This window comes from Melanaphis sacchari, unplaced genomic scaffold (assembly GCF_002803265.2).
Source record: "Melanaphis sacchari strain LSU unplaced genomic scaffold, SCAv2.0 Contig4_pilon_pilon, whole genome shotgun sequence".
In the NCBI taxonomy this organism is placed as follows: Eukaryota; Metazoa; Arthropoda; class Insecta; order Hemiptera; family Aphididae; genus Melanaphis; species Melanaphis sacchari.
The window spans coordinates 11,503,538-11,647,716 of record NW_020271335.1 but is presented as its reverse complement, the minus strand read 5'-3'; the positions used below and the strand labels follow the sequence as shown (position 1 = coordinate 11,647,716).

General features: G+C 25.5%; 5 protein-coding genes across 7 annotated transcripts; 4 read left to right on the top strand and 1 right to left on the bottom strand.

Moving 5' to 3' along the window:
- Positions 1–9,119: 9,119 nt before the first annotated feature.
- Positions 9,120–11,372, top strand: LOC112598937 (syntenin-1-like). Its single transcript, XM_025345605.1, has 5 exons — positions 9,120–9,524; positions 9,722–9,979; positions 10,059–10,294; positions 10,359–10,622; positions 11,141–11,372. Exons 1-5 carry the CDS (start codon positions 9,474–9,476, stop codon positions 11,187–11,189), a joined length of 858 nt encoding a protein of 285 aa, XP_025201390.1. The 5' UTR covers positions 9,120–9,473; the 3' UTR covers positions 11,190–11,372.
- Positions 11,373–12,549: 1,177 nt separating this feature from the next.
- LOC112598762 (probable protein phosphatase 2C 6) lies at positions 12,550–17,981 on the top strand. 2 transcript variants are annotated; one of them, XM_025345359.1, is made up of 9 exons: positions 12,550–12,873; positions 13,191–13,443; positions 15,471–15,644; positions 15,713–15,772; positions 15,838–16,135; positions 16,510–16,591; positions 17,031–17,265; positions 17,340–17,560; positions 17,636–17,981. In XM_025345359.1, the coding sequence occupies exons 1-9, from the start codon at positions 12,763–12,765 to the stop codon at positions 17,822–17,824; spliced, it is 1,623 nt and encodes a 540-aa protein (XP_025201144.1). In that variant the 5' UTR covers positions 12,550–12,762; the 3' UTR covers positions 17,825–17,981. The 2 variants fall into 2 exon arrangements, with proteins under 2 accessions (XP_025201144.1, XP_025201145.1); XM_025345360.1 differs by having other exon boundaries at positions 12,551–12,873; positions 15,474–15,644.
- A 6,304-nt stretch (positions 17,982–24,285) lies between these two features.
- Positions 24,286–116,139, bottom strand: LOC112598716 (ras-related protein Rap-2b-like). The gene is made up of 4 exons (XM_025345280.1): positions 115,416–116,139; positions 113,134–113,252; positions 82,992–83,442; positions 24,286–26,100 (listed from the first exon to the last, which is right to left on the bottom strand). The coding sequence occupies exons 2-4, from the start codon at positions 113,241–113,243 to the stop codon at positions 25,765–25,767; spliced, it is 897 nt and encodes a 298-aa protein (XP_025201065.1). The 5' UTR covers positions 113,244–113,252; positions 115,416–116,139; the 3' UTR covers positions 24,286–25,764.
- On the top strand, positions 94,904–96,569 carry LOC112598718 (adhesive plaque matrix protein-like). 2 transcript variants are annotated; one of them, XM_025345283.1, is made up of 3 exons: positions 94,904–95,022; positions 95,997–96,117; positions 96,257–96,569. In XM_025345283.1, the coding sequence occupies exons 1-3, from the start codon at positions 95,002–95,004 to the stop codon at positions 96,457–96,459; spliced, it is 345 nt and encodes a 114-aa protein (XP_025201068.1). In that variant the 5' UTR covers positions 94,904–95,001; the 3' UTR covers positions 96,460–96,569. The 2 variants fall into 2 exon arrangements, with proteins under 2 accessions (XP_025201068.1, XP_025201067.1); XM_025345282.1 differs by having other exon boundaries at positions 96,254–96,569.
- On the top strand, positions 105,636–112,300 carry LOC112598717 (prisilkin-39-like). The gene is made up of 3 exons (XM_025345281.1): positions 105,636–105,800; positions 106,022–106,130; positions 111,793–112,300. The coding sequence occupies exons 1-3, from the start codon at positions 105,780–105,782 to the stop codon at positions 112,185–112,187; spliced, it is 525 nt and encodes a 174-aa protein (XP_025201066.1). The 5' UTR covers positions 105,636–105,779; the 3' UTR covers positions 112,188–112,300.
- Positions 116,140–144,179: the final 28,040 nt, after the last annotated feature.

The window sequence follows — 144,179 nt, the reverse complement described above, 5'->3', positions numbered from 1 at the left end:
TTATTACATCGTCTTTAGAAACATCGTTTTTAAATATAGGAATAATGTTAAAAATTATTTGTACTTCACCTTATTCAATTGAAAGAGTGAATGATCGTTTTTTGTCTTAAAATGTGCAAAAATTTATTTACGATCATCTTGAATCCATAAAAAAATATCTTATTTGTTGATATTATTATTAAGCTCCATACTTTATTTTTATTATTATTTACTTAACATATATAATTTATGATTTTTTTCTTTTTTTTTTATATATTAGAATCATACATATGATATTATATAAATAGTTAATATGCCCATAACTTTCATATATTTTAACATTTAAAACAATTAAATACTATTTATACTGTTTTTTAAATTTTTAATTAATACATTAACACATTTAATTATTTTAACAATTTTAATTGTTTAAATTTTCTTAAGTAAGTAAATATAGTTTTTTTTTTGGGGGGGGGGGTTAAAGTAGACGTACTATACTATATTATATTTTACAATTTTAAAGATAAAATCAATTTTATTTGTATATTATTATTATAACTAAATATACTTTATTTATAATTAATTGAATAAATATTTATTCCTTTAATTTATGTTTTTTAGTTTAATTTATAGTTAAATAAGTACCTATTATATAATAATAATAGAACTATGTAGAGGTCAAGCTACATAATATATACCCTAAAACTATACATAGCTGGTGAATCTAAAAACATTTGTTGAACCCTTTCAATCTGGTTATCATTATATGTTATGAACTTATAAACCTATTTCATAGTTAGAATTTTTTTTTTTACGGGGGAAGGGGAGTAGTAAATGATCAATCCAACTTAAAAATTGTTAAATAAAGTTTTTTTTAAGAGAAATATGGAATACAAAATTTCATTGCTAGGTTAATACACATATATATTTATGTATTATACGATATACACATATACAGTATTAAACATTGAACTGTTAGGTATAAAGCAATGTATAAACCGTTGAATCAAAGAAAATTTAACTGTTATTATACAAGAAATTAAACCAAAGGAACACAGTGTTATTAAAAATTTTGGTGAACTGATGCACGGTTATTACACCGATATTACCACTCTAAATACACGGTTTAACCTGTATAAAAAATTGGTATTCAAAATCAAAAAAAAAAAAAAAAAAATGGTTCACTGAACAGGATTTATGCCATACTTTTTACCATCATATTTTAATATATTAAACACTGTCAGCGCTGAAAATAGTACTCAGGTATGTATTGAATCTGTTTTGGTTGAAGATATGAAGTGAGAAGAACTAATACATAAATTTGTTAAATCGAAATCCAGAAAAAAAAATGTTTAAATATGTACTTACAGAATAATTTTATATTTTTCAACGGTCACATCCCACTTACGCCCCAAAATAGTACATTTGCGCTCCGAAGGATGTGGACAAATGCGTCCGAAAGATAAGGTACTAGTTGTACCACTTGCCTATTTATAGCCCATATACCCCCAAATCGCATACAACGTTCCCATTGTGATTTATAAAATGGATTATTTATATTTTGATAGATACTTAGATATCCATTCATTTTGATTTTGAATAATTCGTTTTTACATACGCACTACAATTTTTTTTTTAACGCAACACGAACTTATATTTTCCGAAACCAAGTTTTTAGCAAAGTGGAATTTAAAGTTACAAACAATTAAATATTCACGATTTTTAGTAATATTTTTTATTTTAAAATTCATTTTTTTACACGCAACTCAAGTAAAATGCTTTAGGCCTAGCTAAGGATTTATAGTTTCTGTAACGTTGCACTTGCACAAAATATGCAAAGGAGGAGAAGTGATTGTCATCATGAAATGCAATTAAGATAAAATGGACCGATATTCGATAATATCAATAAGAGTGTAACGTAAAAATTAAAAATAGTAAATATTGGTAACTAATATTTACAATAGTTAAAAAGAAATAAGTCGTATTGCATTATATTCCAGAATATAATTTGGCAACGTTACACGGTTTTAATGCATTTTTATCAAAAATATTTCGGGCGCAAATAGGTTATAAATAAGGCAGTGGCGGATCCAGGGCTTAATTTTGCAGGGGGAAAAAATTCCAAATCATTTACAACATATAAACAATATCTCACAAATTTATATTTTATAGTACATTTTGCAAAACAAAGTCTTTTATCGTATTTATTGAACGTCTGTGTCGACAGTCCAGTCGATATTCACCAGAACAATGATAAAGAAACTTAATAATTAATGTGCTATTATTAGACTGGCGGGAAATTTTCAGAATTGTAATATTTTACGATGTAACTGTAACTGTAACTCAAGAAATATGAATATCTATGACATAAAATATAGGGAAATTTGGGCGTTTGGGGGGGGGGGGAGGGGCAAATGCCCCCATTGCCACCCTTTGGATCCACCATTGAAATAAGGTGTGATGAGCGCAAATGGGTAGCACCATTTTCACGACAAATCATAAAACAATTATAAGTGATTTTGAATATAATATTGTAAATTTATTAGGTATGATAATTATTTAACTTATTAATGTTTACTAGTAATATATTTTCAATTTGATTTAAATCGCTTTTTAAAAATTATTTATTTAGGTATATTTATGGATATATGAATAAGTTAAACTACTAAAACAAACTTTTCTGGTACGAGAAGGGAGTAGAGAAGTGTGACAAAAATTGTTTGTTCCATGGCGGCATTGGACCTTAAAACGGCTCTAGATATGTTATAAACGCATTTGTGAAAGAGGATGTCATGAATATGATCAGTATATAAGGTTAATTCAATGGCTCTCTGAAGTGTACATTTAATAATTTTTATAATTATACATTTTTTTTTTTTAATACATGAGTTTACATTCATAATTAATAATAAACTAGGCCCATTTTTATGTGCACTATGACACACAATGTGCACCACGAATGTACAAGTGTGCACTACAGTCTATAAAACAAAAATTAATTAAAGGCCAGTGAACTACTAGAAAATATGAGTATTTCCTGAATTTTTTAAATTTAAATTATACTGATTTGTAATTTCTTTCTATTAATTTTCAAACATTGTTATCAGTCAAAAGTATTTTGTTGTTGTATTAAATTATTGTTATATATAGATGTAATACATTTTTTTCCAAGATAGTAGCGAGAATCAAATTTCCGTTTAAAGTAGTAAAGTTAAGTGTACAGTCCGAAATTTTACAAATAATAGGGCAAGTAATAAATTAACCACCAAAAAAGGGTATTTATTTATTTGTTTACAAAATGTACACACAATTTTTTTGGAAAATTCAAAATTTTCAAATAAATTTACTAGTTAAAACTTAAAATAGACTTCAATTTAATGATGATTATAATTTTAATGGTTTAAGACTGCTACAAAGGCAGGTTAAATCTTTCACCTAATCGAATAAATTGTGATTCAAACTGGTGACGAAATAATTCAATCAACTATTTAATCTTAAGAAATCGTAGATCTAACAAAATGTTTTAAGTGGCCATTATAATATGTATAATGAGAGGTCAGATTACGATATACCTAACAGGTTTAGCGTACGGATTACCTCGTGACAACTAGTCAATGCGATACAGTAAATTGGACGACTACGAATTGGTTCCCGGATTGTCTACAGGTAACATACAAGTTAGTTCCTGGGTTGTCTACAGGTAACATACGAATTGGTTCCCGCAAGCTTTCGTGATAATACAACCTTGTTAAATTAACTTTTCTAATTATTAGTATATATTCAACCAGCAACAATTTCCTTCCCATTTATTCAGATTTAGGACTGTCTAGAATTCAAATAAGTTCGAATAGTTCAAACACTATCTAGAATACCTAGGTATGGTTAAAAATGCTGCTCAGTATAATACAGGGTTATTCAAAATGATTCATCCGATTTAAAATGGCTATAAAATAGTTAATAATACATTTTATCTTATCAAACTATATAACAATTAATCGTCTATTAATTAGTAATTTAGTTAATTAGGGTATTCTCAAGTTTTATGATGTCATATCATTATTTTAAAATAATAGCTAACGGTGATAAGTTAGTTTTCGCAAATATGTTGACCGGACAGCACAAAGCATTTTGTGTGTTGCATTTTTCGAAGTGTGAATTGATGATAACTGTGAAACGCGATTTTCGCCGTCGTTACGGAATCGATGCTCCAACTACTCAGAGCATACGTCGATGGTATAAGCAATTTGAAGAAACAGGGTGTTTGTGCAAAGGAAAAAGCACAGGCCGGCCTAGTGTATCCGACGATAACGTGGAACGAATTAGAGAGAGTTTTGTACTAGATGTTATTCGTATAACCAAAGGAGCTCACATAGAACATTTATAGATACAGTTAATTAAAATTGACATATTTTTCTTTTATTTAATGTATAACATATTGTTCTAAACCTAAAAAATAAAATAATATAAGCACTTTAAATCGGATGAATCATTTTGAATAACCCTGTATATTAATATATTCATAATATACGCTACATACGTATTTGTCAATAATAATAATTGTGCTTATAATAAATAAGTAATAATAAGTCATAATAGGTAAATAATATTAGAAAAAAATTAGTGTGGTATGAATTTACAACACACATTTGAGAGTCACAAGTCCTCTGCCCTACTGATAAGTAATTTTATTCGGGAACCAATTCGAACAGTTGTATACTAGACAGTATTTTTTTCGGGAACCAATTCGTACACATTTAATTGACCCGGGAACCAACTCCACGTTTGCCAATAAATTGTAGGTACTCAAGAATCCGTGATTTCTGTATAATTATATTAACAAAATTAGCCCGTGATCAAATATTGCAGTGTTTACGTAAAACGAAACACGCCTGATTCATGAGCGGGATATAATAACTTAAAATATATAATAATCTGGAATTTAACATAATACACAAATTAAACCTAAAACCTATGTAGAGAATTACAAACGAATGTCATTTCTAATTTATATTATTAATTATAATTTATAATGTACTCGAGGTTTTTGGAAAAAGTTAATTGCATATAAATAAATTATAAAATACCCTTAGGGATAGAAGCTGATACACTGTCTCCACTCAGAATAATTATTATTATGCAATGATTTTCATTGATTGAAAATTTAACAATTCAATGATTCTAACGAATTAAACTCCAAATACGTACTGTAAACTATACGACAGTATGGCTTTTTATTCTTTATTTTGTCCAACCCTTTTCATCCCATATTACGAAATAGTTAATAACATAGTGAATGTGTTTATAAAAATAATAAAATAAACACTGTATAATTCAATACAAAAAGTAGTATATTGACTATAATACTATAGCTCACAGCAACATTGGGTTTTCTTATTATTATATTCTTATATAATTTACTTTTTTTGTGTTTTATTTGTAACTATTTGTTAGTATTATTTTACATTGTATGTTTTCTTTATAACTATTATCAACAACTGAAAGTTGATTCTGTACCATCTGTAAAAAAGTTATTTTTCACATTTATTGTAATACAAATATGTGTTTTTTTGTTTATACTGTTACTTTTAATTTATATTCTGCAGTCACATATTTTGCACTACATACTTGCCACTACATTATGAAAATAAATTAGTAAAAACAATAATTACATTATTACTCATTTACACATAATCATATATCATAATCATAATTAAAAGTAAGCAAGTTTACATTTTTAACAAAACTTACTTCATATTATAATATACTCATAGATAATAGAAGATTCGTCTATTATCTGTGTATATACTGCAGCTAATAAGTGTGGTGACTAGGGAACGGACTTTGATGCAAAATACATTTTTTAGTGGGTAGAATAGGGCAATGCTTTCTAAGTGTAAAATTCGATTCATACATCAGAGAATTTAAAAATGAAACTTTTATTTTGCATTTTTTTTGCATTTTTTAAACTTTTTAAGTTTTTAAAGCATTTTTTGACATTTTTAGAGCATTTTTCCATTTTTAAGTCATTTTTCATATATATTAAATATTTGTTGCTTGGAATTATAAAATTTTAGTTATTTTTACGAAGATCGGCTGATTGTATCTATCTATACGACTATACGTAATTCCCATCAAATAATAATTTCGATAACGTTACGATATGCGATATAAAACTAATTGGTGTCCGATTATTAGTAGGTAGGTACTCGTAGAGTCGTTAGTCGTTGTCGTGTCCGATTATTAGTAGGTAGGTACTCGTAGAGTCGTTAGTCGTTAGTCGTGTTTGCTATCGTAGTTCGAATAAGTGTGAAATATGCCGAAAATTAAGCCGTCCGACCGTTGTCGTTTGCGTGCGTATGTACAAGAATTCGGTGAAAATATATTTTCCACCGATGGAAAAATTTTATTTTGCAAGGTTTGCGAGGTTAAAGTTGCAGCAGAAAAAAAATTTACTATTACTCAACATATCAGCCGAGATAAACATTTACGTGCATTGAATAGAAAGAAAGAAAAAGAAGACAACGAAAAAACTCAAATGTTTTTGAATACGACGACAAATAGTTCATTTAATTCAGAACTATGTTCTATGATGTTATCAGCCAATATACCTATTTCTAAATTGAAACATCCTGAGTTTCGCAATTTTCTGTTTAAACACACAGGCCAAACCATTCCAGATGAATCCACAATAAGAAAATATTATGTGAGTAATTGTTACAACGACACAATTAATAATATAAGGGCTTATTTAAAAGATAAAAAATTGTGGATAAGTATTGACGAAACTACTGACGTAGAAGGCCGATTTGTTGCCAACGTAGTTATTGGTACTTTGGAACTTGGGTGCCCCGGAAAAACTTTTTTATTTAATATGGAATTATTAGAAAAAACAAACAATAGTACAATTGTGAAATTGTTTGACAAAACCATGCGTTTATTATATCCAGAGGGAGTTAAACACGATAATATTCTATTATTTGTCAGTGACGCAGCGCCTTATATGGTCAAAGCCGGGAAAAATATTAAAGCTCTCTATTCGAAAATGGAACATGTCACATGTTTGGCACATGACCTACATAGGGTTGCGGAAGAAGTGCGAAGACATTTTCCAAAAGTAGATGCTTTAATATCAAATGTTAAAAAAATATTTGTAAAATGTTCATCTCGAGTACTAAAATTTACAGAAATAGCGCCAGAAGTTCCTATGCCACCTCAACCAATATTAACTAGGTGGGGTACATGGTTAGTGGCAGCTATATATTATTGTGAACATTACCAATTAATTAAATCCGTTGTAATGGAATTCGATAAAGGCGACGCTGTTGCAATTGAAAATGCACAAACATTATTCACCGATAATAGTTTGGAATTTGATCTAGCATTTATAAAGGCTAACTATGGTAACTTACCGAAATATATAACAACTTTAGAAACATCTGGATTATTGTTGGCTGATGCAGTCGGTATTATTGAAAAATTAAGGAACGAAATCGGAATAGATAAAAGTAAAATAGGGAAAACCATATATCAAAAATTTGAAAATGTAATTGAAAAAAATAAAGGATATAAAGCAATGAAAAATATTTCAAATATTTTGGAAAGAAATACATCAATTCGAGACGACATATCCGAAGAACTAACAGCTGATGATATGGCATATATGAAGTTTGCACCAGTGACTTCTTGTGACGTTGAGCGAAGTTTTTCAGTATACAAAACGACACTCACAGATAACCGTAGAAGATTTTTATTTGAAAATATTAAACACCATGTTATTGTTCAGTGTAACAAAGATTATAAATTAGGTAAGAAATAAATAAAAATACATTTAAACTCTATAATTAATAATTATTAATTAACGTAAAACATTTTTCAGGCTAAAAAAGAAAGAAGACGAAAAAGTTTTTTTTATTGTGTACCTATATTTAAATATTTTTTTATAAGATAAATTTTTTATAATGACGATTTTTTTAGAAGTTTTAAATTTTAATAATATACATACACAAAACTGTTCAAAATTTGGTTTTTATTGAATTTAATAACATTTTTAATGTTTTTTAGTGCATTTTTTCTGTGCATTTTTTGATATTAAAGCATTTTTTTAAGGCATACGGTCGTATTTTTTAAGGACATTTTTCTTATTTTTTAAGACATTAAAGTCCGTTCCCTAGTGGTGACTATTGTAAGCATTGTTCCCCTGTTGTCGTATCGGCGACACTACATCAACGTCAGTCTGCACGCCGTGATAACAACGTATTATGATAACATGCGACGGACTGAATTATTTTATCATTTTAGTGTTACCTACTGTGTAAAACGAATAATATCCCATGCTCCCCTAGCTTAGTAATACTGAACTAGACCTGGGAGAGTTTACATGTCATTAAAATCGGGAGAGTTTACAATCGCCCCTTTTTTTCATTGATAGATTCATTAATAAATATTTTATGTTTTGATAAACTTAAAGACTATCTAATCTTAATAGCTACCACGTATATACATAAATATAATTACAAAAAATAAGGGTGTGGGATGTCTGTAGTAGCATTCATTACCATGAAAAATCACTACCTATATTGAGTTTTACATAGTCAACAGACTATATAAACGATAAAATCAACAGACTACATAAACGATAAAAAAATAAATAAAATCCAATTTAAAATGAATTGATTTATTAGCATTTTTAAATATTATTTATTTTTATTTATAACAATAAATTAACAAACTTATTATTACAACTCGAATTTTAGTCAAAAAATATTGTTACTTTTGAATATTTTGATAAAGTCTATTAATTCTAAATAAATAAATAACACATACATATTGGTCATATTGATATTAATTATATTATATAATTATAATTTAATTATATTTTAATTATATATTATTATATAATTAGCATTTAGATATAATAACAACATGTCAACACAACGTCACTCGGTTAAACTATTTAAGACTTAAATATATCATTTACATAATTTATTTAATCTATTATTTTATAATTTGTTGTATATAAGTTCCTCCTTATTAAACACATATTTTCTTAAATTATTTATATTATAAATGTATAATAAAAGTTGGTAGAAAAAAATAAATAAATCATTGACCCTGTGGGTCACTATTTCTGACGCCCTACCACCTGTCCAGTCATCAAACGGTTATCAGCTGAGTGTAGAAAAGAGATAATGGGAAACAATAATAAATGACTCATTCAGATATACAGTCATACCATTGTGGGACATTCTCATAGATTGACTAGTGACTATAGAAGTATAGAGCACTGACTAGTGACTAGTAAATAGTGACTACTCAGTACTCACTATAACAGTTACACTGTTATAGACACTACATCAAAGTTCTAGTCTTATAGTCGTTGAATTTTCGTCTATGTTCGTATTTCGACAAAAATTTATTCAAGGATTGTTTTCCATTTGACGATTTCCAGTCATTTATATTTTTTGTGCTTTATTTTGTAAAACTTTATCGACGTCATGTCTCTGTACCCTTCTTTGGAAGATTTAAAATTGGACGAATTCAATAAGGTATGTTGTATGTATTGGATGTTTGCTAGTAAAGAGAATTATTAACTGTTTATAAGGGATGGAATTCAATTTTAATAATCAACTGTCTACATTATAATATTGCATGTATAATATTATGTAATATAATTTTTATAATTGATTATTAATACATGTTTTATTTTTGTTACATATTTTTATTTGATTTAAATACATTGCAGACACAAAATCAAATTGTTCAACAAAATAAGAATCCACCTCCATTTATGGCTATTTGTCCGCCACATCCATCGGGTATGGATCAAGAATCACTAGGTGCCATGTATCCAATACTCAATGATTATTTGGGATTAGAGCTTAGTATTTTAGCACAAAATAACAGCATTGACATTTCTTCCCAAAAAAGTCAAGCAAAAACTAATGCTGTAGCGATTCCTTTCCATGATATTCCAACGCATGTGACAAATGGTGTTCGTAAGGTAAATGAGTTACTCATATTATTATTTTCTGTTTATAAAATTACCTATCAAATTCTAATATTCACTTTTAAAATTTTAGTTAGTGTTATGTAAGGATGGGAAAGGCCAAATAGGATTAAAAATGTCCACATTCAACAATGGCATATTTGTTAGTGTTGTAGTACAAGACAGTCCTGCTGCTAAAGCTGGTTTAAGATTTGGTGATCAAATATTACAAATAAATGATATTTTTGTTGCTGGCATGAGTGTTGATAAAGTCAACAACATTTTTAGAGAATGTTCAGTAAATAACATTTGTGTTATTGTCAGAGACAGGTAATGAGTAAATTTAAAAGAATTTTTATTGAATAACATATTCATTAATGTTTTTTATATTTAGGCCTTTGGAACGTACAATAAATCTATATAAAGATCGAGTTGGCCAGATAGGATTTCAATTCAAGAATGGTAAAATTAACAACATTGTCAAAGATTCATCAGCAGCTCGTAATGGAGTGCTTACAGATCATCAGTTATTGGAAATTAATGGACAAAATGTTATTGGCATGAAAGACAAACAAATAGTCGACATTATTGCTAATGCAGCAGACTCGATTAGCATAACAATCATTCCAGTTACAATTTATGATCACATGATTAAAAAGTATGTTTAATAATAATTGTTTTTATTTTTAAAAAATATTGTTATTCTAGTAGTTATTAACAAACAATTCTAACTTTGTTTACCGTATGAACTGTTTGCTAATATACATTTTTGTCTTAAAGGTTGTTTCACAGTATGTTGATACATTTGACACCAAGTGTGATAAATATAAATTTGAAATAAATTGTTTATTGTTCTACACATGCAATTTAAAGTTATTTGATTATTAGTTGAAGTAATGTAAATATTTCAAAATATGCATTTATAAACCATTTTATAGTATGATTACACAAGAGTAGTTTCTATTTATTTAACTATAACCTATTAGTTATTAATTATAATATGTAATTGCTGGAGTGAATATCATTAAAATAGATGCAGTCAACATGTTTAAAATAGTTTTTCTCTTACTTTATTATATATTTAATTTTCTACACACTATATAATATACATTTATATGATAATTTCTTCAAAGTTTATAATTAGAATCACTTTTAAGTATTTGATTTTTGTTTTAGGATTGCACCATCATTGATCAAGAACTTAATGGATCATTCATCAATTTAAGAACAAAAAAGAAACCTACTCATTTGTTGAAGTCATATTTAAAGTTTATTATTTACTTAACATAGTTTCATTTTAATTTGTGATTTATGTGTATACGGAAAGGTCATCCATTAATTAATATTATTTAGTTTTTTTTTACACAACTGGATTACGTATAACAAATTATACTAGCTACTTAAATTATTATTCCTATATTACATATTCTATGTTTATTTTTTTTATTATTTATGAGTATTATTTTAAAATTTTAAATTTAAAAATAATAATTTTAAGTCATTTTATCATGTATAATATAATGGGTAACTCAATTTTATTAAAAATTGAAGTAGAAAACCCTATTTTTTTTATACTAAGTCTTTTATTATTAGTAATAGAATTTATTTGTTATATAATATATATATGTGTGTGTATTAAATTACTAGAGCACTATTTACATATTGTAGATGAGAACTTAAATTAGCTAAAGTTTTGTTCTAGTTTAATATTATAAACTATTTTAATTAAGATCATTGTTTTTTTTCTATTTTTTAAATCAATAATCTCATCTATAAAAATATATATTTATTGATAATATTTTTTTATAGTGTTTATTGTTTAGCAAAGCTTTTTGCTTAAATGGTCATTAAAGAATTTAAAATATTGTAACAAAAAAAATTCCTAGTAGTTATATTATTAAACAGAAGACGTGATTTAACAAAAAACAATTTTCAATGTCACTAAGATTAATAAATATTAAATAATATTTTAAATTTGTTTATTCAATGAACCATAACATAAAATTATGTGATCAGGTATTTTAAAAATTGATTTTTAACGAGTTATTAATTATCCTATACTTAGACGATCATTAGATAGTTGGACAACGATAAATAATTGAACAAAGTTCAACGAATGTATTAAATTTAGTTACTTGTGAATTCTGAGTGTGCAATTGATCTCACTGCAATCACCACTAACCAGATAAAGTCTTTAGACTTTTAACCAGTGGTTAAGAACGTAAGAAAAGAAGCGACATGGATTTTAAACGGAAAAAGACAGATGGCTGTTGGAATTTTGAAAAAATTGTGGAAATAGGAAAGGATCTGACCGGTCATCGCTTCGTCGACGATTGGCATTCCTCGGTGGTGGTGGTGGACGGTGGTGGTGGTGGTGCATATTCATATGAGTCGAGCTTACCGCGATGGGCGGTTCGTAAACGCGAATCTCTTTGTATAGAAATTCGTGCCAGGCGGCGACGGTTGGTAACACCGCGCAATCGCGCGCGATTTATCATAAAACATTTTTCGCCGCCGCCCGCCACCAATAGCGAACGCCGAACCGCGTCCGTCGGGTTTTTCGCATCGTTAAATTGGTATGGCGTTCATTACAAACTTACCACGGGACTATGCTCCACGTAGTTTCTCTGAGTAGTCGAATCTGCCGTTAACCGGTTAACCGCGTATTACTCCTTTTCCTTTTAGTGTATCAAACAACACCGACAGACTACAATACGATATCCGGTCCTGAAACAGTGAACGAAGAATCATCGACATACGACATTTCGCTTCAAAGACACAAGTGACAGTGACTAACTATGGGCACTTATCTGAGCAAGCCGATTACCGACAAGAAATCTCATGACATCGACAACGGGTGGTTGTCTTGCGGTTCCAGTTCCATGCAAGGCTGGCGCGAGTCTCAAGAGGTAAAACAATATGATTTAAACGGTCTCTGGATTTCCGAAACTAGCGTCCCTAGCCTTAGTACTGGTCCAACCTTATTGGAGGGGTGAATTTTATTTACCTTCACATTGTATTGTTTATTCAGCGGAATTATAATGATAGTTGCGGTATGTGGTGCGGGGAGTGTGGAAGCTCTTGCTCTCCCCCATATGATTCCGATGTTTTGAAATTTGCATGTCATCAATTCTTTTTAGGAGAAACTATCTTGCATTGAATGGGATCTCTAGTGTTAGTTTAATGTCTTGTATGTGTACATGTATAAATTTTTATTTTTATTTAGGACGCACACAATTGTCTGTTGGACTTTGACAAAAGCGTGGCACTCTTTGCTGTATATGATGGACATGGTGGTGCCGAAGTTGCCCAGTATGCTGCTGAAAAGTTGCCTTCTTTAGTTAAAAACTCCTTATATGATAACCAAGATTATGAAAAGGCTTTGATTAAGGCGTTCATGGACTTTGACGACAGTCTAATCGAGTCACCCAATGTTGAAAGATTAATTGCTCTCCGGGAAGATAATAATGAAGAATGTGGTAGGTTGATTATAATTTATAGGTAGTAGGTAGTTACTAAGTACATTTTATTCTGCAAAAATTTGAGTTGAGAAAAAGGCTGATTTTTAAATTAAAATGTATGGTTTAAAGTCTTTAAAAAAAAAAATTATTTAAAACCATATAGAATCTTTAAAATATAGTAACTAGTTGAAGTAATGAATGAGATATTAACGTATAATTTATTATTTATTTATACATATCACATTATATGCTTAACTCTTTTTTAACATTATCATAAATATTAAAATCCTTCCCCTTCTGAAAACTTCTTGATAGTATCGAATGCACTGACTATGCCTATTTGTTTATTTAATCATATCATATTTAATTAAATTTTTTAATGCATTTTAATACTTTTATTAAATTATTAAAAAAAAAAAATATTTAAATTGAGTTTTTATATACTAATTGACTGATTATTTTAAACTGCATACATTTAATTTTAGTTTTATATTATCTATATTTATTATTACGAGAAGTTTTTGTATTGTCTTCTTTTTACTATTACTTAATTTTGAAAATTTTACATTCAGAATAATTCTTTTTTGTTCTTTATAATTTTGTAGTGCGTTAACCTATGATTAAATTTAATGTTGACGATGTAATCATCTTAGCTGTATATAGGTTTATTTTGATATTTTAATTGTTAAGCAAGTAGTAAGTATTTTAAAATATAATAATTTAAAAAAAATGTATAACTCACCTAAAAAATAAAATATCTTAAAAGTTCTATTCATTTTTTATTAAACATTTCTACACAAAATTGGAATTACTAAATACAGATTTATTACGCTATACGTTTTTAAGATAGACACAATACCGGGTGTGGCATAGTGTTGGGACATATATTTAGATAACCAGAATATGATATCCAGTAAATTAAAGTTGCAAAATCTGAATATTTACAATTATTTGTAATATTCGGATTTTTGTACTTTAAATGTTAAATCAAATATTTATTTTTATTATGATATTAGATAAATTTAATGAGAAACCGAGTTTTACGTATTATTATTCAAACTTCTAATGTAATATCATTAATAATTATAAATGAGATATTATCTGTATAACAATAATGTTTTAAGTTCAATCATTCTTATTCATTTGGTACTGAATTTATTTAGTTATTTTTTTTCAATTTCGTGCCGTCAACGTTGTTTAATATAAAGAAACACCTAATTTATTTTTTTGTTTGATTCTATGTTTTTGTTATATTAAATTATAATTTATTAAATATATTTTGTTAATACATATCATGATTTTTTATTACAAATATTGTATGATAAATACCTGATTTTTATCTGAATTTAAAAATATCTGAGTATCCAATAGTTCCAACACTAGTATAACATTTTGATAAGTATATTATATGATATACTTAAAATGTATTTTACAGTGATATGTGTAAATTTTATAGTTTTTATTTTATTAATGTTATTATGTTTTTTATCAGTTTTTGGTTTATATTAATTCTTATTTGCTTTTTTAAAAACAAACGATTATTATTATTTTTTTAAATAATAAATAAAAATAAGTTAAATAGCAGGAAAGGAAAATATTAACGCTAGTTTACATCATAATCAATTTTGTTTCTGTAAACAACTATAGAGACATGAAAGTTTTATTAATGTATTTTAAAAATTTTTAACCCCATATATAATTTTTTAAATATTTTAGCCTTTTATGATTTATTTATCAATTATATCTTAAATTTTTGAATTGTTTATTTTTTTTTTTTTTGGTATTCCAATACATTTGAAAGCTTACTATAGGTTCCTCTAAAATTGTTCTTATGGTAATGCAAAATATATAAGCATATTTTATTTATAGGAATTTGAAGTTTAATTTTGATAAAATTAAATATTTAAACAAAAAATAATAAAACCAAATCATTTGTCCATACTTTAAATGGATAGAAATAAATAACTATAATTTATTTAACAATGCACATTTTGTGTAAATTAATTTATGTATAAAGATTATTATAAGATACAAAAAATTTTTAGCAGATGAAGAAGAAGAAAGAGAAGAACTTAATGAGCTTTATGAAGAGGCTAAAATGCCAATTGAAGATATAATATTAAAGTATAAAAATAAAATACTTGAAAATATAGAAAAGAACAAAGAAAGTGAAGATGAACCTAGTTCTTCTAAAGAATCTCATATTACAAAATCTGTTGGTATGTTTAATAACAATTAATTTTTTTGAGAAAACATTATGTTAACCTAATACTTTAAATTTATTTAGTTGAAACAAATGATGCCTGCGGTTCTAGTAGTAGCAGCAGTAGTAGCATAATAGTTAAAGGTACATATTCATTTTAATTTATCTTATTTTTTAGTTTATATATTATGTTAAAATTGATATTATAGATAAAACAAATGTTGGTAATGGAATTGATGGATGTACATCCAAAGATTCAACAGCTGAAAGTTCATCAAGTGCTAAAGTTAATGGATCATTAAATGATGAAACTGAAAATTCTGTTGGTGAAAGTAGTGAAGCCGAATGTGGTCCTAGCAGTAGTAATGGTCAAAATGGCATTGATCAAATTGCAGGAACCGCGTGTTTAATTAGTGAGGATTCAGAAGATGACACAGATGATGATGATGATGACGACGACGATGATGATGATGAAATGTTTGAAGCTTCAATTGAGAATAAGTTAGAGTAAGAGTTATGATCAAGTTAATACTACCTAAACCTATTTTTATGATGTCAGTGTCATATTAAATTAAACTAGTGGATGTATTTATAGTAACTAAATTTATATAGTGACTTACTAGTTGTGATTCTTTAATTTGAATAACACTTGAATCTACTTTATACAGGTTTTACTAATATTGTTAAACAATATATTTTAACATTGTATTAAACAGTATATGATAGAACACTATAGCTTAAATATCTATAGAGTAATTTTATTTTAGTATGATTATTTCTCATTGTTTTATATACTATAGTTACTAAATTTAAACTATTAAAATGCTTAAAAACTAATTTTCATAATTCAAGATGATAAAATGTTGATAATTTATGTTTAGTGATGAATCAGATTCAGACAGCGATGAAGAAGAAATCCCAAGTAATAGTTTCATTTATGAAGATGATGATGAAGAGGATAAGGTAATAAATAATGATTTAGTTTTATATTAGATAGTGAATGCATTTTTGAAAATAGGCATTTTTCTTATTTATAATTAATAGTTAATTATCTATAAACATCTGGTGATTACAAAATGTATTGAATCATATTTACAAGTATACTTCTATATCCTACAATGTTAAAGTTCATACTTCATTCTTTAAACACAATTATTATTTATATTTTGTCCAGCAATAAAATTCTATAGCCTGACAAAAAACTGTTTTGTGCATTCCCACTCAACGTTTTGCCATAATGAAACTTCTGTCAAATGTGGGGGTGTGCAGAATTTGTGAATTTTCCTGCTAGGCAGAGTATAGATAGTAATTTTAACATTAACAAATATTTATTTATTGTAAAAAATATTCAAAATTATTTCTTTGTAATTTTTATGTATATTAATGATATTAAATATTTTAGCCAGGAAAAGATAGTGGTTGTACAGCAGTAATGGCTCTATTAGTAAACAACAAACTTTACGTTGCTAATGCTGGAGATTCAAGATGTGTTGTTTCTATTGATGGTAAAGCTCATGATATGTCTAAAGATCATAAACCTGAAGATGAACCAGAGTTAAAGAGGATTTGTAAAGCTGGTGGAAGAGTTTCAAGTGACGGACGAGTGAATGGAGGTTTAAATCTTTCGAGAGCTTTAGGTAATAATTTCTTTTATTGTTTTGTAATGTGTAAAAAATAAAAAAGAATTAAATAACTGAATATTTTTTTTCAGGTGATCATAATTATAAAAAAAATAAAGAACTTGCAAATACTGAACAAATGATTACAGCTCTACCTGATGTAACTGTCTTAGACTTAACATCAGACAATAATAATTTTATAGTGTTAGCTTGTGATGGTATTTGGAACTCATTAAGCAGCCAGGAAGTTGTTGATTTTATTTTGGAACGCATCAACAAACCAGATGTCAAATTATCATCTATTTGTGAAGAAGTATGTAGATATATTAGTAATTGATGTATCAATAATTACTTAAATTTCATTTTTATGTTTAATTCATAATTATAGCTTTTTGAACAATGTTTGGCACCCAATACATTAAGTGATGGTACTGGCTGTGACAATATGACATGTATAATTGTCAAGTTAAAATCAAAACAAAAGCGTTCTCGTACAGATGACGAAGAGGGTGATTCGGAAGGTGGCGAGTGTAAAAAACATAAATCAGATTCAATTGAACCTGAATCTGTACAATAATGTTCCTCCTGATATCGAAGATTTGATTTGACGAGCTGTTTGTATTTGTTTCTGAATTTTACAGACGCATGCGACTGATTTATGGATTAATTTATTTTCTTAAATTTTAACAAGAAAAAAAACATTATCTTATAATTTATATAATAATATTATTGTAGTGTAGTTTTATTATATTTTTCATAACTAAAATTTCATATGATAATAAAGTTATTTTATCATTTTAATAATATTGTACATAGTATAATAATTTGACACAAGTATTTTTTTAAATACTCATATGAAATATATATATATATATATATATATATACTGTATATATATTTATTAGTTATAATTTTGTTCATATTTATTTATTTTAATATTTCAATTAGGTAATATTATAATTAATAATAATTCATAAAACATGAAAATGAGAAACAATAATGTTGAAGTATATATTTTATTTTATATAATTTGAATTAATAGTTAAACACTCACTTAAATACAGTTTTTTTGTTAAAAAAAGTACAAAGGCATAGTCTTCATTGGAGTCAATTTAAGTAAGTTCATTTTCAAATATATATAATATATTTGTATGTAAAGTAATTTCTAATTTTATATCATAGGCTTAATGCAAAATGTTAACACAAAAACATAACTAAAATAGTTCTGGTGATAAAATCCAAGCTGCTAAATTTATAAAACATAAATATTCAACTAAATGTTTTAATAAGTTAATATGTAAAGGACACCAAAACCAACAATAGATCACAGATAATGTTATTATCTTTAAATTTGATAATTGGTCAATTTGACTGTAATAATAAAATTTACAAAACTAAACTGCTAAATGTTAATATGCCATGTTAATCTAGCTGTAAGACAGACACAAAAAATTCGGGTGTGGTGTCCTCTTAAAATTGAAATGCAATATTTTAATTCTTTGAGAATGTAAGCATTTTTTGAAATAGTGGTTCTACCCTAAAAATGTTTTCATTTACAATATGGACCGGTCATAAGCCTTTGGTCCGATGTTAAGAACCACTGATATAAAATATTGTACTCTTATTCTGTGTGAATTTATAAACATTTTAGGCAATGTTAATGCGTAGATGACTAATAAAAAATGAATTATTGTTTTAATATTTATCTTATTTCTTTGGATTTTGGATAAAATAAGGTATTAGGATGGTTATAGTTTTATGCATGAGGTAATCAAAACTGAAAGATATTTATAATTTTTTTAATTTTACTCAATATTTAATATAGCTTAAAATAAATTTATTATTTATCATTTTAAACATGTGTGTATTGTGTATTAATATCTTATCAAACATAATTTTTTTTAATACTTTTTAATAGCACAATTTCTGTACCTATTATTAAATACTAATGTAGAACCACAGATGTCTAGACACGTTACATTTTATTAGTTACCTAATAGTTAATACAATATTTTAGTTCATAGTCAGTCTTAGGCAAGTGCCCCCTGTTCCACTCTCGCTACGCCCATGAGCACCTCTCTGTTTATACACATGTCGGCTGAACGGTTTAACTGTGCTACTATAGAGATTTATTTGAAGTAAGTAATAGCCGATATTATGTACAGCTGAAGTATGAAAAGTGAGTTGACACACACACGGTATGTTTATATAAATTGCATGCGCCTGACTATGATATTTCATGTCTTAGATTTATGGGTGTAATTTTCCATTAGATTTTTAAATAAATTACACCGAAACCATAATTTTACGATTTTCAAAGGACGCTGATATATGTAAATAAGTGATAAAACATGCATTATAATGTTCCTTAGATAAACTAATAATTCAAAAATAACTACCAAGTCCTAATTGCTAATTAGTTATTATATTACACGATACCTATGTATTATATAATGGTAATATTGACAGGTGATTTAACTCATAATTCTTTGTGTAACTATGTACATATACTATATAGAGAAAGTGATAGGTCTCACTGTCTCAGTAAGACTAGCAAGACTAGCAGAGTTGGCTGTTGGGTTGAAAATTAGTTTGTTTCGGGAATATTAATTCTGTTAAATAACTTGACATAGTTAAAAATTAAAAGGTATTCAATTTTTTTGCCTCGATAATATAAATTGCTTTATTTTATTTTATTTTTTCAATAAACATACATTTTATAAAAACTTGAAATGCTCTAAATTCAGGCTATGCCGAAGTGGAATATTAACGAAAAAAAAAATAATAATAATTTCGAAATATTCTTATATTTCATATGATAAAATAATAAAAGAAAAAATAATTTTTACTAGGTATTCCAACATTAAAATTGGACATTTAAAAAACAATAACTATTATTAAAATTTTCCTATCAATTAAACTAGATTTAATTTTTTTTTTTTTTAGTTAAGATTTTAAACTAACTGTAAAAATTATTTTATTATATCAATCAGTTATTTCAGCTTGCAGATATTATCGATATATTATTATAATAACAAATACAAAGTTGACTAAATATTGAAATATCATGCGTTTATAGCTCCTGCATAACCACATACGAAATGAAAAACCTTCTGTAAAAATTGCCGCCCCGAAAATCCTTTAAATTTTTTCATCGAGACAATGGCCGCTTTTAATCTATGTAAATACTAAATGCGCAGTGCACTGCTATTTTGAACTCAATAACAACTTGCGTTAGGTTTTCACTGACAACTTGTTTACGGATCTTTTTTTGCTTCATTTTACACCAGTCACTTGAGTTATTTGGTTAATTTTTTTTTTATTTTGACCGGCGTCGAAAACGTGTCGGTACACTTTGTTAGTACTATATAGGTGGTTTAATACGTACACACAGCGTGCGTTTGCAGTCTACCAGTTCATAATCATAAATAACTTGTCATCTCTATTATTAGTGATAAGATTAGTTTTATACTCATCTTAGTTATAAGTTAACAATAATATTATTCGTAAAGGGGAAGGTACCTATTGATTTGTATTATATATATAGGTAATAGATAATAGGTTGTAAATAATAAAAAAACTCTGTCACAGGCTCGTCACTTGTGTTTGCTACACAACTACACAAGTGCTGTAATATTTCGTGTGGGTGTCGTAAGTCACTTCTGTATAAAGACGATAGAAGGAGAATTCAAGTAAAAATAGTCATAGCGTCGTTTAAAAAAAAAAAATATTTATAAAAGTATGTACTTATACTGTATTAGACTATCATAATATGATTTATAAAAGTAGTCGATGTACAGTTTTTTTTTTCTGCTTTTTACTTCGAAATCGACTTAAGCGGTTTAATCATTATACACTGCAGTGATTTATCATCATCTGAAAAAAGTATGGAATAAATAAAAAAGGTACTTTCGCATAATATCGTACGGCGAAAAAATAAAATAAACTTTTCCAGATAGGCTGCGGGCGTATTACTCTCAACGACCGTTTGTCACGTTAAAAATAATTCATTATATTCTCTACGGTTGTACGTTAGGCGCATACATCGCGATAAAAAGTTACTCGTCAGGTTAATTACGCAGTTAGAGTTCATCGAACACATCGTTAAAGTAATTCGTTGATTAAATAGAAGTTGTGAAATGTGTGACTTCTGTATAGCTTGGCTTTCAAACCGCCTTTATTGTAGCTTAGAATATTTGGATACCTATCTGAAGAACACCGTCATACGTGTTAGTACAAATATTTTTATTCTACAGAGGTGTATTCTATCGTATAAAAAACCATTAAAATCCGATTTTCAGAATGTGATCCGTTCGCATAAGTTCATATCTTCTTGTATAGGCACGTTTTAATAAGCGCGTTGTACGGTAAGTAAATAGATACATTTGTGGGTCTCTGTGGTGCGTTCAACGTTATTGGACGAAAGTATAAAATTATAATAAATATGTCTTAACTTTGATAAGTTTTATTAGTTTTTATCGTTATTTTAATATGTTCACTAATCGGGAGTTAAATTATGAATCAATTTATTAAATCATAAAATTATACGATATGGTTAATGGAGATATACAAACGGTTACAGGTGTCATCGAGATGATGGCTGACGGGTTTTGAAAAAAAACACAAAGTTTAGAACACACTTAGTCTTTTATGATAAGGGTGGGGTAATGCATGTTTCTACCAATAGTGTACGTTTTTATTTTCCACGAGATTATGATCGATTTCCGTTTACATAAAAAGAGTGCGTAGGTTACCATATTATGATTCATCTATCTACCGTCATTGTTTTTTTGTTTTTTCTTGGTTTTACATAATAATGTTTGTTTTAGATTTTGAGATACCTGCAGTGTTATTATTCTTTTTATAGTTCCCAACTTTGAAAGTTTTGGTTAAACATAGTAATGGCTGGTTACCCGTTTTTTGTTAGGATGTGAATAACCGCTCAAAGTGTTTCGACTTAAACAAGTCAAAATAATAGGTTTACACAGATTTAAATTTCAAAGAGTCCCTTTAAAGTACCTTTGAGCCTTTTTCTTAATTTTTTTTTTTTGAATTTAATATCAATTTCTATGTTAGTTTCAATTTTTATGATTTTTATAATTTGTACTTTTTTATAAAATCTATAGTTGTTTAATATATTAAGTTTTTTCACAAAAATTTAAAATATTTTATGATTTATTACATATTTTAGGAAAAATTACTTTTCAGGGATTCCAATTTTAACGTTCTAATTACAAAATGTTAGGCATAACCGGTACCCCCGTGTGCACACCTATGGCACAGCATGTATATATTTTGATAATATCAATGATACGACGACTTTGACAGAAAGTTTTATGATTGCTATTATTATCTATTGCAATACCAAAATGATTTTATTTTTATTTGATGTAGGTGACTATATGTATATTCAAATAAATATATGATATAATGTTTTTTATAATTAGCTTTGTAATTGTTTATAAATATTTTATTGTATTTTAAAATAACTTTACTGTTTAATAGCTTTCAAAAGTTTTTTAATTTTCAAGAAAAATTTTCTTAAAATCTAGAATAAACTTTGTACTTACAACTAAAATAAAATAATGCATGTATTAATTAGTGGTAGAAATATTTTTTGGTGAAAATGAGAATTATTTAGTATCCCATTCGGCGAAATGGGTATTAGTGGAAAAGAAAAATGTACATTTTTAATGAAAACTTTTTATAGCGATTTTGTGTATAAGAGTCTATTGCTTCTACAGTGTTTTATCCTTGTTATTAAATTTTTTTACTTATCAATATCACAGTGAAATATAGTTTTTAATAATTGCTGCGGGTTTTATAGCCACAAATATTAATTATATGGTTCATAGTTAAGTAGTATTTGGTTTACTTAGCTCAAAATAAAAACTATGTAAATAATAATAATTTAAAAATCTAAGTAGCTTAGTTAAGTCATTTTTGTATTTTAAAAGCTGACGAATTACTTATTTTTATTGAGTATTTAAATAGCTAGTTAATACATTTTAAATTAATGTGTGCAAAAATAAATAAAATAGACGATAAGATAAGGGCAGATACGATGACACGATTTCTAATCTATAGATATTTCAAATTTTTATTTTTTGTTTCAGGGCTCTAAATATATTGTGTATCTCTGTTGTATACAGTATAATATGATACACCACATACATTTAGTGGCATTATTAACATTTTTTTCATTATTTTACCCATCAATAACGAGTCACATATTATAATGCAATTATTAGTTTTATTTCATATGCTTCCAGCAATTAATATATCATTAAGCTAATAACATGCATATTCACATTTAAGTTTAAATAAAACGAAGATAAAACTTTTGATTAAGAAGACGCCACATCTACTGTACATTTTTTATTCATTTAAAAATAATCTTAATTTGATTAAAAACTAAAATATTAATAAAAGCTTCTGAAATATCCTAAATAATAATATTGCCATTCAATTTTATAATAAGTTAATTCACAATAAATTTAAAAATAACAAAGTAAAATGGATTATTGTAAATGATAAATTTACTATATTTTATATTATTTATAAGACAAAGAAAACATAGGTAGATGTGGCGTCCTTTTAAGATTTTAAAAGCCAGTCCTTTATTTGTTGTCTTTGTTTCATAAATAGATAGTACCTAACTTATTTCAAAATTAGAATATTGAAAAAATACAGCCAATATTGTTACTTACAAGTTTGATAATAATAGAGACAATAAAATGCAACCTCATCTTAATGTATAACGCTTAATAATCAATTAAACTTAAAGTACTATATCGAGTATTCGAGCCAAGAATGTTTAAAGTTATAGTTATTTTTTTCTCTATATTTTACCTACCACCGACCAGCCAAAAGTAAGTTGAATTATGATAATTTGAAGTTTTCATCGGGAGTTAATATCAATACTAGGTACCTACTTTTTAAATTGTAGACATATTTAATTTTTTTTAGAAAACTACAATATTATTAAAGATATTAAATTAACTTCTAAATTTTTTTTAAAAGACAAGGTTACACCGAACATTTTTAAAATAATGAAAACAAATTACATAGATTAATGTATCTTGGACATAAAATAATTACAATTCGTACGGTTGTCGACGAGGACGAAAGCGATAGAAGTATAGGTCGGTTGAAATCTTCCTCCTGACGCGGTGTACATATATTTATATGAAATTTGCCGAATTGATAGAGTGACAAAGCTACATAAGCAACTGTGTCGATTTTGTGACCAATTTACAAGTTATGTTAACTTTGAAAACTTACAGACAGGAAATCCTTTTCAGGTAAGTCCGTGTACACGTAAACACCATCTGCGCGAATGAGATAAAGAAAATTTCCTTTATTCTTTTTCCCTCTCTCTACAATAATCCGAAAGCTATTGCGAGTCGATATATGCTCATACTCACGGTGTTGCTGTAAACGAAGTTTGAACAACACAATGTGTAGGTATACTGTATACACATGTATAAACTCAGATATGTCGTTTAAAGAAAAACTTTACTTGTAGTTTATACTCGCTTAGCCGACCAACGTAGTTATATACATATTATTTCCTATATGTTTTTTGTTTTAATCTTTCAATCTAGAGTAAAAATCCATAAAGCGTTGATATTTTGTCTCAAAAAATCAATTACACGTGGGTGCCTATTTAATTGTATTTCTATCATCGTGAACCTGAATATTGAAGTGTATTTTTTCGTGTACCTATTAGTATTTAGGTGTTACATAGGTTTCAATTATATAAATGGTATTATTTTATATGATTATTCTTCACTCTTCACTCTTCACTCTTGAATTAATTATAAATACAATACTTAACAATACACTACACAACTAACATTAGATTTACTATTAAACAAACCATAAACATTTATCATAAGTCGAATGAGTTAGGTATATAATATTTATATTTAGTTTAAACAAACCAAGTAATACGTCAAGTATAACAATGGAAAGAAATCCATCTGAAATTTTGTAGTTACATAATGATAATAATTTCAAAATATTGTTTAAATTTAACAGACATTCAACATGCAGTTATCATCTATATGATCAAGTCTCCTAATTTTAGTACCTAAATATTAACTCACATGTGTTTTCTTTCTATCAAGTTTTTTTTTTATTATATTTTTTTTAAATTTTTGTACAAATTTTCATTTATTTAATTGAGAATTTCAACGTCACAAGGCGCGTTGTACTATAAGTATCTATGGCTAGTTATTTTAGGAGCACCAGCAACAGTACCAACAGTAGTTATATAAGTAAAAGTATGTACAGTTAGAAGAAGCAGTGGTAATAGTAATAGTAGTAAGTAGTACCTAATTATTGTAGTCGAAATTAGAGATAAATAATTATGTATTTAATGGTGGTGGTATGTGAGTATTGTAGAATGCAGTCGTAGTTAGGCAAATACGAATATTTCTACACACCCTGTATATAGTAGTGGTAGTAATTATTTTTCGTTTGATGTTTTTGTTTTTATTTTTAATTTAATTTTTATGATATCGAACACGAGTTGCGTTTTGATCTCCCACCACCTCCACCGCCGCCGCCACCACCGCCATCATCTTTGCCGCTTGCCTTTTTCTGCAGGTGAGCAAGTTGCGCCGGCGTGGGCACCATCGACCCCTGGCCCGAACCGCCGCCGGACGGCAACGATTGTCTTCGCGCCGAGTTCCGCCTCAACGACGGTCCCAGGTCGTACTTGATCTTCGCCTGGTTCAATAGTTCCTTGAACACTTCGCTCACGTTTATGTTGTCTTTTGCAGACGTTTCCACGAAACCGTTTTCCCAGTCCACTTCCACTAAACACGACGTCTCCTCGTACGGTACCTGTCGAAAAAATAACACACGGATGTTGTTTTAGTAAGGTTATATGTCAATACTACAAATTTTTTAAATTTCATAAAATACGAATATTGTTCTAATTTCATCATTTATTTTATTAGCTTAGGATTTGGGATTAGCTCATAACGCACCCGGCACCCATAATTCTAAGGTTAGGTTTGATTTGGTTTGGTATTTCTATTTTCAATATAAACCTGCATCTGACTGTTCACTCCATAATATGACATATTTGACGGTTTTAATATATACGATATCTCGATAATTAATAATTTTATTTCATGGTTTTATTTATTTTATTTAAATGACAGCTATAAGCGATCACTTTACTTATAACTATACGTTGAGGGTATTTGATAAATTGTAGATACAGATGACGGCCTAGCTACAATTTTAAAAGATCTATTTTAAGTTTTACACGTTGAAATATTTTTTTATTTTTTTTTTTTTTATTCATGGTACAGCTTTAAGTACTAAGGTTATTAGGATCACTGTATAATGTAAATCATCGTAATTCATATAATTATATAACCCATTCATTTCGTAGTTATATAATATATTATATAGATATTAAGCTTAGGCATAAAACGATGATACCTGTTGATTTTACTTATATCTGAAAAACTGTACAGTAGATAAGTAGTATGCTCCTTGTATTTAAAAAAAATGTAATTATATTGTTGCAGAACTTTTGCAATTAAATGAAAACGTATTTAATTATCTTACTATGATAATATTGTTATTTTTTATAACTGTTAATTGTCAATGTAATTAAAATTAAATTTAGGCACTGTAACAGCTGTTATATTTAATAATCCAGTATCTGTGTATTTTAATACAAATGACGCAACTAATCCAAAAGGTTTCTTTGATTTATAAATAGCAATGCAAACGAAAAAATACATTATAAAAATGAATGTGCTTGCTGCAATATTTATATATATTATAATCATTAAAATATAACTTTAATAATTATTGATAATTCATATTGTAATGTACATTTAATAAATGTATATTATATTATTTCATATTGAATACATCTACCAACTGCAACAGGTTAATCCGTCCATTAAATTACATCAACTTGTTGCGTAATTGTTACGTAGGTTACTTATTAATTATTGGTCATCGCTATTAATTAATGTATAGTGGTGTCGCGTTGCCTTGTGCAATCCCATATTGTGTTAAATTTATCAAGTTGGGTCATAAGAAGTGTGACTATATTTTAGTGAAAAAAATGATCTCTCTAGTAAACTGAGAAAAAAAATATAACAATCATAACGAAGACTTACTTATACGCACCCTATTCATGACATTATATATACATGTCACGTTCACACCATGTAGTGTACACCGGCTGTTCGTACGGTGAAAAGAAGGAAAACTTACAATTGTGTTTAGCGAATTTCGAGTTGAATGCAAACGAAACAATTTGCATAGAACGTGTATAATGTTTATAATATACCTAAGTACCTACCTATATATTTATGTATACAAACATTTTACTCCGGCCATTGCGTGTATATTTACATTGTATTGTTGGCTGACGGATGTGCAATTTTTTTTATAAAAAGCTCATCTATGAAACTGACACAATATTTACCTACTTATCTAAAGTGTATATTATAGTATTATACGATATTATTACAATGTATAATGTAGTGTTACTCCGCATAACAAGTAGAAAGTTTTAAATGTTTATCAATAGTAAAATAAAAGAAAAAAATATTTTGAAAATGATATGATGTCCATAATATAATAATATAAATGTTTGTCACCCGGCTATAAACTATATACTTTTGAGTAACAAAAAAAAAATAAATACCTCCAGGGTATAAACTAGATCCTATCTGTTACCTAAACGACCTTTAATATTGAAGCATTTTTTCTACTATAGAAAGTGTCTATTAACATAGGAAAAAATGCATAGGTAAAAGTAAAATCTACACTTCTGAATAAAATGTCTATTAAGTTGAATTCAATGTTTCATTTTTTTTTAAATATTTAAGAACGCGTTTTTTATGAATACGTTTGACAACCACGAAGACTAGACATGTCTATTCTTTAAAGAAATAATCTAAATAGGTAACATACATTTAAGTGCTTTTAACTTATTATAACATTGATAGGTGCGTTTATTTTCTAATACTCAGATCGATAGAAATTTTAAAGTTTTATTTAAATTTAAATGGTTATATTGCTCAGAGTCGTACCTACTAATATCGTTGCTGTAGTTGACTAACATACGATTATTTATTATTTTTGATATTATTAAAAAAAAAAAAATCAATATGGTCTAACCGTGGTATACGTTATCGCTTATATGGTTATTATTAAGTGGGCCACTGGTTTTAAATTTTTGAGTACCTATACTTAAAAAATGTTTAAGCACCTAATACGTGAAATGTGCGAATATAGAGTGTAACACAATATATGACGAAAAAAGGTAACACGCTTAGGTTTGTAGGTAAGTTTAATATTGAAATATCAAATAGCGGCGCGTATTGTATATTTAATGAAAATAATACGATGGTGGTACTTGCAGGTGTGTAATATACTTATTACTTATATTTTTCAATTTTATGAAACGTTTGAGGGCCACATGAAATATAAGTGGTCATCATTACATCGTAAACGCCGATTCAAATAAAATACTATTTCTTTGTTGTCAATAATCGTCGTCTAAAAAAAAACATGTTGCGTAAATGATAAGTATATATTTACGCACTATAGCACTGAGAATTTTGAAAATTGAAAACATAACATAAATTTTATAGTATAGGTATACTTAGTTATAACACACAAATACAAAGCGGATAAGGCAATTAAAAATTGGAATGTAGATACTTTTTAGATCAAGATTTAGATATTATTTCTATGATTTTAAACTTCTTTAATTGTATTTCTCTTGACTTTGTCGTTACTGTTTAATTTTAACAGATTTATTATTGATAAACATATTGATACGTTAACTAACAACAGTATTAATTAATTTTGATGTTTTTAAAATAAATTCTAACTTTCTACAAAAAATTACTTTATACATATTGTGTATTGTGTGTATTATATATATATAATATATTTAGTAATACATACTTGTAATACTGCTAGTTATAAATATTTTTGTGATTTCATGACTATTTATACTAATTATTAGTTACAGATTGTTTATTTTTTTCTAAAGAACCAAAAATAAACATTATAAGGGTCACTTTTATTTGTATTAGAGTCGTCCACCTAGGTACCTAAATGACAGCTTTTTTGGCGACGCAGCTTGTTCATAATTAAATACCATAAGTACATGTACAGTTATAGACGATTAGAACAGTTATGTACTTGTGTGGTTTACGTAAACCTATACCAGCAAAATAAATATACTAATCTTAAAGACAATATTTCATTTCCAAACAATAATCATATTATTAATATGGTTCATTATTCCGGCGAGAGATGATTTTAAATCGGTTTGAACAAACTGATTTTTCGATATTTTGAACCACTAAATTCCATTGAATGTAATTATGTATTTATTGGGTAGGTACACAAGTTTCTTGCGAATTTTGGTTAACGAATACCTATTATACCTAAAATATTATCGGCTGCAATTCATCGTTTATCAACACCAGAAACGATAAGTCGGGTTGCAACTCACCCTTAGCCAAATAATCACAATAAAGCAATGTTCACTGATGCGTTATTCCACAATATTTATTTACAATACACATTTAACACCCACCCTTCCCTTTTCACCCTCCCACGGTTATGGTCATCTCCAGATACAATACAATCATGCCACAGCGTATGTTATCATTTAATCAAGTGCAGGTATGTTTATACATTAAAAGAACAAAAAAAAAAAAAATATAGAAAAACAATAGACATAGAAGTCCTTGCATGCATTACAGTACACATATTTTATATTTTGTCAAAAATCTAAAATGTATGCACATTTCATATTTACAAAGATTTACGAAATCGCTATTTTATTAACTGTTTTACATTCCAACATCTATTCGTCAATATCATTCGTATGCACATAAACATTATACGTACGTACGAATATAATGTATGTATATTTACGAAATATCACGGCGTAAATTGCATTGACAGTCTGCGTACGATTCATAAACTGAAGAATATATTATGACTATGAGCTACTTCTGTAGATATAATGATATTTCCATTAAAAATATTGTTGAAACCACATTATTATATTATAGATAATTTTGTTTTCAGATCTAGCAAATTTAAATAATGGTCCACGTGTAGTTATAATACTATGTATATGTGTTTGAACAAATTAAGACATAGTCGAATGTCAGTTGTATATATTATCCGTAAATTATGTAAATTCCAATTAAATTTTCTCAGAGGTGATGAATATTGTATTTATATATATTTTATAATGATATTTATATTGTGCGTTATGCTTACATGATGGGAATGCGATTCACGATTTTTTTTAATAAATTTTATCGAGGAAGCTGAACTGTAATGAATTCAAATATATACAACAATTTGTAAAACGTATATATAAATGCATAATACGTCTTTTTGTTGATATTTATTTTTCGTATTTCAGTAAAAGACTTGTAGTTGTAATGCTGATGGCATGCTATTGAGGAATAAAATAAATTCGAGTGCTACGAATCACAAATTGACATAGATTTAACATCAAAAAACATTTAATAATAATATTTTAACGATTTTAATGATCATGTTGCATATATAAATATATTTGAACCTTAAGTATTAACATTTAAAAAATAATTATTAAATAATTTACTAATTTTTATGATTTTGACAAATTATGTTAAAACATGAACTTCAAACTCTAAAAAAAATAAATGTGACTGTATTTTTGATGATCCTAAATTGATGTAAGAAAAACTTTTAGAAATGATCTTGAACCTATTCAATTCCTAACTTTGACATAGAAATAAAAATGATATAAAAATAAATCAAAAATGATTTTTACTAAAGTCAGTTATTTTAAAAAGACCTAAAGTATTTTTAAAATTATTTAATGTGTATTAAAATCTGTAATTTGTCAAACTGAGATTGAGTAAATATTCTCGTATTTTGTTAATTTATTAAAATTTCCAAAGTACTGGTAATTTTTTTTCTTTTATTATCCTAAGGTTTTGACTGTGTAACAACTTTAAATTCATTTTTTAATATGAGAAATCTTTTAAGATTTATAGTTTTCTTTGAAAAAAAAATTATAACCTAAGCATAAATTATATTATGTTTTATAAGTTTTAAGATCGAATCATTTTTAATCATGAATCATGTATAAATAAAAAAATTAAAAAACAGTTAAAGTAAGTGGATATCATTCTAGCTACTGTACAGTAGGTGTTGAGTGGGTCGCTGAAATAGATGTGTCAAATATGAATTTAATGATATATCATTGTATATGAAAAATGATTTTGAGTAGACACTATATGTCAGCCTACATTATTAAGTAAATTTTATTATTCTCATTATTGGTATTATGGTATTGATTTGATTTTTTCTAAAATCATTGAGTTTATGATATTAATATTTAATTATTATACTAGTTATATTAACATTTGAGTCAATACCACCTTACCGTAAATAGTGTGAATAGGTCAGTAGTATAAATAAGTAATATCTTAAAATTAATCTACACATATTTTAAAAATTTTATTGTGCACCTATATTCAAATTTATAATATACATTAATATTTCTTATTCTCATAAATAATGTTTTTGAATTAAAAAAAAAAATAAAGAATATTGTTTTTATAGTTTAGACATGGAATTTCATCCACATTTGAACTTGAATGTCTATAAAAAAAATTATGTTTTTATTTTTGGTTTCAGAATAAACTTTTTATAGAGAATTTTGTATTAAAATCTTAAACTTAAGCTGTAAAAATTTAATATTTTATAATTTTTCAAATGTTAGATAATTTGAGAACTTTCCTTATTTTGACAAATTTTGTCAACATTTAAAACTTAAATGTTTATAAAAATAAATTGTGTCTATGTATTTTACATATTTTTATATAGCTATAAGAACAACTTATACGGAATTTTGTAATACATTTTAAAGCTTTTTACCATATGAATTTTTTTCCAAAATTTAAATAAATAAAATTCACAAAAATTTCCAATTTTAAATATCTATAGAAAACTCAAAAAATATTTTGAATATATTATCATGTATAGAAAAAAATCAAATAAATATTTGTTAAAAATTTCAAGTATCTATATAAGGTTTTCCAATTATCAAGAAAAGTACTGGAAGTTTTTTACTTTTGAATTTCCAAAATACCAAATAGATTCAATTTTCTATTAGAAACAACCCACAAAGTTGAATACTGAAGCATTTTTACTGCCTTAAAAAGTGATAGCAGACACAAAGAAAATAAACAGAACATTGTAAAATTAATACATTCATCGGTTCACTCTGAATTTAAAATGTAAATTCTATCACTTAAGTATCAGCACCTATCTAATTTAAAATCACTTTTTAATCTCTTAATCTCTTGAGTTTTAATTTAAAATGAATAATCAATAGAATAATGAGTTTTATTAATCGGGTTTGATTTAGTTGTGATTAAGCATCTATGGGCGTTTTATCTCTCATTTATATTTTAAATGTCTGAGATGTAAATGAACATTATTGTGAATAATCCGTTATCTCTATTGTCGTGCCACCCGATCATTATTCATTAGTCTACACGATACATGTTGTGTGGGTGTCTAGGAAATAAACTTATTTACGTCTGACTTCACAAACGTTAGTGTTTATCAAAAACTATTTATTTCACGAAAACGTTGCGTATAAGTGTATAACATTCATCATTTTATGTTACCAGGAATGTCCCTATTTAAATTGCGTAAACATATTAAGATTCGCATAAGTACCTATAACATTCTTAGGTCATGAAATTTTCATATTTTTCGTTCTAGAATATACTTAGTGCAATTTTAATGATATAAAAAAACAAAATAAGTGCAGAAAGCTTATACAACTGAGCATTTATTTGGATATTAAATATTAATATAATCTCCAAAACTTGGCGAGATTTCTTACACATACCTACGGGTCACATAATATACCAGTTTAATATTAGAAACCTATTATAAATTTATTATTATAAATATTGACTTGGTCGTTGAATTCATACGTTATCAACACACACCTATATTTTTGTGCTTGTGCAGGAAATGGCAATATAAAAAATAAATTATTAAGACATAATATACAAGTTTATTATATATTAAAATATGTGTAAGAATTTTGTGTACCTACGCTTAAAACAGTTTTTATGTACCAACCTATATACTTGTTATATTAAACTAAAATTGAATAAGATCATATTGTCGCGCTAAGCGGTTTTATCAAAATAGTACTCTCGTTTATTTGAGCTCGTTAATAAGCGTCGAATTTTGCGGTGGTTTATTATAAAATAGCTGTGCATTTCTAAACAGTCGCTTAATAGGATATTTTATTTCATCGCCTCGCTAATACAACTGCAGCAAACTTTATTGCAAAGTGAGTAGGTGTAAGTGTCGTTTCTGTAGATTGTAACATAAATGTTAAGTGCATTCATAATAACAATATTAAATATTATATATAGACAATGTCTATTAGACAAGTCTATAACAGGTACCGTATAATTATATTGTGCATAAATGTGGCATCCACAAAGTAAAATCGATAATGTTCTATATCGTACATTTTATCGAATTCCCTACTTGTAGGACAGCCATTTCGCATGAAATGGAAAAAATAAATATATTTTACCTTTTTGATTGTATAGTTATTTGAGACTCTGTAAGGTTATCGATTAGGATTCGGAATAAATTCGTAATAAAAAACAAAATGCATTATATATTTACCTATTTAGCATTTTTTGAGCTAGACGATGTTCATTGATATGTAATAGGTACTCATAGTGTATTTTGTTTAAGTTCTGTATTATACTGAAAAGTTTCGCATTTTAAACATCCAATAGTTTATGAAATGATTGATTCCATGGGGGCATTGCGTATATATTGTAACGTCACCGATTTTATTCTTTTTTTCATCCCGAGAATAAATAGTATTAATTATTATGTAGGTATTTATGTACTTATTACTTGCGTCTAATCGTAAATATACTTAGGTGCATTGCGACCGCGGGGGTTGGCATTTAAAAAAAATAAAAATCAATTATACACAATTATTTAAGTAAACACCTGTTATGCGTTATTAGAATTATTCAATATTTAAACTATTCCAATCGAATCTTTTAACGGTAATTATGTGTGAAATAATTTTTATAAAAATTAAAACTAAATATGTAAAGAAATATGTGCAAGAATAATTCAAGAAATATAATATATTTATATAAAAAAAAAGTTATATTTAAAAAAAAAAATGTTTAAAAGCTTTAAAACATTTATGGTAGATGTATTTTTCTCGGTTTTATGTATCGATCCGCAGTTTATCAAATGATATAAAACTTGTTCGAATCTGAGTTTTTTACTGGAACTATACGACCTCGACTAATTATAACGTTTACATTAGTACTATAAATTATCATGTGACTAGTGTATCTAAATAAAAAGTGGTATCTAAACCGTTTTCCCGTATTTACAGGTACATGTTGCGCTACTGTATAAAATCAAATTTGATCGTTCTGAAAATGATTAGATTATCTACTTGTATTGTTTCTATATCTTTTTTTATTCAGTTCGCAAACAGTTATATCATGATAAAAAGTTTATGGCTTAAAATTGTTGATGAAAAAAATGTGAACTTATTAAAACCGGGCCCGAAAAGCTAAAGTAAATGGAGTTAATATGAGAAATTAGAGTGAGATTTGATCATATATTCAAATGGTAAATATCTGAAAGGTTTTAAACTCGAAAATTATTCAAATTTTTGTTTGCCTAGTGGAGAGAGAAAAAGCTATTTATTTTATAATGATGAGTGTTTTTATTTGTTATGTGAAAAGTGTTGCTTTTAAAAAAAAATACACTTTAAGTTTTATTATGTAGTGTTTTTATAATTTTAAAATTTATCAGTATTTTATTAAAAAAAAAAGTTTAAGGCTGAACCATTTTTATAACTGAATTTAGTAATTTTTCATTGTTTACAAAATAAGAGGTTATAGAGAATTAAGAATATTTCGTCAGTTATATTTAATTTAGAACTTAATTTATTATTGTTAATAACTTTATTACTAATAAGTAATAACTATTCATAGTTTTGCTATTGAGTAAATAATATCAATGGTTGTTTTTTCTACTCTTATCTTTTGTGTTGATGTGTTATAATATTGTAATTATTTGAATTATTTTTTCAAATTGACTTTTTTTAATTTGTATTATATTTTATAGATTGTAAATATTTTTAATGAAAAACAATAGAATTTTTATACGTAATACGATTTTTAATTTCTTACATATTTAATGATTTAAATTCTTTAAAATTTTGAGCAGAACGATAAATTAATTGATTTTATTGATTTTAGAATGATATCTGTTTCTTTTTTTGTGTCTATATACACGAGATACGTAGACAATAAAATGCTTTAAATTTAAAATACATAAACTCAATTTATTTTTAGAAATTTTGACAAAATTCCCCAAAATCAAGAAAATTTTCAAATTGTTTTGTAGGTAAAAATTTATAAAATATAGAATTTTTATAACTAATAAGCTTGAGAATTCAATACAAAGTTCCTCATAAATATCTTATACTTAAATCGAAAATTTTAAGAAAAAATAGACCTATAGAAATTTTAACTTCAGATTTAAACAAAATTCCATCTTTAAACTATGAATTTAACGTTATTAATTATTTTGTTTTAATCCAAAAATATTATTTTTAAGGCTATGACAATTTTAGTGTATTATTAAATTTTAAACACACAATTATATTTTCAAATGAAATGTTTTTAGTAAATATTAAATAAACTTATACTGTGATATTGGTAGTAAAATAAAATTAGTTTAATAGCAAACTCAAAAAACCTAATATGAAATATACTTAGCGATAAAGGCTGATAGACCGTATCTGCTCAGAATGGTTTTTCGTATACAGTGATATACCATTGATTTCAAATTCAACATCCATCACAATTCACATTGATTAACTCGACACTTATAGTACTGCAAAGTGGTATCCAATTTTCACTTTTTTTTATCTTGCGTTCACATTTTTTAAACTTATTCTAAAAATCACTTATTAATATACTTTTTAAAGTATTGATTATAAGTTATTATTATTTGTAACGATTCGGATCATAGGTATTTTGGTATTTCTATTGTTTATTTAAGTTACAATAAAAAATACTTTTATCATTTCCAATTTTAAATTACTATGCATTTTCATAAACCATGGTCTTCGAAGACTGAAAGTGTTATATTGTTTGTGTGTAAGAGTTTTGAATTTTTGTATCAATACTGTATATATTTGTTTTTCTTTGCTTACTTTTTAAACTGATATTTATAAACCATAATATTATTTATGTATTAAAACTTAAAGGATATAGAACCTGTCATACGACCACCAAGCAAACAGTCCAAATAAGTGGGTTCGCATACTGCGTGGAACGTGCACTTGAAACGAATCGTTTACTATGTATTTTAAGGAAACTTAGTCCGAACAAAAACAACAAACGTGATCGTGTTTTTTGCCGAAGGGCGTGGTGGTGATGAGTTTTATGTATTAAATTTTACGTGAAATAATAAACTTAAGATATCTATAGACTATATATTTGTGTATGATAGGTTTGGGTGGTTTAGATAGCCATTAATTAAAAAAGAAAATATCGACTTGGGATATTTGATGTGAGTAAATTTATTCATTTAGATCAAATTATGTAGGTATTACTTTTTTTTTATCTTATGTCTAATAATTTTAATTTTATTCATTCTAATGAAAAAAAATTATTCTATAGCTTAGTTTTATAAAATAAAAGATAAAAGATAAATTATGTTAGCTGTTATGATTATTAATAACTCACAAAATTTTGAATTTCACTAAGGAATGTATCAACTTATTTTTATTTTTAATGAATTATAAAACTTATAATAATATAAATTCTGCATAGGTCAAGTTGATAATATTTTGTCCTATTTTCCTTGAAGTACTCGTATTATTTAAAATACATTTTACTTTGAAAATAAATTGATTGAATTCTATGAGTTCTTAGTATAGTTAGTATATTATTCGATTCAGCTTTCTTTCAAACTTTTCATTGGTATAAAATGTATATACATTATCTCAAAATAAATTAAAAATTGGTAAGCTTCTATGAAGAATATATAGGTATAAAAAGAACAGTTGTAATAAGTCATACATTCTTTAAAATTTTGCTTTAGAATAGTGCCAGTATATTAATCATTTTAGAGAAATAACTTTTCATCACCCAAAACATTAGTTTCTATCTAAGGTCACAGATTTTCTAAGTTAACAGTAGAATACAATCAATTATAACGATTTAAGCCTCTTCTGATGGTTATTAAATAATTTCCAAAAATATTTTATGCGATTTGAATTACATTTATTTTAAAATATATTAAAATATAGTTTTTATACAGATTCAATCTTCTTATTAAACACTATTTTGAAGCATTTCTTAAAGAGTTAGTTTTATACCTACTATATACATACCACACTTATCAAAAATTCAGTCACCTATAACAGTGAAACGAAATTCCAATAAGACATATATTTATTTTTTGTACTGTCGTGATCATAATTAATGAAAAAGTAAGTTTAAAAATGCTGATTTGATTAGATAGGTATCCAGTATACGTAGTTCTATAAATATTTTGGTTTAATTTTAATTCAAAATTTATAAAGCATAAAATAAAGCAAGATTACATCTTAACTATTAAGTATTACCAAATTGTACAATAAAGTATATTATTATTTTTTAGTTGAAATCATTTATAATTAAAAAATAATATAATATAATATTATAATATATTATTCTTTATTAGTATATTACATGATTTTTTTTAAAAACAAATAATTTATATTTATAAATATATTCATTTTAATGTTTAATTTAGTTAAATATTTATATTGTATTGTACTTTTTTTGTTTGTTAAAAAAAAATTTATGTATATATATATATATATATATAATACCTACTTAAAATATTGTTTCGTGAATAATTATTGATAAAGGTTTAATTTTTTACTTTAATTTACGGATGAATAATTTAAAATAAATTGTAGTATATTTTATTAAAATTACAAATGTTTTTGAAAAATACGACGACTCATTTACTAAACAGTTTTAGTCATCGATTTCGCTCGAAATTTCGCTAAAATCGTGCCAATTTCGAGTAGTTTGCTAGATTAAGAATGATTATATTTATTATTTAATTATAAATTATATATCGCATGTTAATGTTAATTAAGTTATATTAATAAATTTATTTTAGTAAATGAGAAATACCCAAGAAGTTTTGGGCAATACGGTTTGTTGGAAAAGTTTATTTCTAACAAAAATCAGAAGACTTAATAAGAAAACTAATATTGTAGATGTTTCCTCTCTTTACTATTGATCTAATCAAAAAGAGCATTTTAGTGAATTTAAAGCAGACATGATTAGAGATCTGATCGTGAATTAAGAGGATATATTAGGTTTTCTAGAACCATAAGTAGACCCGGATTATGGGATGGCGACTAATTGGACAGTTGTTCAGAGCCCCATACAATAATAAGAAGACCCCCCGCAAATATTTTATTACCTTAGGTTAATTGTTTCATACAAATTTAATCATTTAATTTAAACTATAAGTAAAATATCGTTAAAAATTTAAGTAAAAGATAAATTATTGGATTTTACACATTTAAAATTTTGAAAAACAACTAAAACTGTAAAGCTGTTAATATTTCTTATTATTTTTAGAGGTAATTTTTATTTATATCTACGGTATATATATATATATATTGTTATAATTATGTAACAGTTATAAAAATAATAAAAGTTTTTAATTCAGTTAGACTATGGCTGACAATCTAATTTGTCATGGACTACATCGGCCATGTCAAAATCAGCGATTTTATGACGTGCTATGAATATAAAAATGCTGAAAACCCAAACACAAATGCGTAACACGATGTAATCATAAAACACAAATTAAATAAATAAAAACACAAAAATCCTTTTAACATGAACTGAATTGTATTATAACGTAGAAAAAGTTAATGGAAAACCTAGTTTGGTTTGTTAAAATTTTAAAACACAATACAAATAATCCTTTTTCAATAATTATATAATTTATTATATACAGTAAATAAACCCACATAATTAAATAATTTTATTTATTTAATTATTATTGTATTGTATAGATAAACAAACATGAGTATATGCTATTTATGTGATTTTATTTTAGTTGAATACTTATGCAGCACAATAAGTGCAAGTAGTATAACTTGTTCTAAAAATAATTTTTACCTTTTAGTAGCTCCAATCCGAATTTAAACTATTAAAATGTATTAGCAACCTTTGAATATTAATACTATATTATTAATATTTATATTTTACTTATATACTTTATATATAATAGGTATTTGGTACCAAGTAAATTATAAAATACATATTTTATATTAATATTTTCTATTTACTTAAACTAAACTGAATATCAACATTAAATGGTAAAATATTCTTTCTGCGTTCAAAATATTTGATTATTATAATAATTAATAGGTTTGTTTTTATTATTACTTTACAGAATTCAAAATTGTGAAGTATAAAAAATGTACACTACACCATATGGATGAAAAAACGCATACATTTTAAAAATTCGATTTATAATTGATAAAAAAGTTAAAACTTGAGGATTATTATTATTTTTTAATTATCTATAAAATAACGACAAAATTCCATTATTTGATCAACGTATTAAATCATTCACATACATTTTTGAATTAAAACCGTGACGTGAATTCAGTCATATATTCAGTACTGCTTATAGTAGTAAGTATTATGTTGATATGATATTGATCTTTTTAAATTATATTAATATATATATATGTGTGTATAATTAATGTTCATATAACTCAAGTATACGTCTGGCGTTTAGTGTTCATGAGTAGCGGTTTTACGTAAACTATAATATACGTTTGATACTAAATTGTGGGATGTAAAGCAATTTGAATGTATAAGTTATTTTCTCGAATTTATTAGAGTATTTTAATTACGCGAGTATTTATTTCTAATGACATTTCTCGTTAAATACTCGGTTTGTTCATGTAATAAGAGCTTTATTATAACATATTAATTGAAAAAAACAAAATGGTTATCGATATTTTGATTAGATTTGATTTGAAGGTCACTGTCATTATTACACTATTATACTTCTCGTGTCTATAGTATATTTAATGTAGAATATAGGTTAGGTAATATACTTTGAAAATTATCACCGATTTAATAGCCATAAATAAATATAAAAAATACACAACTTTAACCTTTCTATCAGCTATTTGGTAGCTTTCGTTTATACAAAAATCCTCCGTTATTTAAATGCTCCTTTTGTGAATACAATTTGAAAATCAAATTGTAAATAATTATATTAATTAAATACATTTAACATACATAAATGTTTTATTATATTGTATTATGAAATAATATCGTCGTTGACACGATAACATTTTTTACGTACCAAATGTATGATTTTGAGGTATTGCAGATATCTAAGGATTCAGAATAAAAAAAATTATAGTTTAATGATATTTCCATAGGAGATATTGTCCATCTTCATAGCAGAGATAATAAAAAATAATAAATGAAACCTTCTTTGTGTTATTTACTATATTGAGTATGAAATATTTAAATTCCTTTTATGTAACTAAAAATATATAATATGACATCAAATATTATTCTATAGTAAAATCTTCAATTTTTAATTGTGTTTATGTATCTGAAAATCGGGTTCAAAGAACATGGGATTTTGTGTTAAAAACGATGTTATATAATATAATATACTCATTCGTTTACTTTATTAGTAAAGTTAAATATATTGATTGACTCAAGATAAAGCGTAGAAACGTCTCTGTTGTCGTTCGAATCTAATAAACTAATCACTGGTTATAGAAGTCGTTGGTAAACTTTTAATACGTGTAATGCATTATGCATGTAATATGCAAAATAGTATTTTAAAACAGTTATAACTTATGGAACCTCCGTTCTAGTTTAAATACACCAAAATACCGATTACAACTATTATATATTATAATAGTTTAAATTCTTCAATAACTAATACGATTAAAATCTTATATTTGATATAGTTCTCGATCAACTAGCAGATGAAAATAAAAATAAACTTCTAACCGAACGTTTATGTCATATTATTTATATACGTTAAATTATTACTAAAACAAATTTAGTATAAATAAAGTTAAGAATTTACTAGTACGTAACTATAAAACAAAATTTTAAAATAATATCTGCAATTGTACTGTATATCATATTATGTTTAATAACAATAAAATTGTCAATAAATTAATCAATTATATAATGGTATAAAATTTATAAAATATTTGTAAATTTTTTTCTTCATCCTCCTTTTTACTCAATAAAGCATAATGTTATTTCGTACACCAATACACGTGTATAGAACGACATTATTAATAATTTGCTTTACCTATATATTATACTCACGTATAAAAGACGATACCGTATTTAACCTGAAAATTCGTCGAGGGACATTTTACCCCAAACCAACCCGAAATATCCGGTTGGTTGCGGACTCCTGTGTGGATTATTATTCAAGTTACGAAATCTAATTTATTATTATACCTGCGTCATGATATTATATCTGCTGTCCAGTAGATAATGTTTTTTTTGAATTAATTTTGTTTTACACCGCTGTAAAGACGACCGCAAGTTCCAATAAAGCATAAACTTAATATCGTATAATTTATTACCTATACCTCGTAAAACGAAATTACATAAACAATTGTTTTTGATTTCTGTAAAAAGGTATTACCGTGTAATGAAAATCATATGCGGCTGTTTCATAACGTTTATGCGAATGAACCGGAAATAAACTTAACTATATATTATGAAATAGAACCACGATCTTCAATATATATCTACTGTGATAGTAATTTAATCGTGCGTTAAAATTAGAAATTTGTAGGTTATTTTAACGTATAAATTGCTTGATAATCATATTGATCGTGACGTTTATCATGACACAGCGGTAAACGTTTGTAGGTAACATAAAAATAAAAACGATGTTTTGTTGACTTAAAAATTTAAAATACCTAGTTCAAGAAATCCGATAACATTGGATGAAAATTTTTAAATTAAAAGCTTATATAATAATAAAAATAAAATGAGCGTACTGCTACTTACAAATTGATAAAAATCATTATTTTACTTAAAAATAGTAGTGTTTATATTTCGGGGTTAGGTTTGCGTCTTTCGGGTGGTGCTGCTGAGTGCCTACCCAAAAATGTTAAATTCTGTTACTTTATATTACATTAACTATCAAATTTGCTCATAGTACATAATGTTGTATAGATTGTAAATTACTTAAATATTTAAATAAACATTATAAAAAAAAAAAAAAAAGTTTGCGTCTTAAATATATCAATAATAATAAATTATAATATTAAACAGTAGCCGCAGTTATCGCTGGCGTTACAGGTTTTGTTTATTAAACATTAAATGTTTATTCTGACATTGAATGACAATCAACTAAAAGTGTAGGTAAGTAAATATAATAAACTGAACATGTATAAAAGATAATAATATTATAAGATTAGGGTTTTTGTTTAAACATATATATGCAGTATGAACTTAACAGTGTTGGGCCTAGATTACAAAAATTGTATCCAGATAAAATAAAGATAATTGTATAAACAGTTATTTAAATTCAAATACAGATGATCATTTTTATTTTTATATTTAAAATAAATATAAAAAAAAATGTTTATATAGATATTTTAATAAATATTTTCAGTTTTTGTTTAAAATGCATAAAAAACAAATATATTTCTAAACCTTTGTAAATTAATATTTTTACTATTTTATCACTATAAATATAAATAAATAATTTTAATATGTATTTCCTCATTTTAATTTTAACTTAAAATGTACATAACATATTATTTAAAAGAAATCAGTTATCTTTAGTTCTTATAATAATAAATTAAAATTAAAATTAACGTCATATTAATTGTTAATATTCAAGTTGTTACTTGTTGAATATATTTAATTTGCAGTATGTGTAGTAGCATGTCAAATGTCTAAGGCGATTTATTCTAGGTGTTAAAACTTGAATAGCCCCGCTGAAGTCTTTCCACCGAAGATAATGTTGGATACTAGTATTATGTTTAAAAAATACTTGTTTCACAAATCACAATATTACAACAGGATGGTTTTCCAAAATAATACAAGTTTCTTTTTAGAATTTAAATAATTCAAGCTTGAAAACGAGAAACATTAATAGATCTTAAATCACTTTAATATAGGATTCATCAGAGAAAGTTTTGAGTTGTTTTTTTTTTGTGAAATAAGTTAAACTCAAATTCGAAATTGTTTAAAATCACTAATTAAATCAATAATTAAAATTATTTTTTTTTAAATATTAATTCATTCGGCAGAATTGTATAGTTTTATAATATAATTATGTAAAGCTTGTACATTTTAACAACGCTACTCGTATTTATATTTTTTACACTTGATGGGATTCAACTATAATATTATACAATTATAACTTATAAGAAGTTGACCGCATTTGTTGTTTCTGTTAAGTAGACACTTAGCAATTTTACGTTGAGCAGTTCACGTTTAACTTTGTTAATTTTAATATTAGTGTAGATGTTTCTATTATCGAACTTTAAGTCATAAAGTTATGTATGATCAGTGTTTGTACAATGATTTTTTACGGTACTATAATTATCTATATTATACGATTACAAATATAAAAATATCGTGAAAAATCGACGCACATCACTGATATTGTTCTTAGCTTTATTAATTAAGCTTGGTAACAAGTCAAATATCAACTCACGCTAATATAATATTATTAAGACTAACAAAGGTAAACGTAAATTTGCCATGTTTCACTGCACATGTTTAATGGTCGATGGAAATCATAAATACAAGTCTTATAACTAGGGCTAGGATTTATATGCAACAGTATATTTTTTTGCAACTTCTGATTATTGCTTTTGTAAGTAATGTCCACGAATCACCTCATGATGAGATAAACAGTGGTGATTTTATTTTGCATATTTTTCATATTTTGGACAAAATTAATATTATTGCATATTTCGACTATAAAAACGCGAAAAATGCATATTTTATGATATATTTCGTTACTAGACGTTTTTATCATACGACAATATGTATTGACGCTATTCAAAAATACCTATTTAAGATTTACATATATTAAGGTCTAACAGAAGACCGTCCAGTTTTAAAAATTTAAAACTCCACCATATTGTAATTGTTTTGTGTAATATATTTGAATAGCACGAATAGTTAAGAATATTATTTAATTGATTTTAAACCGTATGATTTTTTTTTTAAGTGTATATTTCATAATTTTTGGCGTATATAATATCAATTACATATTTTTGCATATTTTTAATAAACCAAATGCATGTTTTACAATTTTTTATTGCATATAAATCCTAGCCCTACTTATAACTGCAGTACAGAGTGGAACGCTGAGTATCCATACCCTCAAAATATAAAAACATTTATTTGAAATACTTTTCGAATCATGTAGTTTATAGAATAATAAATAGATAAAAAGTAGTTAATTCCGATAAAATACAAATTAATGGATATTCATAAATTATTAATTATTACCAATTTATATTGTCTGCTTAAAAATTATAATTACTTATTAATAAATACGTAGTGTTATTATATCGTTTTTACGCTGTATGGATACTTGATTAAACGACAACCCTTACTTTAATATTATATTGTGAAGTTTATTTGCTAGAATGTATAGTTCATTATATTATTGCTGACCATAGTGTTGAACTCACGAGAAATGCGCATAATTATTGAACGATGGAAGTCACATTTGTATCCGAACAACGTATGTTAGGTGTATATATATATATAATTCCTGTGGTAGTTGGTATAAGCGATAGGTACCATACGTGAGAGACTTATACAGTTATACTTGGTATTATGTTTATCATACGAAACAATGTATATAGGACATACACAAAACTACTTTACCTATGTATTAATATTTTAATTGTTCCATAATACGCTGCATGACGTAACAGAGTGTATTCTTTGGTTCTATTTTAAAAATAATTAATAACATTTTACGCATGCTGTCGACGGGTAGTATGAGTTTAATACGAATTTGTTATTGAATAAAACATAACACGATGATAGCTGCCGTCAACATGCGCCGACTTCTCTATACATAAATCAGTGGTAATAATCAACGGTAAAATATTATAATATCGTGTTATAATCTTAAAAAACAATGTTATTTATATTTTCTGCTGTACGCCAGTCTGCTGTACACAAGGTATAGCGTATCGAGAAATGGTATTTTGCACGTATATAATTCGCATTAAAATACAAAAAAAAAAAAAAACAATAAGCAATTAATTGTTCAACATATTATTCAATTTAAATTTTTAAAATTTACAAGTTAAATTTATTAAGCTAACATAATTTGCAGGACATTAAATGTGAATGAATAATATGAACAATTAGGCAATGGATTAATATTCTTGATTTTTTACACATTTTAATATTTTATGATTAACTAAAATAATTATATTAAATTAAAAAACATAAAAAATTATTATTATTTATTTTAAAGATGCTCAAATTCCAATTTTTATTGGTAAAATTTGCACAAATTACATATATTTCCCTTTATGTGCCGCAATTTTTTTTAAAAAGTGGCACAAATTACCAAAATTAATTTTTAGACATGTACGATTTACAATTTATTTTTATTTTTAAGTTGTTTTTAGCTTAAATTACATACACCAGTGTATTTTGTTGTTTTATAAAAGAGATGTACATTTAAAAAGTTTACCCACAGTCTTAACATTATAAAAGTAAAAAAAATCATTTAATTCCAATTCTTCTACTGTATCTATCAGTTGTCCACATAAACTTTTAAATGCCTCAACTGTTTAAATATACGAGTACTTTGTGGAAACAATAAGAAATTATTCATCGTTTAAAATATGTACATAAATTAGCTCGCGAGAATAAATTTTAATTTTTTTAATAATGAGTTTAAGTAAACCAGAACTTGATTTGAATTATACGATATAATAACTGTAGCTCATCTTAAATATGAAATAACGATTGTTTAAAATCGTGTCTTTAAAAATAATGATTGAGAAAATATTATTGAGATTTGAAGGGGTGAACATAGTGAGACATTCAGTTTCAGCTTCGCTCAGGCAGCTAATAGCGAACGTTTTTCATCACGATCAGTTTTTAGTTAAAGCCTTTTTTTTTATTTATCTAAAATATTCAAGTAGAAAAATACAATAAAATTTCATTCATAAGAAATTTAAAAAAATGTTGTCAATTTACAATACTAACATAAAGTAAACAATTACAGAATAAATAAAATTATTTATTAACATTTAATCTGTTATATAGTAAAATGATTATGTAAATATTTTAGCAATATCATAAAAATAATTTGTTTGACTACTTTATTGATTAATATTTATGCTATCACCATTTAGGTTTCAAAATGTTTACTTATACAATCTAAAACCGATAATTATTTATAAGCTTTGAAAAATAATAGACAATGAAAAAAAAAAGAGTTATACATTATTCTTGTTAAAAAAGCGAACATTTTGCAGAGACAGTTACTACCTCAATAAAATGTAAGTATAAAAACTATAACTGGTTAGATTGGAAACCATTTACTAAACATTGAGTCAATAAAATATATATAGGTAGTGATGTATTAAAATCTATTTGTGAATTCGTAGGATTAATCTATAGCTATAGTAAACTGCTTTAAATAATTTACTCCTTTATTTAAAAATGTTTAGTTAAATTTATCTTTTAGTGAAATGTATTGGAAAAATGATACACATTTTCAAAAGGAATTACTCAATAATAGTAAGAGTAAAGACTATTTACCAAAAAATAACCGATTATTATAAATGCAGAATAGTACCTACTCAGGAATAGATTATGCTTTTTTTTAAAATTCGAGAACTATCTTTTCAATTAAATTTGTTTATAATTTATTTGAAGTTTACAAATTGTTATTCATTTTTATGCACACGTATCATTAGTGTATTTTTTTCAAAATGAACGATTATTAAAATAAATTTACGAATCATCCGTAATTATCATTCAACGAAAAAATCAGATCCGTTAATGATGGTGGCTAGGAATAAAATATTAAAACTGAACGAAAAAAGTTGATTGAAAATGTGGGTGACTTATCAAAATTATTACTAATATAAATACTAAAATCCAAAAATCTACTTCTGCGTATTTAGATTTTTATACATATATTTTGTGGATACCTATTTTAGTAAGTATAGTTATACTTACTGTCAATATTTAAGAGTTTCTTGTCACTGTAAAAGCTGGCAAAATAAAAAAAAATTTGAATGTGTACTTTTGATAGCCTTTTTGAAAAATTTGACTCCTAATCCCTTTAGATGCCAGGTCGAATAGCTAAAAAGTTCTGTGTGATAGTGGACATAAGTATATCTATGACACCGTGATATATTTATAGATTTAAATGTGGATAGTAATCTGTGGGAGAATTTTAATTTAATGGCACACATGTTTTATAAATTACTATTGATAAACTTTTGGGATAAAATATATATTATGGAGTTGCTAACAAAGGCATTACAAATGTTTCGTTGAGTTATAGGCCGACACTTATAAGTAGGTAGTTATGTAATATACATATGCTATGTATTAAAACTAAATAATGTGATCGGCGGTTTGAACACGAAACGGAACTGTAACCGATTACTAAACATTCGTGTTTATTTGTATGAGTTCTAAGACGAACATAGACGATGTAAACATATAGCATTTTGTTACAGGTCGAATGTCTATACAACATTGTATTCGTTTATCACGAGATTTACAGTAATATTAAGTAGGTGTATAAAATATAAATAATGAGACCCACGACCCACAATGAAATGATATAATACTATTGTGTCGATTATTATTGTGCTACAGCTGGTATAGCACCCATTTATAAAGATACAGGTATAGTTAGCGACAACCAACGGGTCTTTTAATGTCGGACACCAGGTTCGCTAATCTTAACATAAAAACGGTTTCTGATTTTACCGATCGTTCATACACATATTATATATCGTGTACATTCTTATGTATTTGTAGGTATAACGTTTGTCGTGAACGTGATATATTATACACGCAATAAAATTTCGTATATTATCCACCTATAGTCGAATAAACCTTATCCAGAGGTTTATTCGACTGTGCAAAAGGATAAACAAGCATTTGCTATTAGTGTCCTTATCCGCACCGTCTTCGCCGTTAAGCTAATATAATATATGTGTGTATATATTATTATAATATTCTATTGCTTGATAGTATTGAAAAAGTATACGTAAGAATACATGGTACATGTAAGAAAACGATTACTTTGCCGCAAACATAATAATGTATAATACGTATTACCATATTAGGTCGATAAATATATAAGTAATAATTTATTTAATTTGGATTTTCAGATGTGATAACTTTTGCAGGCAGCAGGCTAGTTATTACTTTATTTTTTTTTAATATAAGTATGTTAACATAAAAATGTAACAGTATTAAATTAATCTTGTCGCCAACCATTAAAAGTTCACCACCAACGCTTACCTATATAATATACTAACACGATACAGACGATACTGTTGTGTACGGGGTAAAGATAATGCATATTATATTATTTAAGACGTTTTGTTATTTTCACCACTGAGTTGGCCAAATACACAAAAATTAATTTCCAACTTCTTGTCTGAAATTTATCTTAAAATACGCTTTTTTCAAACATAATATAGTAGTTTAGATATAATATTTATATGAGTATTTAAATATTTTGATGTTTTATCTTACGATTTCAGACAAGTTTATTCAATGATTTGTTGATGTAAAAAAAAAAGATAAATTAAATGTACTAGGTATTATATTGTGTATAATTAAATTTGGCTTTTGATTAGGTTTTGGATAATATCATCCTTTTGAACATTTAATTTAATTATTCGTTATCCATATACATTTTTAGTGTTCTCGCGACTCTCGAGTGTAATTATATTAAATTGAATGCATTTATTTTTATAATCTGTCTACTGTTAATGGAGAATTTTTTAATGTAAAATAAGTTTATTTTGGTTAGGTGGTAAATATAATGGTTTTATAATAATATATTTATTTTTTTCATCGCGGTTCAAAGCGAGGTTTAAGTAAATACCGTTTTTTCGTCTTATTTGCACTTATTTATATTCAGTGTTGAACTCAAATATTTATTTTGAAGAAGGTTAATTATTCCTGTGAAGTTACTAATTTAATATAACTTGTTAATCGTCAGTGAGTATATATACATTATACATGGTAATAGGTTTTTGTATTATGCTGGCATTTCTCAGTAATATATTAATTTTGTTCTTGGTTGTATTAATATGAATTAATCTAATTTAAAAGAACAACCGAACATCTATTAGATGAATTAATGTCAAACCGTTTGGTTTTGAATCAAAACTTTTGATTCGAAATCGCATATATATTTTTCAGATAGAGTGTGGAAAGCTAAAATATGCGTCTGATCATCACAATTTTCTCATCAAAACATGATAGGACATAAATTTTGTTACATAAAGTTCGCATTTATTTTGTTTTGAATGGGTATTTAAGCAACTTCATAACTTTTATACTGTTTATATAGCCATGAATGCACAAACACACGCACGAACTACGCGGGTTTTGGGACTACGATATATCTACGGATTCTACCGATATGAACATGCTCCGCAATAGATTTATCGACAATGCATTTATAGATAAATATAATTAACTTGCATAAAACACCATCGACACAAAGACGCTTTTAAATGTGCTGGCATTGAAACGGCATGTGAAAATTCAAAAGTTTTATTTTAAACTTGTTTTACCATTTATTTATGAACTCGTACACGTGAAACACGTCGTTGACAAGTAACAATTTGTACAATTTTATCTGTGCCGTGTAATTAACAACATTATTCACAATGTAATATTATCATATCTTGAACTTGGATGCATAAAAATAAAAATTTAAAATGAAAATATTCAAACTGAACATATTATAATAACATTATACCATTAGTATTAGAATAAACAGCTCAACTAGTAATATTATTGGATTAGATAAGTCGGTATTTAACTATTTAAGTACGTATCAACGATATGGATACACATTGTAGGCTGCACATAGTGATTCAATCGCGATGTGCTTGCATGAGACGGATAGGTTTTTGTTATTTTGATATTAAATTATGTAATGCCAAAACGCCAGAGCTTAATATTTGGTAAGTTACTGTCAATATATCGATAATTTCAGCAATGTATAGATAATGACTAGGCAATGTCAGTAATACCGATGTATATATTAATCATTCTAGAAAATCTCTGAATATTTACATAATTGACTGATAAGTTTACAATTAATCGGTATTTCCTAACTCGGTTAGATATTGCTTATCTCGATTGATCATATTAACTTTTCTCTCCTATAAAATAAACTGTATTACCTAACATATTTTTAGACGTTTTACAGCATATTATTGTGAAGTATGTGATCTTTATAATTACTCATAATGGGTTTTAGCTAATATGCGCGAAAAATTTAGTAAATCCGTTGATTTTTCTATTGCTTAAAAATGCAGAGATGATAAATCATTTTTGAGTGTCAAAGAATATAATAGATAGCTGGAAGTAGTAAAATATATATAATAAAAACTAAAAGATATGAATAAGAAAAGTTTATAAGTCTTGAGGATCGCTTCGGAATGTATTAGCTGTTGTCATCGACTTTCAAGATGACTTGCAAAAATTATGTAAGTAATTTAATTTAAATATGTGGGAGAATGTATAAAAAAATTTTATTTTTAAATTAATTTTAAATTTTAGATACAAAAAATTGAAATTACAACACATGAACAGTTTCATATGTAGACGAACATTTTTTTAATCTGAAGAGTATTAAAATTAAAAACAGTTAAAAATTAACTTTATCTACCTCATTTATAAAATTAAATTTTCATATTAGCGATTAGGAACTTAGTAAATAGTTTAGTATATCATTAATTCAATGGATTATAACATCCACAGTAACGCGTGGCCGGGTTATCTAGTTTATGTATGTACTACAAAATACATAATACGTAGTCATAATATACAGAAATAGTAAATCGATCAGCATAATCGTACGTTGCTCTGTATAATATTATATCTAAGAGAAATAAATTGCCTTTATTAAAAACGAAAAAGTCAAAAGTTAATTTTAATTGCCGTCATCGTTAGATGTAATATTGTTTAAAATGTGTTAGTGTTTTGGCAAACGCAATGGCGCGTGTCCAGTAACTATATCGAAATACTCGATCTAGGACGTATAGACAAACGAACTAAAATTTTTAGACAATGTAGTCAATCACACAGTTTATAATAATAATATCGAATAAGCATAATAATATTATACCGGTCAAAACATATTATATTCGAACGTCACAATAGGTTACTTCACATCCACTCATGTCATCGGATTCTGTTTAACTATTACCAATACCCACATTATGTTGGAGGGTTTAAATAACATCATCAGTCCTCTATATACACTAGTCATAATTTTATTTCAAATGCATTCATTTCAAAATTACCGTAATAGTTAGTACCACCAATAAATTTCATATTATGTTTTTTATTTTTTATGTTTTTTATCTTTTTTACATTTCAGTATTTTATCTGGTGTGGTATTATGATATTATTTTAATATAACATTTAAATAAAAACAAATAATATTTAATTTTCCAGTATATTTCATTCTTTAATTAGTTTATTGTAACTTCTAAAGTTTCTAATCACTATTCATACGCTATTATGTATTCATGTAATAATATATTATTCTCGTACTTTTTACGAACCGTTAAATAATGGTTTTCTGTGCTAAAATAATAACCATGTGTATAATAATACGTATTTGATTACGCCGTCTAATCGTTTGCTTTAATAAAAAATCTTTGCTGTTTAAAATTTTATTTTAGTAGGTGTACACAACTGTGTATTGTCACCGATGCTATAGTAAGCTATTTTCAAACATTCAATTTTGGATTGCTATGTAGAAGAAAATTAATTGCATTATACTGCGGTTAGAATCACAAAACTTGTATTGATTAATTGTCGAAAACATATACGACGTATTTGGTTTGTAGTATAACAGGCTATATTTTATAAATCTAAAAATCTTATAATATGTTGCAATATATCTATGCTTTTTTTATTTTAAATTTTAAACACTTAATTTTTTTATATCAAAAGGTTAATAGAGTTTATCATTTATGTAAACAATTTATTTTAGTTTAATAAAAGTATGTCGCATCAACTTAGTGAAATTGCTCTAGTTATTAAAAGAGCAAATATTTTATTACATAATGTGTACTTGTCTTAACAGCAAAAATATTTGTACATAAAAAAATTGTTCTGTTAAAATAATAATTATAAAATTTTCTAATTTATTTTTATGTTATTTATACATTTAATTGCAAAAGATATAACATCTTACAAATAATAAAATACAAATCAATAATTTTTGAACAATTCCTTATTGTAATTGTGTTAGAAGTGTATTTTTAATATTAGATTTTTAATACTATAACGTTACATATTTAAACGTAAATCAATAAAATCAGAAAAAACATTTAAAATTATCAAGTAAAAACAGTAACTTTATCAATAAGTTTAGGTTAAATATAAGGTCCATAATACATAATAAAAAAAGAAAAGAAACTTAAAAATTAGATTCATTTCAGTGAACTGTGTTTAAAATGATTATAATTTCTAACGTGGCTTACATCAATTTCTAAATTTATAAACATAACATAATATTAGTTATTAAATGAACTTAGAACGCCAAATGATTAATGATATTTAAACAAAATTAAATTAGCATTTTTTTTTTTTTATATATATATCTATAGTATTAAAAATATGTTTACACAATAAAATAATATTTCTATGCTTTTATAAAAGCAAAAACAAATATTTTTTAAATAGTTCATCAATATTAAATATTTAATCAGTATTAGTATAACTGAGTTTTTTAATATAAATTTGATTTATGTTTTAAGTATTATTTTTTCCTAATTTGTTTAGATGGATATCGTAAATGCAGCCCCAATTTCAATATTATTAGAAATAATCGATTGCAAAAGTAAAATATATTATTCTTGGTTAATTTTTCTTAAGTATAGCTATCTGATATTGGAAAATACGAAAAAATGTATGAACCAATTGCATCAAGTAGTCTATATGTAATTATCTTATAATTGTTAATTTATAAATTATTTATTAATGTTACTTAAATAATTGTTAAAATGTGTGATGCATATTAGTGTTGCAATAAATAAATAAATAAATAAAATCCGTTTTAACTTGTGGTCAATAAATAACTCTGAGTAATTATTAATTTATGAAATTTAATTTTTCTATATTTATGAATGAGCAATAAATTAAATTTATTAGTAGTTAAATACAATAAGGAATGATTAATTATTTTAAAATTTCTATTGATGTTAATGTTTTGTATATTAAAATTATGTGTTTGGTTTATTTAAGTTAAGTTTAAGTAAATTTTTGTTAAATCATGATTTAACTGAGTTAAAAATTTTATTAGCTTTATTATAAAAGTTTTCAATATTTTTTCTATGGACTAATATTACCGTGTTATCAGAAAAACAAATATTATTTCTGCATCAATATTAATATTGAGTAATCTATTAATATATATAATAAAAAATAATAGACAAAATACAGTTCTCTGTGGTATTTCACGGTTAACAAAATTTATCATTAATTTTCAACATTTAATATCTGTTATTAAGGTTAGAAATTATTACATTATTTGCAGTATTACGTATGCCAGTATAATTTAATTTCTTAATTAGAATTTACGTTTAAAAATATAAAAATTATGATTACATAATGTAGATAAAATAAATTTGGCCCCTTTCAGAAAAGATCAAAAAACTATCCATATTGTGCAGTAAAACGTAATTTTCACGAAATGAATACATTTCATGAAGTGGATGTTGACTGATTTCACTAAGTGGATGTAACATATATAGAATAAATATAAATGAATATTTTTTTCTATATACCTATGGGTACTAAACCTCATGAACCTTTTTTTTATTAGACACTAAAATAATAAATAATAATAATAATTGTGCTGTATCTACTTATTTAATAACTATAGTTTGATCATATTATTTTTATGTTGTATTTTGATGGTGTAATACGTATTAAACGGGACGGTAAAAGTGAATTCAATTTTACGGTTTATTAATTTTCTCACAAAGCTCTAAAATAAAAAAAAAAATAAAATATTTTTAAAGTTTATATTTAGTGTATTTTATTTACGAAAATAATCTGCTTGGTCCTTTATACCTCACATTTTTAAATTAGCCATTTCAATATTCCGAAAGCAGATTTCAAAATGTTGGCTTTTTAAATATTTATGCATGAATAAAAAAAGCAATCAAATTATATATTATCTATTCATAATATATGTTAAGATTAAAGATTTTAAAATTAATGTTAAAAATATTGAACATTCTTAAAGCTTAGAAAAAAAATTACACATGAGCTATAGTCAATTATTTTGAAATACATAAATTGTTGTTCACACAATACCTTTGGATCAGGTTATTGATATCGTTGAATCCATAAATTAAAATTGCCTAATTATTAGAGTTCGTACTAGGTTTCTTAAGTTCGATGTATTTAATATTTTATTATAAGTGCAATTACAACAGATTATAAAATTAAGTGTGTTACTTAAATGTATCGATACTTTTCGTTTCAACTTAACAAAAGCCTTTAAAGATACTATATCAAAAAATAATAACAATTTTACTAAAAAAAAAAATATAAAATAATTTAAATTTAGGTTGATACACAACGAATCTAACCACTATTTTACAAAAACTCGAACCACTTGAGTAATGGCACTTTGATATTAAAATACTGTAGAAAATGATTATTTTTGGGATCAAGTATTTGCACATATACAAAACAATTTATATTATATTATTGTTATAAGTTAATTTCGAACCGTAAATGTTTATTATTTATTTTTGTAGTTTTATTCAGACGTGCATTTTCGCAGAACCTCCATAGTCCACACGGATGTCTTTATTTGGATTATTCAGGTTATTGTATACCTAAGTATTTTTTTGAATAAATAAATATATTTTACGTATTAATATTATTTACAGAATTGTATACTGAGGTAGTAAACAATTGGAAAATGCAAAAAATATATTATATTATACTCCAAAATATTTTAAAAATACCTATACATATTTATATTTTATTTAAAATGAAAAAAAAAAACAAGTAAAAAGTAAACACTCACTTGCATCCCAAAAATCATTAACAACTATAATTGTTGATTCTTCTTCAGTTTTGAGGTACATATATTTCAAAAAGTTACTTAAACTATTATAAATTATTATTTTTTGTATGTTTTTAATGAATTTTAATTTTAATTTTCAGCTTTTTTCATCATTATTAAGTATTAGGTGTACATTTTTGTTTATATCAATAAACCTTTTATTAATGTAGACAATTTTTACTTTTTTCAAAATAATGTACTTATTGTGTGTGTCATAAATAAAAAATAAGACATTTTTATGATAAATAAATCGATTTACCAGTAAGTACTTTTGAACTTTGATACGCATGCTTTTTTCTACTATAATATAATATAATAATAGCTATAAAGTTATGGCTATTATTTACTGGCTTAAAAAATAAACAACAATATTTTAAATTTAATTCATTTCAATTTTTTTTAGTCGTACCTATTTATTGCACAATATATTTTATTGACATCCCGTTGCGAAATTCGGGAGCCAACTAAATTAGAACACAGCAATCGAATATTATTTTATATTCTTATTCTTATATACGATTAAAAATGTATATATATATAAATATATATATCATTGGCAATTTTTACGAAATACAATATATTATATGTTCACGGGGCGTATAATATGGTGGATATTGTGATGGGGGAGGGGAGGGTTTACAGGATCGTTACTGTGTATTTTATTGTATTTCGAGGTCATGCGAATGTCAAACATATTTGTCGAACTGCTGTATAATGTACGTTATTATATTATTACATACTTTCTACGTTATTACGCCGAAATGTCGTGTGAGTATGTGTGTGTTGTTATCCGTATAGGGGATTCCGAACAAAACCGATCGTTTTAGATGTTACAATACATAAATAATCGTCAGGATAAACGTAAACTATTAAAGTGATTAGAAAGCTTATTATTATGTACATAGTTTTGTGGTCATCGTTGTTGCGCTACAGCAATGCGAGAACAATAACGACGACGACGACGAAAGGCTGTGGTTGAGTTTACTTATAATATTTTCAAATAGTATCGTTTTATCACAGCAGATCGGAAAAAAAACTGCATTATATTGAATATCACGTGCCCATTTAATTGTAATAATGGAATTGGACTACGTAGGTGTGTGCCTACGTCCATTCCCGTTATTATAATGTATTAGTAAGCACCTACGTTCGTTTTTGTTATTATTGAACGATTTTTAACTACCATTCACAGGCCCATTTTATTGTTTACTAAAAACTAGTCGAAAAGTTAAACTATAAGTTACAACTATTGAATCGTATACATTAAACACTTGTGTATGACAGAACATCCCACAGTATAATGTTTAGTGTGTGGTTATTGAAATGAAGTAGTGAAGACATGTGTAAAATTAAGCTTTTTAAACTTTGGGAAATTCATTTTTACAAATACTACCCATCCATCCACCCACCCCTTGTTCGGTTGTCTACTAATTCTATTCAAACTCATGTTTGATTAATAAGTATGCATATACATTTTAATAAATTTATTAACTATATGTATTTGATTTATTTTTATTTCATCATGTTAACTATTATTTTGTTTTTTATAAACAATTATTAAATTACTTGAAGGTTAATTATTATGATAATCTCAAAGTATAAGTATAATTAATATAAAATAACTTAAGTAATCCAAATCCTATTCTACTTTATACAAAAATTAAGCAACTAAATCACTGTTGTATTATTGGTATTTGTCAATACGAGAAAATTATTTTAATTTTAATCACAATAATCTAAATTATGCACACTTTTTTCTGATTTAAAATATTCTACTCTAAAAATTATTATAAATTTATTAATAAATAAATAAATTAATTAATTAATCTTTATAATAAATTAATAATAAGTTTATAATAAATCTATCCATACATACTAGTATGAATAATCACATTTTACATTAATCTGTGACTTGCGACTTACGAATATTTAAACATGAATTTAGATTTTAACGCAGAAGCAAAATATGTAATAATACTACCTACCAGATTGTAAATGTATGCGTGACATTGAAATACGAGATTCTTAATTACTATTTTGCTTTTAAGTAATCTCAGACGTTTGGCGCGTATCATAATAATAATAATAATACAGTGAAACTTCCATACAAAACTTCCATTTAACGAAATATTTTGTTTAAATAATTATAATTATTCTTGAGAACCTCGACCTTCATTATAAACCATGCGTGAATTTATCTCAGTATTATAAATCTGATGATTTTAAACTATTTGATAAAAAACCTGTTTTTGCAAAATATTGTTTACATCAAATATTAAGTATTGTTCTAAAATGTTATTGTATTTGATAAAGATAATATATTGGTAAGTAAGCCGGTTAATGTTATTGAAGTGCTGTGTACTACAGTTCCAATACTAATGTAATTGTAAACGTATTTGTACGCTATTTTTTTCATTTTTCTATACGTTCAAAAAAATGTTGAAAGGTAAATATTTATCAATTGTCGAACAATTTTAAATTTTAAATGAAATCAATAAAGGTATTAAAAAAAGATATTACCAAAAATATGGTATTCCGACAAGTTATCTATTGAATATATTAAAAAATCGTGAAACATAATGAAACAAATGCAAACATTTTTACTCATTAGCCATAGAAAACATGAATGAAAGTGTTTGTTTATGAAGAAATTGACAAAACAATTCTTAAATGGTTAACTTGTATATTATTAAATGTATAATATGGTATTTTATGTTTACTTTTAATACAAAAAAGAATATGAAATAAGTAGTTAAGTAAATTTTAAAAATATGTAATTCTATTTAATATGCATTCTTCTATATTGAGAATTTTTTTTGTTTCCCACTTCGTTTTGTGGAAGTTTCATTGTAATAATAATAATGTGGAATAGTACTTCAATAATTTAATAAATTGATAATATTTTAATTTAATCGAAACCTTATGTTCTAAAATCAAAAATGATCGAGGAATAGTTTTATTTAAATAATTATTTATGTAGTCTAATTATGATTTTACATTTTGTACTATGTCCTATATTATAATGTCAATTGTCATCATGTATTTGTGTACAATGTTATACAATATACCTACCTACCTTGAAATTGTTTCTGTTTTTTAATGAATCTTAATAAACATTTACTGTTATACATAAGTTCAAGATAGCATTCAAAAGTTTATTTAATGTTTTAATAAAATTTCATATACATAACAATTAACAATTAGATCAATTTATGGGTACGTAAATTTAAAGCCTATAATATTTTGTGAAGTAACTAATATTAAGTAATTATAATATGTACATTTAAAATGTTGGTATTTAAATATTGATTTAAAAAAATATATAAAAATACATTTTTTACTAAATAAATACGTTTATTGTAATAAACAAATGAATAACAACTTACGATTTTTAGTTAATATAATTATCTTTACTTGAATATACTAGAGTTAATTTTAGTTTGTCAATTTATAAGTTAATATATAACCGAGAAGTTTTTTTATTTTAAAAGTTAACTACGCTATTTCCTGGGGATTAGGTATTCATCATTTTAAAGATGATTTTTTTTTTTAAAGTTTTTTAACTACGTCATATATTTAAAAAAAAGGAATAATATATTATACTTTTATAGCTCTTAAAATATTTACAATATTATAATATACTGTAACATTTTATACGTAACAATAATAATTATTTTTTTTTATTATTATTGGCGATACTCCAAATTTCATGCTTTGAAATATGTTTTTATATGATCTTATACGGACTAATTACGAAATTTGATAGTCGTGTAATAATTTAAATTCTTAACATAAGTTTTTCTTAGTTTAATTTCATAATGGTGAGTGTATGTATGTATTTTTTTGCTGAACGTAATTAAGCATGTTACCCTGTTTCCTGTTTTTCCGAATATATAATCATTGTCTAAAAAAGTTCTAAACATTTTACTAAGCCAGTTATCTATTTCCATAAAATTATTTTTAATTTTCATTATTTCAAAGTTTTCATAGTTAAATTATATAAAAAAGTTTATTTTTTTTGACACATTTGGTCAAATTTGAGATCTATCGTTGTAATTAAGAAGACAACAATCCCAGTACGTATCTTAAAATGTTCGCTTATTATTCAAGTATTTTATATTTATTTAAGTATTATTGTAAATAATACTTCATGCTGAGTATTTTGGTATGCGTGTCAAATTAAAATATTCATTATATCTATTCGTATTATCTATGATATTTTTTTTATTCCTCCGATCAAATATTATTAAAATTATTATTAATAAATCATCCGATTTCAATCTGATAAATTAATATCGGGCTATTAGTTTTAATCTAATAAATATTAAATAATATTTTTCAAAATTATCACATTATAAATTATAAACAAACATATGTAAGTACAAAACGAATGCTGTTAAGATAATAAAATGTGTGCAATATATTGTGAAAATACATAGAACGGTTTACGGCAGTGGTGGCTAAAATTGTTTAAAACTCATGTTTTATAATACATGTATTTTAAATATTCTCTAAGATACAGCTAGGTTTGCCTAATATAATCATGCAAGGTAAATAAAAATATAAAAATTAACTAGGTAATATTCAATAGAGAAAAAAAAAATTTAATAAAATGTATAAAGGCGTGTGTTGTTGTTTGTCCAAGCTATATATAAATGGGGAAAAGGTATAGTCATATATACATACATTTTAGACGTATATAATATTTAAACAACGAAAGATTGGATGAAACTCATTTTATTTGTATATGAATCTCGTATTGAGTTTAAAATCCAAATTCCCAGTTCATTTAGGATTTCTACTCTCAAAGAAAATAATAGAACTGATGGAAAAATTGATTCACTGACTTTTTCGAAAAGTTTCTTCCTTTTATTTTATTTTTCTTTTAGCTGTAGCAATAATGGATCATATGCGAAGGACCAACATTGAAAACCATTTCGTATTTTGCTAATTTTCTAAAAACAAATACAATCTTGGATGCAATTTGTCAAAAACTACCGTGAATGTTGTTTTTGCAAGTTATGTTGGTCCACGACTAGCAAGGGTATTCTATCATCACACTATTGACTTCATACTTCAAAAATAATACCGTGATAAAACATCGTGGGCTAGGGTAAATTATAATTAAGCTTTAGAAGAAATCGCAGCAAGGTGGCGCTACACCGACAGTATTTTATCGCGGGCAATTATATTAACACTCCATAGTTTGTAGGTGAACAATTATTTTATGTTGACATTTATAAATTATACTTATATAGGTAGTTATATATAAATAATAAAGTGAAGTATAAAATAAAATAATTTTTATTATAACAATTTGCACATTATGATAAATTAGTATAATATCAACAGACAACATCGTTTTTATCCGTTAACTCTATTTAGAGGGCATAACGGTTACAATTTTTACACTACTTTTATATTATGTTAAATAAATCATAATTGATGACATTTAATATTTTATTTAATACTTTTCAAATAGATTTACATATAAGTAGTCTACTATTTTACATTTCATTGTTTCGTCATTATGAAATATTCACTAAAAACCCGTTTGGCATGGAAAAGAATCTTAAGAACCACAACAGTTATATTAAAAATAATATATTTATGAAATAGATATTTAAATTTATCTGTGCTAACATAAACAAATAACATAATATCACTTTTTGCCAACATAAAATGTTATTGATTTAATTGTACCAAAAGTTAGTCAAACGGTATTAGTTTTTAATAATGAATTATTTTTTTATTGTTTTATAGTAAGGTATAAAAAAAGAACGCTATAATACTGTAGGAATAAAGTTCTAACTTAAAGATTTGGTTCCTTGTCTATTGAAATATGTCACTTGGATGACGTATATTTTTTGTTTCAATGAAAATTTTATTAAAAGAAAAATAATTCACAGATTTAAAAACCACATTTTTTGAAAAAATAATATACTAAGGGTGTTTATAACATTTTTCGTTACCTGTTATTATATTGTGTGCATTAATATATGTTTAAAATTGTCAATTTTAATAGAGGTAGAAGTACATTTTTAATATGTATCAATACTTCCCGTAAAATAATTAAACTTAATGTTTAGGTATACATCGTAATAGTTATTTTGAATCGCTAAAAATTTAAATATGTTTTTGTATGCCTAAATTAAAAAGCATTGATATTTTGTGGGAATGCATATTCACAACATTATTAATTTAAATGTACACAGACACTTGTATAGACCAGATAAATCTCCGCTAAAATATGTCGTTATAAACAAATCATTTATTCGTTACATTTAAAATTTAATTCACATTGCTATATTTTAGATTTTAGAAAAATAATTTTCTAATTTTCAATGCACTCCTATGTGCCATTTTTAACGAATTGGTGAAACAAATATCGGAAAAATATAAATGGTCAAGTGAAATAATATGTATGTTAACTCAGTATCATATTTCAAACGTAAAAATATTTTAATCGTTTTCATTAACTTCCGAATATTGCCTGAAGCTTGCAATTTATATACACTTAGAGTGATTTACTAAGCATGCTCTTGCTCTTGCTCTTTCCTTTTTTTTTTAATTCATTTTTTTTTTTAAATTTTAGTTTTTATAATTATTATTATTTTTTAAATATTTGAATTTTTACCATTAAAGGATTTATTATATGATGACACAATATTATTTTTCAAATGAAAGCTATCGTTTTTTATAGTAAGCTACTATAGATGAATTTTATTTATTTATTTATTTATTTATTTATTTATTTATTTATTTTTTTTGAAAATATTGACGCGTCTTAATTTTGTAATTCAAACAACTTTTTAAATTATAACATACTAATATTAATTATTATTAAATCATTCAAACTTCAAATGATTATAACTACATAACTTTTAAATCTATTATAATACTATAATAAATTAAAGACTATATTATGTATTATAATATTACGTATATCAAAATTAATAAGAAAGAAACTACTCGTTTGGATTACAATTTAGATGTATCAACATTTTCAAAAAATTCAACTGCCTTACAATTTACAGTTTATAATGAGGTTTAGTATGAATAAAAGAGATGTATACTACAGGGTTGTAGGACACTTTGTACAATCACCCAGAAAAAATGAAAACCGCCAACAGTTTGTACTATTTCAGGTAAAAAAAAATTTTAATCATTATTTTCACAAAATACAGACAAGAATTTGATTTGTTGATTCTCTATTATTAACAGATCGGCTTTTCATATAAGTCAGAGTAAGGTTTTTCAGCTTCAATATTTTATCACTCAAATCATAGTTATGATCAGTCCATTTTGTAAATAATTCATACTATGACCAAAACATATAAAAGTATTTTTTTTAAATATGATAACATTATGATTTAGGTATTATGAAAATATGATTTATAGCTTATAACTCACCGGTTCATAAAGGTTTGTAGTAACTTTCTCCGTAAAAGTAACTTTTGAACACTTTCAACGTATAATGGATTTGTTTTTTCTTAAAATTATATATTCATACCCATTTTTAAAAATTTTTAGATTTAGTTAAGTTATTAGGTTTTTATTCATTTTATATTATTTTAGAGTGAATAGGCTATGTAATACTTCTAATACTGTAACACCAAACACATGTCTCATACTGATCTCATTCACGATTCGCAATCCAAAGTTTTAAGCAATTAAATTTTATCTTATCTTTAAAATATAATTCCCGGCTTATTTATACCGTACAAAACGTCTGCGATCGATTTGTACTTATTAATTATCACCGTAAAAAGTGTCTGCGATATGCAACTCAAACATTAGATAGTACAAACTGTCCGTTTACTGTACTACAGAACATTCATTATAAATGTTGAAAAATCTATATTTTATATATTATATATTATTTACAAACAGATAAATTAATTCATATGTAGTCTATATAATAAATTATATCCCTTGATCCACTCTAAATTTAAAAGAATCAAAAAAGTTATAAAAAACTTCTTTTAAATTTCGATCTATTTGTTTATAATTATGTAAATATTTTTAATAGATTAACGCACTAGAAACAGCTAATTAAGTTTTAGAGCAAGAAGACTTCAAATGATTTGAGTGTTTCAGATTTCTATTTGAAACACCAAGCATACATATACAGTCATATGGTTGTACAGTTTATAGTATTTATACCCTAAAGTTTTACCAACTTATTTACATATACCTGTAGGGTTAAATAAAAGTTGGCGATCAGAGTAGTTATAACCATGTATAATCTAGGTATACCTGGTGGTTGATTCATCATGAAATCACAGCTGCACACGTTGTTCTTTAAACTCTGAATTTTATTAAGTGTTACGTAGGTTATAAATAGAGCGCGGATTTCTATGCAATTACATATTTTTTTCCCTTTTCCTTTTTTGGATTTTTGTCAGTTATCTTTACGAATCATAACAATTTGAATCTAATAGTGAATTTTTTTGCATATTTCTGCATATTTAATTGTTAATGCATAATTTTGCATATTTTTACATAATTCGAAATGTATTGCATAAACCTAAAAGCAAAAATTGAAAAAAAAAATTGTGTAAAATAACATTTTGTCAAGAAGAAGTATTAAAAATAATTTTATTGGTATTAAATAATAACCAGAGCGTGGATTTATAACAATCGCTTAATATTTTCTTTTTCACTTTTTAAATTTTTTTTAATTATCTCCGAAAATTATAATAATTTGAATCTAATAGTGAAATTTATTTGTATACATCTGTATATTTTTACAAAATTCGAAATATATTGCATATAAAACAATATTTGCCTACATACTTAGTTTATTTAAGTAATTAATTATTGTAAGTTGTTTAATTTGTGAATTTTATATAAATAAATTTAAAAAAAAATGTCTTGTATATTTGTTGCATATTTTTATGATTTTTACTGCATATTATAATGACATATTTCGATACTTTTTAGTGCATAAAAATCGGTGTTCTAGTTATGAATATTCTTTATTATAATAGGATATATTTACCACATTTGTCTCCTAGATAACATTATGTCTTACTTATACCAAACATTATTTTTCTTATCATTGATATTATTTTATCGTGATATATAAAATGTTATTTATCTATAGTAAAATATAAACATTTTAAATACTTAACTAAATTTATCGTACGTCACAGTTACTAAAATATTTAATTCATTAATTAATTTTAAGAATAATTATTCATATACAGAGTGTTTTATCAATTTTTAAATAAAATTGCAGCATAATACGTTTGTAGACAACACTCAATAATATATACCTAATTGATTTATAAATCAAAACAATGAATAAATAAAAAATAAGTCATTTTACATAAAAAAAAAGCGATTGGTTTTTTAATTGTAGCTATACCTCATCTGTTTTATACAATTAAATGAAAGGCAATTTGTGGAGACGAATACTGTGGGATACAATTTCTAAACATGATGTAGTCACTTATTATAATAATTATAATTTATTTATTTGAATATGATTTATAAAAATGTCAAATCTCTGTTTTATGCTATAACCTTCTTTTTTTAAACACAATTATTTTTTATACACGCCATTTCATTTATTGACTTCCACAAATTGTTTGTATATTGTAGATTCAATGTCATGAAATGTCTATAATATGAGCATATGTGACGTGCCCTTTGATATTTTTATATCTATAAAATTGTATTTTTCAGTGATATTTTATTGGGCTTTTCCCTCACTCGTTATATCTTACACCACCTTTTATTCGGATGAGTTTTATTATTTTTCTTTCAGTTTTTCGGGGATCATAAAAGAAATTTTCTAGCACCGTCATAAATAGTTATCGGAAGTATATATATGTACATAAACGGAATATTTCCATGGAACACATAAGGAAGTAAAAATATAAATTCAGGGCTAAAAAAAAAAAATGGTAAAATACTTCGTCTACACTTTTAACCTTTTTTTCGTTCTATCTATCGATTTTAAATATAAATATTTTACTTGTTTATATAATTTAACATCTGTAATGTACTTATTATAATACTGTGATACCTACTATACTTGTAGTTGAGGAGTGTGATGTATAATGTAATATATTGAACATAAAATATATTACATTTTTATGAATTTATTTAGATAATGCAAAATTGATTCCATATTTAATTATTATTAAAGTGGTTATTCTTTTAATAAAAAACATGTTGAGCGGTGATCTAAGTGTATATTATACAGATTTTAAAAATTCTATGACTATAATATAATATTATCATACTAATACCTACCCGATCATTTTTTTAATCAACTGTAAGTAATACGAGTAGTTACTTGCAAGTATTGAAAAGTATTACGATTATCTGTAATTCTAAATGAACGACATGTTGCCGGAATATAAACTATACAAATGGATTATTGATGTCTTTCATTAAGAGGATGCCACACTCACGTGTGTTATCTCCGTCTTACACACATACCTACAACATAAAATATTTTTGTTCAGCAGAATCCATTTTTTGTTGTTAGCTTTAATATGAATATTAGAGTAAACTTACCTATTATTAAACTTAAATATAAGAATTTTATCTAAGCCATCACATAGGCTTTTATAAGTATTACAATTTAAAAATAAATATGAGCATTTTAAAGTTGTAATATTTTACATATCTATAACTCAGTTTAAAATCAAAATACCAATAAAAGCCTATGTGAAGGTTTAGATAAAATTCTTACTTTTAAATTTGATATGATAGGTGAATATACTCTAATATTAAAAATATGACAATATAAAATTGATTCTACTAAAAGAAAATTTGCTATGTTGTATGTATGCAAGATGGAGTAACACATGCGGGGGTGTGGCATCTTCTTAAGTGTTCCGTGTAACGACTTAAATTTTTCTGCACTTCAGAGATATCAATAAACTGAGAATAATTGTTTATTGTTATAAATACTTACACCTTTAAAACATGATACTATAATTCATATTTTAAATTTCAAAAACAGTAGTAAATTTATAATATTATTTATTATTATGTTAATTAAACTTGTTATAAAAACAAAATAAAACCGGTTTGTTTAAATTTTGTCCAGGAGCGTTAACCATTTGATTCGAAACACACGCCCATGAGATCCGCAGTGTTATTTTTGGAAAGATGAAGGCGATTTATACTTGCTAATCATCTTTAAACTTAATGTAATATTTATATTGGACGGCCGAGTAAGTATACTACACGTTTCCGTCGACGGATTTGGATTCGTTGAAAAATATATTTATAGGAAAGGTCAATTTTGAAGTTTTAAACGATGACCATGGATATTGTTTTAACAATGTTCATAATATTTAAATATTTAAATCGTTAGACATTTCATCAAAAATCACAGCTGTAGTTATCTAGTTTAATTAATTCACAATTTTTGAATGGTTTTTAAAAAAAAATAATTTAACTGAATGTACGTACTTATTTAAATAATATATAATGTAATATATAGTTTATCAAAAAACGAATAAAATAGAACATCTTTATGTAAAACGCGGTATAATACATAATAGCTTTAAAGCTATTTTAATCCTGTACATATTGGTATTTAAAAATTTTCAATAATTCAAAGTTGTATGCTACCTTGTAAATTATCTTGTTAAACCCTCTCATAATTGTAGAAAAAAAATTAATAAGTGCGAGGGGCTGTTAACCAATTCCGGTCTATTGTTCGAAAACATTTCAATAACTTGACCACTATTATATATATATTGCTCCATAAAATAAATAGTATTGTATTTTTGATTCAAAGGATTTTTCTTTGAGCATTTTAGGTCGTCGTCGCATATGCTTTCCATTAGTGGGATAAAAAACATGCTCAACGAGATTGAATTATAGTGCTCTTTTGTCGGGAATAATAGTTATAAAGCCGCAACCCAAATAAGGAATAATCATAAAAAACTACCTCAGAGTTTTGAAATATATAACAAAAAATAATAGATATATTGGAAAGAAGGGCTATAAAATATTAATTGAAATACACACAATATTATTTATTATCTGTTAACTATAAAATCGAATAACGAAAAGTAAACAACAAAATCATTAACTCTTTATATTTTATTAGCAGAAATTTAATTTTTTAATTTTTTCGCCAATATTTATCTCCTTGACAAACAATGCTAATTAACTCTGAATATTATATTTTATAGAAATAATAATTTAGAGTTATTGTCGATACAAATATTTTGTATGTCAAATTATTTATTTCAATTTGCATGTATAGTTTATGTATTGTAATGAATGTTCGTATGCAATTTGATGAAGACTTAAGAAGCAAAACTAAATTGAAACATGAATAAATTTTTTTTTTTTATATATAAATATTTACATTTAGCATAGTATAAAAATATAATATTATAAAAATGTGATATTTTTATACACAATTACTTTCATACATTTTAATTTGAATACAAATCTTATGGGAGTTTTCTTTTTACGATTGTGTTAGAATGTCTTACTCGCGTATTAATATAATGGTCTAAGATATTATAAGTAGTATTTATATAACATGAAATCGGAGAATATACTATGAATATCATAATACCTAATTTAATTTAATGATATGATTTATCGTAATAATATTAATTAAATATATTGTTATTTTAATAGATAAAATATAATAATACAAATTTATGCCGGCAAAGTCCTTGGAAATGTTGAAAATTTGTTTTAACTTCTATTACACGTTTAAGAACACCCACGTTGGAAACTGTAATATATATTTATTTTTTTTTCCTACTTGTGTTTTCATAAAAAAATAACAATAACAAAGAGTTATTATTTTTATTTTTTATATACTATTCATATCTCCAAGTGAGTCAGACGATTATTGAAATGTTTTGACAACTCACTGAATGGAAGCCATCACGAGTGCATTGTACTAACACTTGCACTGCATGTTCACAACGATTAATAGATATTAAAATCTTATATAAAATTTTAATTGATCAATTAAGACGAGTAATAATTATTTTCTTTTTTTCTTTTGCTAATCTCGTATTACATGTATGCACCGGAGTAAAAAAAAATGAGCATAATACAATGGTATTATTGAGAGTGTAATGAAAAAAGAAATAAAATCGTCTGAATTATACTTGCAGTCGCGACGATGAGACGTTAAGGCATAATATAAATATTTATAAATATATGATATAGCGATTTGCTGTTATAATTAATCAAGCAACAACGAAAGAAAATATAAAAATAACCTAACCTAATACCGGCTGTAATATTTATCGTCTATATCCACGAAAGTTCAACAACTTGAAAATAATACGCCAAGAAGTTTGGCATAGACCGTCGGAGACCAGTTCAGCCTCGAGCTATTATATGTGTTCATACCGCGGAAACCAGTTCTTCACAATACATTTTTATTCTCATTTTTTTCTATCTATAATTAACGAATATATACATCACAAAAAATACATTTATAACAACCTTGTTATTTATTTTATTTTCTCGCTTATTTGGATCAATCTGCGTGTGTGTGCAAAAGAAAAAAAATACTATGCTATAATAATTCTACTGGTTTTTTTTTTTTTTTTGCTACTGTCGAAGACAGCTGACGATGACCGCACCCTTCAATTTAAAACGAACGACTACTATACTCAAGGACAAACATTACGTATAAAATGTAGCGACAAAGTCAAACGTGTAGGTATAATAACATTGGTATAATGAATCGTGTATAACCAAAAATCCAACACTTTTGTGGTTTTACGCCGTTGTTGGATTATGCGCAGAACATATTCCTGATGTTGTGTAGGATGCGATTTTAACATTTTCAAACAAATCCTTCGTGACTGAAGGATGACATATATTGTTAACTGATATACCTACTTTGTACACTACTATGTAAATATATAACATATATGACACGGACCTGTGATTTTTTTTTTTCAAATTTTCCAAAATGATACATTTTTGCAGGACTTAGATCGTTGTGATTTATAAATTTATCCGAAAATGTCGTAGAATTATTTGAGGTTGATATGTAAATATCAACTCAATTCCTGTCTCGAACGAATAAAATATCAGTTATAATTTATTTCACTCTGAAAATGTCTTGGAAAAAATAATGTACTCATACATATGTGTATTTATAATCATATTCTAGGCATATAGTAGATATATTGATGGAAATGTTTCAGAGACGTCAATTATGAGTCACATAAAGAGGATTCAAAATACCTAATTTCAATGATGAATTTTAATTTTTATTATGTGTTACATAAATTATTTTACAACTTAACATATTCGAGAAAATACGTAAAATAAAGAATATAAAGTAAGTGATAAAAGTAAAATTTTAACAGCTTATTAATTGTGTTCTAAAGATGGGCGTTATAGTTTTTGGTCAAAACTTACAATTCCTTTTTCGGCCAGCGCAGTTTTCTTTAAAATTTATGATTTTAACAACTAAACTTGACAATTTTTATATATAATTAAATATTATGATCATATCCACAAATTTGATTTTTAAATATCAAAATTATTACAATATACAAGTATACAACTGTTTGAAAAAAAACACATCTTCAAGAATACATTAAAAATTAAAATTAATATTATTTTCATAACTATACGATATTGATTTGAAAAATGTATGTGTGAAAAATAATTAAATAAAATAATTTATAATAAAATGTTTTAATATACTACCTTAGTTAAATTAAAAACTAATTTTTGTTTAACGAATTATATTATTTTTAAAGTCTTCAATGGTAGTTTTATTTCGTTTATAATTGGTTTTTTTGAAAATAAATATAAACCTAAATTGTTACTTATTTGATATAATATTGATTTAAAATTAAATATAAAAATTGTCAATTTCAGTTGTTATAATTATAAATTTTAAAGAAAACTATATTAATCGAAAAAGGAACTATAAGTTTTGACCAAAAAATAAAATTATACTGGTCAAAAAGAGAAGGGTATATTTTATCTGAAAACCCCTTCACCTTAAAGATAACTACAAAAAAATTGTAAAAATTGTTTTGTAGGTTATTTCTAAGTTATTACTTGATTAATATTTACCACTTTAAGATGTGTCTATTAAATTATAATTTATAGTTTATAAAAAAATCAAACAAGTTTTAAAATTAAATATCATAATCGTTGAAAAAATTATAATATATTTAAAAAGAAATTTAGAATAAAAAACAGCAAAATACATTTTTATTTCTTCAATAATATTAAAGGTTGCCTATATAAAAATAAAAATAAAAATGAAGTTCCATAATACATAATATAAAATTTTGTATTTTATATTCTGAAAAGTATGTACCTATACTCAATAAAAACATGAGTCACAATTCAGAAAAATTATTTCCCCAGGACACAACTAGAAGTTACCTCAAATGTTAAGGGGATCAATTTTATAAGCAAATTTATAATAAGTCAATGAATCTCAATTTGGGTCGTAAAGATTTCAGAAATTATTGAGAAGTTATATTATTAGTGTTGTGGGAAACTGCGTCACCTAACACCGTATTATAAAATAATGTCTATTATGTCTATATTGTTAAATGTTAGTTTTAATATTTGCGGAGGCCTAATCTAGTGTAGGTACATCGACTCAATTCAATTAAATCGATTCATTTCGGGTGGAATTTAATTGCAGTTCCCTTGTCTCATTTATACGACTGTGAACATTTCTATATATATTATATTATATAAACTATCATACGCATTAAAATATTATATCCTGCGTTGGAATATTATCCAACTAGTCTCCGACAAGTTTATCGTAAACAGAGACTACCTATTATCGACAGACTATTACACAGCCAAACGGAAATCGTTTCAATAATATGTATGACCGTAGATGTACCTGGTATGTTGTCATAATAGGGATAGATTTTGGAAAATCTAACGAAGGGCTGCTTCAAAGATAATCGTCGGAAAAAATGATTTGGGCATAGCCGTTTTCAACCAAAAACATACCCTTCTCTTTTCGACCAAAACCAAATTTTATATGATATATGTAAAAAATAAAACAATTGTTATATAATTTTTGTAAAATTAGGGTAATTATATAATTTTGAAAATTATTTAAAGTATAAAATGCATAAAATGTTGTAAAATAAAATGTAGAAAATTATTTAAAATATAAGAATATCTATTTACTAACATTATTTTTATGTTAATATGTCACGATATGTGATATTTATATTATATAAAAAATTTAAATTTAAATCACATGAGTAGGTTTTTGACATATTATTTACATAAACATTTGTTAATACATAGATATTCTTATATTATAAATAATTGTCCACATTTTATTTTACAAAATGTTATGCAACTTATACTTTTAATCATTTTCAAAATTATATAATTATACAATTATCCTCATTTTACAAAAAATAGATACCAATTATTTTATTTTTTTTACATATATTTTTTAACATTTTGTTTTGGCCAAAAAGGAAAGAGTACGATTTTGGTCGAAAACTGTTTCGCCTAATGATTTTACAACCGTGTAACCGTAAAGCTGATATTTGAAACCAGTAGCTATAGCTTGACAAATTTGAAATGCCATTATATAAATTATAAGTACCTACATAGATAGAGAGAGTTAGTGTTAGAATACTAAGAACACAAATATATAGTATACCACACGTCATATACCTAAATTGTTTTCAGTATAGAATAAAATAATAATCGTTTTTATATTGCTCAATAAAATGGTATTTTATAAGTCATACTAAAATATATTGTGTCAAAAAGCTCGAAAACAAAATTAAACTGTTTCATTTTACCGAATGAAATAACTATTTTACATGATCTCACCGTACAACTATATATAAGAATGCAAACAGTTATCAACCAGATAATCATCTAAAACCAAAATTCAATACTCATGAATAGATAATAACTTAGTTATTTGTGTTTAATATAAGTATATCAAAATATAATTTAAATACATTTTTTCTTTTCTTTTCAGATTTTATATTAACTCCGCAGTTAAGTGGGAATTATTGACGGTTTTATTTTGAGTTTCTGAAAATGTTAAACTATATGATATATTAACCATAGGTTGATATTAAAAAAGTTATAAAAATCCAAGTTAACTTTTTTATTCGTTTTAATTTATCTCTTCTTCTAAATAAGCGGTAAAAGGTATTTTATTTTGAGAAATTAAAAAAAAAAACCTTTCAAATATATAATACTATTTTTTTAAATGAGTACAACCACAATATTTAAAAAACATCTTCTATAAACAGTGCCAAAAATGGTATTCAAAGAGAAAAATATTTTATAACGGACGTTACCGTTATAACTATTAAGTATAATATATAGCTTTATATTCATTAGTACGGATCTCAAACAATTAAAATAATATTAAATTTGGTCTCGCTTTGATTTTTTGAAATATCTTTAGTTATCTATAGTAAGTAAAATATTTTATAATTTAATTTCAAAGTTTAAAATGTAATAATTGTAATACCCAAAAAGTACGCTTTTCCCGAAGCGTTAAACAAAGGAAGAGACACTGACCAAGTCTCAGCGCGGTGTTGACGCTAAAATAGTCTAGACATTTTACAAAGAAAACGTATTTTGAAGGATAATTATTTCTAGCTCTAATTGAAAATTTTCGAAAATATGTCAAATCAAATTTCATTAGCATAAAAAAAATGCACATGTTATATTATATTGGACTATTTAAATAAATAAATACATTATACTATTTATTAATATTATAACACTTAAGAAAAATTGTTTTTAAAACTAAAACTCGAAATATTATGATATAAAGGTGTAAGTTTTAAGCGACAATGGTTGAGAGTCTGAAAAAATTCAAAACACATTAATTTTAGTTAAAACTTTAAAAGTTTCGTTTTTAAATGTAAGAGATAAAAACTTTTATAAAATCTATAGCTTGCTCTAATTATACTGAAAAGGTTGGTGTAACTATAAAAGTCATACACGATATGATTTATAAAGATAATATCACTATGAAAGTTTTTAAATTTTAGCATGTAAAACACTATTATATCGATTAATATTAGTTGGACTGGTTATTAATATCAGTACCTAGTATTATTTAACACTAGACTAACGTCCTATTAAATCAAAAAGTCTATCGTGGAATTCAAATATGACGCTATACTTAATAGTTAATAACTACAGCTGAAATCAATAACTTAATACGTATATAGCGTGTGCAAAGAAAGACAACAAAAATAAGTTAGCTACATTCGAACCAAACATTTTGGCTAAAAATAAACGGTAAATGTGAACATGACACAAAATGACCAAGAGGGCAGTTTAGACACTGTTCTACCAACGTTGGAGCAAGAAAGATTTATTGCTGTTAAGAGTAGAGAATAGAGTGGACAAATAGCGAATGTTGTGGAGAGATGGAGACGTATGGTTGTTGGAGTAAGAGACATAAATGGCTTATAGAAATAGAAACATAAGTAAAAGAATAAAAATGTATTTATGTGACAATTTGAAAAACTTTGTTATAATTTATTTATTTATTTAATTCTTAATACCCAATGGGTAGGGTACAATACGGTTTATAGTTAAGATTTATGTTGAAATTTCTAATTTCTCAATTACGAGAATAGTTCCGTTGGGATTGCTAAAAAGGTTTGTCCATATGAAAATTTCGATACGGTAACTAATAACAAGTTATAAAGTTTTTACATTCATTAAAAAATGTTGACTTTAAATTTAACCCTTTTTCGTCGTCTTTGCTGCGTTAGACGAGTATTATAATTATTACACAATGGTAAAAAATATAACACTAATTCAAATATTCTGAGAACGAATACTTCAAGAGATTTTATTTTAAATAAGTTTGAACATAAATGAAAAAAAAAGAATCGACTCGAAAATGTTTAACCATGTCCCTTTATAATACACATACACACACATTTATATACAGATAGCTATAGATGTATCGACAAAATAATTGCACGAAATAGGTTGTCAATTTCCGTACACACTCGCACATATATACATAATATATATATATATTATATTTTATCAATTGATAGTACTGACAAGGACGAAGGAGATGCGAGATTTCCTTTAGTACGACAGCTCAACATGCGCATACGAATTTTCTCATCGTTCGTTTTTCATTTTTTTCTCAACTCGTTAAAATAGTAATAATAATAATAAAAATGAAAAATAAAATTCGTTTGAACTTCAGTTCATCACGTCCATGTACTTCGTAAACGAATAAAATATAATATATATTCATGGATAAAGTCGTGGTTAAAATGTTCTTAAAACACAGGCATCTATATATTATATTATTATATTTTGTTGTAAGCACCTCCGCCGCCGTGCAACAGTCGGTCGCACAAACAACCGTTTAATTATTATACGATATGATTCGCGTCAAGGATTACCGCCGGGTTAACTTCTGGTTAACCATAAATTTGACGCATCGTTTTATACCGATACCTGGTTTTAGGTATAGACTATAACGTTGGAAAAGCGGGTGAGTAGGAGTTATAAGCTGTGTGCAGTGTGCACACTTTCGCGCCACCACCCGTCACGCGTTACATCTATTGCTATTATATATATATTATATTGTATACTATGTGAATATTGTAATTTTATATGAACACGATTTGAGTAAAAAACGTTTTATTCGATAAACGGATCCCTCGAGGGAATAAAATGAATATTTATCACGCCCGACACAATTTTTAGCCACTACAGATTTTGCCAATGATTTATTAGACGTTAACGCCGATGTATTTATTTTTCACTTTTATTATTGTTGTTTTTATTCTCAAGGGATAGATTTAACGGTGGACTTTAATTTTTATTTACTCCTGTAATACATGTATAGTATTAAAATATTATAAAAATATATAATTAGATAGTTCTACAGTACGGGACGCATCATGATTTGGTTTTGTTTTTCTTGGGCACATGAACTAAATTTTAATAACGCATTGCATAATTGACCACTTGTACAAAACTTTAGTCTTTGATAATATGGAAATAATTTTTTTTTTCCATTCCGCATTACACTGATGTCAGATTAAATCTATATTAATCGACTGAAAAATGAATATACAAAATGGCGTTTAAAAAAAAATTAAATAAGTTCCAGGTAACTTCAAAATAAACGGTATCATTTCTGTAGAAAATACAGTTTGACTAAATATTTTTGCCGCTTTAGATATATTTTCGTAATACCTAATATCGTTGAAAACTATACATAAGTTTATCCTTTAAATGTATTGTCCCATTATTTAAGTTAATCCCATATGTTAGAATTTAATGAATTTTTTAATATGATGTTAAATCTCATTTATTACATATACATGCATATTTTAAATTGTAAGCCGACTCATAACTATTCAGAAATTTTTTATACTTGGTTATTTATCGTTAAATTTAAATTTAATATGATATAATACTTATTACTAGTATGGACTCAAAATCAGTTTGCACTGACACGATTTTCTAAATCAATGATATTCTATTTAGTGAATATAATTGCTTTTCCAGTTACATCAATATTTAAAATTGAAAAATAATTAGATAATTTTGCTATATTTATATTTGGTTAAATCATAATCTATTTTTATTTCAATTCTGGTCCAACCCAGTTAAATTATAATATATTTTAATTTATAAAAATAAAAAATATTAAATATTTCCTAATCTAATACTTTGTTTCGAAATAATTAAATACACTAAATTAATGTTTATTATAAATAGGTTTTCTAATATTGCAGTTACGATTTATGTATAACAAATTAAAATATAAAGAAAACTTTATTATTTTTGTTATGTGTGAAATATAAATGAAGAGGTTAAACATAGCAACGATTATTATTAATAATAATATTAGTATTAACGAGATATTCCTTAATTTTTTAAAATATTTTTATATATACAATATCATTGAAATTTTGATATATTTCACGTAAATATTCTTCTTTAAAATATACATCTATCATAATATGCCAAGCGTTTTAAAACATTTTGTATTCGAAATGACATTTTTTTAATTAATAACAAATAACGATTAAATAGATTAAAGTGTTTGCCGAATACAATAGGTATTTGTTTTGAAATATTATGTTACTTAAAAGTTTATTGTATCATCTTAAACTATATTCATAACAGTTGGCTTAATGCACGGTACTATACTGATTAATATACGTCCGCTTTGCGTATCGGGTATTATTTCCTTAACAATAAAATATGAAACTTACAAGTCCTTCGTTCGCAACCTACTTACATTGATCACAATTTAAATTTATTAGAAACATTTTCTAGTTTATTCTCAACAATATTTATTAATACTATTATTATTAAATATTATTTTACTTGATCTTCAACCAACGTATTTTTTATATTACAATGGAAATAAAATTATAATATAATAATATACTAAAATTTAGACAAAAAATTCCTCCATTATGATTTTCGTTCATTTTCGTTCATTTTCGTTTCAAGCATCGACGATTATAATTAAGTCGTCGATGCTTTAAATTTCTAATTAATTAATTAATTAAGGTTAGTATCATTCTGTCGTTGTAATCACTAATCACTTCAGGACCGTAATTGATTAATTGAAATTTGACAGTATATATATTGAATATTCTTTCCCTTCCATTAGCTTCACTGTTTAATAATTAAATAAATCAATAGTAATCAGGAATCTAAATATCTTTTAATTATTTAAAAAAGATAGTTTATTGTTATCTGATACCATATATCTATTTATAAAAATAAGAAAAGATACAGTATAAATAGATTTACGTAAATTTTTATTAAACACTACAGTGAAATTTTTATTTTTACTATAAGATACTACTTGCAATTTATTATTTGTATAAAATAATTTTTAATACTTTTGTAGCAATTGTAATTCTATTGTTTCTTAAGTTTTTAGATGTATTATTTTATGAACATTAGATAATATTTCCTTTATTAAAATGTATTATTCTTTTGAGTTTTGTGAATCCATTTAATTTATTTTTACTTTGACCATTTACTAGCAATTAAATATAAAAATTACTTATTTAGTTTTTGGTTTGGTGTACTCTTTCCCCAAAGATTTTAATTTTTCTTTATTTAATTTTTAATTTTTATTAATAATTTACATTTTTTAAATTCTCTTCAGCCCTTATTATCTAAAAATTACCTTAAAGTATTTAAAATAATTTCCTCCGAGAATGATTTTTATTAATGCAGGAATTTACATTAACTATTCAAAATGTAATTTATTCAAGGTATAATTTATTAGTTATTATTAAGACTGAAATTTCCCTCTTTTCGTATCTATTAATTTAATTAATCATGTTTACATTATGCATATTGAATTTTACAAAAGATAATCTTTAAATATATTAATGATCATTAAAAATGTATAAAATATTTTTAACTATTATATTCGCTTAAATTAATTAGCTGTTTAGTTTAGAGATGTGTCATAAAACTTATTGTACCTTAAACATTTTTTATCATGCAAAAATTAAGAATTATTTATGCTTGAGTTGATTTAAATATCATTATGTTTATTCGTTTATTCGTTGTCACATAAATACTATTTTTACTATTTATCTTTTTGTAAAAATGTTTTAAAAACTATTTCATTAATTTATCAATCATATTTATTTCTAATTTACATTAATGTTGAATTAATATATTAGTTATATTAAGCCATAGACAATCACTAAACATTTAACACAAACTAATAGTGATCTAATGATTCCTTAAAAATAATCAAGGGATCTATGGTTAAATTCTAAAGAATCATGAAATTAATCATTTTTTTATGCAACTGGGCATAAATATTAAGTATATTAACCATTTAAAATCCATAGAATTTTTAATTTTTAGTAAAACTGTTACGTAATTAATATTGAGAATTTATAATTCTATAGATTATTTATGAATACTAAATAGGATTTAATAGTCTTAATTTAAATAGGACGTATAGACAAATTTGAGTTAAACAACATATATTGACAGAAGTTAACACTAAACAAACATTGCCTTAAATATTTATTTTTTTTAATACCGATTCCCTTCTTTCATTATTTTTGGTGGTCACTTTTAAACGAAACTAGAAAGACAATTGTCTTAAATGAGTGGTTCGAGTCACAAGACAGATTAGTCCAATTAATTTATCTGTAGATAGCTTAAAAATGGGCGGGGGGCAGTAGATAATAAATCTTGTAGGCAGAATTCTTTTCGTTATCGTGATCTTAAATGGGTTTAATGCTGCACAATATTACAACTGTTATTTGTCCATCAATTTTATATCTCAGTTTACTCAATCAATTAAAGCCACTTCAAAGATTATCTTATGAATTGTTCTATATAATTCAAAAAATGTTTTATCGTTGATTTTTTTTTATAAACTCTATAAATGGTAAAAAAATAGTTTTATTAGTTTCATATTTTACCATATGTATTTTATTATCAATAACTTTTACAAATGTCAAGTTTATCACTGTGAAGTAGAATCTATAAAACCAACACAATATCATATTAAAATATGCTTTTGATAAGTACCTTGTTTAGTAATAGTCTATAGGTATTTATGAATATTTGAGTATCGTGTATCAAATGCATATGTTATAGAGACGAGACGTGTTTTTTGAATAATATTCAAAAAATTGTAATTAAATTTGAAATTATTTTATGCTAGAATAACACATTGGATAATGGATATTAAATATTTTAAATCAATAAAAAGAAGGATGAGCACAACTTTTAAACATTTTCAACGTGTTTTCTATCTAAAATAAAACAACAAAATATTATTTTAAAAACAATAATATGTTTGCTCTTGCTCTAAGATATGCTATATTATATATATATTACTGTAAAATGTTCTAATTGAAAATAAACTAGATACTTTTTCTTATAAAAAAAAAAAAAAAAAAATGAAATAATAAAAGAGATTTATTAGCATTTTTTCCAAACAAAAAATATTTAAAAAATTTAAATTTATGTTCAGGAAAATAGTCAAATTTTTTTTACTATTTAAATACATTATTATGTTTATATACATTTTAGAGTTAACGTTATTATGAATTTTGTAGTATGTTCTGTTAAGCGCTTTATATTTAACGTGCTACGTCTTAAAGACGCATAGCTTATATAACTGCACGCTTTAAGCATGAAATAATTTAATTATTAATTGTTTTAATTTTGAGTATTCTCCGTGAAAATTTTTATTGTTAATCTTATTACAGTCAACTTGTGTCGTTATGTAGTGTCTGATGCATAAATTATAACTTAAAATGATATAACTTTTAACTCTGTTATCGTATGCTAATCATCTAAATATATTTTAATTTTTCGAAAACTCTAACTAACTACACAGTCTGTTTTGAGGTAATGAAATACATAATATTTTTAATACCAAAAATTATCCAACCTCCTAAAACTCAAGTTAACCGAATTGTATCATTATTATTTTGATATATATTTATTCATTAAAATTAAGTAAGTCAACCTCAACGAATTAATGGAGGTCATGATTCTACATTTTCATTAAAGATCTTTGTTAATTAGTATAGTATTATTCATTGTAATAATAACCATTATAATACATCAGGAATGAAAAAGGTAGTCGAAAATCATTGAAATACACATTATGGTTTTTATTTTGATTAACAAGGTTACAATTATATATAACTATTAAACTATGTGAACATAATATATAATACAATATATTGACAGAAAATTTTTAATTATTTTTATGGTATAGATATAGAACACAAATATTAAATACTTTAATCGATTTACTTACTTAATATTATCCAGCTCTAAAACATTAAATGGTAAATACAAGTCATTTTTTTAATAATTTTTTTTTTTTTAAATTGACCATCACAATAATATTATAGACCTTAAAAATTATGAATTAAAAGGATTCTTTCAGCATAATTGCTCAGTCACGAACTATGAAACTTTTTCTACAGTAAGCTTTAAACAAATATTAATGACATATTATGTGTTATGTGTTATCGTATTATAAAAACTATCATTAAAAAATGGAAATTATAAAACAAGTTCTAAAATACACACTTCTATATATATATATATATATATATATATATATATACCCATAATATATTAAATACGTGTATGGTTTATAGTTAAATATTATACGTTGTATATTATGCGTTTATATTTACTGTGTAACGTTTTATTTTATACGAAGATAATTCGCGAATGTAGAAATATTAGAAGTATTAAAATGTATCGTGATTTTGTGTTTTTAAAATTGTTTTTCACTGTCGCATCCCATTTATATTTTTAAACCTCTTACTAATGGATATTTGTTTAAGTATTTTGCTACGCGTGACAATGGATTGTTTCATGATTAACGTACTATATATAATATCGTCTTTGGTTTTGTGTCGTATCGTTTAGACATATATCTATGAGATCGTTCGGTGGGTTGAATGATAGCAAGAGTTGACTTAGACGCCTGAATCTGATTGATAGTAGATTTCAGAAGAATTTATTGATTCGTGTTAGCAATTTTCAAGTGTTTGATAAATGTATATTTATTCGATTCAATCGTCAGTCATTACTATACATAAAGTTTTTCTTCGTAGGTAAAATATCGTAAAAAATCTTTAAAAATTAAATTGCATTCTTAATTCATGTTAAATCTTATTTATGTATACATTGCACATAGACAAAATTGAATAATCCAGAACAAAATACTAACTAGGTATATAATATATAATATTGGTTAAGTTTATAATCATATTCAAAACTTAATAATGAATTTCTGTGAATTTGGGCCCCTCGTGTTGTCTAATTATCTCCAAATATTCAAATACTTTAAAAATAATTTAGAAATATTTTCAAATAAGTTTTTAAAAATATTTATGATGGTTAGCAAAATATCAGATAATATGTTAGCTGAAAGGTAAAATAAGAGAGTAAAGTAAAATTAATACAAATTCTAAAAACTAGTTTGGAAATATTTACAGAATATTGGCCTAGGGTTAAATATAATTGAATAATATGACTTCACTTGCTACTCCACTAACATGTATGTTGTATATATACTCATATATCCTATTTTGTTTCCACAAGGTTATACAGATTTAATATTTATTTTTAGACATATCTTCAAAACAGCCATCCAATGCATAGATCTAATTGATATGCTTAAGCCAAATTATTAATTTACGTTAAGTATTCAAAAGAAGTAATTATGAAAGTATTGAAGTTTAGACAGGTAAGAGGTATATACGTCATGTAGTTGACGCGTCTTTATAGAGTACAAAAACAAACTGCGCCTTAACGCGTTCGAATACGAGCTTATAAATATTCTAATCGTATAATGTATATGTAATATTTGTATAATATTATAACAACACTATTATTAGATTTGAGTTTGGTTAAGCGAAATAATATACATGTATTATTAATAAATCCATTACATGTATATTGACTATAATTTTAAATGTGTAAGCCAGCCCATAATATTATACTGTAAATTATTAATGCACCTTTATGTGTGGTTTTTATTTAGAATCCATGCGTGGAGTGAACGGCTGTAATTACGGACAAAAAATGCATCGCTGATTACGAAAGATAAATGCATAGTGCCGCATTAAGACTATATTTTATTCGTAACAAGACATATGATACATTTTTTTTTTTTTTTTTAAAAAGTTGTAAACATTGAAAGTCCCTAATGTGCATATTCCGCATCGGTTATTAAAATCCTATGGTGCATGTTAAGCTACTTCGGAATTCACATATAAAAAAAAAAGTTAACGAACTGATCATTTTTATGAACATTTTTGTTTATTGAAAAGAAGTTATTATTTGATGTTAAATAAATTTTTTTTGTATAAACAATTATATCACCCAGAAATAAATACCTCCTAAAATAGCCGCTATTGTGGATACAGGATAAATACATTCTTAAAAGTTGTAGCGTCAAAAATCAATAATTATTAAACATTACAGATATTTTTAATAGGTAAAATGGCAAAAATAGCTAAAATAACTAGAATTACAAGTGCTAAAACGTTTTTAGTAACTTGGTGGACTTTAATATCATTACTTATTATTTTTTCAATAAAATAAATATTGAATTTGAACATATGATGAATGTTTGAAATATATGTCCAAGAAAAATTTCAAGACTATGAGATATATTATTGTATAATAGTATAATTTAATTGATAAATTGTGCGTTATTTAAAAGTAGTATTTACCTTTCGGTCGGAATTAGCTAAGTCGAGCTTATTGCCAACTACGACAATCGGTACATCTGCTGTGTGCTTGGTCTCGATGATTTGGTCCCTGATAGCGGCCGCCTGTTGGAACGAATCAGGGTCGGTAACAGAGTAGACCAACACGAAGGCATCTGCCGACGATATGGATAGGGCACGCATTGCAGGGAACTCGTATGCGCCAGAAGTATCCAGAATATCCAAGTCGATTTTCACGCCCTCCACCGTGAACTGGCCATGGTGCATTTCCTCCACAGTCCGCTTGTACTTTAATGAAAACTTCCGATACAGAAACTGCGTGATCAGCGACGACTTGCCCACTCGTGCTGCACCCATCACTACGATTTTGTGCCGCGTTACGTCGGCCGAATCGGACGAAGACGAAGGTGGTTGCAGCTGGTCGTGATGGTGGTGACCACTTTCAACACTACCACTGTGTAAACGAAAATAATTTTATTAATTTAATTTTCGTTAGGGATTTTCTATTTAACACGTATGATTAGCAAAGATCAAACTTTCTTGTGTATTCTTAAAAAATCAAAATATTATATAATTTACCTCCAACAAACATTGAAATACACAATGTTTACATTTAATAATGATAATGGTAATAATGTTATGATCTTAAAATTCTTGATAAAGATAATGAATACAATAAGTAAATGTAACGTTTGTTGCAAATACTAGCCATAAGTCGTCGTAAGTTCATTGGCTTTTTAAAGTATATTATATTATTATCATTATTCTTAATATACTTTAATAGGTATCTATACTATATACGTGCAAAAAAAGTTGGCCAATCTACGAAAATATTTTATTTTAGTAAATTCATAGATATTCTAATAGTGGTTAATAAATATTTCAAAACAATGTTTTAAGAACAATAACAAACAATGGTTTAAAAATGGTTCGTAAGGAACTTAAGCATACACAAAGACCTCAAAATGTCAACTCTTCAAGACCACATCAAGCTCTCGGCTGTGAGCTTCTTCGAATCCATCCACAAGTCAACAGGCTCAATGCACTACCACATCAACATCAAACCACCTCCACAGCGCCGTCTCAAACGAGGTCGCCCACATGACCTAATTCCTCAAGATACAATCTAACTTAAGTTTCTAATTACTGTTATCATCTAATATAAAATTGTAATTTAATTATCGCACTTTATACGCGAAAATGTACTTTATACTTTATCTCTAGGTATAGATAGCGAAAGCTAGGAGTACCTTATTGTAAAAAAAAATAAAAAATGACGTAATTGAGCAAGATTAGTGTTCATAATATTTTGCACCAAAAATTTAATATATATAATCTGGATATTCGTCCATGATTATCTATAAAAATGTATTGATTTATCGTTTATTCAACACTTCAATTTATGTTTATCATATAGTTATATATCCTGAGTCAGTTCAAACGATGAACTGAAAAACGGAATCTTAGTCATCTGACCATTTTACATGTAACATAACAAAATTGATTTCCAATTTTCAATGGTGTAAGTTTCTAATTAATATTATACTTCCTACATAGATCTATTAAACAACAAATTATACAACCGCATCATTTTAAACTTTATACGAATTATCAGTTAAAATATTATTTATTATTCTAAGAATCGATACGGTAAATTCTTAATCACGATTCTACATAGTATATATACATAGTATAGTATATTTCAAAATTGGTGAAAAGGATATATACCTATATATCCTTTTCACCAATTTTGAAAAAAGTTTGATTCCTTTTTTCGCCAATCTACTATGATAAAATTATTATTAAACTGATATTCCATATTTTTCCAAAATAATATCTTATTAACTCAAAAATATACAATACAATAAAAAAAAAGGAATTTATTTTTCATCATAACCGCAGGTTGTATAAAAACTTATACCTAACACACACATATTTTAAATATAACTTATGCATAGAAATTTTGTATATAAATCGATAAGATTGAAATTGCAAAACACAAATGAACATTTAATATACCAAAAAGTATAATATTGTTATCAATCACAATCTATTTTCTACATATCATGTATTTGTACAGGATATATTAATTGCATAGTATAGAATATTTATGATAATAGTATAAAACATTATAATCCTTTCCTGTAGGCAGTAGGCTGTAATTATTTTATAATATTGTAGTGCTTAATATTTACAAAGTACGGCATACATTTAATGTATTTGTGAATTTATCGATTAATATACAATTCAATCATTCAATCAAAATTATGAAATTTATAGAAAGTAAAAACTAAAAATGGTAAACAAATATTGATTCAGGATAATTGTAAGTATTATTTTATTGCATACCGATGGGGATGTCGCATAAAATATTGTCTTACTAGTGTTTACACCAGTAAAAAAGTTGAAATCATTAAAAGAAAAGGTATTTTATGTAATTTATTTCACAGCAAATTTTACACGCAATACATGATATCAATATCGTATTATAATCATAAACAATTTACATGTAAAAAATGACTATAACGATACATGCAGTACAATCTATAGGTAAAAAATGTCTACAACGTGTAAAAGAAAAAAAAACTTAAAGATTAATTCGACATCCAAAAAATATCCTTATGATGATATAAACACACGAGATATAGTTCTTAGAAAATATATTTATCGAACAAAGCCAACTTACATAGATAGAGTATATGATATAATTTTTTTTTTAAATCCTTAACTTCTAAAAATGGGAACTTTTTAATAATTAATGATATAAATTAAATTATAATAATATTTTTTTTTCAAAAAACCAATTTAGGTTTTTTATATAAATTGGCACAATGTATGTTTACGGAAGCTTTTCATATTGTTCACATTTTTTTTACAAGTATTTACCTTACTTGGATTTATAAATAATCACTTTATTCTAATAGTGTTTTGTTTAATACCCGATAAAAAACAAAAAATATATTTCAAATTATTAAGTACTTTAAAAACTAAATGTGATAAATTTAATTTAATTATAAATCCAAAAAATATAGTAATTGACTTTTAAATAGCAATTTATAACGTTTCCAAATTAATATGGCCATTAGGCATACTTATGTACCATTAAAACTTGTAGATTTTGTTTAATTCAGTCATGGTATAAAAAAATTCAAGAACTAGATGTGATTGAAGTTTACAAACAAAATAATCGGTTAAAATACTCATTTGAATTTATATATTTAAATTTATAAGATATATATATATATATATATTGACATATATTCACAATATACTAATTATTTATAAGAAACTTATATATATGAAAATGTTAAATATCCTTCAGAAATTTGAACGTACATGACGAAAAAATTATATCTAACTACTAATATTATGAATCATTTCATTCATTTTTTAACCAATATTTCTATAAATCACACCCAAGAATCAATATATTTTTAAAAACTTTGATTGAAAATAACCAGGCAGACACTTACATTAAATAAATATCACTAATTTAAATATTCCAAATATCCTAAAAAATAAATACACTTTATTAAAATGCACAAACTAGAAAAATTATAATTGATTTAAAAAAAATATATATATATTAAGTTTGTTGCATTTAATTATTATTATAAGTGACTTTTGGGACGACTTTTTAACTATTATTGTTATATTTAAAGAAACTATTACTAAATATTATGTTTTAATGTTTAAGTGAGTTTTAGTATGACTTTTTAATTATTATCTATTATGTTAAACAATACTAAACATTGTTATATAAACCATGCAAAATTAAGTTAAAACTTAAGTATACTTTAAAAATAATCATATTTATATTAAATTTAATTACATCAATACGAGACTAAATTCAGAAGAAATGTTATATTAGTCAATTTGTATATTGTATAATTCTGAGTATAATAAGATATTATTTTGGATAAATATAGAATAAAAGTATAATAATTTTACCATAATGGCATAATAGATAGGTTGACGGAAACGGGAATCAAACCTTTCTTAAAAATGGTGGAAGCGGGTGATGACAGAAACGGATAATTTCTACTATATTTTAGTATATCCATACCATTAACGTATTTAAATATGATGATTATGTGAATGAGTTTAGTCACCAAAATGCTCGCGAAAAATAAAATGTACATAGTTAAATAATTTTAATACTAATATTAATACCTTCAAATTATAAAAGGAGTAGGTAAATATAAAATATAAGGGATAAATATATAATGTATAATATACTATACTATACAGTATTAGTTAGTTACACACAAACGTTTAATTTGTTGACTTTTCTTGTAAAATTGAATAATATGTGTAAAATTAGAAAAAAAATAGTTAATTGGTGTCATGGTTTAACATCAGTGTTTGCTGTGTAGAGAAAGGACAATACAACCAAAACGCCAACATTTTAAATTCATTTCTGAGTGAATACATAGAATACTTAAAAAAATTCAAAATGTATGATGAATACTTAACAAATATCTTAAACCTCAAAATATGATTTCATATGTAGTATACAATTTTTAAGTATATTCTTATAAATTGATGATTTTTTCACATTTAAAAATATAAAAAAACTGAATAATGACATTGATCAACTTAAAAATTAAATCATAGACGTTTCAACTGAAACATAATAAACACAACAAAGGAAAAACAACAACAGTTTTAAAAAATTAATTTACGTCCTTCCCATTTAAAGGGAAAAAAGTTAGATGTACCTATATTGTATAAGTATTGCATTTTTTATATAATATTTATGATTTGATGTACATTTATATTCTTAAATGTGCCTCGTTAAGAACTTTACAACACTTTACACTTGTATACAATAAAGTTACAGTTTTTGGTAAACTTGAGTTCCTTTTATTATGTCATGTGTAATGGCGAATTAAATACGTGTGTGTGTATATGTGTAAGTACTTTAAGTGTATGTGTATGAGTGTGCATAGAGAGAGACTGCAATACTCGTCAGTTTTCGAAAACGTTATTTCATTTTACACGTTACAGTAAATCTAAAATATAATGATAAAATTAATTTGTTTTCGCATTAACCTCACATACTTGGCACTTGTGTAGTTATGTTTCACATAATAATATATAATTCGTTTTCATTGCGTTTTCATGATTAAATTTATTAATTATTTACATATTTTATATTTTTATTTAAATTTGTTTTTATTTTGTTTATTTAAAACTCGATATATAATATTAATTTAATTACAAAATTTTTTCTAACTAAGATACTGGTTATTGTCTATTTTTTAAACAAAATTTATTACACTGCTTATTATACAATCTGCATTTAAATAAATTCTATTAAGTGCTCGATTTTATGCGTATTTAGATTAAGCTACACAAGTTAGTATTAATAAATATTTTATTATGAAAACTAGAAACAATTTTTAACAACGCGTATTTATAATAAATTGTACTAAAAAAAGTGTTATTCAAATAGAACTGATTACTAATCATAATTTGTTCCACATTCGACTGTAAAATTTTAGTCAGAATTATGTATAATATAATAAATATAGTATACTCAGCAATAATGGTACTACACTAAAAAAAAAAAATCCGTTATAATCAGGCAAAATTGGAAATTTTGTGACATATCAAGTGTGAGATAAAAAACATCTTTGAAAACGATACGCGTTTGTTAAGCCCAATTGTTTGCATCCACAAATCACTGCATTATTATATGAATGTTAGAATACGGTACTCAGTGCCGGATAAATCACAGACACTAGGGCCCCATCGCTAGGTAAAGACACGATATTATTGAACATAAAATTATCATAAATGTCATAATCAAAATGACATTGTTCCGTGTGCAGATGATTAGATAATATATTAATAAAACTATAACAATTAAATTAAAGTCTTAGATTATTTAGAGATATTTACCATACTTATAATACATTTTAAACTATACATATACTGTATTTTAGTTAATGATAAACTTGATGTTTTTAATAAAAATAAGTAATTATGCCTTGATTGAATTTCTTTTTAAGAGGTTCTAACATTTTATTTTACATTCGAGCCCCCACAGCTAAAGATCTGGTACTGACAGACAATCGTACCATAACCACAGTTATTGTTAATAATACAGTCATACTGCACGAACAATCAATATAATGGCGTACCGCGTCATATCACGGCAAAAATATATAATTATATTATAGTACCGATAATGCATGCAGGATTCAGGTTTTTATAGCTATCGTATACTATGAGGATTTTAGAGTGCACGTGGATATATGGCCTGTGTTTTGATTCCATTACCATTTACTATAGTTATCTAAAAGTGAAAAATGAGATTTTGGTTTTTTTCAGTACAAACTTTGCAGAGATGATAGGATTGCGAGGATCGTCATACGTCATGCGCGTACGACAGCACTGAACACACCGTTGATCGTTAAAATAACGATACTATTATAAAACAGTATACTCCTATATACAGAATAATATTTCTTAAAAACAGTTTTTCAAAAATATTAAATACATTTAATACTGGATCTAGTGTTTGTTATACTTGGGCGTTGGGTCATTTTAACAAATTGTAAATATAAATAGATAATTATTAAAAATTGCAAGTTACCATAGCACTCATATCTTCTTAACTCATTATTATGGACCTATTATCCTTTGTATACAAAGTTAAACTACGACAAAGTTTTGAGAAAAATAAACGACTTAATAATTGACAGTAAAGAAGCGAGATTCTTATTAGAAAAAAAAAACCTAACCACTTAAGCAGTACGAAATATCTCTAGAATTTGAAAATATGGTCTTAAAGTATATTTTCAAATTTCAAAAATCAAATATTGAGTAACTAAAATATTAAAAGATTAGGGGATGAGTAGGTGAGTATGCTTGGTGAATTACTCTGTATTTAACTACAGAGTTTGTAGAGTTGATGGTAATTATTATTGATTGATCTTCCACACGCATCCACAAATCACAATACTTGGCTCTAGCTTGTCCTAGTAATTAATATTACACGATCGAAAATATTTTATATTATAACTGGAAAAATCTATCATGCATATGACCACAAATATTATATTTTATACATTAAGTTATACGAATAATATATGATATTGCAATTATTTCTTTCAGATTGTGATACCACACATATTATTTTTCGAACATCAGTAAGACGTTTTACAATAGCTTTTAATACTCTTTGACACATTTCAATCGGTGTGATTTCCTATTTATAATATAATAAATAATTATTTTACAACTATCACGCGGTTCGTTTTTATTTTCGTTGTCGTTCTCGTAATATGCACATGTCACGTAGGTACAAATTTTAAAGTTATCTTAAGCATGATACATCACGTTATCATTTAGAGTCCATGAGTTTTGTCATTGTTGATTTATAAAAGTAAAAACGTAAGATTTCTAAACTTTAACTGAAATAAAACAGAAACTATGTTGCGTTTGTATAAGTTTGATGCCGAAAAAACGGAACACAATGTTTTTCACGTGATTCGGGTGATATAACATACAATATATTATATATTTATAACAGATATGATATTATATTTGTTTATAAATAATAAATACTCACATACACACATAAATAATATATGTATAATATATAATATATAGCATCGTAACATACCGTTAACTTTATGCGTAGGAGTAGTGTTATTAATTTTCAACAGAACAATATAAAACGTAATTTTCAATTTATCTTTATAATAGGTTAAAAATGTATATAATATTATGTTAACGAACTTATTGTTTGAATTCGTTGATGTATCTTATCGTTACGAACAGATGCTTATACCTTGAACGTTAGCATTTCGAGCCTCATAGTCGATGGTACCTATTATATAAATTTATTTACATTACGAAAGTAGTTCAAGCTCTGATTCCATTTGCATTTCGTCAGGGTCGAATTTGCAGTTAGTATTATGTTTGATAGTTATTCAGTCATATGAAACGTACATGGGATCTACCTATACTTATCATATTTTATAACGTTATAATATTTTAGATTTATGGCAAAAAAAAAAATGAAGGTACCGGCGTTAAAACCTATTATACACCAAAACTTCTTGACCTAGCAGTGTGTATATTTTTTGCCCATTTTATTTTATGTTTTTTTTTTCATTTTAAATTAAAACATCTATACTGAGAAAATTTTTATATTATAAAACAAACATAAAAAAATGTGTAATGTGTATATTATCATCATATTCGCATCATGGGGGATTAACTTTTTTTTATAGAAGAATTTTATAACTTGTTTTTTGAAAAAAAAGGAAACTAAATACTTTAGAATTGAGAATATAATTGAAAAGATCATAAACCAGGCTTGATATTTATTTGAAAACAATAATAAATTATTGCATTTGAAAACCCATTCTAAAATTTGCTTAAACTTGATTGAAGTAATAGTTTTCGATAAAATTAACTTTGAATTTTGAAAATGCTTTTAAGATTCGTATTGAAACAATTACTGAATGTGTTATTTTAATAATTTAATAAAAAAAAATTAAATTTGTATTTGAAAGACCAAAACAAACGTTTAAAATATATCTATTTAAACATGTTTAGCACACAAGTATAATATTATAACTGATGTTTTGATGAGAATTTAATAAAAAAACATTGACTATTCTACTTACATATAGTATTTGTCCAATATATAGTTAAATTTTAACACAACACTTCAACGACTCAATTGCTATAAATGGCAATACATTATATAATGTGATGTATATTGGAGTTTTATTTTTATAAATTGACGAAAACAAATTAAATTTTCCAAGACTTGTCCAATGGTAAACACGAAAAGTGAGTAAGAATAACTGACACTCGTTTACCTATTTCATGCTGTATCGTGTACTTATTATGGTTTTGAAAATTATAATACGTATATGCAAAGATAATTCTAAAATAAGACAATGATGTGGTCGGATTAGGATAGGCTTGGTTATTTTAAAGTATAATTCCCAAACTAAACAATTTACGATATTTTAGAAAGGCACAGTAGTGAAACTAAAAATAAATAATAAATAAAACCAGTGTCAAGTTTCTCATCTCGTAACGATCGCGTGTTGCAAAAAACAATGTACAAAAATAAAAAAAATAGACATCCACGCGTATTCATAATATTTATATCGACACACAACATAATATGCGTATATTTTACATGATAAATCGTACACACGATGAAGAGACGACCCACGTTTCAACGTCACTGACCGTGACAATCCACAGGTGGAGTTACTTGTTATGTCTTGTGAACCAGAACGCGAATTGTTATTCTTACGTCCAAACCGCGTATAGATTTGATGTAAACACCACCGCATCCAAAAACTCAGGTTCACGATTATAAAAAAACATTATAAGTGAACAAAAGATCTACATATAGCGAATCTTACAGTTAAAAAGTTATTTACACGCAATAGTTCAAAATAAGTCTATGCAAACGAAAACGAAAAAATATCGACATACGGTTTTTGAAACTCGATAAAATAATAATATGAAGTTTTCATTTATTTCAAATAATAAAGAAAAATCTAGAACCAAATTTCAAAATGCGACGTCGCAGCTACTTGTGGCATACCCCAAACGATTTTCACTAAAATCAATTTTCAAACATTATTCGAGTCGCCAAAGTGGTGTGAATAAAGTTCTTACAGTAATATTTTTAGATATTGATTATACCCGTTCGACATTGCATTTAAACTATTGTTTTTTTGTATGATGCATACATATATTAATGATTTTAAGGTCATATTTGGTCTTATTATAGCGCACTATTTTGTAACTTAAAAATAAAATCTTACGTACAATTTCGAAAAATAAAGACAGTTAGCAGAAACAAAAAAGATAAGTTCAAAGTCTACTTATTATAAATTCAATTATTATTTTTTTAGACATTTTAACTATTCAATAATAAATGCTTAAATAAACACGGTTACGTGAATTATATTAAATTAATTTAATATCAAAATCGTATTTAAAAAAGAAAAAAGCAAAATGGTTTTTACGAGCATTTTTGGTGATTAAATGCATATTTTAATAAAACATTTTGTGATTTTAATGTAACTCAGAGCAACAGTTATATAACTAGTGTCTTATAACTTACAAACAATATTTTTATTTATTTAATTTGAATTAAATTACCTATTTGTAATTTGTATATATATTTCAATGATGTTATAAATAATTACATTTTTAATATTTTAATATTATGTAATTAATAATTAATCAATACAATTAACTACCGTCATAGTAATTAATTTATATATTTGAAATACATTTTAAATTATTTTATGTATTCTAAAATTATTTTTTTAGAAAATTTAGTTAAAAATTGTAAACAAAATAAAATTTATAAAATTTTTAAATATTCATTACTATTATGAATTATAATAATAATACTCAAATAATATAAAATTCCAAATATTTTCTCGTAGGTGCAAAAAAAAAAAAATGTTTTCCTTGAAAATTTAGGAAAACATTGTGTGGCAAATAATTATATAATAATAACATATTTTCGCCGAAAACAATTAACTCACATATTGGAATTAAATTATCGGGTTCATCTATATTTCGTCGAAACGGACGTAACGCTAACGATCTTCAAACACGCACGAGGAGCATTCGCACATTTTCCGAATTTCATCGCGAGGGTAACGATTACGTCCCTTGAATATATATATCATTATATATAACTTTTATAACCGAATTATTTGTGGGTGCCCAACAATCATCGCCGAGAGGAAGGTTCGTGGATATATGATATACGACGTGCTTATATTTTACAACGATATGTATCGTTATTATAAATTATAATATACACCGGTCAATCCATTTCATGCAAGACGCACAATATTTCAAAACCTATTAACGTTTTTTAAAATAATTTTACATAACTGTAAATAGTTAAAAACTATTTTTTTAAACATATTTTTATTATTTTTTATCACCATAATTTTACTATAAATTGTTTACTTTTTTAATTATTATACGCATATTTAATATCATATTTCAAAGCAAAATTTATTTTAGAACATTTCAATAAATGAAAATGGAATTTAGGACTTGTAGCTTATGAGTTATAATAATACCTACCTATTAAAAGTTTTGATCATTGGAGTGAAGTAGTTCTGAAGCACTGGAAAACTGTCGGTCCACTACCATGCTCATTAGAACTTTTAATACTTAAAAGTTATAACTAATAAATTTGTCCAAAATTTTTCATAAATATATATATACTCCTAATAATATTCTGTTTCAGAATATGAAATAAAAAGTATATGTTTTCAATAAAAAAAAAGAGTAAAAACTTTGGGAAAAATAATTCAAAAACTTAAATTTTGTCCTAAAATATTGTATTATAACGATATAAAATTACAATCAATAATCATTAAATATTTTCAAAAACATTAGTATTTTCTCAAATAAAGAGTGTCTATTACTATATTGTTATATGGATCAACCCGTACTTAGCGACACGACTCAACTGGATTCTACGTGCAATGAACCGTATTACGTACCTATTAATAATATTAAAATGCCTACGTCCCGATCGTTCACGTACAATATAATTAATATATAATATCACGTCCGGCAACGCCTAATGGGACTTTATATACGAGTACTTAGATGTTCATCTGTTAAAATGTTAATATAAAATAATATTACGTATTTGTAAATAATTTGGTTTTTTCTATCGTTTCGTCCACTGTCTTATTGTTGTTGTGCACATTCCCCCCGACCGCAATCGAAGGTCATTTCTGCCGCTCTTCTTGTTTCAGATCTTGGCCTTTCGGACTACTGCTGCAAGACAACAGGCAACGCCCTTGTCTCTATGATCGTCGAGTAGGAGTATTATACGGTCTATTGGGACTCTCGCATATATAAGGACGGCGACGTCCAGCATCAGCATCACACCACATTCCAAGAACACATCGACAACCACAGGTTGAAGTTTGCAGATCAGTCGTAGACAACACAAGAAGAAATCATCAAAAAAGAAATGGCTTCTTTCAAGTATCTGGTAAGCCGCATACATTTTTTTTTTCGTAAATCCAACTATATTATTTGTAAATCGCTCTTTCGAATATAGACTTGACACAAATTTTACGTGTAAAACGATCGATTCATTTAATGTCTTCTTTCTTGTCACGATTCTTCGATCGGTGTAGGCGTCAATCGGTAATTTCCCGTCAACAACGACAATATTATATACATACCATGTCTTCGTATTCTTCATAAGATTTTTGGGGTCTACCAACCTCCTGCAAACATCAGATATCATATTGGGATCATCAATACAATAGTGATTTTACTATCCCGATAATCATTCGATATTTATGGATAATATTAAATCATTCCCGTTGGACAAAAATTGTGTTTGATGTTAAATAGAAATCAAACAGTAGTGACTATATAATGTACCTATTCGATAATGAATTATTTAATTATTTAATTGATAATTTCGAAAACGATTTGAGTGTGTTTAGGACTCTACAACTATAATTTGCCCGAGAAAAATATGCAATTAAGATCTCTAAGAAAATGTGTACCCATAGTGATGTATATATATATATATATATATATCATACCAACAATCTAATGAAAGATATAATTTTTCTACTGCTTTAATATACGTCCATGCCTTAGTGTAAATAAGCTACAGCAAATAAATGAGTATAATATAATATTACTACACGTGTCTGGCGAGCAAAGTTTTCGTAAATCCGAGAGCAAATGAAACCCTCAGAATTAATTTCCCAAATTTATTATTTTTCAATTCGTGAGTACACTTCAGTTTGGACCTTCTATAATATTACGCCACGATTTGATAGAATAATAAAATTATATGTACACAAATGAATAGTTAAAAACTGTTATATAGGACATGTACAAATACAAAGTCTGCCGATAGTGTTATATGATGATAATACCATGAACTATTGCAACATTATTAATCTGTATTAATTTAATATTTATTTTTTCGTTTCTTCATAGATATTCATCGCCTTGGCCGTCCTCAGCGTGTACTATGTTTCTGCCGAAGAAGCAATTAAATCCGAAGAACAAGTCGGTGCTGAGTCCGCTAGAGTAAAGAAACACGCTTACATCGCCGCCCGTAAGTATACTATATTTTGTATTGTTATTATAGAAGTCTTACGATGTTAATCTATTTGTCGGACTCTGTTTTTAATTATTATGAAAAAATCATACGGTCGTTATAAAAATATTTATTTAATTCTTTTTTTTTACAGCAGCTTTGGCCTACGCCGCTCCAGCCTATCCATACGCGTACTCAGCTTACCCATACTCGTACTCGTACCCGGCCGCATACCCAACTGCTTACGCCGCTTACCCGAGCTACGCTTACGCTCACGATGATGGCAAGTACTGGCCAGGCAAATACGAAAGGACTTACTACCCAGCTTACAAATCCGCCTACCCGGTTTACCATTACTGAACACACATTCCCGACAACGCCTCCCAAATCTTCCGGCAACAAACGTAGTTTTTAAGATAATTTTATAAACAAATTTTAACAATAAAAATGTGATCTTTTTTTCAACAAACCTACGAGTCGTTTCATATCTTCCATTTTCTTAGGTAATGTTATCGTAGTTTTTGCTGCATACATATCGTCGACCACAGACTACAGTAGTTTCCAATTATTTTAATAACACTGTTTGTTTAATATATAGTAATAATATGTGCAATAACATAATAATATTGTTGTTTCTGTGACAAGATCGATGCAATATTATTATTATACACATACACTATAGGATATAATTATATTGAGTACTAGAAATAACGTGATATGTTTTAAATTTTATAGAAATAATGTATTTTCTCGTTCGCTTAAAAAATAAATCATTTTTAGTAGACTGCGAAAGTATAATGACAGATTTGACTATAACCGTTTAAATACGATAGTCGTTGATCGTATCTTATACAGGTACATAAAATATATAAAATCTAGAATTCTTTGTGCTCGCCATATTGTTTAAAGTTCATAGTAAAATGTGGAACCTCATCGTCTGTACACGAACATTAAACCGTATTGTTAATGACGTACCATTTTTGTATAGAGTGTCAAATTAAGTTAATCTAAAACTTTCAAGGCATGATGCACAGAAAGCCATCTGCAGTTGAAACGCCCAAATGAGATGTCTTAACTCACTTGAAGCAAAACGTGTATTGTAAAATGTTATAGATTTTAAGCTGAAACTTTGGTTTTGAAAGAGATTATAGTAAAAAAAAGTTATAATCATTAACTATAATGAAGTGCGTGCCTCTCTATAGATTGTCAAAGTATATAAAATGAAAACTGTATAGAACAACGCAAAGACAAAACAAGCTTCATGGTTTCGAGCTATCGTTAATTTACGCATTATTAATCACTATAAAAATAATAATTACAATGAGAAAAATATTTTTAGTTATTTAATATTAAATTATAAAAAGAGTATATAAAAATTTACTCATGATATAATTTTAATCTTGAAAAGATTATTAAAATACAAAGACAATTTTTTTTAAATTTATCTCAATATTTTTATACAAAAATAAAAATAATTTAGATATTTTATAGTTAACAATAAATTCTTCATATAATTTTTATTATTTAAAATCCACTCTTCAAAAATTGACAATAAAAATCATATTTTTTATTAAAAAATAATACTTAAAATTTATTTTGAGTGTTGGCATCAATATAACTACTAATTATTAGCACCTAGAATTAAAATAAGAAATGTTAGATTAAAAAAATTGTATTTGAAGCATTCAGATATTTTGCTAAGAAGAACAAAATAATAAAAATCGAAATATTGCTTAAAAATACTAAATATGTAACGAAATTGATTTGAAGGTTAAACATTGATTATATGCCATTTAGTAATGTATAACTTATAATAAGAAACTATATAAATACTATAACTTTTTTAAAAGTAATTCTACATCGAATACACAAATTTATCATACAAAGTGTATCGCTGTTTGACATTATTATTTTGAATGAAAAAATATGAAACTTAACTTAAAAACTGTTTTGACGTTTTTTTAAAAACAATATTTTTTATCTATACAAATGAATTATGAACGTTTATTTTTAAGTATTGCATTATGTAATTATAAAAATTGACTTTCCAACTAAATTTCATTCTGAGTGATATTTATTGATATTCATGTTTGAAATTAATAATAGTAATATATTTATAATAAAATAACAATGACAAATAGTGACATAACTACTAAAAATATACGGAAAACTAAAATATAAATTATTTATTATTTACTATTGGTACTCAAAGTAAAAAATAATTACACATCAAAAATATTATTTATGAGTAGGCAACGGATTTATATGTAATAAAAATACAAAAATATGCAAATAAGTATAGAAGTATATAATTTTTAAATATGCGCTTAAAACATCAAATAGCTGGTGAGGAAAAAAATTTATTTCTGTGTAAGTACTGTACATATATGAAAAAAATATATTAAATATAATATAAAAATATAAAAATAATGTATTACATTGAATAATTAAAATTTCTTTTAAATTATTCAATGTTAAATGTCGCCTATTAGGTCTCAAAATATTTTTAAAACGGCTAAATGATCGTTCCATATCAACCGATGTAATTAGAGCATATTTGAAGCGCGTTATATCTGAAAGCAATAATTCCACATTTTTAAAAAGGTATCTGTCAATCATTATTTCATTGATTGTTTTAAAATCAATACAGCCTGGATTTTTTTCTGTAAGAATATGAAATTTCTTTTTTTACAACATCTTCTATTTATCCGCTTACGGGTTTTAATTTTTCTATTGTTCATTCGACAATTTGCATACTATCATGAAAGGAAATATTTTTTGTTACTAATTTTGTATTTGTATGTGCAATAAAACTGAAATTCACTGAAATGAAAATGAAATTATTTTTCAATGTTTCATTTTGCATAATGTTTTGAGCTTTTCCAATAGCCATAAAAGTTTCTGGATCTAATTTTGAAATAATTTCTTCTATTTTCGAAAAGTGCTTACAATAATATTGAACAGCTACCAACCATGTAACCCACATATTGGCATATAGTAATTATTGACTTGAGTGGTTGAGTAAGATCAGAGTACATTTCTTTAAAAATTGTGGTATGACAAGGAGCTTTGAAAAAAATTATTTTTACAGTAGCTATGACTTATAAGAGAATTCTATTACCGATTATCAATCGTATAAAAATATATATTATATTAAGTATGAGATTAGGACTTATAACAGATTGCACTGCATAAAAAAAGTTCCGAAAAGCATAAGCAAGACAATGACTAAAAATATAAATCTTGATAATATACCGATAAATGGCTGTTTTCATTCATAGCAATGTGACTTAAAAATGTATAAATGGTGAAACGATAAAATATGCTTAAAAATATTAATAAATTATTGAAATATGTAAAAGTATGTAAAATAAAATTGATGTCATTTTAATAAAAATGATTTAAATTGTGAAAATTTCTTATCAAATTTTAAACATCTTGATTTAATAAAAATATGCATTTACATATAAATCCGTTCCCTATTTATAAGTATACGCACGCTAATTGATTACGTGTTTCCTTTTATTTATTTTTCATTTGTTAATTTTGATTAAAAAAATGTTATCACACATCCGCTTGTTAAAATGCATATAAATATTTTAAACATTTAGTATGACTTTATTACAAGATCCAATTTGCCTTAGATATTTACTAAGAATTTAAATTTTTTAAATTTAGCTCTGAGCAGTTTCCACTTAAGTACTTGTCCATTATTTTTGTTATTAAAGTAAAATAATAATATTGTTATAGGTGCATTGTCATCATCATAATCGTCATAATAACATAAGAAGATCAAAACATGTGCGAATTTAATAATAAAAAATATTATTACTGAATAGTAATATTATACTCGTTTGCTTTTTTTATTTAAAATAATTTTCAATATAACGATTTTCCGCAATTTGATTATTATTATATTTTATGCTAAAAATATATAAATATATAATTAAGTCTTCATAATTTCTGTAGCCTACATAGTTTCTCAAGTTTCATACATTAAATTTATATTATCTTAAAGAAAATTGGTTTGTTATTTTAATTTTTTAATTAAAAGTCTTATTTAAAGAATAAGTTTTAAAACTCTGCTATATTTATTTCAATATACGCTTAGTAGGTAAAATGTCTAATATTTTCAAAGTTTAAAATCTTTGTTTTTCTTTATCAACTTTAAATTAAAAACATTAAATGTTGGCAATTTATGTTTGTATTCACTTTGAAGATATAATCATTAACCACTTTATTCATATACGAGTATACTGTAGTTGTCTAGTTTTAAATTATAAAATATACGAACGAATAACAATTTCTCTATATATCATAAAAATATTGATGGCGTACAAATCAATCAATCAAATTTGTATCAAGGTATTAAATCGATATCTTTTATTCATTTTAATTTACAATAGATATTTCGTATACGCCTCGCTGTTATATAGCCGAGGAGGTATCTAAAATTAGTTTTTAATTAGTTTTTTTTTCACACTATGCTATAATATAGAAATACTAATACCGTACATAACATTACATTGTGTTAAACTGTTTAAAGTATACAAAACGATGTTTTATCGTTGACACTGCGTAGTAGTTATAGTTCACAGATAGATTATAAAGACAATTATAAACTTAAAGGTGTTAAATTTATTATTTTAACAGACAAACAAAACGTATTTAACGTTAAAACAAATATAGATTTTATGTGTAGTTTGATAGTTAAAGAATTAGAAGAATATTCTATCTTTGTAATATCAACTATAGTGAAAACTATACAATACGGACCCTGAATAAAACGGAAATCTTATCTAATACGGAATTTTTCTATGGTCCCGGCATGTTCCTATAGTTTTATATAGACGTTGAACCACAATAAAACGGAATTTTCCTGACGCGGAAACGGAACGGTTTTTTAGGTCCAATGCGAGTAAAAACCTTGTATAAACCGGAAATATAACACGCGTCATGTTACGTTGATATGAATATGTAGATGCATCGTAAAACAATAACTAAGAAAAAACTGCACTACATTTTATTTTAGTTGGGTAATTTGTATTTTCAGGTTATCGTATTTGCGATACAAACTTATCCCATATGTATAATGTATAGCTGTGAAACAGTTATGCACCAGCAATCTTACACTTAACAATTTCCTTATACATACTAAATGATGTCCATTCAAATACATATTATATTGGAAAAATAGCAACAACAGTAACAAAAAAAAAAAAACTCTGCATGATTTTTGGAAAAACTAAATGTTTAAATTTAATTTACAACCTTCATACTTATGTAAAATGTATAAATTGTTAATAATTTTGTAAGAAAATAAGTCTATGATTAATCTAAAATAATTTATATAAAGTAAAGTAATAAATTAAGTTTATAATTAGTTTCTAACTCAAGAAATAAAAATTATAAATGTTGAAAACTAATTTTTTAATGTGAAAAACTGATATGAATTTATAATCCAGAATTTTTTCATTTTTTTAAATAAAGCGGAAAACTGCTTAAGTGGAATTTTTGCTATTCCGCATTAGACAGTTTTCACTGTACTACATATTGGAGTTCGTATTAAATAATTATATTTTATTAATATTTTATATTATAGTCCTGCGATTATAATTTGTGATTTAGTTACTTCTATACACGAAGCATCAAATATTTTATTTATTATGGGTGAATTATGTGTATATCACATTTTCTGTTTTGATTTACAGCCCTCATTATTATATAACTATCCCATTGTTTTTAACTAAATTTCAAGAGCTTCTGTTTAATAAGTATAAAAATATGTGTTTGAATTTCAAAATATTATTAAGAATGATACAAAATGTATATTGATATTTTTAAACTCTAACAGGACCGATAAAAAAATTTAAAACAAAATATGAATACGTATTAAACCACAGAATAATTCACACAAGTGTTTTTAATAATACAGCACTTTAAAACATTATTGATGATTTTATTAAAATTTGAATTTTTGGAATTTTTATGTATATTTGAATACCAAAATTACGAATACTTGGGTTTTTGAGGTTTTTCACTATTTAAAAAAATCCAATGGCTATCTAAACTTGTTTTTTTTTTTTAAATAAAAACCACATTTTTTACTGGAAATTGTTTAATACATGATTTTTGTTGGTAATGTTGATTTATTTAAATCAATATTCTAACTAGCAGTTTCTGAGTTTTTAAACTTCGTAAACTAAGAATAATAACCTTTAAAAATGATTTTAAATTGAATATAAAATGTATTTAATATTTAGTCTACCTAGTATACTTATTTATGTATTCAGTCACTTTTTACGAACATAAAATGCTAATATATTATTATTAATTACTATAATTTTAAAATCATCATAGCCCCCGTATCTTAATTTAATATCCTTGAATATTAGTATTAGACCTACATGTATAAGCATACAACATACAATTTTTATTTTATTAAAAAATATATTTGTTTGAATTTTTTTTATTTATACGTAAATCTACCTCCAAAATATTATAATAAACGTGGTTCAAAATTAAAAAAAAAAAAAAAAACAAGCTATTCGTATCGACGCACCAAAATCCTAGAATGACATAAGCAAAAGTAAGTATTTGATTAAGTACCTATAGCAATTAATATCTAATTAAGCGTATTTAAAAATTTCAAAAATCAAATTTAAATTAATTTAATTAATTTTTGTCGAGTGTTACTGCTGGGTAGCTACTCTCCTCATGATTTCACAGTCAACATGTACTTTCCGCTCATATGCTTATTGTAACTACTAAAACAGATTGTATTTACAAATAAATTTAAAAAAAAAAAAAATTAATTAAAAGCTAGCTATATACTACAAAAATGATTGTAGTGGATCACACGTACATAAATAAATAATTTGTAAGTCACGCTGATCAGACCAGTCATCAGCTGTGGAACTTATTTTGTTTCATAAAACTTTAACCATAGATGTGATATATTCCTGAAGTTTTATTAACTTCATATAGTGTGATAAAATTTATAATAATACATATATCTATCAGTCGGTGTTACGAATATATTCTTTTGCAGTGCCTGGAATTATCATAAACGGGATTCTATATCATGTTGTCGTAATTATTATGCATACGTTTATGTAACAATTGATAACTTGTAACTTATTAGTAAATCCAAAACTTTTTGTACTCAAATTCAATATACCATTTTTACGGGAACACATTGTTATTTAAAATGTACTTCTTTGAATATAATGAAACTTATGACATCGACAATATTTTATTATGCATTGAAATATCATAGGCTTCCAATGATCAATGAAAATTAATATTGCCCATTAGAAAAAAAGTCTGGCACCACCACTGATGTTAGCTGTAATTTTTTTTTTCTGTTTATTTAAATAAATTTTAAATCTTATTTAATGGAATTTTTCAAGGTTTTATAATGCATGATTGCACTTTGGAAGGACATAAAAGCCTAAACAAAAAGAAAAAAATATTCATTATAATTAATTTTATTTAAATAGTATTTAAAGTTTGATGTTTTGCGTAAAATGACAAGTGGTACCTTTGAAAATATATTTTGATCATTATTACTCAACTACTCATTCTAGCGTTACACTATATTATTTATATTAATCAACAAAAAATGTTCAATAGATATCTGATTATTATTCGATGTATTTAGAAAATTATATTCTGATTCCGAATTTGAAATTAATAACATAAATTATTATTATAAAAAAAAAACCAAGAAGATAAAATTGATTAATACTCGAATTTTGTGATTGTATAGCGTTATTAATATTTCAAACATAAAAATATGTTTAACCAGTAAAATAAATCATCTTATTTACTAGTCGCTATAATATACTGTATTACTATTAACATGAAAACTTTTAATAATAATAATAATAATATTAAGATAGTCGATAAGTATGTTCGACATAATATCGTAGTATCATTATGATTCTTTTGACTTGCTAAATCGCTCGATATTTTCAATATATTACAAAAACATTTTTAAATCTCTGCTATCCATAAAAAAAAAAAATTCTTACCAAAAAAATTTTAAATTTTTAATGCGCGGAATACCATTTAGAAATCAAAATTTAATGCACATATTAAACAAAAGTTAATGAAAAAGTCTATTAAAACTTATTCAAGACATTTTGTTTATAATGTGTGAATTTATCAAAATTAACTTATCCAACTTATTCAAATGTTTAGATATTATAATGTATAACATATACGAGAGGGATAATAAATATACACATGAATTATTTTTTTCGTGTATATAGCTTCAAAAGTTTACTACAACTTCTTTTGGCGATTAGAAATCGGACATTTATGATAGTCTTAAGAAATCGTTTTGAATTTATTTCCAGAGAAAAAATAGGTCACACGTTTTTATCAAAGTATATTTTGGTTATATTTTTGTGATAATCCAGGAAATCACTCATAATAGAACGTGAACCGCGATTATATTTTATTTTTGCCAAAAATATTATCAATTTCAAATATTACAAAAATTTACTACAATTATAACTAGGAATATCCAATTAATTATCACTGCCAACAGACGTATAATAATCGATATACTTACATTATATAATATTATAGTTTACCAAACATTAAAAATAAAATATGATAGCTCTCTTCTACGCTTATATTAAAATAAAATACACAAAGCATATCACAAAGGGAGAAATAAATTTATTTTTCATATAGATTATGACGTATACTTGTACACTTTTATTAATTTATAATACATTACAAAATATTAGTAGCGTATGATTTCAGTTGTATGTCCATTTAGCAGGGACCAACAAGTGTTAAAGTTGAATTAATGTAGAATAAAATTACATCGTTTATAAGTTCAAAAAAATAATCCCATTCAATTCGTTGATAAGTGTTTCTTTCAATTATTAAACATTAAAAACAAACCTCAGCACAGATCCCTAGCATATTTAATATAATTGCATATGCCTCAATCATGATATCATACCTGCAAAATAGTTGTCTAACCCGAAAACGATATTGCTTCGCCAACGGTGCAATAATATACAAATTGTGACGTGTAATTTATTATTATCATTATATGTACCTATATAATATATGTTGCGTCATTCTAAAGTAATAACTATAGCGCACTATTTGATTTTCGACAATTTTCAGCGTACAAAGTCCTCTATATAATAAATGTATTGTATAAAATCGCTTATGACAATTAAATTAATGATAATATATCCAGTCGGTGACCTTAACCAAAGTCGGAAAAACATTAACGAAAAACGTAAAATAAATACAAAAAAGGGGCAATTAAAATAATTGTTGGCGTTATATTCAAGGATACGACGCTGGTACCGCACTCCAGCGAATCTATGCTCCGTGATAAGCGATATCGGCAATAACAATTATGATGCTATATAATAATAATAATAATAACAGTTTATTGCATTGCCACCGGGTTTTCGCGTAACAAACGTAAAAAACTAATGTCATTAGGGAAAGACAAATAACAAGCTAGCAATATATAAGGACCGAACGTTTGCCGATATCAAATCATTCTTTTCGCCTCCCTTGGTCCAAGTGGTTCAAGCTAAAAATTATACGATATCTGCTTACTTTTTTTCCGTGCTCAATCGGCTAAATAAACAAACAGTTTCATACTATAACGACGCATCAGCATCTACCACGCAAAAATGACATCCTGCAAGTTATTTGTAAGTAAATAAAAAAAATGTACACGGTATTCCGCAACAGTGGAAAAATCCTATTGTTGTGCGCCACTAAGCGTTGGCAGATTCTCGACAATATTTTTTTTTTAACAATATTCATAATATTCTCAAAATGAACATCACGCTGTTTTTCCAGTCGAAATAATAGACCTTTATCAGACTTGTGAGTAATCTCGTCATTTCGTTTTTGTTCTTTTTTTCCAAAGTTTTGTTTTGCACTGCTCATTGTGTTGGTCTTCGCCGAAAAGGATGCATCGAAAACAGCTGAAAACGAGAGAGTGAAAAAAGCTGCAATAATTCCACCACCTGCTTCAGGTAAGTTTATATATATATATTAATTTAGTACTATATTGTTATAGCTGTATGGTTAGGATTATATTTATGACCTAAACAAATATTTTGTCAAAAAACAAAAATCACGGGGAAATAAAAATATCAAAGTATGAACTAAAAATTTACTTTAAAATACACATTATAAATAGTTTGCATTTATAAAATAAATTTTATTTTCGTTTTATACAATCAATGAAATAAGAAATAATATCAAAAGTTATTGTGTATATATAAATTCAATTTTTCACTGTTGGAAATCTTTGGAATTGTTATATAATCTAAATATATTATCAATCATAAAAAATATTAGGATTTTGATTATCTTTGTTACTTAATATTAAATAAACTTACTAATTTATAACAACAAAAACAAATTTATTTATAAATACGATTATACTTCATAAAAATACGTATTTATTTACAATTTTTCTCAAAATATGAATTTATTCTCCAAAACCCATCGAGAAATCAAATTAAATGAATACGTGTATGAGAACAAAAAAAAAATACATATCATATTAATAAAATTCTAAATGTCTAACCTTAATTATTATAAGTTAACTTATCCACTTATTATTACCCGGTGTGTATAAATTTAAATTATTTTATGCACCCGATTATTAATTTTAACCATGGTTCCGCGTTAGTGGAGTAAATCACAGACAACTATTACACTTACCTTTCAAATCAGATTAAAGTCTCAAACTTTATGCAATTAACTACACGATTCGTAAAATTTGCCAACGTTTGAAAGTCAAATAACGGCAGTTTATAATTCGGTCTACTGTAATAACAGGCGAACGCTATGATGAGGAATAACCTTATGCAAAGCAATTTTATTGGGTATCGAACTGCAAAATTAATAAAGTAAATATAATGTAAACGATTGGTATAAATGTTTATATTTAGTGAATAATGCCAACGATTAATGTTTGCTTATCATAGTTGGATTGTTGAAATAATATATCACTCATTTGCATAATTGTACATTATCGTAGTTTTCGGTTAAAAATTACATTTAATACTCTTTAAATACTTAAAGAGGTATAAGTCTTATCATTTATTCACGGAACTAAAATACTTCTTTAATATAAAATTGAAAACGCTGTTATAATAGTTATAGAAAATATTTAATAACGTTTGTAAAACTACTAATTATATTAGTAAATAACTAATAAAAATCAAAGCTTGAATAAAAATATTTTTAATTTGATCAAATAAATAGATATATATGCCATAGTCTCTTACATTCATAAATTTATGTCGAAAATATTTTATAAAAAGTTTGAATTCTCTAAATGCAAATTAATATCATACTAGTCTTGCGTTACTCTCAACGTCACTCATATTTTTGATTAATGAAATACATTTATTTTGTATTTTTTATTACACATATAATCACACAAAACGTTTTAAATATATTATTATTTAATATTTATATATATAGACGAAAAATCTACAGGAGAGAATAAAAATTGTCTTCTTTTGTAAAATGTAATGTATAATGTTGTAGAACGAGGTATAATATAATATATGCGTATAGTGAATTATTTAACGGATAAAGAATCATGATAACTTCTTTTTTTTTAAAGCACATTAAAATCTTCAGCACTCTCTAAAAAAAACTATATAACTATACAGTATACACAGTAAATACATAGTAGAATATTATTCGTGCGAAATATTCAGATTATATATCAAAATGTATAGCAAGTTTTAACAGTAATAAAAAAAATTGCGCACTTTAAAAAATGCGCATGGTGGTTCATTAAACGATATACGGAGTGATACATTTAACTTAAGATACTCGTTACACCAAAAAATATTTCTTTTAAACAATTTTAAGTTGTGTAAAAAAAAAAATTCTATTTTATTATTTCTAATACTATCGTTTTTAAGTATTTTATTCGTTTGATTTACTTTTTACTAGTAGGTACTTTTTTAATACATGATTCCTAAATAAAATATTATTCAAAGTATTTCGAATAATGAAAATCAAGTTTCAAGCAATTTTAGTTTTATTAGTTATGACTTATGAGTATTTAATGTTAAGATAAGCAGTAGAATTTTCAGGGCACTCTTATAAACTCTGTTCGTCTTTTCTAGACTTTAAATATTTATGACTCATATTACGTCGTTAACTAATTATCCAAAATTCGATTTGTATACATTAAAACACATCACAAAATATTATTTTTTTAAATACAGAATTAAAAATACATGTTGTCTTCTTATAGTTTTACATTTTAAATAAATTATAACGATAAAAAATAATCAAAATTATAATTTCTTTAGTTTATTTATTAACAACTTAAAATTATATATAAAAATAAAAGATATTTTTAAAAACATTAATAGTTTTTTTAATAATGACTATAATACGTTAGATGGATCACTCGGTATATATATATATTAATTTACTACCAAGGAAGAAACATCGCAAAGTGAATAAAAATGTAAATGCCAGTGGACCGGAGCTGAAGCGGTAGCGCGCGACGTGGCGCCTCGTTTGCGACGGTTTTAAGGAAATGAATTGCATCACGAATCGCATAAATATATAGTTGTTTCAACGCGCCGGAAAGACGGGTTGAAACGAAAAATAGGCACACGTGTGTACACGGCGGGTACGCGCCTCACAACGAAAACTAATTAACGATTTTGAAGCTGAAAACGAATTTCCCTTCTAAAAACTGCCCGTCTACATTGTTCAAAATCTCAGTGAGTCTGGCTATGTTTCTCGCTCAAACCACATCGAACTAGGTCAATACTTGGCCGGAGAGTGAGAAAATATAGTTAAATTTCAAATTTTAACACTTCGAGCACTTTAAAAAGAGGAATCCTTCTTTTAGAGGCAAATGGGGGTTGTCCAGTGTTAAAATAAAATACAAATTATAAATATGTAAAAGTATAAAATTGTATGGTACCTACTTAAAATAAAAACTAAATTTTTATATTATTTTTTTTTTTTTTAATTTATGATAAAATTTTCAAAAAATTTCTAATACTATAAAAAATTATTTTTTAGTTATAAAAAGTTTTCAATGGTTTTTTTTTCCCATAATAAATGTTGATTAAAAACTATTTGCTGGGTAATATGCTTGAAAATGTAATACAAAGCTCCTCATAAGTTTTTAATTTCTCGATTACGGAATATCGTAAAACCATTGTAAAAATAGTCTATTATAAGCGCTTAGAGTTAGAATTTTGGCAAAATTCATAAAAATCGCGAAAATTAGTTAATTATTTTATAGTTAGAAATTTATAAAAATTTAATACAATATTATTTATAAATATTTCAAACTGAAACTAAAAAATCTAATAAATATGGAAAAGCAATTATTTTTTTATAGACATTCCAAGTTCGAATTTGAACGAAATTACTTAACTAAAAATAAATAACGATGTTAATCATTTTATTATAATTTAAAGTCATTATTCATGGGAACTTAAAATTTTTACGTATATATCAATATAAATTATACTATATTATGCAAAGACATTTTTGATTTTTTTTAAGATAATATTATAATTTTTTTTACTGTAATACAGTGTTTATAGAAAAATATTATTATATTTTGAGTTATAAAAGTTGATATGATTAGTAAATACGTATATACTATTAAAATTATAACATACTAATTATCTAATAAATGCAAAAGTTTCGAAAAAAATTGTTATAAATCTACTATAATACTTAAAGTAAAATACATGACTAGAATAGCTGTATCAAAAAACAAGACGAAATGTACTTACTGATATTGATTAACAGGCCGTCACCACTTAGAACCGTTTTTCATGAACAATAATATATCAATGAATTCAAATTTAACATACTTATAATAATAGCCCACTTAACAACTAATGTACAGCATAACGGTACCAACTTGCCCAAGTTTTTTTTAATTACATCTACAATAAAATAAAATAATGTAGTTGGTACTGCATACCAAAAAAATAATAATAATAATAATAAAAATATTAATAATTACTTTATGATATATTTATTGTTAGTTAAATAAAAATAGGCCTTTAAAGTTGAAACCATAAATGAACATTTTATACTGACAAAAAACGGTATTCAAACCATATCGCTCATCGTTCGTCTGCACTACAAAAATCTCATGCGACCAATTTGATGATCTAAACGTGTGTTCATGTCGTGTTTTATAATGACACACACTACAAATTATATTATCTTTTGATTTCTTCTTCTAAAAATAACGATTATTAGAACGTTTTATGTTTACACGCTTTTCGTTTTCAATATATTCTGCTGGAGATAACATTTTAAACCCGAACTGACGTTTAAACGACTGATACGAAAATCCCGGTTGCCATCATATGATAATATATCATAGTCATCCAACATTTTAATGTAACCCTAGCTTGATGTGTCTGAGTCGATGGAAAAAAATAACAATAATAATTTAAAAATATTCGAATATTAGTAAAATCAAAATGGAGGTGAAGTCTTTTTTTTGCATCCACATGACGTTTTTTGTTTGAAAATATTATTTATCGTGTAGGTGCACATATTATACACGCGGTACGTTTTTACTTTTAACCTTGCTGAAATGTTGAAACGTTTACTGAAAATTCGCTGTTTCCACTTTCGATCACGTTTTGTACGTAAACATAATATGTACACCTATGCCATTCTGTATATATTACGCATTTGTTTATCGATTTCGACTTAAAAACACTATCATTTTTAGACATTTTTTGAATTAAGATATTTCTCGAAATCTATTTTATACGTAATTTATTTTGTATCACTTATAGTTACCGGGAGTCGGGGCGTTAATTATTGCCGGTAAGTATTTTTTCGAACGAATAGTTATTCGCAGCGTCCGTTGATTAAAATATACAACAGCAATAGCGGCATCGGCTTACAGCAGCTACCTAAAATCCGGTCGCGTAATAATACCAAAAAATAAATACATCACTACATTATTACCAAGCGCATATTATCAAATCAATATGATTCTCTCCAGGCAAAAATACATCATTCGGATACTTTCCGTGACATTTTTAGCGAAAATTGATAAAGAATTCGGACAAACACATTTCTAAATAATGAATACCTTCGAACGAATTCGGAGTTATACTTGAAAATTTTGAATAAAATTTAAAAATAATTAAATTTAACTCATAAGATTATGCATCGTATATAAAATATGATGTAATTTTGAGGCGATCCATGATTAAACCCTTTTGCATAGCGAACAATACCGTATTAAGGTGTCGTTGTCGTTTAGTCGGAAGTTGGTAGTGTACTAGTGTATTAATATCATGAAATTGTCAGACAATATAATATCATGTAAAGTAAAAAAAAAAAAATTTGTCTAAAAAATCAATGCATTTATAATTAGCATAAACTGTAAAATAAACTTGGTAAATTTAAATTTTAAAAATAAAAACCTACGAAAATTTAAAAAAAATATATAAAACCTTAAATATTTACATTACTTGATATGCAAAACAGCATCATAACGATACAATACTATATACATATTTTTTTTTAAAAAAATTGAATTACAGACTCTTTCTTTAAATACCTATTCTGTACGGAAATTATTGTTTTATCTAATAATCTAATAAATTCGAATTTTAAATGTCTAACAACGTTTCGTTTCATATTTAGTTGCTGCAACTTACGGATACTACAGCAGTCCTTATAGCGGTTTATACGGTAGCCCTTATAACACCTTATACGGCCAAGCTTACGGTTACCCGTACGGATCATACGACGACGGAAAATACCACCACCATGCGTCTAAGTATGACGACGGAAAATACCACCATCACGCGGCCAAGTATGACGATGGCAAATATCACCCTGGAAAGTACAACAAGGCACCGGTGGCAACAGCAGTGTACAGCAAGCCATATTCGACCGGGTACAACGGGTACAACTATGGTTACAATGGTTACAACAACGGATACAATTACGGTTACTATAGCGGATATCCGTACACTCAGTATCCATATAACTACCAATATAACAACTTCCACGCGTCATACCCGTACATCTACTAAGACTCTCTTCACCCAAACAATATTATTTGCCAGTTTTTATTTTCTTCAATCCCATAAAACACTATTGTTACATGCATGATAATAATAAACTTTTATAAAAGTCGTTATAAAGATTATTTTGTTTATGATTTGCTTCATAAATTTTAAATAATTTATTTTAATATAACAATATAATTAATGATATTAAAACTTAAAAATATTTCGTCAGATTAAAACGTGAATAAAAATTTTAGATATTGACTGTTATTATTAATTGTAACTTTATGACCTTTATTGTACTTTAACTTTCAGTAGTAACGTAATAAATTTTCAAAAAATATATACAACATGTGTAATTTTCGTCAATATTTTTTAAATACATTTGTATTTAATACCGTTTCGGGAATTTAAAAATATGAATTGTAATTTTTATCAATTACACCAAAAGCCAAATCGATTATTTTGTTGGTAATACTTACACATTTCAATAGTTTAGATTATAATATATTGAGATATGAGAAGCTAATCACACAGAATATTCTATTTTAGATTCTAAGCAATTATTCTACTGACTTATTCACACAGTTTTAGTTAAAATTAATACTACCTATTAAGAATAATAATATAATATATGAAATACATGTGTAATATAATAATAATTAATAATATAAAAATAAATAAACATAATAATACTGCGAAATAAGACGATTATGACGGACCGGGCGTCTTTGTAATGATTACTAGATAAAGCGGGGGTAATTAAAAATTCTAAAAAAATATAACTGGCAGTCGAGTTCATCAAGTTAAAATATAAGGTACCGACAAAATAATCAAATACATAAATATTCATTTTAGTGCAAATTACAAACACGCTATTTTTGATCGCTTTTGGTAGTAATCTTTATTTTGGTGTAAATTACAAGCTACCAGGTATTCGTATTTCTTGTTACATAAAAAGATTTCTCACCTAGCTAACGAGTGGCTTGACGACAATGAATCATCGCGGAAAAACGATGACGGCTGTAGGCTAAACCGCCGTTTAAATTGATGTTTGCCTTTGGCTCCGTCTCGAGGCATTTTTCGGTACTGAAAATGAAAACAATCACATCACAAGATTAATAATGATTTGACGTAGATACGATCTATAAAAGAAAAATGTATCGAAATTATTGTTTCTATGAATTATATATACAATGTTTTGTTGTACCGTCCATCAAGAATAAAATATGCATTATTGCTATAAATATGAAACTATTTTAACACAGTATAAGTTAAAACAATTTTTACGAGATGGAAAAAATAGGTAATTACTCTGATAAATGTAAAACACCATTAAATTATAAAATCAATCATAAACTTTTTTTTTTTAATAAAAACTCAAGATTTATCCGTAAATTTACTCAAAACATTGGGATTAGTTGCCTTTTTTGAATACATATATCTTTAAATAGATTTCGTTATGAAGATAGATGTGTAGTCTCCATCTCACAATTGTATACAACGTAAACAATTTGTGCTGTTCATAACTAATTGTGTGTTGTTAGTTTTAAAGTTTATAGGCTTATTATCAAATTCAAAGGTAAAAAATATTATCCATGTTTGTACATTTAACGATATTTTAATTTTTAAGCGAGTGATAAGTATTTTTAAATTATAATATTTTACATACTTACTCATAACTTACTTTAAAAATAAAATATATCGTTAAAAATCTGATATTTACACACAGATAATATTTCTGACCTTTAAACTTGTTAACAAATCAATTTACAATTGTATTAAAAGTAACTACAAAAAAAGTTGTTCTTCAAAACGTAAATTTACTATGTTATACTAATATTTATAATATAGATACAACACATCATGTAGGTTTATTATGTATAGCTATTGGTACTAGTGTTCTACGCACGTACCATTTCACAAACTCAAGAGGAATCCTTATCGTTAATCGTCGAATATTCTGTATTTGTAATATGTATAAGCATTATGAATTATGAGTGAACAATTTGCTGCTCTATACACAAATACACGTAAATTCACGTGCCAAATTGTATTCACTAGTAAATTTATCAACGTCTCTCGATACGTATTAAAAAAAAAAAAAAAAAGAAGAGCTATGTAAAAGAAAATTTAATTTATTTCGGCCGTGTAATAGATGCGGTCCATAATATTCACACTAAAACCCACAAAAGGGTAGAAAGTGGTTCAGAAAAATCCTATTAAAACGCGACGGGGCGCTCGCCCTGTGGCTACTTTTTAGACACTTAAAACGTACAATAAAATTAAAGAAATGTACGCTGCTCGCGCACGTAACGTGACTAAACTAGTTACATTTTCCATGGCTTACAATTTATTATAATAGCATCAATAATAATATGATCGATAAATTCTCGAAGTTTGTATAATAAACACGTATGAGTAGTGAATTATTTGGCATTATGTCCATTTGCTATATTTATAGTGGAAAATCGATTTGTTTGTCGTCGAGAGTATACTGAAGTGCAGCTATGTCTTAGAAATCTGTTGTTATAAAACTAATGTCATGTGGAAAACAATAATACCAAAAAAATACAATTCTATCAAAAAAGGATTAATTTTACTTATTTTTTGATACTTAATTGTGAACCAACGGCATAAAAAAAATATACATTCATGTTATCATTAAGGATTTTAACATTGGTGTACCTGAAATACTTGCATGCCTACGGTTTTATATTTACTAATATTATGGTCATTGTAAAATATCTACCTAAAAAGAAAAATATTCCGCAAAATCTAATTCAACATTGAATATAATATAAAATATCATGATAAAATAATATAATACATAGGCATCGCAAATATAAATAAATTAAAAATAATTATAAACTGAAATTTACATAGTTAAAATAGGAATCGAAAGTATTTTTATAATAGAATCATAAAATCTTTAGTTTTCAATTTTCTATTAAATTAGTTCGTTTAATAATAACAACAAAATTATTGGCACTTTTAATGATTTTTATACTAAAAGTAAGAATAATGATGGCCATTAACGGACATCATTTTAGTCTGAGATTATCTCATAAGACCCCCAAATACCTTGAACAAGTGTGCCTCGCAAGGACGACGCCCCAGGGTTTTCCTTAATTCGGTGTTCATATACAACTGTCAAAAAACCTGTGTACACGTATTACACGTATTTACGCGAATAACAACAAGAGAAACATAAATAAATAACATTATACACCAATATAAATGTCTAATTACCTGTTTGCTCGGCCGATGTGCACAATATATATATATATATATATATATATATATGTTGTATACCAACGTTCAGCTCACCGAAAACTAATAAGCGACCGCGTATACAAAATTATTTCACGGTTTTAAACTTCGCTGAATTGCACTGGACCGGACCGACGACGAATATTATATTACGTAGTGTTTGAAACAAACTACATTCAGTACGGTATATTCAATGACAAAGCTGCAAAACGGTTCGTCTTTGATACACATGAATTATATTATACAACACGCGCACACCAGTATAATATTACATAAAATTAAAATCGTACTATATTATCAATTATTGCATTGTACGACCGGTTTTTGAAAAATAATTTTTAAAAAAAAACACAACACGACGATATCCAATGATACACACGATCAGCAACTACACACATGACGGCGATACACTCGTCATCATTGTCGCGAAATAATATTTAATATCGTCCTTTATGTGTTTACTAACGATATAATAACAATTAATACGTTTTTTTATTTATACCGTCATACTACAGAATACGAATGCGTGTACATTCTATTTAATGAGTGGATACAATTACCTACCGAACACACGCCGCGGTCGCGTATTACAACTGTACTCAACAGGTGTCAGAGACGCAGAACCGACTTAACGGGGTCAAACTTCTCGTCCCCGTGATCGCGGACAGAGAGTGCGATGCCGTTTCGTGTGCACCGCGAGAAGGGTTTGCACGAGGCGACTGGGGAGAAATCTGCAGGAAAAGTGTTTTATCCCACCCCCGTCTGTCGGTGCGCATGCCGGTCGCAGCACGAATCTAGTCCCCCGTCCTCTGTCACACCCTTTCACCATTTCACCCTCTCCAAGAGGTCGTACCCTCCCCATACGGTCGCGCGCATCCGCTCGCCGGTATCTCGCCCGCTCTCTCGGTCACTGCTGCACATATATAATAGTGGGTTTCCTCTGCTCGCCAACGTCGCGCGTCCCGCGGCAATCCCCATACAACGTTTACACATATGTATATATTATATAGTATATAAATGTATATACGCCCGTGAGTACAATAATAATATTATACCGCGAAGTGCATAACAGTGGAACCTATATAAATACCCGTAAAACTCTGTATATATCATTTATCTATTATGTATAGCATTATTTTCGATAAAAATTATGTAGATAACAATAAACTTGCGTCACACCTCAATATCTACAACTTGCAAGAGCATTCACATATTATTTCGATTTTTGGGAAAAAATATAAACTAAAACAAAAATGTGCATAAAGACTCTTATTGCAGGATAGGGATTTGTACCAACATAATTTAAGCCGGCTGAACATTATTATTTAATATAATATTTTGGTAGTTAAAAATGCAAATAACTGGTTATTTATGATAGAAACAGATAAATGTATACATTACTCATTAAACTAGTTAAACAAATTATGCAAGATCATTATTAAATTTAAAATGTTTTTAAAGTTAGTCACTATATCAAATAATGAAATAATAATTTATTAAACTGTCGAAAATATATGCACAATAAAAAAAAAAATTGTCGAATCATTATAATATTGTTTACCAATGTAAATTTTACTTCTACGGATTAATTTTGTATTTTTCTATCTAAATTTTTCTCATTTTCAAACAAGCGTTTAGTTTTTGGGTTGAAAATTTTTCTAAATTAGCTAGGAACCTTTATAAATGTTTTTTAACAAAAAAAATTGAAAATATTTATTAATATATAATTTTAAAACTTATTGTCTGAGACACAAATACAATGAAACATGCTATTTACATATGACATCTGATTCAGTAGCACATTTAAATTTTTTGCATTCTTAGACATTAAATTATCATTTTCAACCTCTCTTTTACAATAATTTTATAGAATATATAAATTTAGGACGTCGCTATAATTTAATTCGTATCTATTTACAAATTTAAAAATCGTTTCAGTTTTTATAATTCAATCTAATAGCTCATGATAGTATTTTGACGTCAAAAAAAAAAACTTTGCCAACACTAACATTAATGATTTAATGGCACAGATATATATTCTGCATTATTACCCCTAAGATCTGTCACTTGACTTCTGACCGACATATGATTACGCCACGGTGTCGTAAAATACTACAGATAAACAATTTTACTAACTTGTAGGCTATATTATGAATTATATTATTTCGCATAATTTATTTATAATTGTTACAAGAAAAAACTGTATTTTTATATCTCCCAGCACTTAATATTTATTACTATTAAATCTTTGATTATTAACTGCCCATTTCGTTAAATTTGTTCACTAAATAAAATAGAGTAATTAAGTATTTATCATACTTGAGCTACAATTTTATCGTAAAATTCAGTATCTGTGTTATTAATAATAACGATTTTCAGATTCATTCCATATATTAATTAATAACTTAATTGTTTCACTTAATTATTTAAAAACTATAAAATATATTACTAAACATTAAAATGCATATAACTATACATTTCATTTCGATATCTTATAACAGTGTCACAGTGATCCTATCTATTGATTTATAAAATCATTTTTTTTTATTATTATTATTGTTATTGAACATATCAAGTTTTTAAGCTAATCATCATTAATAACACCTAAATACTATAGTTAATAGTTTTTTTAAAGAGGCCTATATAAATAATTTCGATTACTGCAAAGCTCTGAAAAAAAAAGAGAACATAAATAAGCCAGTATTCTGTCATTTTACATTTATCATGACGTATCTACATTTTTTAAGCTTTTTAAAAACAAACTTAATGAACCCTTTAAACTCTTAATGCTAAACAGTGGAAAAAAAATCGCATCATTTAGTGTAAAAACAAATGTGACTAATAATTTTATTTTTATTTTTAAACAGATATCATATCTTGATAAACTAGAGTTGCCCGAATCCAATTTTATCCTGATCAATTCCCAAAAATAAATAAATAATTATTTATAATATAATAATATATTCCTTTAGTTACTGTGTCTATTGTAAAATAAATATTGTTTTTAATTTTTAAACATATAAAAAAATAAAAATAAAACAGTTATACAAATAAAACATTTAAAATGATTAAATAAGTATCAAAATTAATTCACACATTACGTAAGTATCTATGTAATCATGCATCTATTTGATTTACATGCATAACGTGTTAATAAAATTAAAATGAAAAGCTAATAATTTATAGCTTACAACGAATATAATTTCGACCGGAATATTCTTCCCCAGAGTTATTCTATACAACAAACTGTATTATTTTAATATTTTTATTAAATCTTCATTAAAAATCATTCCAACATTTAATTAATATTTTTGAATGAATAATATAAGTGTACATATTTTACTGTACAAAACAAAAATTTTTATTACAACAAAATTTGATATATTATCTAATAAGTAATAATAATAATCAATAAACAAAGTAATAATAATAATAATGATTGTGTAATGATTTTTTTCATGATTATTAATTTAGAATTTAAATTAATAAAATAAATAATATTCATTAAGAATACCTGAAAGTCCCCACGCTATATAGATATTTAAATTTAATAAAAGTTTATACTATAATGTCATCATGACAGAAATTTTAAATTAATCAAACCTATCTAAGAACCTACTATTTATACATATAAACGTTTTAAATATTAATTTATACACAAAAATTTGAAATATAAATTTAATAATTAATTTTTAAACTATTTTTGAACAATAAAACAATAAAGATTTTAATAAACTTTTAACATAAGAGCTGTTTATGGACAATATGTAGACATCCATAATTTATATTAAGACTACTGAAGAAAATTTCTTAACTATAAAATTAATTTCTTGACGTAATGAGGTCAATTAATTTTAGTCACACTATATAGAATTTCTAAGTTTTGACTCAACTATATTCTATTGTCTTAGATTATTTTATGAGTTACATGTTTTCATTAAATGATATTTATTTGTGGAAATTATATGTGTTTAATTATATAATTATATTGTTATCATACTGGTTTTATATTAGTTACAGACATCTTAGTGAAAACTTTTAATTTATTTATATTTATTTTCAAATTTGTATAACTGAAGTACTCAAACAAGATACTATGCATTTAACTTAAGTTTTTAATATTAAAACTCAAGGTAAATAAAAGTTAATAGACAAAAGTATTCATAATTTTTATTTGTATAATTTTTTTTACGTATTATTAACGTAAGTCTTAATTAATTGTCTAAAAAAAATATTTGTAAAAATTATAACTATAATCATATTAAATTATATAATATTATACAAGTTATATATGTATTATAATTTTATTATGGTCAATAAATTAAAAGAAAAAAATAATCGTGGTTTAAAATAATATTTTCAAATATTAATATACACAAAATGTTAAAACTAATATTTTTTATTGTATAAATATTGCATGATGATAATATTTCATAAAAATATATTCAACTAATAAACTTTATCAAAGAATTAATCAAAATAAAAATGAAAATAAATTATATATTATATAATAATTGAGAGTTGTGGCACTAATTAGAGGAGAAATAATTTGTTTCACATATCTGTATGTATTTGAAATATAATAATTCTTCGTGTTATAAAAAACGTTAGTTATCGGCAATCCATCACCTAGTTATAAATACAGATTTATAAATACATGCAGACGTAAATACTATATTAAATGCGAGTGATTTTGGTTAATCAAAAAAAGAGACACAGAAAAATTTTTTTTAGAAAACAGGGTGAACTGCGAAACGATATTATGGACTCGCGTGAGAAATGATAAGAGATACTAAAGAGAGTGCAATAACTAACGAGACGAATTGTTCATGATTTACATATAGTTGGATTTTGATGAAAAAGGACAGACAAGGTCGAACACATTAAATAAGAAAAACGGATAATAATATAACAAAATATACTATCGTGTTCATCTACAACTAATAAAAAATGATCTTTGGGCTGAAAGTTTGTCGACAGTGTTAATTTATTTTAATCATTAAACTATCAATAAAATTATATTGTTTCTATATGAACTCAGGTACAACTAGGTTTGGAAGAGTGTGTAGCACGTGGTAGAGTAATTGGAAATTGTGTTTTCATTTATTATTGGCAAACGCACAAGTGGCCGGATACAATATCGTAGCAATGAGATATTGGAAAAATTAACGCTCTCGACATTGGTGTAGGTGATTTGCCTATCTATTGCGCCGCATGATGGAATTGTTTAAATTTTAACTCCTAAAATATATTAACATATTATCGTCCAAAAATAAAAATGGTTCTAACTACGTAAACGGTAGTACAAAAACGGAAAATTTACAATGAAAGTATCTTTGCGTCTAAAAAGATTTTCCAGGACTAGAATACTGATGAATCGGGTACATCTTCATCACGCCAAGGTTTTTGGATCTAGTGGAAATAAACATTTTATTATATCAATAAATATGTATACATATATATATATTACACTATCACAAATCTCATATTAAAAAAAGTTATTTTTAAAAATCGCATTGCAGGAGTGCAATACGCTAAATACAATATATTATAGTTGCAGACTGTACATAATATTATATAGTTTATAATACGCATTTATAATTTTAGTTTGTTAATTTAATCAAAAACATTTCTTCTAACTTTCTTCTTGAAACAATTAAATATTAAATACTTTAAGAACAGTAATGCAGTATTGTTTAGGTCGTTATGTTGTTATCATTCATTAATCATCAGTAAAACGCGGACATAATGTGAATTGTGATTAATCATTATACTACAGATGTGTAGTTATTCACTTATTAAGGTCAATACTATGAGACACAAGTGCATGCGACCAGCTGTCCGCAACGTTTAATTCAAAATTAACATTTCTAAGGATTAAAGTAGTTCTCATAATTTTTTTAAAAAAAATTATTATTGAATTCTACAGATAAGCTGTTTCAAAATAATTTCTCCTTTATCCATTTTTAATAACCACGTCATAAATATTTACAATCATTGTTAGTGATATTTTATTAGAATATAGCTATATGATAAATTTATTGTGTTACTTACATCTGAAAACTATTGGTTATCAAAGGACTCAATTTCATTTAAAACATATAATTTGTATTTTTATCATTGCATAAAATATTCAACCTTACACAACTCACTTCCTTGATACACCATTTTATAATTGCACTATAATATTTTTTTTTTTTAAATCATGGTCTTAAAAATTTGAATAGGTCCATGATCCTCTTCTTTCATTGGAAATTTTATAGCAACGCAACAGGCAAACATTCACATATTTAATAATATTTATATAAACTTGAATAAATTATATTTATGATATAAACATGTGTTATTGGAAATGAAAATAATTTTAATAATAATCGATTTTTGATACAAACAAAATTGAAATCTCGATAATATAATTAAATTTTTATAAAATATATCAATACTATTAAATATAACAACTTAGTACTTGCAAGTTACACAGTTATAGATAGCATTCAACACTATAGAATATTGGTTCGATTGCAAATGTACAATAAAATGTGCAATTCAAAAACACCAATTGCGTTTAAATACGAATAAAACAAAAACTTTTAACTGCGCATTAATTCTTTTAAAAATAACAACGTGATATGAGTGCACTCGACGTTGTGAAAACGGTAATCTGATTTAATTTCCGGCAAACGTACTCATCGAATCTTAGAAACTACAATTAAATACCGGATCTATTCATTATCTATAGTGTAATGCAATCTGTTTTATTTTTTCCCATCAATTACATAAGCGCTTTGCTAAACTTGTAGAGACACAACTGTGTTTGACGTGTAAATACCGAAAGGTTAACGTGTAATATTACAAAAATCGTAAAAGTGGTATTATCAGTGAAGTTTTTAGACCATAAAAATACACGAAAATATAACGAGTCTTTATTATAATATACCTATAAATAATGGTTTATTGAATAGCGATTTCTGCTATTATTGTTTCACAAGCAAATGATGTTTAAAACTTAAACGAAACAAATTTAATAAAATATAATAGAACATTAAACACAAATCACCACCTTATTTGAATAATAAGTAAACCGTATGAATAATTTGACTCAGGGAAGAGATAACGTCTTAAAATACTTGTTTCTTTTTTGATAAATAAAAATTTTCATTTGACGACTATACTACCTATTAAATAGTGACGGAAGTAATAAATATAACAAATAAAACTATAAAAACTAAAAATTTTATGGTGACGCTAACTACGCTATCTAATATCTATTATTATTTAACTATCAATCGACAAATCAAAGGATTATCGGTATTTTCTATTTAAGTCACAAGATGAGTGTTGGTGTTTGATCATTTTTTAAAAGTACGTTTCAAATAATATTAGTATATATTTATAAACGTAAAAACGAAAGCGAGCCTGCAATTATTTGAAAAATGAGAATGAAATCAAATAAGTATGTATTTATATATAGTAAATTATTTATATATATAGCTTCGGGTGGTTATTTCGTTTACCTTTCCACTATTATGCCATAAATATGCAAGCAGGAGATTTCCACCGGTTGCGGATTACCGGTGCACGGTGATTGGTGGAGCATGAGAGGTATTCGCTGAAGTGGTGTGGACTGCATGAATTATTATTATTAATAATAATAATAATCTGGTAACCCGAGCAACCTTTAGCAGTTAACTAACAGTGTATTGTAATGCTGTTATATATGTACGAAATCGTGTATCTCTTTACATTTAAAAATAGTTTTTTTTTTTTTTTAATTCAGAATATAATAAATATGACAAAAAAAAAAGTTGAAGAAAATAGGTCACGGCTAATAGGGTCTTTTTATCCCCTTTTTTAGTCAGAAAGCATAATAAATCGATCGTATGTTAATTTTTGTGTACCGGAATCTCTGGCACCCTTAAAGAAAAATATTAAATACTCTTGATAAACAACAGATCTAGTCTTTAATTTCATATCAGTTCATATCATTGTGAATATTATACATACCTAACGGAAACTTAACAAATTACAAGTAACTATAACATAATAATAATATATGGAGCCTGTACGCTAATGTTAATAATATTAAATCTTTAAATAATAACCTTGAGGTTTTTTTATGTTACATTTCACTGAAAGCAAATACATCCTTCTATTAATTATTATTAAATAGTGTTTTAGTAATGAATTCAGTTTTTATATAAATCGCTATTTGTACTCTTTTTTTTTTTGTACATGATAGAATAAATCGTATTTATTAAATTTTTTTTCTAATTATTCATTTTTCTCCGTTTTACATGGCAGGCTCTATTTAAGAATTAAAATAATTAAGTTAAGCATATCGACATAACTAAGTCTCATTACATATCTACAAACATAATATTACATGATACGATAAATAACAAAATATAACCACTTACGATGTGCTAAATATTTAGCGATATATAACTTATAAATATAGAAATGCTTGGTTCAGTCAATCGAATTTCAACAAGCTTAAACAAATAATTGAAATAATTTAATCACCATATTGTTTAAAGTTACTAATAAATATTATAATACATAATACTTTAATTATGTTTTATTTTAAATAATTATTGACATGTTAACCCATTTATTAATTCAGGTTTTGGTAACGAAAAAGTATAGTTTGAGTTAGTGGTTGCGTATTCTCTCGATGGTACTCGGGTAAAAGTTCAGGTACATATTATACTCGTATAACTCATTAACACCACCTGCTGTCCTCAAGAGCACATTTGTGTTCATAAAAATTTTTATTCACGGATGTACCCTAATTTCACATAAACACACACACACACACACTTTTTACTTAACGTTTTACTCTTTCGATCCGCTACTCTTCCGGTGTGGAGAGTGGGAATTCAACGAAGTGACGAACATCTGATGATAATTTTTCCATCCATGAAAATATGATGCGTACAATATGCAAAATATATAATATCAAATTATGTACGTCAAATATATATAGTAATAATAAAATAAATTCAATAATCTGTCGGTTTGTTTTACGCACATTAATTTTAACTGCTCGAAAAATACAACATAAAATATGTGGAAGTAGAGCTAGTATATTATTATACTGAGTATAAGTTCACAATCCTGGTATGAGTATACAATATCTTTGTATGTTTTTAACCCGATGCAGTTTTTCAATAAAAAAAAATATATAAAAAAATAAAATAATTTACTTTGAATAACTTCAAACTTCAACACAAGATTTAAATTATGCAAGCGTGCGTGTATGTGAAAGAAAAAGAGAAAGAGAATCTATATGGTAAATAATTTATACTACATGCTGTGTAGAATACATTTTTAAAAATAAATTTAACTTTGCATTCAATTTTGTTCAATAGTTGATTATAAAATATAATTCTTTAATTGACATAGAGTCCTTTTCGTAAGTAGACTTGTGATTTTAAACTAGCTGTATGAGGATGCAGCATTGAATTAATTTTATAACAACTCAAAATAAATAAATACATAAAAAAGTTTTTACTTTTTTAAATGTCTTAAGGCTTTTATAATTAGAGTTAACTTACATTTGTATAAAGTTATTAAATCAACATAAATAATTAATACAAAAACTAATATTTATAATTAACAATTTATGAGTCTTTATAATGTTAAAGCTTATTATTTAGTCAGTTACATTTTAGAGATTAAATCAATTATTTTTAAGCCTGAATATTCATTGAGTGCTTTTTAAACATTTTTGTTGATGGTTGAGCATGTCAATTTATATCTCGGGAATGTACCTACTCGTAAAAGTAAGAAACTATTATAGATTAATGAACAATTTTTACTGATTAAAAAAGAATAAATTAGGAAAGTACCTATATTTATATTTTGTGATTGCGATATCTTAACGTCAGCTAAGATATATAACAATGTTTTACCTTTTTTTTTTTTTTAAGATGAAATTTCAAGATTATTCCCATAATAATTATATTGTTATTATTTATATACGTTTATTAAATATTACTATATTTTCATAAAATATTGTTTTGATATAGTTCTTTAAGTACCTATAACAACATTGTTTAAAGTACTAAATAATTAGAGTGTATCAAATAAAAAATATTTAGTCTCAAAAATACCTATTTCAAATAATATTCATTAGTAGATATCCAATAGCTATTAAGCTTATATCAATATATTTTAATAAATTATACCTAACAATAACAAAATAATAAAATTCTAAAAATGTATGGCAATAATTCAAACTAAATTTTTGGAAAAAAAATATGTTAGTTAACGATTTCTGAGCTTTTTTTTTCATTATTTAAAGCCTAAAATTTTCTATTTAAAAAAAAAAAAAAAAAATTTAAAAAATCAACTTATCTTCAATATTTAACATTTAACAAAAAAAAAAAAAAACACTATTAAAATTAATACTAAAATATGAATTACATATCTATTTTGGTATAAATACATACTCGTATTTTCACGTATCCATATAAAATAATTTTTATGAGTTTTAAAAAAAAATTTACAAAAATTTATAAAATGTTTAATTTTTTTCGCTATTTATTGCATTTTTTTAGTAAAACTACGTTCATATAATTCAATTTATGTTACCGTCAAAATATTTCATATAACATACATCGCTATGACTAAACGAATCGTTCAAACTATAATAACCGTTTGGCCGGTCTATAAATATAAACATCCATTCGTGCAACTTTTGGGTGGTTGTCGATATACATAGTTGTATTTTATGTGCACAAAATAGTTACACATTTGCAATACAGGTAATTGCAGGCAATTAATTAATGGGTTTTCATTAATTTGGCAAAAAGTCTACTACAAGGTAGGGACACTCTTTTTTTATGTTTTAATTATGTACAAAAATACAATAGCGAATGAAACTATTTTTTTTCAAATAAGTATTCACTACCTTTTATTTTACTAACAAGTCTAACAGATGACCTAATTATTTTATTTAACATTTTGACTTATTAAAATATAAAAACAAACTTATATGCACATGAAGTATAAAAACTAAGAGTCAGAAGATCACTCAATTTGAATTCACTGGGCTTTTAAAAATAATTGTATGCTTAAAAATGTACTATAAAACTTGCTAAAAAAAGTATATACCTATTCTTTGAATTTTGTAAAAATTTATATCATTGAAATATGGTCTTAAAGTTTGTTCAAAAATTTTAAAATCAATATTAATTAGCTCGAATTTAAAATAATATATATTGAAAATGTAACTCCGTCACGGTTGTTTATTTAATTACATTTGGATAAGGGTTCGATTCGTATACATTAAATCATTTTAATAATAATATTTAAATTATGATCTCCACCAATGACGAGGACACGAAGCAAACAAACGTGACCAGCTTCAACAGCCATATAGCTATAATATAACCACAATATAATATATACGCGTAAGTGTAGTATCTATAAGCTAATTTATGTGTGTTTCGCTGTGGTAAAAACGCGTTTATGTACATAGGTTAAAGGAATATAGGACAACATCGGGACTCCAATGAATAATGACGGATAACAAAAGTTGCCGTGAGAGAAAAAGAAGCAAACAAAAAGTAAGGATATAGATATATTATATTAAAAGTAAAAGGAATAAGCTAGGCTCACGGTTTACCGTTGGCGGCACCGCTGTGCGAATGGGTGAGACGAAATGCGATTGGTGGTGTGTAAATAAGCTAAATATATATATATATATATATATATGTGTGTATAGGTGAAGGAAAAAAACCGCAAGCCAGAGTTTATTGACAACACAGTGTGAACTTTGCCAGAAGGGCGCGGAAAACGATTAATAGCTGATCGTCGTCTTTGCGGATGTGTGTGTCGACGGCGGCGATTTTCGGCGATTTCTGCGGACACCGTTGAGTCATTAATCATTTTCGTATTGTATAATATACCGTGCACGACGTTTCGATAAGCACACAACAATGGTTTTTATTGCCCTACGGATCTTAGACTATATTACAGGCCACACACACACACACATAGCTAACACCTTTACACCTTTAGTACCATATAGTTTAATATTATGAATTTCGGTACGTGCACCTGCGATAATATATTATCAACTCTCCACGTCGTCGGGTGATAATATTATTATTTACACTGTGCTCTCGAATTATACCTACATAAATATTAATAGCAAGCCAAGATGAAAAGGGGCTCATTCACCCACTGTTCTAAGACTATGCACAATAAGTTAGTCGTTCATACTTTATTTAGCACGGCAATTACAAACAATTTATGAAATTGTACAAATACGTGAGTTATTTTTAAAAAATATTTTAGTTTTCAATTGAAACTTAAACATAATATTTAAAAAAAAAACGTATTATAATATTTTTTACGATTTAATTGAAATAATTTTAGTAAGACAACAACAACAGTGGTCAAACAAAATATACATAAATAATTAAAAATAAAATGTGTGTTACATCTTATAATATGTAGTCCATCATCATTTGAATTTCATCTTATCATTAGTATTTATACTTTGATTAATGACAAAATTACAATTCAAATCTAATAAATAATCATAATCTTGGTACATAAAAAATAAAAAATATTTACCAAAGTACACGATTTTCAATTATGGTCTAACTATTAAGATATTATGAAATAAAACATTTGAGTAGGTGTATAATTAAAATCAAATCAAACACATGCTCTACAAATATTAAAATTTCAAAATACACTAATATGCACCTCAATTTTGATTATTTTGACAACGTTTAAACTATGTTTTTACTTACTTATTTAACAATAAATCATCCAGAAAAAAACTCAAATATATAAGTTAGTTATTCATACTAAAATTTCAAAACCACAACTATAATAATCATTACTTACCTATTTCCAAAATTTACTTAAACGGTATTATATATGACCACACGGTGACACCTTTACGTCTTTATTTTTTACAGGCATCGCATTCAAAATTAATTATATTTATAATACACGCATTATAAAAATACTTAAAAGTTATACAAATCCATAGCTGGACTACTAATTGCGCCCGTGCATAATTTTTAGTTGAGTTTTAACTACTCCATCCATTGACAATAAAATTACAAATTACACACATCATTATCTGAATATTTTATTTCAGACACAATTAATTATTGTCTTTCAAATTGAAAAGACCTGCATATTTTAAACTTATAGCAATTAGCAAGATTAAAGATACTCATTGTTAATAAATCAAGAATGTTATTAATTTTGGAGATATAAATTCATCTGTCCCCTTGTATACTCGTATTAGAAGAAATGGATAGACAATTTTGATTGGCTCCCTTTGCCTCAAAGGTCTGGTCACACCTATGGTTTCCACTTTGTTCTACTTTAATATTTAAAGTAGACTTGCGAGTAGCTAATGAACTTTTTCAAACTATATTTTATTTTCATTTCGTTCTCTCTAAATTGATTGTTTGTACTTGTGACAAAATTCAAAATGTAACACACACTGTGTTGTCCCGCTTTTCTATTAACTAAAACCAGAAAGATGAAACTTATTCCATCCTTTACATATCGCATAATAAACATTTTACTTTTTCACGCGTAACTAAAAATAAAATACATTCAACTTTTTGATTAAGGTTCTATATTTTTTGTGTATAAAAATGTGTATAAAAAAAATAACCTCGTATAACACACAAATGGTATACTATAGATGTTTAAAATAATATTTATTTTTGTTGTTTGTTATTCTAAGTTATTATTCTTCTGTACACCGTATGTGTATATTAACCCCAAGACAACCGCTGAGATAAAATGTCTATTAAGCATTTATAATCGAAAATAGACCAATGAACAAAGCAACTACAATTTTAAAAAAAATAAATAATTATATAACGTTATCGAAAATCAACTAACAATATTGGACTATTCTAAATGGATTTATAATGGGAGGAGACACAAGTCTGATTTGGCTCACAAATGGAAGCACCTGACAGTTCTCTGTATCATTTCAGACTTCAAAGCGTCCGGAAAACGAAAATTAAAGGTTAGGGTTAATTATCCATTCATCCAACGAAAACTTACTGGCCTTTATCAAACAAATACAATTATACCAATTATTTTAAACAAATTTCGAATATATTGAATTACTACACATTTCAATGAAAAACAAAAATTATATAATTTATGTAATATTTTAGATATAAATTGAAGCCATATTATTTTATATCAACCAATGTTAATTAGAAATAGTCAAGGATAAAAAAAATGCATTGAACATTTTAATATTAAATACTAAATAGTACAAACATAAATATATTTAAGTTATTTATCACGATATATTTCAATGTCAATTCCAAGAATAAGACAAAATAACGTAGAAATAAGATAATTTTTTTTTTTTGTGTATTTGTTGTGCTGTAATGTATCAAATAAAAGCACTAAAAAAAAAAAAAAAAGATAAATTTAACTTATGTCCATAAACAAAACTGTGAATTATAAATTTATGATTATTAAAAATTAAAGTTTATTGTATACACATTACCACTCATATTATAAACAACAAGATATGATGAGAACTTTTTGACAATCAGATTCTTTGATTGACACATAATATAGCGTACTGTTTAGTAGTAATAATTTAATAACAATATGATAATATAGGTAAGCAAATAACGTGTTGCTAATACTTAAACCAAACCTGGATCTTTGCGATCATACCATGTTATTTACATCATACTACCACTTTTATAAATTTATAACTTTAGACTTAAAAAATTCAGTAGTGATTTATATTACTTTTAGTTATTTTTAATATAATATATATTCAGATTAAAGTCATCATTTTTATTTGTGTATATATATGTACATATTATAAAGTTTAATAATATTTTTAATTAAATTATAATACAGTCACCTACAATGGAGGACGGCTTATCATTATTGCCTAACGTGACTCAAATTTATAAATAATTTATTGTTTAATTATGCATTTTATCCCGGAAATATTGTATATTTCAGTTTAAATATAATATATTTTACATTCTCATATTTTCAGCACCTATATAAATTACAAATTAGTTATTAAAATACACGCATTATAAAAATACTTAAAAGTTATACAAATCCATAGCTGGACTACTAATTGCGCCCGTGTATAATTTTTAGTTGAGTTTAAACTACTCCATCCATTGACAATAAAATTACAAATTACACACATCATTATCTGAATATTTTATTTCAGACACAATTAATTATTGTCTTTCAAATTGAAAAGACCTGCATATTTTAAACTTATAGCAAGATTAAAGATACTCATTGTTAATAAATCAGTTGATTTCTATGTTTCTTAATTTATTTTTATACATAATTTAAAGTAAGTACAGTATAATCTGCTTAATTAGGACACCGTATAAAGGTGACAACTGTTTAATTGGAACAAATTGACATAGTCCCGTACAAATGTATTTGCTTTTGATAATTTCACTTCATTTATTAGGCATAAGCCATCGGCTATAGGGGACAAAGATAAAAGTATCTAACTAGATATTCTAATCAATACTTATCTACTTTCTTATCGAAACTGTAATTTTCTAATCTCTATAACTTTATTATATTTTATATACGTCCAAATATGTTCGAGTATATATGCAATTATTTCATGCTACGTATTTTATTTTTGTTAACCATTCTTTTTTCGTCTACAACTACGTACTCCATTGATCAACTGAGACTAGTTCATGCAAAATGGAAACACAAATTCACCGACAACTTCATTAAACATTTGTGCAGACGTTATCAATAAGTAAAGTCTTAAATTAAAATAAAAAACAATGAACAATTTTTTTCAGCATAACAAATTTCGAAATAAGATTGTTAATCAATTAAATTATAGTAAATCGATTAATTAATTAATAATTAACGATATAATAATATTACTAATAATAAGTTATAAACTAAGTACCTATAAATTAAGTGATTATATATTTTGTAAATAAAATTATGTTTAGAAATTATGTATATGTATTTAAATATTATCAGTTAATTATTAGTTGTTTGGTTAATCGGAATAGTCACCAACCTAATGTGTCCCAATTAAACGGATTCTACTGTTCTAACTTGATTGGTTTAAACTTTAAAGGAGTAGTAAAAGTACAGTATACTTTTCAAAACACTTTTAATAAAAATTATTTCGTTTTCTTTTCCCATTATTCTTTTATTATTTATACTTTAACCATGTATGAATAGTAAAAGTTTGATTTAATTTTCAATAGAACAAAATTTTTCAAAAAATATTTATATTAAAAATTAATGAATAAAAACGAGTAGAATATATTAAATTTTTTTTAAAATACGTACATCAACATTTTCAAAAAATCATCCATTTCATAATTTACAGTAAAATTTTGGTGTTCACTTAAAAATAGAAAGTTTGTATCGTCACAGGAAATTCCTTTAACTGTGTAAACAATTTAAGTATTTGAAATTATTAACCTTGAGTATATACTATTAAAAATACCAAACATCATAATTTCAAAAACTTTTTAAGTACTAAATAACACAATAGAGGATGAGTATATTTAATGAATCATCCTATACATTATTATTGACTCTACTAAAATATTTATAAACCAACTTTACAAAATGTACTTTATAATTATCACTGGAGTTATGTATTTTAAATAATTAAATAATTAACGACGAACGGTATTATATTCACTATCATGATTTTAGTTGAATTAATCAATCGTGACAACATAAAACAATTATGTAAAAAATACATACCTAATTTTATTTCCTTATATTATTAAACCATACAAGTATTTAACCGCATTTCTTAAACAGTTTATTATAGTTTTACTTTTCCTAAAAACTTAATACTCTTATAACATATTATTTAAAAAGGTGGACAAATGGGTCACTGATCACTGTATTTGATGTATTAAAATTGAATTCAATAATATATCATTGCATATAAAAAATTATTCTGAGTATATAAGTACATTCTGTCAGCCTGTTATGTCTATCACAAAGTCATTTCATGGGTACATACAAGTTGCAGACGAACTGTTCAGGCCAATATTATAAGGTAAGGATAAGTCCTCGCGAATAATATTTCAAAATAAATTACAACAAAATAATGAACTTCACTATTCATTATTTAAATACATAATTTAGTCCAAATTTTAACTTCAGGTATCTACAAAACAGTAATCATATCAATATTTTTTAGATTTTTAATTTCTTTACAAAATACTTATAAAGAATATTATATTAAATATTAATCACATAAATTAAACATTTAACAATTATTAACTAAAAAATAATCTACAAATCTCCGTAGATAAAGAATTTTGTTAAAAACTAAACTTCAAATGCTATAAAAAAATTGTCTTTATATGTTTTAATATTTTTAAATACTTATAAATTATAACCAACCTATAAAAAGCCTTGTGGCTTGCATTACATTCCTAAGCTTTTTTATCGAATAAAACACTTTTAATCGATAATAATTGAAAAAAAAATGAATTTATCATGGCAAAAATAGCTTAAAAAGAGTCAAAATATTTTGAAAATGTTATCATATATACTCGTATATAGTATAACAATATAAATGTCTGGTAAAATTTTAAAGTACTTATCCGGTTATTCGATTTAAAGTAGCACCGAGGTACCAAAATCAATTATTTTTAATTACTAACTTTTGTAAACAATTTTATTTTTCCCTTAAATTTATTTTTATTTTCTCATTTACTACTTACTTACGTTTATTCATATTTTTAAACTCTAATTAAAAGATCTAATAGGTAATACAAAATTATACGACCACGACGAGTATTATATTAATAAATTAATACCATTAAAATTGTAAAGAAAAAATACAGATAAGATTATATAAGATTTAAATAAACCATTTCCCTTTGCCTATCGAGTATCCGCAAGTATTGACATTGCAGATTGTTAGCCGGTTATCTTTTTAACTTTAACGAGACCTTTAAAAATATATACATGTTACGCTACTATAAAGCATAAAAAAATGATACTCAGCGATTTATTTTTCTCTCCTCTTTTTAATCGGCTCTGTTGACGCGCAAACACGACATCATATATATAATATATAGGTTATATTAGTTATGAGGTTTCCATCATAATATTTTAAAAGGACTTAATTCAAATTGAATAAAAGCACCTACAGTATATTTTTTTATATTCATATAAATTATATGCAAAACCTACATAGATATTTTTCAAGTACGTTAAAAAAAAAAATTTTAATTACTCAAACTGTATTAATAGAAACAGATTTATCAAATTACAAAATTCTTGTTAAACTATAGTATGATATCGTAATATGCAAGAATATAAGAATATATTATGTATTAAATAAAGTGAAAACTAACAGAATTATATGAACCAAAATTGAAAAAGTAAAATGTTTAGTGGCATAACATCTAGAACATAAAATATAAAATGCTGTAAACAATATGGGATAAATTCGTTAACTTAATATATTTTAAATTAAATTTCCATTTTTCTTAATATTTTTTAAAATGTATAACACATCCGTCTGTCTTGCAGCTTACTCGTATGTTCTAGTTTAAAGTGAAAATGTTGTTTTTTTTTTAATTGTTTACCATTAAAATTTTTAAATAATGTTGATAAATATTTAAACTTCAAAATAGACTCCACATAGTGATTTACCAAACTGTCCATAATCTTTTATCTTTAGTAATACATTTATTCAAAATCTGCCTTTTGGAAATTGTATGTATACCTAAGAACTATATTTTTAAATGTTTAAATTTTATTTTCTATTCTAAGAGTACCATATGGCTTAACTGAAAAACTACTAGTTCATATTTTAATTTAAATGCATCAAAATATAAAAAATGTTGTTGACAGTTGACAGTAAAAAAAAAAAAGTTTTTATTTGAAAATAAGAAAAGTTTGTATCACCACATTCTCTGTATCAGAGCACTTCTCAAAACACCTGATTATTTGAAAATTTGATCCTTAAGTATACTTAGTAGTTTAAGAATTAAAATTTAAATAAATACATAACTATTATGTAATAATTACCTCATTATAATATAATATGTTAAATGCAAATTACTTAACAATTGATTTCGTAGCGAGTGTATATTTTTTAGAACGTGGGTACGTATAGTATTCGACTCGTAAAAATCTTCCAACTATAAGCGTGATTGGCAGTGCACCGCAACCCGCTATTAATCTAATATAATATATAATTTATGGTATTATATTATTATTATTTTTTTTTTTTTTTTTTTTATAATTTATTAAGGCTTCAACTACATTGGTTTTTAGCCTACTTTAATTACAAGTTATACAATAAGGAAGAAAAATATATATATGTATACATTAAATTTTACAATAGATTTTACTACATTATTATAGGTAGTTACTATTTACAATGGGTGTTTAGTGTTTATATTATGGAAAAATGTACTGATTGCGGCTGTGTTTTCATCTTTGAAGGCTTGATAGAGTGATGCTGGATTTTGGAGTATTTTGCGTGCTTCAGTGTATTTAGGGCAGATGATTACGATATGTTCAATTGATAGAGTTACGTTGCAAGTATCACATATGGGTGCTGGTTCTTTTTTGATGAGATGTACATGGGTTTATATTATGAATATTTACGTATTCATATGTAAGACACAAGTATATGACGTCAAATCGTCAGTGACTGCCAAATTATATGTTATTGTTTTGTTCTTAAAGTTATATTATGTGTGTATACCATACATGTATTCTACAATCAATTTCCTTCGAATTTCCTGTCGTGCTGCAGTCTCTATTTCCCACTCTACAATATTATCATTATTATTATTTCCACCTCTCCCTCGCCTTTGAGTGTATGTACGATATTTTCATCCATTTATCGAGAAGACATGCCGTTTTCATATTCTTACAAAATATATTACACACATGCGCGCGTTTCTCATCATTTAATTACGTTTCAAATAGTATTATAATAATACGTTTATTCGTCGAGGGCATTTATCATCGGAGCTCTATATAACACTCGTATTATTGCAAATATTAAATGATCGGTTGATGATGCCGCATAAGTGCACATTATTACGACGGCGTTCCGATGGAATGGACACCTAAATATTATTCATTATAAATTACAACTCTCCGCGTATATTATGTAGTTTTGTAAACATTTTCGTTGTTTAAGCAATTATATCTTACAATACAATAGCATCTTCTTACACTAACACAAAAAATATATAGGGTATGAGGTATAGTGTATACCTTATACCAGAGGTTTCCAAATTTTTCCTACTCGTGGCGCCCTCTTAGAAATGAAGTTTGCTGATGGCGTTAATAAAATTTACGACTTCTTTTTAAATAAAATAGATAAAATAACAAACATATTTAATTTTCAATAGATAATATGGAAATATTTATACGAACATATCTATAGAAACCTACAATTTAAAGTAATAATTTATCATTATATTTATATATTAAAGTGCAACTTATTTTCGAATGCCAAATATTCTCTGAAGTACGTCCATTTATTATAGCCTAAAAATCTTTGTGTTAAATTTTTAAATTTTTTTTTTTTATTATTGGTAGTAGGAGAGTTCATTATTAATATAAAACTATAACATTATTTTTAAGAATTTGAATTAAATATAACCATATCATTGTTTTAGGTACCTTACAGATACAAATTTACTTTATTATTCAAAATACAAAATACATTTTTATTTTTATTTATACTGTATTTATTTAACAAAACAAAAATTAATTTAATTTACCTGAGTTTGATTTTAAAGCAACATCATTTTCTTCGACTGTTTGGCAAACCGACTAGGCACCTCTTTTGAATCAACATTTATTTCCCTGTGAACTGACATTAATTCTAATCCGTTAAGACGAGTTTCACCAGTCGAATTCCTAAAATACATTTTCAATTATTTTAAATAAGAAAATGTTCTTTCTGGTGTCACCGTTGACATAGGTATAGTAGCTAAAACTTATAAAAGTTTCTATATGTTGGAAAATAAAAGAATGTTACGGTTGTCAAACCCTGCAATTACTATATTAGGGCGTGACTCTTCTTTAAGCCACTTTGATTTCCATATTGAAAATTAAGCTTTGAAATAGTAGGTTCTGTCAATATCTGGGAATAAAACTGTACACAGTCGTTTTTTCTTCACTAGTGGCATATTTTTACGGACCCTGTAATAATATTAATAATTTATTATTATATTATAATACTTATATTCATGGAACATGTAATAATATTGATAATTTATAACACATGTGAGATGACACATGATCCGTGTAAGCAATGACACAGACAATGTGAGGTCAAGACAGATGGTATGTGCATGGGAGTTTTTTATTTCCGTCAAATTAATATTACCCGTCTCCGCCAAAAAAGAAAAAGATACGATTCCCGTTTCCGCCAATTACTATTTGGGAGCCATGCACAAATATTTCATATTGTTATCATATGAAAATATTCTTATCATTATAAATTATAATATAAGTAGATAATAATAATACATTAATTGAATATAAGCACAATTAAATTAAAGCCTTTAAAAAATATTATACAATTGCATACCACATATTTTGATATTTTATATATACCACAACATATATTTGTTAAAAAATTAAAACCATTAGTTTTCAAAGTTTTTTTGGCGAAAACGGGAATTGTACCTTATTCGTTTTTGAGGAAAAAAGGCTATGCGTAAATCAATTTCTACTTTATTTTTATTCAACATAATGGCAACAATAGAAAAGAAAATGTTTGTTGTTATTTTCTCTCATTTCATCCTAAATTACTAAATACAGTCAAATTCGCTTATTACCTATGATCTTCAAGTGACCAAGAGAATCTGATCGTTATAACCGAACTTCGTTTTATCCGGATAATAAAATGTAACAACATATAAGATATAAAACCAACCAAATACATTGCTTGGAATCGTTTTACCCAGAATATCGTTGTAAACGACATCGTTATAACTTATAAGTGAATTCTACTGTAATTACATACTTCGACCAAATCAGCATTTATTGTCAGTAACTATTTACACGACTTCGACGTATAGAAAAAATATTTTCTATTATTATGAAAGATTTAACAAATTTAGCGTCTTTAATTGTCCTTAATAACTGACAAGACTTTTGGGCAATTTATTTATTAAAGATTCAAATTTTTCAAATGTATCATTATAATGTCTAGATATAATCCTTTAAATCGCAAGATACTTTTATGCTTGTAAACTCAGCGTGAAACACATAATGCCACTAATGTGCTATGTCTTGTCTCTAGAACAGTTTCTATAACAGTTGTCCTCTTCAATGCATTGAGCTGAAGAGCGAAAAAAATGTTCCAACAGTTTGAATGGTACTAACTACTAATACAGTTTTTTATTGAAGGCTATAAGCTGGCATTTACCAACACAAGATTAAGCGAATAAGCATTGCAGTTTACGTAAAGAATCATAAGAAAATCTTTTTTATATATTCTTGAGCACCATGCAAATAATCATTCATGATAGAGGCACCGTCGTAACCTTAACTTACTAGAAACTGACAATTAATGCTGTTGAAAGTATCGAATGGCTTGTAAATAACTGGATAACTTTGATTCACATTATTTGCAACTTTATTAACTTAATAACAGTACAAAATAAACGCATGTGTTAGTCGTCATAAAGCTAACTCGACTCTCCACCGGTGACCATTGTCGGTTTGAAAAATACTAAAAATAATAATAATAAACGTGTCACGAAACATTCATTCATTTTCACTTCCATAAAACTCAATTAGCGATAACAATAACGTTACATATTTATTATAATTTTATTCTATTTTTGGCCTTAAAATCAAAAAAAAATCTAAATATATTTATTTTTTCGTTTTATAAGATTTTTAGGAATATCAAGGAATGACAAAAAAAAAACTATTTTTCGATGAAATTTCAAGAAGAGGGTTAAACCTAGAGCCCCCTGATTATTATCATACATTTATTTTAATATATATTTAATGTCTATAAAGCAACTGCATCTGAAGTACGCATCACTTAAAGTAGAATAATATTGTAAGACCTTCATGTATATCAAGGAATAAGCGCAGACTAAATTGCGAGATCTAATCGTTCGAATTATATTTTATTTAAATAATTAATAATTTTTCACTCACACAGTAATATTGAATATGAAAATAAAAATGACTATATTACGATATTTTATCGCCAGAATTAAAATATGAGTTGGTACACTTACAAATAAGAGTATTTATTATAATCCATTGTAAAATATGAAGTTAATTCGCACTTAAAAAATTTATACATTTCTTTATTCCAATAATTGTATTAAATTGTATAGTTCAAAATTATTTAGTGTTGATATTTTTTCATAAATCAATTTTCAAATTTTCAACTAATTAATTTTTACTATTTCAAACAATTAAAGTAAAATAACATGTTTTCGAGAGTAATTCTCATTCTATCAATTCCTTATTTAATACAATAATAAACTTTACAGTATATAATGCAATATATGCAGCATATTATATCCCTTCTTTGTATTGATAATCTTGGAATTATTGATTAATAGTTTTCATGTGTGTTTCACATTTCCGCTCATTAGTTGACTGAACAGCTTTTACCTTCACCTAAATCAATGTCGAATAAACAGTATTGTTTCAATGTTCTGTGGGTATGCGAACACAATATATTATAATTAGCTAAGCTACAATAAACTAAAGGCTTGTATAATATATATATATAACTGAATAAGTGCTTAATATATATAACTAAATTATTGAAGCAGATTGATATTTTAAAATTAAAATTATATACAATAAATGACAATTAAATAAAGTTAGAAAATAGGATAATAATGTAAAAATATATATTATTTTCAAAATAATAGTTACGTTAACTCAAATTTTATAAACCAAAAGAATTTCTTAGTTAACTGTCATATAATAAGAAATAATATATCAACATAAATTTTAAGAAATTATAAATACACTAGAAAAGTATAATGATTGGTATTTAAAATAAAACCAATGAAATCTAACATTGATTATCGAGGGTGGATTTTGAAAACAAATAAAATTTTAACAGTCCAAGCCAGCGCAGCGGAGGCAAAATACAAAAATTCAATATAAGTATACCGTTTAGTATTCACTTACAAACAGTATTTGTAAATATTTAAGTTCTAAACGAAATAATGAATATATTGTTTATTCTTTCGTGGATGATAATTTATCGATAAAATGATTCGGTTTTCAAACATGGGAGTGGGTTTGATATCAAAAGCTATCAAATTAAATCTAGTTTGTACTTTGTATATGTCAAACTTAAAAATTCTTAGTACTTATTTTTATAACCGAGAAAACACAAAAATTAAGGAAAAATAGGAATTTTTACGCAAAACTGATTTTTAACAAAATAGTTTTTGTTTTGTTGATTTACCTCAAAAACAAAAACTATAGATAGGTACTTGAAATTTTTATCAAAAATTAAATTATCATTTTAAATTTACAATAAAAAAATTTAACTTTTAAGCTATTTTTTGTTTTTAAATTTTAATTTTTTACATAAAAATCAATTTAAAATCTATTCACTATGTAAAAATACTTGAAACTTTAATACAAAGCTCCTCACAAGCTGTTAATTTTTCAAGAAATATCGTAAATCTATTCTCACAATATTTTTTTATAAACGCTTAAAGTTAGAATATTAACAAAATTCATAAAAATTATGAAAATTAGTAAAATTTAAAAATGTAATACAAGATTATTAACTAACTTTTTAACCTATATATGAAAAAAATAAATTTTACCAGAAGGCCAAATTAATTTTTATGAGTACCTATTTTAAGTTCAAATGTTTACAATATTTGATAATCGCCCGTGAAATAATTATTTTTCTTCAAATAATTGTTTATTTTTATTGTATTTAAAAAAAAATACAATAGTTACTTGAAATTCTTACCGATTTTTTTCATAACACGATCAAATTTTCAATTTTTTTTTACTCTTTTGGAATTATTTATAGGCGTGAGAAATTTTTTATTGATATATTTTTCATTTTTTGTGTATGTATGTCTATTTCTACGATAATTAGTTACTTTAAAAAAAATTTTAATTTAAAATTCTCAGTATTTTTCAAAATAATCGGGAAAATCAAACATAAATTAAGAAAAATTTGAAATTACTGTAGTTTTCAACAAAATTAATTTTGTTTTCAGGTGTAACTTAAAAATGATTAAGTAACCTAAAATACTAGAAATTTTAATCAAATGTTAATATTTACAATTCCTATACATAATACCTATAGAATTTTCTGAATATTTCGACTTATTTTAAATATATCGATAAAAAATGAAAACAACATTATAATTGAAATTATTAGAATTTAAAACCAAATATTTTAAACGTAACGCATGAATATATTATATATCAACATAAATTATAATATAAATGCAAACTTGGCAAGAACTTACAGTTAATTAGAAAACCGAGAAATGAGAATGGCACTAATTACACTCTATGACTAGCTCTATCGTGGGCGAAGAATTGTTGCCGGTCCAAGAAAACGAACCTCATTTATTGTAAAAGAGACAGTTGAATAGTGAAAGTTGACTAAAACCATAAACCCTGAATGCACTGCTAAACGAAGGGTGTTGAACAGCAGAGTATAAATAACTACAACTTAAGTCATTGAAACAAATACGTATCGTGTACGGTGTACTCCAAAAGTCCCATATCACTTTTAGAATCTACGTGAAAAATCGATGTATTTAAATTTTGTAATTTCGACAACAATTTGTTTGAAAAAAATTCAATTTAACGATATATATGTATTTATTTTTCTTAATTATTCTACAATTTAACTTATAAGTCTATTAAAAAAATATTTTTTTTGTATATAATTTTTTGAAGCATGAAATAATTAGGTATTATAAGATTAACTAAGTTGTAATATTATCAAAAAACTAAAACTAATTGCATTTGTCTAAATTGATTGTGATTGTAAAGTACTCGTAGACTGTAGTTTATAGTATATAATATTCCATAAAAGTAGCTCTAGATCTTTCTATAAGTTTCTTAATAAAATTGTTTAAATTTACAATTTGCTCACACCATAATTATTATCTCCCAACAATATTAAATATTTATATGAAAATCAAAAACTTAACCTGTTCTAACTTGGTACATTTTTACTTAATTGTTTTTACTTCCAATGAAAAAACCAATTTTTATGATTTAAATAATTAAATATATTAGTTTACGATTGAAACACTCGAGGTGAGTTAGAGCTTTTGAAACATGCTATATATGGTATATATATACGAGTATTATGTGCACACGATAAACTTGCCATTTATTTGTGCATGCTTTTAAAGGTGAATTGCTGCGTGAATCCAAAGGATAGCAAAAAATAAAACAATTTTCTTCGATATTTAATGCTTCTTGACCATATAACCATACTAGTACCATTAAACCTATTTACTATACTAGAAACGAATAATTTAATTGTTGTTATTATATTGTCGTAAATATATATATATATATATATATATATATATTCTATATATAAATGAATAGATAGTCAAACGTAAATAGTAAAAATTACGTAGTTCTGAAATCATCCACGTTCCATTAGGACACACATAGCGATTCTGAGACATGGGCAGTGAAGAATACTAATAAATTCTCACCTTACAATATAAAAATTAAATAAATTTTATTATAGAATGTGATTGTTGGTAATAATTTATGAGCAATATTTTTTCATATAACTTAACATACTATTATATTGTTAATAGAATAAATACAATAAACCATTAAAAAATGTATAAATATTATATAATATAAGCTATCAAAAACGCTCGAAAAAATGTATTTTTAGTAAATTATCAAACTATTTCTGTCGGTTCATTACTTAAGTTTAGGTATATGATATTTGAATAAATATTCAAAAATGTTATTATTGCAAAGGTATTCAAACATTTTTCGAATGAAATAGATACATAAGATGGTTATATAGTATGTAGGTACTCAAAAAAGTTGGTATTCTCGAATAACCTTTTAAAAAACAATGCGATTTAAAATACCAATATCTTAAAAATATAAAACTGAAAACTGGATAAAAATTTTGAATACTATAGTGAATTATAATAAAAAAAAAAACCCCCCGATAAGTTCGTTACCTATGTAATTTAATAAGTTTTGAGTGATACGTATATTGAATAAGTTACTGTATTGGATATATTAAATTTGAATACAATAGTAAATCATTGTATACGAAAAATGATGCCAAGTACAAGAAATAAGTGGATCAGTATTTTTTTCGAAAGATAAGTATATATTTTATCATATATTTTTATTATTAATAACATTATTTTCACCATATTCGCTCTTGTTATCTCCGTCTTACAAATTCGTAATTTAACAAATCTACACTCAACAATTTTATTCACGTTTATCTACATTAATTTAATAATTACCTATAATGAATCGACCAATTATGAAACTCAATAATATTTGGGATATTATCTATGTTTCTAAGTCAGTTTTTTTTTTTTTTGAGATAATTTGGTTTATAAACGTGTCATTAATATTTTTAAATTATGCTATTTTATAAACGCAATACTCGCTAAGTAATTTAATTTTCATGACAACCTGACATACAAACACAGATAATGTTTTTACCATTAAGTTTCATAAGAGATCGATTAACTTTAATTTTCAAACTAACGAAAATAAACATGAACTGCTAATCGTAAATTGTCTATGTAACGCACTTGTAAAACGGAGATAACAAATACGGACGTCGTTTTCTTAATTTTCTACCCATAATACCGTATAGGCAAAATTAATTATTTCCAAAAGAGAAATGTAATGCATTACCAATATCTAATTTAATATGTTGACGTACTGTAAGATGATGTTTAAATAGTTGAAAATTAACCTATAAATACTTAAACTATTTTATTAGTATAAAAAATGATAATTTAACTTAAAGTTATTAATAACGAATAAGTCAAGTGACTATTTTCAACGACAAATATTTTTAAAATTACAATAAAATAACTGAAATATTAGTAGAAAAATTCGTTATTTTTGATTTAAATAAGTATCCAATTAATCAACATTTTAACTTCAATTACATGGGTATCACTTACAAGTTATAAAAAAAAATTATGGAAATGTATTTTTGATATTTCTTACTTATTGTATAGTAAAAGCTTTTGAGAAACATTGTATTAAATTATCAAAAAACAATGATTTTATACATTTTTGTAATTATTAAAAATAATTTAACAAATATTTGAAAAAAGGACACAAAAAAATTCAAAATTTGTAACTAAAATCTGGTGGAAAATTCAAGTATTTACGATTTTTTCTTTATGAATACTTAATAACAAAAAAAAAGAAACAATTTTTGTGTAAGACAATTACTGTTTTCCCGTTATTTGTTTTTTTTTCAAGATTTAAAAAAAAAAAATGAAAATCACAAAATTTATTTAACCCCTCCCTAAAGAAAAAAAGTATTAAAAACAACATTAAAAAATCTAAAACGTTTAACTTTTAGGAACGTATCTACTCCGAAAAAACAACATTATTTTTATCAGTAGTCGTTACACAAAGCTAATAAACTAAATGTTGTAAATATAATATTATAATGCTGAAGATTTTTTTTCTCAATGTAAGAAAAGTTTTTATTTATAAGATATTTCGTAGTAGAGATTG

What these genes read in the sequence shown, in the direction of transcription:
- LOC112598937 (XM_025345605.1), top strand. Translation starts at nt 9,474, where the DNA reads ATGTCTCTGTACCCTTCTTTGGAAGATTTAAAATTGGACGAATTCAAT. An exon ending in AATTGGACGAATTCAATAAG is followed by an intron (nt 9,525 to 9,721) that starts GTATGTTGTATG and finishes AATACATTGCAG; the next exon opens with ACACAAAATCAAATTGTTCA. An exon ending in TATGATCACATGATTAAAAA is followed by an intron (nt 10,623 to 11,140) that starts GTATGTTTAATA and finishes TTTTTGTTTTAG; the next exon opens with GATTGCACCATCATTGATCA.
- LOC112598762 (XM_025345359.1), top strand. Translation starts at nt 12,763, where the DNA reads ATGGGCACTTATCTGAGCAAGCCGATTACCGACAAGAAATCTCATGAC. An exon ending in TCATATTACAAAATCTGTTG is followed by an intron (nt 15,645 to 15,712) that starts GTATGTTTAATA and finishes AAATTTATTTAG; the next exon opens with TTGAAACAAATGATGCCTGC. An exon ending in TCAATTGAGAATAAGTTAGA is followed by an intron (nt 16,136 to 16,509) that starts GTAAGAGTTATG and finishes ATTTATGTTTAG; the next exon opens with TGATGAATCAGATTCAGACA.
- LOC112598716 (XM_025345280.1), bottom strand. Translation starts at nt 113,243, where the DNA reads ATGCCTCGAGACGGAGCCAAAGGCAAACATCAATTTAAACGGCGGTTT. An exon ending in TCAAGCCACTCGTTAGCTAG is followed by an intron (nt 83,443 to 113,133) that starts GTGAGAAATCTT and finishes TCGTTTACACAG; the next exon opens with TGGTAGTGTTGAAAGTGGTC. An exon ending in TAGCTAATTCCGACCGAAAG is followed by an intron (nt 26,101 to 82,991) that starts GTAAATACTACT and finishes TTTTTTCGACAG; the next exon opens with GTACCGTACGAGGAGACGTC.
- LOC112598717 (XM_025345281.1), top strand. Translation starts at nt 105,780, where the DNA reads ATGACATCCTGCAAGTTATTT. An exon ending in TGACATCCTGCAAGTTATTT is followed by an intron (nt 105,801 to 106,021) that starts GTAAGTAAATAA and finishes TTTTTTCCAAAG; the next exon opens with TTTTGTTTTGCACTGCTCAT. An exon ending in AATTCCACCACCTGCTTCAG is followed by an intron (nt 106,131 to 111,792) that starts GTAAGTTTATAT and finishes TTTCATATTTAG; the next exon opens with TTGCTGCAACTTACGGATAC.
- LOC112598718 (XM_025345282.1), top strand. Translation starts at nt 95,002, where the DNA reads ATGGCTTCTTTCAAGTATCTG. An exon ending in TGGCTTCTTTCAAGTATCTG is followed by an intron (nt 95,023 to 95,996) that starts GTAAGCCGCATA and finishes GTTTCTTCATAG; the next exon opens with ATATTCATCGCCTTGGCCGT. An exon ending in ACACGCTTACATCGCCGCCC is followed by an intron (nt 96,118 to 96,253) that starts GTAAGTATACTA and finishes TTTTTTTTACAG; the next exon opens with CAGCTTTGGCCTACGCCGCT.